Source organism: Candoia aspera, chromosome 4, assembly GCF_035149785.1.
Source record: "Candoia aspera isolate rCanAsp1 chromosome 4, rCanAsp1.hap2, whole genome shotgun sequence".
Taxonomy (NCBI): Eukaryota; Metazoa; Chordata; class Lepidosauria; order Squamata; family Boidae; genus Candoia; species Candoia aspera.
The window spans coordinates 99,687,877-99,821,550 of record NC_086156.1 but is presented as its reverse complement, the minus strand read 5'-3'; the positions used below and the strand labels follow the sequence as shown (position 1 = coordinate 99,821,550).

At 43.5% G+C, this 133,674-nt stretch overlaps 3 protein-coding genes across 4 annotated transcripts; 1 reads left to right on the top strand and 2 right to left on the bottom strand.

Annotated features, from left to right (window-relative positions):
• Positions 1-19,076: 19,076 nt before the first annotated feature.
• LOC134495640 (protein lev-9-like) lies at positions 19,077-31,369 on the bottom strand. Of its 2 annotated transcripts, none has more exons than XM_063301208.1 (8): positions 30,668-31,369; positions 24,126-24,281; positions 22,903-23,088; positions 21,586-21,697; positions 21,037-21,113; positions 20,439-20,618; positions 20,117-20,314; positions 19,077-19,590 (listed from the first exon to the last, which is right to left on the bottom strand). In XM_063301208.1, the coding sequence occupies exons 1-8, from the start codon at positions 30,741-30,743 to the stop codon at positions 19,526-19,528; spliced, it is 1,050 nt and encodes a 349-aa protein (XP_063157278.1). In that variant the 5' UTR covers positions 30,744-31,369; the 3' UTR covers positions 19,077-19,525. The 2 variants fall into 2 exon arrangements, with proteins under 2 accessions (XP_063157278.1, XP_063157277.1); XM_063301207.1 differs by lacking the exon at positions 30,668-31,369 and adding an exon at positions 27,260-28,759.
• A 156-nt stretch (positions 31,370-31,525) lies between these two features.
• PRKCG (protein kinase C gamma) lies at positions 31,526-78,532 on the top strand. The gene is made up of 18 exons (XM_063301206.1): positions 31,526-32,244; positions 48,652-48,683; positions 57,160-57,242; positions 58,900-59,011; positions 61,589-61,720; positions 63,752-63,908; positions 63,998-64,132; positions 64,469-64,556; positions 65,344-65,373; positions 66,591-66,728; positions 66,915-67,088; positions 67,591-67,682; positions 69,850-69,912; positions 70,189-70,327; positions 72,000-72,080; positions 74,018-74,125; positions 74,645-74,785; positions 75,163-78,532. The coding sequence occupies exons 1-18, from the start codon at positions 32,078-32,080 to the stop codon at positions 75,391-75,393; spliced, it is 2,103 nt and encodes a 700-aa protein (XP_063157276.1). The 5' UTR covers positions 31,526-32,077; the 3' UTR covers positions 75,394-78,532.
• Positions 78,533-93,617: 15,085 nt separating this feature from the next.
• CACNG6 (calcium voltage-gated channel auxiliary subunit gamma 6) lies at positions 93,618-126,951 on the bottom strand. The gene is made up of 4 exons (XM_063303046.1): positions 126,478-126,951; positions 98,181-98,255; positions 95,109-95,246; positions 93,618-94,729 (listed from the first exon to the last, which is right to left on the bottom strand). The coding sequence occupies exons 1-4, from the start codon at positions 126,800-126,802 to the stop codon at positions 94,491-94,493; spliced, it is 777 nt and encodes a 258-aa protein (XP_063159116.1). The 5' UTR covers positions 126,803-126,951; the 3' UTR covers positions 93,618-94,490.
• Positions 126,952-133,674: the final 6,723 nt, after the last annotated feature.

The following is a 133,674-nucleotide window of genomic DNA, read 5'->3' as shown; positions in this document are numbered from 1 at the left end:
GCCTTATGGAGGAGCTATTGCTCTTACTTATGGGTATGACTGTAAAATTTGGTGGAGTGGAGCGGGCGGCTGGAGGAACACAGGCTGCGTGTCTGGGAGGAGCACAAAACTGCTGAAAGAGGAAGCAAATTTAGAGATGCAAAAGTGACCCCCTTCACCCATGTAATCAGGGTAAGCAACATGTTAATTCTGAAAAGAGTTGAACTCTAGAAGGGAGAAACTTATTGGCAGGAAATTATGTAATTTTTTTCAAAAGTGCATGTATGTCACCATGGAGCTAAATACACAATACTTTTTTTTAGTTGAAGAACTGTGCAGATGTGCATGTTTGCAGGCAGTGGATTTTAAAAAAGGAACAAAACAGCAGTTGGAGTCTGCCATTGCACTACAATAGGTTGTAAAGCCCACAACTTTTCTACCTCCTCTTCCCCCAGCACTTGCAATGATTTGTAATACCATTCTGCGCCTGTTGAGATCCAATTTGCACATCTGAAGGCTCTCCCTCATTTTACCAGCCTCATTTTTTTTTCTTTTCCCCCAACAACACCCTTTTGGGGCTCCTAATCACCTTGCTTCAGAAAGGGAGCTTGGACACTCCAAAGCTTGTGATTAATTTGTAGAACATCAACCTAAAGGGGTTGGCTCTGTAGATTCTTTTTTTTCTCATCCCCAGCATAATTCCTCTTTCCTTTTCATGGAGCCTTGGACTGGAAGCCTAAAGAAAGATCATACAAAACGGCCAGACGGTTCAATTCTGGTGACATACAAACAGACTCAAGCATTAAAAAATGGCCTCCAGCGCTTCAAAGTTGGCCATTTTGATGCAGGTTGGAATTGCAATCTGGCTGGCTGATTTTTGAGTGGAAGAGCCAGGGTGGAAGAAAAGAGTTGAGTCTTGCTTCGACCGAAAAAAATGTTTGCACACCCCTTTCCTCCCTTTCCTGAACTTTGTGATTATGGTTGAATTTGGCGGGAGAAAAGGGTTGGGTAGGGTAGTTCACCCCATGGAAATTCTCACTCATGTGTCGAGTTTCCGTTCTGGAGCTGACTGAATGCAGCTGTTGTTCATGAAATGTGTTGGGCTCATGGACAAGTTAGCAGGGAAAGAGATGTGTTTGTGTGTGTGTCTAAGAGACTGAAATTGCCTTCAGTACGGCACTTCTGGAGGTTTGGAGAAACAGCCTGGGGGATCCGAGATCCAGATATTTGAGGAAACCTCAACATTGAGCCAGCCTGGACAAATCAAAGATCTTCTCCAGATCTTCGATCCTGCTACAATGCAGCCCAAGCTGCAACATGCTTATAAAAATAACTTCATCTCCAGGGATCTCTGAAGGGATGGGTCATCTCCTCCTCCTCCATTGTGTGAAGGATTCCAACTTCCTGGGCAGCTGCTTCTATTCCAGTAGCTCTCCTGGCAGCTGCACCTCAGACTGAGCTCATATCTATAAATATTTGTATATCTGCTAGGAATGTATTTTCCCGACGCCGCTGTGACTCACTATTACCACACCCCAGGACAGAGCTGGCATCCTGGTTTCTGTGTGTGGAAGGAGGAACCCTGTCCTCAGTGTTCCCATTATGAATTATATAAAGGCACCTTCTGGGCTGCTCTTGGCTTCTCCAACAGCTATTCTAAGACATTATTTTGCATTCCCCACATCCGGCTTCTTTATTGTAAATATTGATATATTGCCTTTTAATAAACACAGACATATTTTCTGAATGACGTTTGCAAGGTAAGGCTAGGCTGCCACTATGATAAGGAGCAAACAAGGACAGAAGGAGAAAGGAAATAGGGACTGTCCGTAGATAACAGCCTTTCCCAACTTGATGCCCTCCACCTGTGGTGGTCTTCAGCACCCATCATCCTCCAGCCAGCATATTCCTCCATTGTCACTTAGGCTTATTAGAGCTGAAGTCCAGCCCATCTGGACAGCATTAGGTTAAAGGGTTGATAAATAAATGTATGTAATTTATTTGACATAATTGTTTCCAGTATTTACTGTATATATTACTGGGAATAAGATACGTTTTCTCTAAGCAGTTTGCAAACCAAACCATAAAAACCATGAGGAGGAGGATTATGTGCCATCCAGTTGGGGTTGGCAGTGGCCATATAAACACCATAAACATCATAATAATTTTTAAAAAGAGTGAATTTTAAAGTAGCTCACTGCCAATCCAATCAGAAGCAAAGTGTAGATCTGGTCTCTAAAAGCCTGTTGAAACTGCCATGTTTTTACCGTTTTCTGAACAATGGCTAGAGGAGATTAGCTGGATCTTGGGGGAAGCACATTTGGAAGGGTCAAGGCAGTAACAGAGGGACACTGGTTCCAGACCTCTGCCTCCATCACCTCCTGAACTGTGGGCATCTGGAGCATCCACTTTTGGACAGGCCAGCCAGAATCAACTTGGAAGAGACAATCCCATAGGTATCCTGGATCCTTAACCTGTAGATCTCTACATGTTGAAACGGGCCCCTTGTAATTGGAACCCTATTGGAAGCCAATGTAACTCACAGAAAATAGGTGTTATATTGCTGAATTGGCTTGCACCCTTCCTTCCTGGGTTGCTGGGGCAGAAATTGTATTTATTTATATTTATTTATATTACAAATTTTGTCACTGCTCATCTCACTCAGCAAGCAACTCTGGGCAGTTTACAATAAAACTAAAATAAATACAGGTTAAAATTCAATAAAAACAGTATTCTTAAATAAAAATACAAATTCCAAGATGGGGATGTTAAAAAGCTTTTAATTTAATTCAAAATATGTGACAGCATCATCTTCTGATCAATCAAAACTGTGCTGTCAAAGCCATGAGACCACTAAGGCAAGGGTGGAAGATATTCAGTGGTGGGCTGGTAAATGTGTAGCAACCACCTTGCAAAATTCCTGAAAATTTAACAACCAGCTCGTATGAGTCATTACAAGCTGACTCCAGCACACCACTGGGGATATTCCTGTCCAGAACAGTTTGGATTAAAATCTCAATTATAGCCTTTCAGGGTGGGACTGTTGAGAGTTTCAGTCCAACTTCTAGAATGCCCAGGTTCTCCATACCTGCTCTAAATGTACACTGTGTTTCTGAGGACCCAACTGAATAAGATTGAAACAGAATCTAGAGCAGAATTGGGGCAAACAGCACCCAGGACTACATGCAGCTCACAAATTTGCTTTTTATTCCTTCCAGCCCAAGAGAAAGTTGGGATAAAAGAGGTAGGGGCTCGGTCCATCTGCATGATAACTCTTGAAAAACGGGATAGGCCCATGTTTGGGGTTGGAGGAGAAACTGGTAAAGGAAAGTGTGAGTTCAAAAATAGACCAGATTTCCCCAAAATGTGCAACGTGCATCCCTATGGGAGAAGTCCTTAGGCTGCGGTTCAGAATGTTGGCGACTGATCCATTCTAAGCACCTCACTCCACCTTCCCAGTCACATGACCCAGAAGGTGCATATGCAGTTCCCTCCTGTCCTGTCCTGTCCTGTCCTGTCCTGCCCAGCACACACATACATACAAGCACCCATGTAGCATGAGAGGAGAGCAGAAACATGCAAAAAATGCCATGACTTCATTAGAAAGAAGGAAATACAATCACCTCCTACAGCCAGTGCTGGTAAAGTGGTAGGAAAGAATTCCAGAAGCCTTCCTCTGCCAGTCTTCCATACTTTGTTGGGGTGGCCAACAACGGTCGCCCCCAAATTAGTGGAATAATTTCCAATGTGTTGAAGATAAAAACATGGGAATGTGGTAACGTACAGTAAGTCTTAAAACAGGCTTTTAAAACATAGCTTAAAAAATAGAACCTCCTCTCCCTATTGAAATTCCAGCTTTGAAACCAAGGAATGGACAGAATGGACAGAAAATCTTGACTCTGTCTATGTTCATGATACTAGGGTAACCCTGTCTGAGCTACAAAAATCCAGGCAACCACTGGGTGGCAGCAGAGAATTAGAGATGTCTGTATTTCTAGGCCAGTGTTTCTCGACCTTGGCAGCTTTAAGATAGGTGGACTTCAACTCCCAGAATTCCTTGCTGGCTAGGGAATTCTGGGAATTGAAGTCCACCCATCTTAAAGCTGCCAAGGTTGAGAAACACTGTTCCAGGCTGTCACTAGTGGTAGTTCAAATATTTGCAGCCCAGATATGGTGCCCACTTTGCATCATCATTTCACCTATGCAGCTCTCACCTATAAAAAGAGAAATGTGGCCCTTGGCTACCAATAGGATACCTACCCCTGCTCTGGAGCATTTGCAATATAGGAATTGCACCAGCCTTCCCAAACCCAGTTCCTCCTTAACAAATCCCATACTCCTAGTAGGATGGGAACCCTAGTCCTACACATGAGCAAAATCAGATGGGGAAGATTAGGACTGGGAAGATCTGCCAGGGAAAGGGAGGAGGAGGAGCAGGAGCAGAGGAACAAAGGAGAGGAGGAGGAGGAAGAAGAAAAACAACAACAGACCATATTTTCTGCCCTAAATTTCTTACAGCAAAAGCAGCATGAAAATATAATTTATAGTAATGCTCTGAACCAGCAAAGCAATTACTGAGACTTTGTGGCTCAGCTGCAAACTAGCAAACCACCTTCTCCAAATTAAACTAACAGCTAAATTAAAGGCTTGTGAAACAGATGTTCTTCAATATTTTTGAGGACAAGCTAGCAACTGTATTCTGACTAAGCTGCAAGCATAAAAGAAGTCTTATTATTGGTAACAAGGGGGTGGATTCAGCAAGAGTGGCACAACCCCCAAAACTCAACAGGATCCCTGTGGTTTTGTCATGAGCACTGATGGCGAGCAGGAGGGGGCCTCTATCCAGGGGGGAAAACGCATGCGTAGTACTGAGGAATTAAGCAGCCATTCAAAGAGACACAGAACAGACCCACCTTGACTTTTGGGGTTTATCTGTCTGGGTTTTTCCCACGCTTCTTCAGTTTGTTAGGATTTTCTGTCTAATGTAGCAGTAATAAAACATTAGGGACCTACTTCTCGTCTCGACGTGGTTCCTGCTTGTCAGGACAGGTTTAGGAGTAGGCAGTAGAAAAAAATGTAATGTAGCTGAGTATTTAAAGAAGAGGGAATGTTGATTAGTGTGATGATGATAATAACAGTAGCATTGGGCCAGTATGAATAATCTTAACCGTAGAGTAATACTTTAGACAGCCAGTTAAAGAAAGGATGTGATGCAAGCTAAAATTTAATCTTCCTTCAGTCTGTGGGGCAACTTCTTTTGGATAGGGACAGCTACAGGCAGCAAACTAGATACAAAAATGGAAATAAAGGATACAGGGTAAAGTTCTAAACGGGAGGGAACAGTTCAGAAGTTAGAATGTAAGTGGAGTCTTGGATTTAAGATCCTCAATAAATGTTAAAATGGACCTACCAACACAGCTAGTTACCATGGTATATACAAGGACTGTACAGAAGTTCGGAGATGATTTTGCAGAGGGAACTCAGACATGGCACTGTCTGCAACTTAAGCAGATGAATCTTTTTCCCGGTGCACAATTCCATCAAATCCTAGGAAAAGTTGTGGCTTTTGAAGACAGGTGCTATGTGTCATGAGTAAGGATGGCGAGCAGGGGGTTCCTTTCCAGGCTGTTAAGCGCGTGCGTAGCACTGAGGAATTGGTGAGCCATTCCAAGAGGCACAGATTGGGACCGCCTTAACCTGCGGGGTTTATATGGCTGGGTTTTTCCCACGCTTGTTCAGTTTGTTAGGATTACTGTTATGTATTAGCAAATAAACATTAGAGAACAGTTCCCCATCTCAGAGTGTTTCCTGGGAGTCAGGACACTATGTTTCTGCTTCTGCATGCTCCAAAGCACCTTTTAAGAATCAAATCAAAATATTGCGCAATCCCAGTACATATCATGAGGTCCAGAGCCCATATGGGGAAGCACTGGGCTGTTCCTAACCACGATTCTACCAAAATGATGAAATGTGCATTATGTTGTCATGATATGAGCCCTGCACTTTCATAGTAGCATCACAACATTGCACACAAGTAACAACAGGGCTGAGTTTGCATTGTGATGTATGTTTTGTCACTTGCCTCCCTTTGCGCCCCCCCACTCCGAATCTCCAGTACTCTTTCTAGGGTTACTCTGTCCAGGCTGCAAACTCCAGATGACCACTAGATGGGAGTAAAGAGTTTTCTTTATCTCTTTGCTGCCATCTAGTGGTCACCTCATTTTTTTGCAGCCCTATATATTTAGTGATATGTTGTCACTAAATTATATTTGTGTGTATGCGTGCATATGTGAATGGCACGGGAAAGGAAACTACTAAACGTTTAGAAAATAATCATGCATGGCATTTTGTTGTTCTGATTTCGTTTTAATTAAATGACATTACGTTTCAGTTTTTGTCCTGGCCCTGTCTAGAGTAGCTGCTGGAAAAAGGTATGCTCATTTTATGCCATGTGGAAGGGGGCTGCCAAATTCCAAATGTGTAAACTTTGCTCACGTTTCACTTATAATTTTAAAAAATTCCAGAGGTTCTCTATTTTCCAGATGTAGTTGTTGTGCTTTGTGAATCACTGTGTGCATTTTTATCTTCCATGCATATTTCATCTGTTTAAATGTTGTCCATGCAAGCTGCCTTGTACTTCCCCTTCAGCACTTACCTCGCTTCGTAGTAGCTCTAGAAGTCAAGAAAACAGGTCACGTCTTTAAAATACACATGTAGATAAATGAACCTTCATGCCCTGCGAATGTTCTACCTTTATTTTATTTTAAAATAAGGCATCATGAAGTGCATAGCTTTTTATCTCACCAACAGCAGCTGTTGACTGTAATTTATGCTTGTCTGCAAAACAAGCTCCCTCTCTGGTTTGATTTTTAAATGAGCAGAGGAAATGAATATTCCATAAGACCAAGCTGGGAAGAGCCTATAACTAAGGCTGGGTTCAGATGTAAAGCTAACCCCTTTCTTGCATAAGCATGGTTTATTGAATAAACCAAACTGGTGGCTTCACACTACTCATTAAGTCATAAATCATGTTCCACAAATTACAACAGCTGGCATTATGCAACACGCTAAACCACAACCAAACCAGCCATATTATGACTTGGTGCAGAATGTGATGCAGGTCTATACCAGATAGTCCTCCGTTAGTGACCACAGTTGGGACCAGCAACTTGGGCATTAAGCGAAGTGGTCGCTAAATGAAACTGTGACTGTGTGTACAGACTTACTTCAGCTTTCAGCTGAAGCTTTACTGACCTGCTTTCAGCTTTATTGACTGCGAAGGTCATAAATGCGAGGATTGGTCACAAAGTTACTTTTTCATCACAGTCGTAACTGTGAATGGTCACTGTATGAGGCAGTCGCTTAATGAGGACTACCTGTATGTGTTTGTGGGAGAGGTTGGGAGATTTGATAATTGACTACAGGAATAGGAGCCTAAGAAGTACAGCCCTATCCATAAGATGGTAGAAGCTATGACAAAACATTTTCTTTTCAGGAGATACAACCAGTTCACAACAAGCACCTCTCTTTGTGATTTTGCACCTAATGCCCCAGTCATTCTTGTCAGGTCAATGTTAATTTTAATGGGGTTAACTTGAGTGAAAAAATATAATCCTAGCCCCTGGAATCTGCCTAGCTCTACTCATGTGGAGAAAGGGATGGCAATAAGTAAGCAGAACAGACTGCTTAACTTCAGATGAAACAAACTGATACGGTATGTATCACAGAGACTTGGCTGAGAGAGGAGGAAAAAGGTGTCCCATCCTTAACTTCTAAGCTGTTTAACATCTATATGAAACTTCAGGGAGAGGCCAGCTGGCACTTTGGAGCTGAGTGCCATCAGTGTGCTGGTGACACCCTGCTGTACTGTCCAACCCCAAAGAAGCTATCTGCATTCTTGAATGTTGCCTGATCTTGTTGGTTGAGGGAGAAGAAGCTGGAATGAAATCCAAACAAGATGGAGTATTGTTGGTAAGGAGAAAGCTGGACTTAGGGATTAAGATGTTTTGGAGGACATTTGCAGGAGAGCTTCTTGACCTCAGGTGTTCCTGGATTTACCAAGGATGGTGGTACAGAGAAGAGTGTTTGCACTTCTAGGTCTGATGCACCAACTCTTGACTATTCTTTTGCTGATTGGACTTAGCAATGATTATCCACTGCTTGATTACAACCCATCGTGACTACTGTGACGTGCTTTACACCAGACTCCTTTGAAAAGGGTTCAGAAATTGCTATTGGTGCAAAATCTGCAGACAGGCTGTTGACGCAGGAATGACCTGATGCCTACAGTGAAAGATCTGCACTGGCTGCCAATTACCTACTGGGCACAAGTTAAGCTGCTGGTATTGATTGACCAAGCCCTAAAAAAAGCTTAGGGCTTGAAAAACTGCAGGACCAGCTCTCCTGTTATGAACCTGATTTAAATTGTATTGATTTTACTGCTCTTTCTTGCACTTTGTATTTTTTTTTAATTGTTGTAAGCCACCTTGAGTATTTCTACAAACAGAAAGGCATGGACACATTTTATAATAAAAAGCTAAATCAAAGTAAAGGGATGTTGTCCCATGAAAGATTCTTCCTGTAAATAGGAATGTACTGCATCAGGGAGAATAGCTTAGCCTAGTCTCTGCCTACTGTGCCATTTTTTCTATTTGCAGAGTGATTTAAAACACGCACAGGGACATACTGACAGATGTGATCTTCCATTTATAGGCTGGAATGATGCAGTTCATTCTAACATCTCATATTGCTGCAATATATAGGCCCTGTTTCCAAATGACTCAGCCCCCTTTCCCCAAGAATTCAGAAATTAGCCATCCTTGCACAAAGTCTTTTAGAAACTATGTTTAAACCAAAAAATAAACAGTAACTTTCTCCTGTTACTTCTGCTCTATCACAGTTCAAACAGGGAAAAAAAGTGCATCACTTTTCCATCTGCCCAGGGTCGATTCAAATGGATCAATAGTTTTGCCTTTAACAGTGAGACTAGTAAGTGTCATTTCTAAATAGCTGCAAGAATTACAGCTCAGTGAAGCAGAAATGAGTACCTACTTAAAATCAGGGTGAGAACCTCTTTTAAATCTGAATATTTCCATGAACTACTGAAGTTGTTTTAAACATGTCTCCATTCCTTATATTTTACAAGATTAGAAGAAAGTTTCTGATTGTTATTTTGTTGGTGTCCTTTATTTGTTGGGTCATCTTACCCCACTTTTCCTCCAAGGATCCCAAGGTGGGGATTATTTTCCCACCTCTGTTATGCTTATCTGTGAGATAAGCTGACCATTGGTGACTGGAACGGTAGGTTTGAGTGGGGATTTTTATCTGCTTTCCCCCTCATTCTAGTCCAACCTTAAACAAATTTCTGTGATGATTAAATGCAACCAACTTCCATGTTTAAAGGCAGTCTTCTACCAAATACTGGTTCTTGGGCTGAGAAAGGGACTCTTGTGTTTTTCTCTAATTTTTGGTCTCCTTGGAGACATCTAGTGACGAGGTAGTCCAGACAAGAAGCACAAACTATGAGTACTAACACTACCTTTATTGTAAGGTTATAGTAGCAGAATCTTGCAAGTCTGTAAGTACCTCTACCCTCCCTTACTTTTACTCTGCCGAAAACTAGGGAAGGTCCCTTCTGAGATACTTTTGCCACCCCATCCCTCCTTTGGACTCAGATTTCATTTATCAGACCATTGCCTAGGCCGCAGCCCTTCCTTCTGTCTCCCAAGGTCATTCCCACATATCATTACACCCTGGAGGCAGTTCTGGTTACTCTTAGTCTTAAATTCATGGGGACAAAAAAACATGTATAGGAATTGTGGCAAAAGTTGGCAATGCCAGTATTTGTGCTGGTTCCAGCAAAGGCCCGATCTTCAATCTGAGAGAGAGAAATTATACTTGTTTTCCTCAGATCCCAGAAACTCAGATCAGTTTGGAAGACGTCAATAAGGTGAGATGTGTGTATGAACATAACTGATTAGTGTATTTATTTTGCACATTTTTTCCTTTACTTCCCCCAAAAGGGTTCAGGATTCACAATGCATAGCAACCACTATCCTGAGGTACAGATGTGGCACAGCTGTATGATTTGTCCCATTTCCTGTTGTGAATGTGTCTGTTCCTTTAGGGGAAGTGGGGAGCCACTTGTGGGAATGAGAAAAAAAAAAAGGAAGGTAATTTGAACAACTGGATTTGCTAGACCACTCAAGGGCTTGAAATCTGAAACTTTAGCCACCTCAGTTTGGCTGTGCTGAATTTTCTGAAAGTACAGGACATGACTTAATTTCTTCCTCTGCAATCAGAAACATATTTACTGGGGAACAAGCTCTGCGCATAGCAGCATTGCATCCCCCCTCTCTTTTGTCTGTCTTTCCTTTGGGGGAGGGGGAGAAAGCTGCTTCCTTCCCAGGCTCCTGCCTTGTTTTATAAATTTATGGTTTGAGAGAGAGAGAGAATTGCTTCTTCGTCCCTGGAGGAGTGGGGTGAGGATGGTCTGGCTATGAGCTAAGTGGGTGGTTCCCTTCCTTTCTAGGATGAATCACTCAGAAGTAATTTCCAAGAGTGCTGCTAATGGATTGCAGAGCAGGAAAAGAAAAGGAAAAAAAAAGATTATGACTGGAACGCTGGTCTGAGCTAAGGCAACCAGTGTAGCAGGGTGGTTTGTCGGTCCAAGACTGCAGAGACATTGACTGTCATAAACCACTGACACATTCCTCCTTGAAACAGCCTCATGCTTTTGGTTTAATGGGGATTATTGCAAAGAATGTTTTGGTTGGCTAGACTTTGGACTAACCGTGTGAAGTAGATCACTTATTCAGAAACCTCGTAGCAAAGATTCATTGTCATGCCTCAACTGAACGTTTCTCAACCTTGGCAAATTTAAGGTGTGTGAATTTCAACTCCCAGAATTCCCCAGCCAGCAATCTGGCTGGGGAATTTTGGGAGTTGAAGTCCACACTTCTTCAAGCTGCCAAGGTTGAGAAACGCTGCCTTAATTGTTAAAGTTCTAGTGCTTTCTGATTTCAAATACAAGGGTGGAGCATAGAAAATTCTAGTTAAAAATTAAGGAAATGATGCAAAACCGAGGTCAACTTAAATTAGAAATAATAAAGATAAGGTTATTTTGTAATAATAACTTCCCTTCTTGCATTATACCCCCTTTACTCCAAACTACATGAAGTGGACTCTCTAGTTCATAAAAAAATATGCTAAAAATCTTGATTCTGGCTGTGCTAATCCATTAATTCATAATGGCTAGATCCACACAAGAAACATTAAATCAAGACCAAACAAAGCATAGTATTACTGAGTGCCACCCAAACTCTGTTTCATAAATGAAGGGAATTCCAAGACTTGGATTTCTCCTCCATCTCCTGAAAATTATCTTTTTTTTCCAGCCCATGTAAGACAGAAATCTACTCATATATGCCTAGCCAGCCATATTCCTGGAACATGTGGCCACAGCACCATCTGCTGGCTAGAGTTTCATGATCCATACCTTTGAATTCTTGTGATATGAGCATGCTTGTAGGTTGTTTTGCACGTAGGTTGGATTTAGTTTGGTTTTAGGATGGATTTAAAACCATCCTCAGAATTGTCAGCTCCTCCAGAACACATGGAAACCTGAGGGGCTTTCTAGCAATTGTGCACCATACACCAAAATACTTTGTGAAGCCCAGAGCTAATAAATCATATGTCAGGCAACAACAACTGATATGGACCAGTAATTTCCCCTGTTTCTGAGTATACATACACCTACAACACACTGGTCTTTAGTCCCTAGCCAGTGACGGAGGCAATCAATGTTTCACTTGAGCTTTGCCAAAGAGGGCAACTAAACAGGAAATGAATTAGTGCAACAGGGAGAGGGCAGCATCTAAATTTGAATCTTCTTCGTGCCACAGAGAGCTTTATTGCAAGGAAAAGTGTTTAAAGAATGTCCAGCTTGTACATTGGAGAGGAACTAAGATTTTGAGTGCTGGATGATAAAGTGGGGGCATGGGAAAACCAAAAGTGAGGCTTAGGTAACCTCCAAGATTTGCAAAAATAAAATAAAAAATGCTTTAAAATATGAAAGAGGGCTGCATATGCTTAATGGCCCCAAAATGTTGACTGTTGAGGGGGCTTCCACAGAAAATGAGAGAAGCAGGAAGGCCTGGCAAATCAGAAGCACCATTTTTCTGCAGATTCTGTTTAGCGACATGATTTTTGCATTCATCCTTTCTGTGGCTTGTGTAGACAACACTAGTCTTCAAATCAGAGAGATCGGGATGTGGTCTTCAGATATGATGCAGTAACATATATAGAGCTAAAAATCAGCATTTTTCTTCCTGGATCTGCGTCTGAGGTATTTTTTCCAGCCTAATCTCCAGTGCATATTTCAACCAACTTCAGACTTCTCAATGAAGAGTACTCTAGTTCTACTATTAGGCTGAGATCTCCCTCAAAAGCTCCTCTGTGCCTTTAGAAACTAGTTCCTTAGATTCTTTTGGGAAGTCCCTGACAGATAAGGTTTCTTGCCTGATCCCCTGGGGATGATTCATGGTCACCACTGTTGGCTATTTCCAAGTCAGACTTTACATGTGCATAGGAGACACCAGAAAAAAAATGGAAAAGCATTTTTAATGTTGAAGGCTTGTTCAGAGTCAGCAGAATCTGACTGAACTTGCTGCATCTGTGTTCACATAGGATAGGAATTATTTTTTTCCTTGACTCTGCAAAGACACCTCTTTGGCCTCGTGGCCTGCAGCCATGAACATGGTCTACCATCTCAGTGCAATCTATGAATGTAGCTACTGCCCAAGCTGATGTGGTTGTTCATCCAGGGATCTTTCACCTGAGGTCAGGCTGGTCCTTTAGGAGATCTTTCCAAAGAGCTATTGAGAAGTAGTTGACCTGCTCTTGGGCAACAAAGTCCCACCCCCTCAATTCCCCACTGATTTCACATTTTGTTCCTTTGCTCTTGGCTTGTAAATCATTAATAAATCCAAGGACAGAATGGGAAACACAACTTCTGGAAAGGCCCATATCAGCTGTCCTATAACTATCTACTAATAGCCAAGAGTAAGCCTTTCATCAACAGGTAGAACAGCCTTCTTCTGCCAGGTAGGAATTCTGTGAATTGTAATCCAGCACATATGGAGGACACCAGGCTGTGGAAGGCTGATGTAAACATTCCTCCAATTATTGCATAACTTAGTACTAACAAGCATCAGGAGACCTTGCCTTTGAATCCTCTTCCTCATCCTGGTTGGTTAGCTCTTGCAGCTGTTGATGGTGGGGAAGGTCAAGAATAAAATGCCCACAAATGGTACAGCAGGACTGCTTTACTGGCTAAGTACAACAAGGGCCAAGCAGTATTAATATAGGGAATGAGTACAATAACAGGCCCAGCTGCTGTTTGTGTGATAGGAGATGGCTTCCCATTTTTTCCTAATAACTTATCCATCCAAGCATGGGAATGCTTACATTTTCAGAATGTTTTCCTGCATGGGATTGTGCCTTATCAAAACTTGTTCTGGGAAACAGTATTTGCTTATTGCATAGCCTGGGCATGTTGCACTAGATCAGTTCAGCTAGTGACCTTCAGATATGCTTGGTATTCCTCCCCCCCTCTTGTGGTGTTCAACTGGCTTGCTCAAATCCTCAAGGGTCCTCTTCTGCAGACAATTTCCAGCCGTTGTTCTGTCCTCCATTTATCTGGATTGCATAGACCAGACCTCTCCAGTTTACTGCCCTCCAGATATGTTGGGCTGACTCCCATCATCCTTTTCCATGCTGGCTGGGAATTATGAGCACATGTCAAGGGCGAGAGATTGTAAGAACGAGTACTCTCATTTTTTGTACCAATCATTCTCTTATGTGTATTTTTCCCCCTCGTGCATGGTTTCTGTCGCTTCATCGTTCCACCAAACATCTTTTTTCATATGTCCCATTATAACTCCACATACTTTTATGGCATTCTGTGACATAATTCTTTTCACCTTGTTCCAAGCAGTTTCAACATTCTTTCCTTATGTCAGCTTCTAGTCATCTGTTGAGAAATTAAGCCATAATCTAGTACTTTTTCATACAGGAGTCATACTTTCTCTTGCTGCAGTTCTTCTATTTTATCTCTCTTTTCTTTTACTCTTTCTTTTCTTCCATTGCTAATTTTTCTCAGATTTCACTCTTGACAATACTAAGAATTTACTAAGTCCCTTACTAAGCACTTCTCATCCTTGTACGCCTTTGTGTACTCGTTTTCAGCTATGGGTTGGTACAGGTATTTACGGAAAACCTCGGTAAAATCTTTCCTAGTACGATGCCTACCATAAATTCTGACCTACAACGTCACCTCCTCAGCTATTCTACTGTAACTTTTTTCCATCTGGAGATGATTAGGATCATAGTCCGACACTTCTGAGGAGCATTCTGGTTGGAAAAGGCTAGTGAAAAAGAATGCATCTTGGCAGTGAGCTGCAATTTATTAAACTTGGTTCCAATCATGCTTCTCATGCTCCTGCATATGCAATTTGCAGATAGGACTCACTCATTCTGCACTGCAAGGAATATATGCCATGGAAGCTTCTCAATCATAAAAACTAATTCTGGGGAACTACAACCCAGGGGGAAAAGGTAAACTTTCTCCCATGTGATACAATCTCAACTCTGATATATTAAAAACAAAACAGAAAATCATAGAGGAATGAAGTGAGAAAGGAACTGAACACTGACTGTTAAACTTTTTAGAAATTCACTAAGGAAGTGAAGATGTGTTTATAAGGAACTGAAGGGAAGAAAAATCAGGATACATTTGAAGCGTATAGCATCCCAATTATCCAAGAGACTATTCACCATAATCACACTCTTGTAGGGAGTAAGTAGTAGGTTGCAGAGAGTGTGAGACTCAAAAAGTGGGGAACGTCCACAAACGCTGCATTTAGGATGGGGGATTGCTTGCCACAGGGAGCCAATTTTTGACTGAATTCCTGCAGAAAGCCATGACTGAAGTTCTGGCACAGTGCAATGGCAGGCAAGAAGAAAAAAAAGAACCTGTTTCTGTCAATTACAACATTCAACTCTTTCTATTTTTCTAATATACACAACTACAGGTAGTTCTCGACTTACAACCATTCGTTTAGTGACCATTCAAAGTTATGTCGGCACTGAAAAAAGTGGCTTGTAACCAGTCCTTGCACTGTTGCAGTGTCCCTGCAGTCACGTGATCAAAATTCAGGCAGATTGCAATGGTTACAGCATCCTAGAGTCACCTTCCCAGCCAGCTCCCAACAAGCAAAGTCAATGGGGGAAGCTGGATTTGCTTAACAACCATGTGATTCACTTAATGGCTACAGCAAAAAGGTCATAAAGTTGGGCGTGACTCAATTAACGACTGCCTCACTTAGCAATGGAAGTTCCAGTCCTGATTGTGGTCGTTAAGTTGAGGACTACTTGTAGATGCTGTCTATGCAAATCATGTCAATAGGGTGTTTGTTTTTTTTAAATGAAGGCCTGCATGTATGAACTTTGCTCGCTGCAGATAGCTGTGATTTCTTACATCAAAAATTAGAGGCATCTTCCCCTTCCCCTCCTTTTTTTTTGAAAAAAATAGTGGCAATTAGCAGGAAGACCAACTTTTCCAGTCCAAGCCCCTGTCATTTGGTATACCCAGTACTCAGCTGCTTGATGCACCTTTCCTTTTGCTGTGATTCTGCTGAATGATCTTTATAATAAGCTGATATGTTACAGTGCTATAAGAGGAAAACTTTAGCTTAGTAAAATAGACACTTTGCAGGCAGAAGGGCAAGGTTCAAACCCCAAGCCAGACTCAGAAATTCAATATGATTCTGTGTTAAAAATGGTGGTTATATTAGTTTGGACCAAGAGGTCAGTATCTGACTTCATTCTGCAGTTATTTTATTTTACTTATTTATTTAATAAATGTATTGGCCTCTCATCTCATACGCATGATTCTGGGCAGCGAGCAGTTAACACAAAAGTTACAGAGCAGTTACAGAGTAAAAACCAACCAGAATTAGAAACAACATGATACAGTTATACAGGATATTCTCATGGGAAGTCCCACCCAACCTTCTTTCACCCCAACAAATGTGTTTTGGAACAAGTGTGTCTTTCCAAGTTTGCAACATTCGCTTTTTGATACGTAGTGGAATGCACCTGAAAAGCAGAATTTTGGCGCCCAGCCCTATTGATACTGGCCAGGGAGGGCTGTCTGGCTGAACTCCTGTTGAAATGTGGTTGGATAGGAAGGGTGAGGGCCAGCCTGTGTTTTTCGTAACCTGACATTCCTCCCCTAGGAAGCTCTAAGCTGGCCTGGATAGTACGGTGTAGCCACTTTTTCATGCATCAGAATGAACCTAGCTCAGGGGCGTAAGGGGAAATTGGATCAGTGGCCTTCATCCAGCTGCGTCCTACTTTTCAGAAAATTTCAGGTGGCCCAGGAGAGACATTTCAGTAGTGGCCCCTTCAGGACCTTGAGAACTTCCCAAGTATGCCAGTGTCCCTGGGAAGGCTTTTATAGAGGGTCTTGAGTCTGGTTTAGGTTAACTCTCTTGGGCCCAGGGCCAAGCGTTAGGTTCTAGGTCAGTGTTTCTCAGCCTTGGCAACTTTGCTGGCTGGGGAATTCTGGGAGTTGAAGTCCATCCATCTTAAAGTTGCCAAGGTTGAGGAACACTGACCTAGGTTATACAAATACACCACTGCCTCTAAGCTACCTAAAGATTTATACCTATCAATTGGTGCATATAGTTTAACATGATTTGATAGGAGGCAAACATTAAATTATACCACTGCAAGAGCAATAGATATTAGACATGCCAACAGACATTATGTTGCTGTTATTGGTAGTATATATGGCCAGCTATATGGGGTTTTTTAATGCTATCTTTTGACTTTCTTTGTATTGTCAATCGTTTTTGCTGTGATGGGAATTTTTCTAGAAGACAGGGTAAAATGATCCTTTCTTTATAATGTTTGGAATATGTATGTTTTTATTTAAATGGCATTTTACTTGTTTGCTCTACTTTATTTCATTTCGTTGTCTTGTTCATTCTGTTGAATGAAAAGATGGGATATAAAATAAATTTATAGCAGCTGGATTCACACATTGCACTTCCAAGCCAGAAATTTGGAATATCAGATTTTGTTTCTTTTCATACTGCGCTAAATCATAAATTCACGATTTAAAAACAAAGAATGAAGGAGCTCGTATGTTGTGATTGGCTCACACGTGAGTGTACTGCTACCAAACCAACCACATTATGGTTTTGCAAAAATCTTATGGCTGCCATCTTGACATTTTTGACCATGCGCTGGCTGGGGAATTCTGGGAGTTGAAGTCCACGTATCTTAAAGTCGCTGAGGTTGAGAAACACTGCTCTAATCCATTGAAATGTTCTGTGGACCTCGCTCGAAGACAGCCTGTGGGCATTTAAGTGACCAAAACCTCACCCAGTGGCAACTGGCCACATCTTCTCTTTCCTATTTTCACCGTGGCCAGTCTTGAATGAAAAAAGGAGACAGTTCTTTGGTTTCCATTTGTTCTAAAGTTATAATCTAGTCTTCAGCTGAGTAGTCTGAAATGAGGCCATCCTATAGTGCTCTGTGTTTTAATCTGTTTTATATTCGGTTGGGTATTGTTTTCTTCCCTTCCCCAGAGGCATCCTCAGGAGGGCAAAAAAGTCAAGATGACAGCCACAGCCACCCAATCAAAACCCTGCCCCTTCTTTGGATGCACTGGGACAGGGTTTTGTCCTAAACAAGGGACAGTGCTTCAATTGTGTCTGCCATCTTGACCTTTTTGATCTGCCCTGCAGATGGCCCTGCCTTTGCCCACTTCTTGAGCATAAAGGCTGCCCAGAAAATACATAATGGGGAATGAATGGGAAAATGTTACCGGCTTCCCTAATTCCTGTCTTCTGTATCCCCCGTGGTAGGACTCCTGCGCTTTTAAGTTTTACAAACTGCAGAAATTCAAAAGGCATGGAGTCTTTCCTGTGACCTGGAAATGTAATAAAGGGAAAAGCTGGGCGTTTCATTTCCTGGGGCAATAGCAACTTTCTTGCCCAGTGCCTGAGATGCTCCTGGCAATGCTTCTGCTGGCATGCGCCTGCTTCAGAGTTTAGATTCCTTCTCAAAATCTGTAGAGGTTTCTTATGGCAGGTCACTTTGTGTTAAGGGCCTCCAGCCAGAAAAGAAATGGCAGCCCTACATTTTGGGAAATCCAGTACCTTACAGTGGAATCTGCTTCACTCAGTTAGTTGGGGAATAACATGGGAGGAAAGACATAGTATTTACTGCTTTGAGCGTAGGTGGGATGTGAAGTTACCCCATAAATATACTCAACAATTTATGTGCGCTGTAATTCTAATACATCAATGAAGCCAGCCTCACCTCAGAGGCCTGTCCTGCTTTTGGAGCACAAGATCACACCTTTATATAACAAGTTGAGTTTATTATATATAAATCAACCCAGGAAAATATCTTTAAATCTGTTCTTATCCTAGGCTCATTTTTCAACTGCCTTCTTCCCACAACCCTGTTCTTCAGCCTGGACCTCAGGGCTACCAGTCATGCTCAGCAGGGGATAATGGGACAATACCAGCCTGCCATAACTCCTCCATTCCCTCACTGGGATATATAAGTATACAGTCACAGGCCTGAGGAATCAAAGACAAATACTGTGCCAGCGTGATATGGAAATTGGCTCCAACCTGTTTGCTATAGGATCCCTAATCTGGGGTCATGTTTTTTGTTTTGTTCGCTCTTATGCATTCCTCTGAGTTCAGTTGGGTTTACTGAACTCAGTGTACTGTAATGAATTCAATTGCAATCAGACAGTGTTCTTTTTTTATTTGTTGGCTACAATCCCTTGTGCTCAAGAGGAATATTTTCTAAGCCTAAAGTGAGCTATGGTAGCACAGTTCCAAAGAGTAAGAACTGCTAGCTAGGGACTTCATGGTTGGGATTTATCTAGTCTCCACTACAGCTTTTAGCAAACCATTGTTTTTCCAAGGCAGTTTCTCCCCATCTGCAATGGATAAAGGAATATTGCAGGTTTATTCTTCTAGGATGGTGATTAGGATCACAATGATGAAGATTAGGATCATAACGATGAATGCCCATTATGTGCCTTTGCTTGTTGTGGGCTTTAAATGAACCTTCATGCTTAAAATCCTCTATTTGGTGGATAGTGTTGGGGCTTACTTGTAAGTTTAACGATTTGGCTTGTGGAAGGAAGATTTAAAAAAAAAAAGTACAGGAGAAATTGAGTTGTGGTTTGGAGTGGCCTGAAAGAATCTTTGTGCTCACCTAGTAAGCAACAGATAAAAATAAATAAAATAAACACCTAACTATTGATTGACAAGAATGCCAGCTACAGCATTTCAATACTCAGGCCTGCTGTCTCTTTTTACTAGTTGACTTCTTTTCTTGGTATTGATCTTCTTATTTCCATTTTTTCCCCCTGGACTTCCAGGATGTCTGTCAAGCTTGAACAAAGAGAAGGAGGCAGATCTCACTGCTGAAGAAGTGACTGGTCAGATGTTCAACAAGCTTGTATTTCAGATACAACTCTTTTGGGGAATAGATGGTATTGCAAATATGTAGGTTCTGGAAGAAGGAGAAGGAGAAATTATCAAAAATGTTTGAAAGGCAAGTGGGAACTTTATCAAAAGAAACACACACACATAAATAGAGAGGCCCTGTCCCTCAAATATGGTTTATGTACATCTTTGGGGAAGGTACTAGAATGTGTGAAATAGGAAGTTAACCATTTGGTTTATGCATTTCTCATCTCAAATTCTTTGAGCAAAATGAACACTTCCAGAGCACAAACCACAAATTAGTAATTGCAATGAATTATGCAAATGTGCTTTTTCTCTGTGTGCAGACAGCACAATTTTGCTGTAGAAAGAATGAGATTTTTGTGCCTGTTACCTTTGTTTGAATGAGGAACTAGATTCTGTATGACAAAAACTAGTAGTACATCTTTAAATTGGTTACTCTCTATAGGAGATAGAGGTATACACGTCTACTGCTTATGCCTCAAATATCTCAGTAAAAGGTCAAGAAGCCATGATGGCGTAACCCCAATATACCATACTGAGACCTAATATGTGTTATTTTTATTCCTCACCATCATAGCAGTCAGGCATCTTCAATACACCATCAAAACAATGACTTTCAGCCTCAAAACTACAGGTCTTATTCTGACTTCGGCAGAAAAATGTGATGGTTTCACCGTGGTGAACAAGACCATTTGGGATCTCATAGGCCCAAACCTTCCGTCCATGGTAGATCATCCGACTCCTCTGGGCAAAGATGGGACAGCGGGCTGGAATGGGAAAGAAACAAGTAAAGGTGCCATCTGGAAGGGCAAACAGAACTTGGAGGTGGAATTTAATGGTATGTTGATAAAATATTATATATCAAAAGAATGGGATTAAAAAGGAAGGTACCTCTACAGTATGGCAGTTGGGACCAGCTTCCATTTTTCAGGCAGATGACTCTGTTAGAGCCATCTAGGTAGAAGTCCTTTTTACACAAGTAATAAATTACAGTTCCTACAGGGTATTCAGTCTGATGCACAGCCACCAGTGTTGCCTCAGCAATGTTGGGTGGCCGGGAACAGGTAACAGCTAATGAGAGAAAAATAAAGTCTTAGGTGAGTCTGTGAACAGGGGAGTGGGTGGACCAATTAAATGGATCGATTAATTAAAGGTGAATGGACAGAAACTTATGTGGATGTAAGGAATGACCTATGACATGTATATTTAGATGGAAAGATATGCAGAAGGGAGCTATGGCTTAATGGTTAAAAGGGTAATGAATAGATAATTTCTCAGTCTGAAGATGGACAGAAAGAGGAAAATGTTGACAAGCATTAAGTTTTGGCTTACAGGTGTTTGATCCAGGTGTACATGTCTGGTCATCCCTTACATTAAGTCTGTGGTTCAACATATTGCTACTACAGCCATGGAACAGAATATTTCTACCTGAGCACAGTTAAGAAAAGTGAAATTTATCTTCCTCCATTGACGTGTTTTGACTACTTACGATGGCAAGTTGGAGCATTGTCTGACCATTCCTCATTTTCTTGGCATAAGAGAGAATTAGCCCCCTGTAACCAGTATCTATAGAGGAAGGAAAAGAGAAGAAAAAGATGGCAATATTATGCAGGGGATAACCATTCATACTTTCAAATAGTGATTTTGGGGAAGATAGTCAGGTAAACACTCTTCAGCCATGATCCACAAAGACAAAGATTTCACAATCTGAGGTTAATTCTGTGGAGGATGGGAATTCCCAGAGAGATATTAGAAATTCAAATTTAGAAATTAAAACTGATCAATCATTATTCTGATATGACTTTGCTCATAGGAACTCCAGATTCTTCCTGCAAGTTGCAGAGGGGCACGTAATTGGTGGAGAAGGTGAAGGGAAGAGTCCAATCCTATTGGTCCAATCCTTATTACTAATACAAGTTATTCTACAGATGCCTTGTCATTCTGAAGCCTGTCTATTAGTCAGGAACAGAGTTGTAGCACGTGTGTTGCTTAGAATTTTAGGATAGCCTTCACTGAAGAAATGGAGTAATGGACTCACCCAGGGTTACACTTATACAGCACTTCCTTTCCTATGGTGTAAGGACCATCTTCATGGTATCCATTTTCAATCTCAGGTGGAGGTTTGCAAAAGGATGAAAAATTAAGAACATCTGGGAAAGAAGAGAGCATACAGGAAGAATGCAGGTCAGGAATGTGTAAAGTCAATTAGGTCATCTGTTGATTAGCCTTTTGTTGAAGATATGGATGGAATGGGCTGTGAGAATAACCGTGAGGAACAGGACTGCAACCAAGACAATGGTCAGATAAGAGAAATCTGAGTCCAAAGCAGAATGTAATTTGAGAAAGTGTTGGAAATGTTTACAGGAGGAAGGAACTCTCTATCATTTATGGTGGACTTGTAGAAAAGCTAAGAAATTCTGGTACCAAATGTGTAGTACTATTCAAAAGATTCTTAAAGTGGACTTACAATTGAAACCAGAGCTGTTTCTTTTGGGTTTGATGGACCAACAGCTTGAAAAGCAACATGGAACTCTGTTCTTATATATGATAACAGCAGCAAGACTTTTATATGCTCAAATATGGAAGGATGCACAAATTCCCTCAATGGACAATTGGATGATTGATGGAATTGGCGCAAATGGCTAAGCTGATAGCATCGATAAGAGAAAATACTGTAACTGGATTCGTTTCTATCTGGAAGCCACTTTTGGACTATTTGCTGGTAACATAAAAGAATGAAGTCTTGATTTTAGGTTTTGATGAATGGTTTGATTTTAGAGAAATAATGTTACCAAATGTTTAATTAATAGTAAGAGATTAACTTTTATGTACTTTTATACCTGTGCTGGAAAAGGTCAGAAGCCACTGGTCTGATAGGCCTTTTTGTTTATTCCTGCACTGTTTTAGTTTTTCCTGTTTCTTTTTTAGACTTGTATTCTATCAGTTTTATATGCTGCAGTATGTGCCTTATTTATTTATTTATTTATTTATTTTATTTATTTATCTAATTTGTCCCCGCCCATCTCTTCCCATTGGGGGACTCTGGGCGGTTATATCTTGAAAAATTAATAAAAAAAGAAAAAAAAGAGAAAGTGTGTCAAACATGACCCTCCCTAGTTTTCTTGAATGTAAAGGCAGGGAGGGGAGAGGTGCATTCCGACTTGCATGATTCTGTTACTGTAACCTCAAATAAAAGTAGTATTATCATTCATAACTTTGGTTTCCTGGTCTGGACTACCTCGAAGGGCTGACAGTTGGGGATCAAAAATGGCTTTGGATTGGATAAAGATTTTAGGCAAGAGATGACTATGAGATTGGTTGTACTGAGTAATTATTGATAATCAGGAAATAGTACCTTCACAGTGTGCAGTGAAACTCCACTTTCCATCTCCTTGACAGCGGCTGATTACCATTCCTTGCCCATCCAACCTTCTAAATCCAGACTTGCAGGTCACTGTCATGTAGTCCCCAAACTTATGGGATTCCTGGGCCAAGTGTGTCTCAGCATTATCAATTGTCTCAGGCCATGGACACCTTAAGGCTTGGATGAACACAAAAAGAATGACATGGGCACAACAGGGAAGAAACTAGTTCCTTAGAGCACAAGGGATGGGAGTTCAGATCACAGAGATCTAATGGTTGCTTTGAAAGATAAACATGGAACCAAGAGGTTCCTTGTAAGGCAAGGGAAAATCTAATGAATAGAAACAGAGAAAGGCCTTTACTCTTGCACAATGTCACGCCCTCCCCTCAGCTGTCCTTGAAGGCTGATACAGGAAGATTCTTTACCTGGAGAGTCAATGTCCCTGTGACTCTGGACACACAGAAACAACAGAGCATGTGCTTCTCCAGTGCCTTACTACAGGGACATTCATACCAGCCTCACCTCACCATTAATCCAGGGCACACAGGACAATTTTACACCACCCTGTTGCTTTCAGATACCAACCCTGCTATAACATAGTGTGGCCAGGATCTGTGCAGCAGCACTCAACATTTGTCAGATGATGACCTGTGTTACAAACTATATTTAATGAGGACCTAGTTTGCCATATTAGAGTGCTTTGTAACTTGATAGACTTCCAGATATTAATCTTTTATGCTCCCCTGCACACATCTAATGCTCCTACCCCTTCTTTTAGATTCTCATTTTTATATACATTGTAGTTTTTAATTCATGTATCTTTTATATCTCCTTGCTTTTCATAATTTTTTAGATGTTTATTTTTACTACTGACATGTCCTTTTAATGACCATAACACCATCTTCCTTATGCTGGTCTATGACTGTAATACAGATTTGATTTGATTTGAGTAATGAATGGAGGTCTAAACGAGAATGTCCTCTTTTTGTGCTGATTAACATGCTTCTGGCTATCAGGAATCCTGAACGGAGATCAAAGGAGAACGTGAAAAGAATTTGAAGGCTAAAATGACTCAAGAAAAATAATAATGGGCAGATTCAGCATGGAAGGAATAAGAATTATGTCACTGGGATTATCTGGGAGAAGAATGAAGACTGTAAACTATTTAGGAATCCTGGGTCCCAAAAGGTAATGTTGGTATATACAGTACCTACCTGGAGAAATGCAACTCAGTCCACATTTACCATCGCATGCACACTTTCTGCTTTTTGAACATTCGCGGCGTTCACAGCTTCTCTGACAAATGTGTCCTGTATGCGCTGCAAAGTTCTTTTTCCGGGAAGTACATTCGGTGTCAGTGATATTCCTTGCTGGAGAAAGTAAAAAGAGTAAGTGTTTATAAGGTGCAACTGAAAAAGATCAGGGGGGAGGAGGAGGATGTGAAAACTGAATATATTCCATACCATTTAGAAAAATACTTTATTGCATTCATTTTCTTAAAAACTACACAGAAAATTTACAATAACAAAAAAGCCAAATTATGAACAATACCAGATTTTAAAAAATGGCAATATACACCTGTCCAACGGATAATCTATTTAAGCAAGCAGAAAGAAAAAACACACACAAAAGAGAACACCCCAGAGAATTAACTTACTAAATTAATATAAATCAACCAACAATACTGTACTGTATATCTGTATTTAATTATAAAGTATCGAATGGCTTTATTTAAAATGGTCTGTTCTTGTAAAATATTATGAAATATTTAAATGTAAAATATTTTTTTAAATGTAAAATAGTAAAAAAGTTTCCAAACAGAAACTATTACAGTATATCATTTGTGGATCAGTAGAAAAATGGACTTTTCAAAAATTGATAAATATATATTTCTGGGATCTAATTCTTATATTTGGAATAGTAATAGTTTCCCAGTTTCTCAATATAATTCTTTTCGCTACTTCCCACACCTGTTATAACAGAGTTCCTTATATTAAAAATCGTAACGTTTAAGATTTGAAACTGCAGTGGCGAAGCCAAGGCCCCAGAAGGCCTTCTCTCTAGCACAGCCTTTCTCAACCTTTTGACCTCGGAGGAACCCTTGAAATATTTTTTTCAGGCCTCAGGGAACCCCTGCCCATTCAGGCTGAAATATAGGCCAGAAGTTACAAAATTATTGTATCTGTTTCATGTGTAGGCCTGTATGTATGCATTAAGAGTGTTCTTAAACTAATGAAATTTACCTCTTTAGTGTGAAGTTGGCTGGATTTGAAATAATTTTTAAAATAAATCGTGATCTCCCAGGGAACCCCTAGGGACCTCTCGCAGAACCCTGGGGTCCCACACAACCCTGGCTGAGAAACCCTGGCCTAGCATATTGGCTCAAGAGATGTTGCTCAGATAAAAAACCTAAATGGCTTCCCCTTTCATGGTGAATTTTAAAAAAAAAGGGAAGAAACTAACCCAGCTTTCAGAGTTTGGCATTTTCTAGATGTGGGGCCTGAGAATGATGGGCATTGTAGTGTAGAGACCAGTAGAAAAAAGCTAAAATAGCAAATTGGCAGGAATTAGTCTGTTACTGTTACTTTGCCCCCCAGATGGGCTTTCTGGAGGGAAGCATAATTCTGCTTTTTCTCTCCATCCTGTGACACATAAGGTAATTTTGGTGTTTGGGCTCATTTCTTCTTTGTGTACTTTTTAAATGTCCCTCAGCTGAACCTTTTATGCTCTGTCTCATTACCCTGCTGTTGGCTTTGATTCATTCCCCCAGAGCTGGTTCCTGTAGATTTTCCAACAAGATGTCAAGCTGAATCTTAATCTAAATTAAAAACAGAGAAACCCTCCCCCCCGCCGCCAACCCAACCTTATTTTTTCCACAGCCTAGCACAGTGTTTCTCAACCTTGGCAGCTTGAAGATGTGTGGACTTCAACTCCCAGAATTCCCATGGCTGGCTGGGGAATTCTGGGAGTTGAAGTCCACACATCTTCAAGCTGCCAAGGTTGAGAAACACTGGCCTAGCAGAAGGTATGAATGTGTGAACAGAATATGAATAAATAAAAATTGGGTTCCCATGATAAACATTGCTTAAAAGCAAAAAAACAAACAAACCCATATATATGATTCATATATATGAGATGGTTGGCAATATAAATGGGAATAATAAATAAATAATAACAACAACAATAGTAAAAGACAGCCACAGTCTCCTGGCTGTGCCAGTGGCTGTTGATTGTGGTATCTTCCTCAGTTGCTGTATATTTTAATTTTTGTATTTGTGATTGGAATTTTTTTTAAGATTGTTCGCAGTCCAGAGTCACTTGTTGAGATGGGTGGCCATACAAATTGAATGAGTGAGAGAGTGAATGAATGAATGAATGAATGAATAAATAAATATGATGGGGTGTTAACTCAAATCCCACCCCAAATTAATCATGAGCACATCTTTATTTGGAATATTTCTAGACTACCCTTTCTCAGTGCATTTCCAGGGAGCTGTCTCAGTAGCTAGGCAATGAATTATTTAAAATCTAGTATGACCATGAAGGAAACTAAAAAAAGACCAGAAACAAACAAAAATTGAGGGGATTATATACCTTTAAAAGCCCGCAAAAACTAAATAGTTTATCTGCACCGGGGGCCATTAAATGTTGTGGACTTCTTCCCCTCTCTTAATTCAGAAGGAGACTTTTGTCTTCTCTAAGAGGGAAAGCTAATGTCAAAAACTGTTCCCAGCTTTCTTCTGAGAAGAGGATCCAGAAGAGTCATGGCAGGGAAAGGCTGTCTGCCACTTGATCAAACATTTTCCTGGGTACATCTCCAACTCGGGGAGACAAGTACTAGTCCTAGAACCTGAATAATGGATTTTGTACTTCCACAAAGCAAGTAAAGGAAAAAGATGTTTCTTCATCTCCTTTGACGTCTCAGAGACTTTCAACTTTGGAGTCCTCCAAGCTGAACAGTAGGGATGTTTAGCCAACTTGGTGCTGAAGATTTTCAAGAAGGTGCCAGATGTATCTTCGAGTGGGTGCAATTCAAGACTGCAGCATCCACCCTTTTGTAATTACATAGCATAATTCTGATTAAAAAGATCCTTGGAATTTGACATCAGTAAACTATATATCTTAACCACAGAAATACTTAAGGCTTTTGCTGGGGGGATGTATGTTGCAGAGCTATTTATTAAAATGTTGATAATTAGGAATAACCAAGGGGAGATGAGGTATGGGACAAGACGGTTAGTGTAAAAGTCTAGCAAGCCCCCAGGTAGCCTGGTAGATAGTGTGAAGTGTGCTGACAGGTTTTTGTTCTGCTCTGTAAGTTATTAAAAAAGGATTGAATATAAAGTACCTGGTAACTGAAGAACAATAGTGGAGGCAAGCAGAAATTGGTAGGTATGGAACAGGGCCAAAATAGTGTTACTGGGAGAGAGCTGTTTCATCCATTAGAACACTGGTAAAATATTAGGGAAATAGTGTCATTTTCTCATTTATTTTTATACAAATTGAAACATGCCATTGTTTTATCATTACATGCCAGCTGATGTCTTATATCAACTTTTTCTTCAAACCTCAACCCCTGAAATAGGTCCAACATACAGAACAGTTTTCAAAGCTTTCAGCTTCGGTATTTTAATTTTGGAAATCCTAGTTAGTATGGAATAAACATAGTCTTATGAGAGGAAAGAAATCTGTCAAAATGCAAATTGGCTTTAGAGCCAAGTTTTGTTGCATTTCCAATGAAACTTATTTGAAAATTCCAAGGCCAAGGTGAGTGACTCTGTTTTCCTTGTTGTTCCCAAAGACCCCAGAATGTCTAGTTCTCTGTCGTTCTATACAAGTCTTTGTAGTGTTTGGCTACTAGCTTGCTCCAAAATCTTTGGCAATCATTTAACGCCACATACTTTGCAGTATTAGAACACTCACGCAAGATGGTGGACTGAATCACACATCATGCTAAACCATTGTTTAATGCTAGATAATTAAGTACACCACAATTTGCTAGGTTCATACAATATGCTGACATAAACCATGGTTTATAAGCCAGAATGGTTGGGTGTAACACATTAAGCCAAACCTAAACAAACCACATTCTAGATTAGCTGGTTTGTTCACTCAACCTATGATTACAGAGATTTGGGTTCCAATCTCCCTCCCAGGTTCAAACATCATCCAGGGGAAAAATGTGCATTGATTTCTGAAAGAATATTGGTATTTAAACTGGCTTTACTTTTATTTTTCTATTCTTTACCTCCCTCTGAACCCTGCAAGCTAAACTATGATCAGTGAGGACTTTTTTTTGTGATGGAAACAAACTTATAAATGCTTATGAAAGCAATATTAGCTCAGATCTACCATGTGTTATTTAACTATCACCCTTGGTTCTCTGTTTGCAATCCTGGATTGCATCAATTTAAGCTTCCTATTCCTTCATATGCTTGAGCAAAAAGGTGTCAACCCTTAGTCTCCACTGCTTGTGAGCAGGAGGCACACCTGTTGCTCCTGTACTTTTAACAGCCGTTTAATGTTTAAGAAATTGTCATGGCTATATAAAGCAAGATCACCTGCTTTGCCCACAACTTTAATTGTGAATAAGGTGTCAATTGTTAATAGGATGCTAATGAGAAGTAACACCCATTTTAAGAAACCTTGAGACTGCACTTTAAATATATCCTGTATGGAAGGAAAAGGTGGGGGGTTAAGAAAGAAAGTAGATTTTGTTTATTAAGCAAATCTTTTATTCCATTTTTAATTTAGAAGAACCCAGGTAGTATCTACCCAACCTTGAATGATCTTAATAAGCTGGGTCAGACCTAATCAGGTCTGGCTGAGAAAACTTCATTATTGTAAATCTTAGGGCTGAAGAGTTGAAAAATACTCTGGAAGAAGGTCACTTCCATACAGCATTGTTGCCTGAAGCTGTAAATTGACTGTCAAGGAACTCAAGCTCAAACTGAAGATTTATTTATTTTTTTAATCTACAAGAGGAAAGTTGTTTTACTTTCAGTGGCCACCAGATGGAGAAATATATTCTAAAACTGACATTAGTTTTATATAAATTTACAGGAAAAAAATCCTGCATATTTATGTTCTGTAGCTATTTGTTTGCTAGTTATTTCTGTGGTTTAGCCTGTTTCTTTTTCTCAGAGACTCCAAGTCTGCAGTAAAGTTTTCAGGTGATATTTCTCAATATTTTGCATCTTTGTAAGGTTTTTAAAGCTTAGTCAATTTGGGGATAAATAAACCAAGCAATGAAACTTAAATAAAAGTCATTATGTATACCATATTCCAAACACATAGATAAAATATTATTAAACATCGCATTTCTCAGTAGTACTATTGATCAAAAATTATTTTATGCAGTTATGAAACTAGATGCTCAGCAAGCTAAGCTGATGATCTGCAAAATGAGCCCCATTAATTGTTTACTTCGTACTGCCCCACAAATAAATAACAATAGAGCTGTATCCATTCCACTGTCACATTATTTCATATAGCATATTCAAATCTAGGCAGAGTAGGTAGTTGATTGGGAGATATATATTTTCTATGGTGTTGGTGGAGCATAGTATATTCAGGAGATATATATGGTCTGATTACATGATTAATCTTGCACTTCCCTAAAATAGACATGCTAGCTTAAATAAAGATTTCTGGATCTTTCTCAAACCCATGAAATCTCTGCAGAAAATTAGTGATTATGTAATTACAACATATATAATTACACACTTATATATACTAAAATGTGATTATGGAAAACACCTTGAGTATATCTGAAGACAAATGAATACATTGATTCAATATATTGTTAGATAGAAAGTTAAATGAGGCTAAATATCTTCGTTTTAGAAATATTTGCATTTTGGAAATTAACCATTGGATGGACAGAGAGAAAACTTGTGTGAAAGTGTGCATATAGCAGTTAGAAAGTACAGACTGTGACTTTCAAGAGCTGGGAGAGTTGAGTAGATTAATATCACAGCTCAGCCCAGTTCTCTGGGTAGCCTCAATTTTCTATCTGTAAAAGAGCTTGAAGAAGGCTGGGTGTCTCCAGTTGATTTTTCAGAATAAATAATTACATCACCCTGTAAGATCCTTATTTTCAGGGCAGCTTGCACTGTGTGTTTGTATCCTAATGCAGGAAAAGTAAACCAAAAAACCCTATCTAACATCTCAAGTCTTTAATAAAAATATTATTTAGAAGCCGAATGGAAGAAAAGAAACAGATAAACACTTGTCCTTAACTTAACTTCTGGCAGAAGGTCACACACGTATTTTTGCTCCTATGTCCAATTTGAACGAGAAGGTTGATAGGGCAAATCAATGTAGGGTAGCCAAATTGTCCATCTGGCTACAAGCTAAACAATCCAAGGAGCTTTCACAGCGTCATAGCTGATGCCAGGTGTGCCACTCCATCAATGCACCTTAAAAATACTTTGGGCCGGCCGTGGCTCATTTAGGCTAGCAGCCAAGTTAGGATTGGCCAGAACAGACCCAAGAGGACTAGATGGTGAAAGAATAACCAACCAAGAATAACTGCAGAAATAACCAACCAACCATGGCTTTAAGCCATGCTGTGTTTAATAACAGAATCTTGAATAAAAGCCACAGTTGGCTGGCTTCACTAAACACAGCCATAAGTTTACATACTACGTGGTGGGTTCATAATGTCATTTGGATGCAGTTCAGTAGTTAAAGGCAGCTCTGGTGTTCCTCACCCAGCAGTTTGTGTTAAAAATAAGCTTATGGAGGAACTCACCTTCCATGTGTTTGGAGCCTTCTGAGATCTGGCAAGAAAGCAGCAGCAGCAGCAGGAGGGAGGCCAACCCAGACATGGTGTCAGGAAGGCACAAGAAGCTTCTTGGGAATCCTCAGCGTGAGGGAGGGAGGGAGAGGAGTGGGGCACAGGGGTCAGGGTCAGTACTATGGAAGGAAGGGGTGACAAGAAAGGGGTGAAGACCCAGGATTCCTGGGTGCTCTGTGGATTGATCTGGGGTTCTCTTCTGAAGGGTGAGGAGCAGAAAGACTCTGCTGTACAGGCTGGGACAACTGTATAAAAACTGGCAGGGATTCTCCCTTGGGACTATATATATATATATATATATCCATCTCTTCAGCCCCGCAGCTCAAGTTATTCATTAATAAGGCCCGGATAGCACCCTGCCAAAGGGCAGCCTGGCTTCCACACTTGTCACCAGGAACTCTGAACTCAAAAACAGGGATCAGGATATGGGGATGGACCCAGGAGTCCCGCTCCTCCTCCGTTAATCATGGTCACCCCCCACCTGCCCCATCATTCCCCCAGGAAGAGCGTCTGTAGCCAGCCCAGAACTTCCCAACCCTTGGATCATCCCAGTTTCCTAATTCTGCTTCTTCTGCCATCCCACTCAGGAGATACTCTTTCCTTCTCAACCACACTGCTTTTGACCCATCCTCGATTGATTTGTCTTTCACCATGCCTTGCAAGGATGGGCTTGGTTTCTTGGGTGGGTGGATGGCCGGGCAGGAGAAATCTCTGCCGGGGAGAAGGCTGGGAACCTGGGTTCCCTACGGAGAGGTGGTGCAATTAAAAGACAATTTAGAAAGGGGTGTGCGTACAGTGTGTGTGTGTGTGTCCTGCTGGCTCCTTGGAGAAAGCAACGCGTCGTGCTTCCTCTTTAAACTCTAACTCCTCCTTCCAGCCTCAGCCTCCACCATCCAAATCTCCCTGGGCAAGAGCGAGGCAGCCCGAAGCCACAACCTGTTTCTCTCTCGCGCGCAGAGCCTCTTCGCTGCCGCTCCGCACCTTCCGCTGTTTTCTCCTCCTACCCCTTCTTCTCTTTTCTTTCCTTTCTTTTCCCTCATTCCCCACTTCCTTGCTCTTCTATCCATTGCTCTCTTCATCTCCCACCCCTTCCTCCACATCTCGGGATTTTTCCATCCATCCCTCCAGTCCTCCACCCTTGCCTATCATTCCCTTCTTTGCTCTTTCTCTCTCTCTCTCTCTCGGCCAAGCAGCCATTCATCATCCGTCCGTCCCCTTTTCCTGCCCTTCATCGACCCACAACTCCCGCTCCCATTGCCCTCCCTCCTCCCCTCCCCTCCCCTCCCCTCCCCTCCCGCCGCCTGTCCCGCCTGCCCCCCCTCGACTTTGTGGGTCGGGGCCCGGGGGCTTCCCCCAGGGGGCACCATGGCGCTCCTGAGCTCCCCCACCGAGACCGAGTGCTTAACCAAGCCGCTTTTCTGCCGCAAGGGGGCGCTCCGCCAGAAGGTCATCCACGAGGTGAAGAGCCACAAGTTCACCGCCCGCTTCTTCAAACAGCCCACCTTCTGCAGCCACTGCACGGACTTCATCTGGTGAGAGAACCTGAGCCTCTAACTAACAGCCCCCCCCCCCCCGATTTGCTCTGACCCTTGTGGCCCCTTTCCTACCATCCCGGCTCATATTCTACAACCCTGTTGTGGTGCGGACACGATTCCTTTGCAAAAAGCTGTCTTATATCTACGTTCTTTCATTCCGTTCGGATGCTGGAAAAGTGCAGAAACGGGCAATAGATGCAGAATTTAGCAGGCTGGCCTTCCTACCATTACTTATAGATTTATTTACTGGTGTGTGCATGCATGCCTGTGTACATGTTTTAAGTAAGCTTCTAGTCCTCTTTATGGAGGGCCAACCTTGCTGAAATCTAAATCAGAAGGAGGTTTGGCTTTTTTTAAAAAAAGAAATCAGGTGGTTGTGCTTCTGTGTGTGTGCAGTTTCTTATTTTTTGTGATAGAAAATTTAAAACCGGAATAAATGATGCAAGAAAATGCAAAATTTGGTCCAGTCACAGATTTCACTGCTCCGTGCTGGAGAATTTAGAAAATGTCAACACAGAAGGATTTACTTGCTATCCATGCTGAATTAACTAGTGGCCTCTCTGTGAGTGCTTCTAATTACACAGCTCCTAGCACTGTCAGCCAAAAGATGTTGAGCAGTGACACTGTCTTTCCATCTTTACAAGATTTTCTATAGGGATGATAGATAGATAATATAGAAAAACATGGGTGGTTTGCAAGAGGAAAACAAGCCATCTTAGGTGCCCTGTAAAATTCTATGAATTCTATGAATAAGGCAAGATGTTTGCACTTAAGGTACACTTTGCTGATAAGGGGAACTTACTGTGTCAATGTGTTGCCTGTACTGATCATGTGAAGCCCCAAACTGATGGCTTCAGGCATGTAAGTCATTGGTCCCTTCCTGCCTGCCTGCCTTCCTTCCTTCTCATCTTGTCATCCTGTTGTTCCACTATGTTTTTCTATAGCTCCGTATATTTTGGGGAGTAACCTGGTAGTTTAAAAACTGTAACTGTGCTGCTCTAATTCTATCACTTTTAACCTCCTTAGCTTAGCCTCTTGAGGTTCCTGTTCTTTAAACCATAATTCTATATTTCCATCTCTATCCCAGTCAACAATTTTACTTCATTGACCCAATAATCCTATTTACTGTACTTTAGAATATAGTTCCCTAAACCTTCTGATATATTTGGCCCTGCTTCTCTCCTGTAATCTGTGGCCGTACCTAATCCCAGTTGATCCCATCCATGATTTCAGCTTAAATCCTTATAGACTGAGCTAGGTATGTCCTTGGCTTTAGTCAGAGTTCTCCCTATGGGCACCTTATCATTGGAAAGGTGATATACAATGAACCTCCTAAATATTAAAGAGGGAGCTAGAATACAGGTCCTTACTTCCTAATGATCTATATATCCCTTTATATTCCATTCCTACATGGCAATTCCAGCTTTCAAAGTGGGTGTGACAGATAAAATAAGAAGGCTGTGCTGTATGCAAAGAACAATGTGGCCTGATTATACCTCCCTCCACGGGGCACCCCTTAGACAGCAAATCTGCAGTGGGAAATTGTTTCCAGCATCCAGCATGTCCTTGAATTCCTCCCCACCCCATCAGCCTCCAACAAATAGTGACATCCTTCACACACATTTTATTTCCTCTGCTGATAATGGACAGAGATCTTGGAATGTGGAAAAGGCCAATGGATGGGTGCCAAGCTTCTGTGGATAAGGATGGCAGAATAAATAAATCAGAAAGGCTGGACTGGTACCCACAGGCAAGGAGCACAGGAGTGTGATTTTCACTTCAATAACATAGATGATTATCTGATTGTTAAACCTCCTCATCCCCTCTCTCATCACTCTCCTTTCAAAGCAGGGTGCATCCTTGCCATGACCATCGCTTGTCTAGTTCTACTAACTTCAGTCATCCAAAGATCTCTTAAACTCTTAAATGATAGAGGTTGTTTTGCTGGGTGCCTCTGAAAGCCTGAACCATCTCCACATCCTTTGCTTGATCCTGCCTCCTGCTGTTCCTTCCACTCAGAGCTCTAGAATGAGCATTTAGTACCCATCCCCAATTGAAACAAAACCTTAGAACAGGCCAAAGGGATTCGGGGCAATGTTAGCCGCTGTTTGCAAAGGTCATGATCCGTATAACTATTGTTTATTGAATAACTACAGTTTCACCCTACATGTCCACTAGAGTTGGACGGCCAATAAATTTAAATAATAATAATAATAAGGTCTTTGAATTATTAAGTTTAAACAGTCTTAGACTGTGAATCTAATTGTAGATTATCATCATCATCATAAACTAAGATAGAACAAACCACAGTAAGAGCATGCTATGTAAAACAGGGCATTTTACCCTTACTGAACATGTTCAGTTCTGACTGGATTGTGTGTTTTTTGAGGGATGGGCTGAATTTTCTTAAAAATGTTTGACTCTGCAAACATTGAGGTTCAGCCAGGCATGCTGATGACTCCCTCTCATTTCACAGATGCCTGTAGTCACTTTTTTATTTAAATGAAAGCAGTATTGGAGGCTAAGAATGTCAGCGGAGAGGGTGTATGTGTGAGGGAGAGAGGGGAGAGAGAGAAGTGTGTACAGTACACACACACACACACACACACACACAAACATGCAGTTTAAATCTTTTCATTGTAGAGGTTTTTTCCAAACAACTTCTCCAGCAGCATTTCCCATATGGTGGACACAAAAATCAGAGGCCTGTATTGCCAATCCTCTATTGCAATGTCAACCTTGACAACTTCAACAGGTATGGACTTCAACTCCAAGAATTCCCCAGCCAGCATGGCTAGCTGGGGAATTCTGGGAGTTGAAGTCCACACCTCTTAAAGTTGCCACGGTTGAGAAACACTGCTCTATTGACTGAAATCATTTTTAGGGCTGGAATGCAATCTTTCCCTTCCCCTTCCCCCATTAAAACTACTACCCACATTGCTGCTTGACCCAGAGAGCAAACTCAACAGCTCATCATATGAGTACTTAGTCATTTTATCTTGCAAGGCCAAAAGCAGCTGTGTACATAGATTACATCTGTTTTCATGCCCCAGCCCAGATCCAAATCTCTCCTTTTGCCTATCAACTGCCACCGTTTACTCACCCTTCCAAACTCAGATCCTATCATGGATCTCTTGCATCCTATCCTCATGCTGCATATCTTCTCTGTTCCTTTATGCCCTTGTGTGGTCCTGCCTTCTATCTGAAGGACATTTTTATAGGGCTCAATGCAGAACATGTTCTTATGATGGGATTCTTTAAGTAACTGGTGCCCCAGCCCAACAAGTGACACTAAAGCAATAGTAGAGAGTTTGGCTCAATATGATGAGGAAAAGATTGGTGGAAGAAGCAAAGGCTTGGTCTGAAGTTTGACAAAAAGCCAGTTTGGTCTAGTGGTGAAGGCACCAGGCTAGAAACCAGGAGACTGGGAGTTCTGGTCCCAGCTTAGGCACGAAAGCCAGCTGGGAGGCTTTGGGCCAGTCACACTCTCTCGGCCCAACCCACCTCACAGGGTTGGTGTTGTGGGGAAAATAGGAGGAGGAAGGAGTATTAGGTATGTTCGCCGCCTTGGGTTATTTATAAAAATAATAAAGGCAGGATAAAACTAAAAAAAAAGACAGCTTCATGGCAGGAAGCAGTATCACCTGGAGCACCCCTGGAGCTTTGGGAGTTAGTGTCAGGCCTATGTTGAACCTCTCATCTTAGTTCATGACTCACGTCATAGACAGCATAGAAGCAAGTCTTTGTAACAATCGACTCTGCTGACATGCCACCTTTCCATTTCAGTTGAGGGAGTAATGACTGGGATTTGCCACTTAGACACCAGTTCTCACCTGTCATGAGTGCCGTTGAGCTAAAGTCATCAGCGCAATGGCACTCATGACAATGACAAGGAAATAGGTGAAGGGGGACAAGTTAAGTAGCCATCAACCCACAACGACTAACGGCTAATAGACAATAGATAAACGGATCACGGAGCCACCCAAGCCATCAGCGGCAATTGCAACGGGGATCGCCCAGCTGAAAGCAATCAGCAGAAGATTGAAAACCGGAGGATGGGCGATCCTGGAAACCCTCAACCAATGGCAGGGCAACACATGGGACAAAGGGGGGTGACGTGATCGAGAGCGAGGGGGCGCTGACCGGCGCGGGGTATTTAAACCCCGCACCGGCGCGCTCCTGTCACTCTCAGCTTTTTTCTAACAACGTTGTACCTATCCTGAAATAAACCAGAGCCTGCTTTGCAACCCAGTGTCTGAACGTTATTCAGAGGTAGGCAGCGCATGACATAAAGCTGAGAGTCATAAACTCAGCCTCGCCGAGCCCCACCGGACGACAACGAGCCGCGGGAGGAGTAGACGGCGAGAAGACCAGCAAGATGAGGCCGGAACGGCGCGGGCAAGGAGGGCGAGCCGCGCGGCAAGAGGCAGAGGAGGACCGACCGAGGCCAGAGGCACCGCGGACTCCCGGAGCCATGGACGCCCACCCAACCCGACCCGAGCCTCAGCTCCAACCCCAAGGGGAGATGGCGACGGAGGCAACCCGACCGCGGGAGGGAGCAGCACGACTTCCGAAACCAGCGGAGGACCCCGCGCCCCACATCGCACCCCAGCAACGGGCGTGGAGCGACAGCCCCACGGCGCTCGACACGGAGGAGGACGACGGAGACACCCATCAGACGGCGGAGGAAGCGGACCCGCGGCAGAGGGACGATGAACCCCGCCGGCAACCCACCCCCGAGGACGCGCCAACGGAACCGGCCCCAGCGGCGGCGCGGGCTGTGGACGAGGAGGCACGAGCTGAACTCGCGGCCATGCGGGCTCAGCTGACGGAACTCCGGACCATGCTCCAGGCGCTTATGCCCCCCGCGCCACCCAACGACGTCCCCGCACAAGCCCACACCCCGAGCGAAGCATCGAACCCACACGGGCCAGCGGAGGGCCAGCAGACGGCACAGGCGGCCGACACCACACCCCGAGAAGCGAGAGGCGGGGCCGCACAAAACGCCCGGGCCCCAAAGGACTTCCCCATCTTCTTCGATGGGACCCCCACAAAACTCTCGTTTTTTGTGACCAACGCTAGGGAGTTCATGGGGAGGCACGGACACTCCTATGACTCCGAGGCCGACAAGATCGCCGCCGTGGCGATCAAACTCCAAGACAGGGCGGCGGACTGGTACGTCCAACTGTACGAGTCCAGCTCCCCCGCCCTCGCCACCTTCCCTGCTTTCATCAACGAGATGAAAAACTATTTCGAAGACCCCCTAGCTAAAGTACGGGCGAAAAGCGCACTCCAGAGACTTAAACAGGGCACACGCACGGTCCCTGACTACGCCCTGGAGTTCAAAGCCCTCGCGGGAAAGGTCTGCGACTGGTCTGAGACCACCCTGCTAGAAATCTTCAAAAAGGGGCTCAACCGCGACGTTCTCCAATGGGCCCTCTACCGCGACGACCCAGAAACGTTACACGGGTGGATCCACCTCGCGGGGAAAGCCGAACACGCGCACCGCACCTTCCTTATGACAACCACGGAAGACACAAACTACGTCGGGAAAAAGGTACCCGCACCACACGGGGGGATGGCCGGCCCCATATACCCAAAAATGAAGTTCAACCGGGAGCCCTGCGGGAGGTGCGGCAAATTAGGGCACAAGACGGCGGACTGCTTCGCCAACCGACTGCCGACCAGCGCGCCCAAGCCCGCCCCGAAAATTAGCCCCAAACCACCCAACCCGGGGCCGCCCCCTCACCGCCGAATGACCGTGGCCACAGCGACACCGGAAGATGGCTGGGACGCTTACTGGGGAGAAGGGGACAATACCGACCCCGACCAGCCGGCGGGAAATGCTCCCCGCCTGCCCTGAAACGCGTGGCGAGGCAGGCGGCGGGACAGCAACGCGAACCACCTCAACGAAACGACAAAAGCTCCGTAATATTGGCAGCAATTCAACTCTCTGCCGGCAACGGAGCCACCACGGCCGCGGCACTAGTGGACTCGGGGTGCTCAAAAAACCTTATCCACCCCGACCTAGTCGCCAAACTCGAACTCCGCTGCTTCCCCCTCCCCACGCCGCTAGCATTCCACCAGCTGGACGGCTCCACAGCGGGGGGGAAACCAGCCACGCTACAAACCGAGCCGGTCACCCTGCAAATGGGCACTCACACCGAGCGCACGTCGTTCGTAGTCACGCCCATCGGACGGCCCATTGCAGTCCTGGGGATGCCATGGCTCGCGAAAAACAACCCGCGGATCAACTGGGCGACCCGCACCTTCACATTCGGCGACGGCGAGTATCGAGCACCAGTACCAGCTGGCAAAAGCAACCCCACGGTAGGACGAGCGGAGGCGACCACACAAGACAACGCCGCTACCACTGCAGACCTACCGGAACAATACGCCGACTTCTCCGAGGTCTTCGGAGAAGCAGAGGCAGACCAACTACCCCCCCACCGCAAGACGGATTGCCGAATCGACCTACTGCCCGACGTCCCCCTACCTAGACCAAAGATCTATTCGATGACCCCGAAGGAGATGGCAACCCTCCGGGAGTTCATCGATAAAAACCTAGACAGGGGATTTATAGAGCCAGCATGCTCACCGGTCGGAGCCCCCGTCTTATTCCGGGAGAAGAAAGACGGGACCCTACGGCTCTGTACCGACTACCGGGGCCTAAACGCGGCTTCCCTGTCCAACAAATACCCCTTACCCCTGGTGAAGGACATGCTCGCCCACCTGTCCACGGGCAAAGTCTTTTCCAAATTGGACCTGCGCGAGGCGTACTATCGCATCCGAATCAGGGAGGGGGACGAATGGAAGACGGCGTTCAACTGCCCCCTAGGCGCTTTCCAGTACAAGGTACTGCCCTTCGGACTCGCGGGGGCCCCTGGGGTGTTCATGCAGCTCATCAATGAGGTACTGCATGAACATCTGTTTAAAGGGGTCCTGGTCTACATCGACGACGTCCTTATTTACACAAAAACATACGAGGAACACGTAACCTTAGTCAGGCAAGTCCTCGACAAGCTCAGAAGGGCGCAGCTCTATGCAAAGCCCACAAAGTGCGAGTTTCACAAAGAGCGCCTAGACTATTTGGGGTATCGAATCTCCGGGGACGGCATCGAAATGGACCCCGCAAAAGTCGAAGCGGTACTAAACTGGGAGCGGCCCCGCAACAGACGACAACTACAGAGCTTCCTGGGATTCGCGAATTTCTACAGGTCCTTCGCCCGGGGGTTCGCTGAGATAGCCCTCCCCTTAACGGACCTCCTCAAAACCAAAGGGGTGGGGGACACCAGACGCGCCAAGAACCCAGGCACAGTGCTGAATTGGACTCCCGCGTGCCAGACCGCATTCGACAAGCTGAAAGCGCTGTTCACGACGGAGCCAATCCTCGCGCACCCGGACCCAGAACGGCCGTTCGTGGTCCAAGCCGACGCCTCAGACTTCTCCCTGGGAGCCATCCTGCTACAAAAAGACTCCACGGGGCTCCTGAAACCATGCGCCTACCTGTCAAGGAAGTTCTCCGAGACAGAGAGGCGATGGCACGTCTGGGAGAAAGAAGCCTTTGCGGTGAAATCGGCACTAGAAACATGGCGTCACCTACTCGAGGGAGCCACCCAACCATTCGAGGTCTGGACGGACCACCGGAACCTCGAGGCCCTACGAACGCCTAGACGCCTTAGCCCAAAACAGGTCCGATGGGCACAATTCTTCAGCCGCTTTGATTTCCAGTTGAAGTTCATGCCGGGCAAGAAGAACTTCCTGGCCGACGCCCTCTCCCGGCTGCCCCAAGACGAAGAGCCCGCCCCAGACACCATTGGGACGGTCCTATCCGCCTCGCAACTGGGGATGGCCGTGACCACCCGAAGCGGCGCACGGAGGCAGCTCGACGCTACGGCGCAGCCGACGGCGGGACAACCGGCGACGGAAAGAAGGCAACCGCAACTACCAGGGGGAATGCGCACGGACCTCGCCGCCGCCCTCAAAACCGACCCCTGGTTCCTGGCAAACCCCGACAAGGTAACGATGGCGCAAGACCTAGCATGGGGGGAAGGCAGAATCTACGTCCCGGACTCGCAACGCCAGGCGATCTTGCATAGGTCACACGACGCCAAGCAAGCGGGACACTTTGGGTTCCTCAAGACCCTACACCTAACACGGCGGCAATTCTGGTGGCCCGCGCTCAGGCGAGACGTAAAAACCTACGTGGCGTCCTGCCCAACGTGCGCTAGGGCCAAACGGGCACCAGGCAAACCCGCGGGGCTATTGCAACGGGTGGCAGAACCCTCCCGCCCATGGGAGGAAATCTCTATGGATTTTATAGTGGACCTCCCACCCAGCCAGAAGAAAACGGCCATTTGGGTGGTGAAGGACTACTTCTCAAAGCAGGCCCACTTCATCCCCTGCACGTCAGTCCCATCCTCACAACAACTAGCCAAACTCTTCCTCATCCACGTGTACAGGCTACACGGATGTCCCGCACGTGTGGTGACCGACAGGGGCACACAGTTCACCTCCAAATTCTGGCGGGCCTTCTTGAAGCTGACGGGGACCCAACAGGCCCTGTCTACGGCTTGGCATCCGCAGACGGACGGAGCCACTGAGGTTCTTAATGCCACCTTAGAGCAATTTATACGATCCTATACGAACTACCACCAGGACGACTGGGCTGAACTGCTCCCGTTCGCCGAAGTCGCATACAACAACGCCGTCCACACGAGCACGGGAAAAACCCCGTTCGAAGTAGTCTCGGGGCGCGACTTCGTCCCCATACCGGAGCTACCTCAACCCCCGGAACCCCAGGTGGACGCCAGCGACTGGGGACGGAAGATCGCGGAAGCATGGCCAGTAATCACGGCGGCGCTGAAGGAGGCACAGGCTGCTTACAAAGAGCAGGCCGACAAGCACCGGCGACAACAACCGACGTTCCAGGCGGGGGATATGGCCTATCTCTCCACCAAGTTCCTAAAGTCAACCCAACCCTCGAAAAAACTGGGGCCTAAGTACATCGGGCCGTTCCGAGTCACGCAAATAGTGAACCCGGTAGCAATACGCCTGGACCTGCCACACAACCTCCGGAGACTCCACCCGGTGTTCCATACCAGCCTCCTAAAACCGGCGACCTCCTCCCGATGGCACCCAAGCATGCCACAGCCCGCACCGCTAATGATCGACGGGCAACACCACTTCGAGATCAGGGACATCCTCGACTCCCGTAAGCAACGAGGAACTCTACACTATCTGGTCAGGTGGAAACATTTCCCCCACCCGGAATGGGTGGCGGCGCACAACGTTAACGCGCCTGACCTGACCAGAGCATTTCACCGGGCATACCCCGACAAACCGCAATCAAGGTCAGCAAAACCAACCCCCCCCCCCGCAGGCCTCCCCCCGCCTCCCGTGCCCCAAGGGAAAGGGCCCCCCCCAAGCCCGCGACTTGGGTGGACCTTCCCCCCCCCGGGACTCACTCCCCCCGCCCCGGGCCCACGGGGTGGTGACAAACGATCGCCAGCACCCTCCCCCCGCCCCCTGGCCGCGGGGGAGTGGCAAGCAAGTCAACAGGGCAACCTGGGGGCAACGCCCAGGAGACACAACAAAGGCGACGCACTCCAAATAAGCAAAAAAGGGCCCTACCTGGAGCTGAGCAGCACCCGACCAGCCACGCCTCTCGCCTCGCCGAACTGAACCAAACAAACAGGGTGTGGTTGGAGCATGCGCACGCCAGGTCAGAACCCGAGCATGCGCACCATGGACACACCCTGGGAAGGCACGTGGTAGAGGGAAGAGCAAAGGGAGGGGCGACAACTACTCCGGCGGGAACTTTTGAAAAAAAAAAAAAAAAAAAAAAAAAAAAAAATGTGGCGTTTTGACAGCTCTAAGGGGAAAACCCAGAAACCCGGGGGAGAACACTATTCGGAAAGGGGGCAGTATGTCATGAGTGCCGTTGAGCTAAAGTCATCAGCGCAATGGCACTCATGACAATGACAAGGAAATAGGTGAAGGGGGACAAGTTAAGTAGCCATCAACCCACAACGACTAACGGCTAATAGACAATAGATAAACGGATCACGGAGCCACCCAAGCCATCAGCGGCAATTGCAACGGGGATCGCCCAGCTGAAAGCAATCAGCAGAAGATTGAAAACCGGAGGATGGGCGATCCTGGAAACCCTCAACCAATGGCAGGGCAACACATGGGACAAAGGGGGGTGACGTGATCGAGAGCGAGGGGGCGCTGACCGGCGCGGGGTATTTAAACCCCGCACCGGCGCGCTCCTGTCACTCTCAGCTTTTTTCTAACAACGTTGTACCTATCCTGAAATAAACCAGAGCCTGCTTTGCAACCCAGTGTCTGAACGTTATTCAGAGGTAGGCAGCGCATGACATCACCCTCCTATAACCCAGATTTGGCGCTTGAAGGGATCTATAGTACACGTACAAACCTTTTATAGTTTGAAACTCAGGTAAATATAATGAAAAGGGGAGGGCGCTAAAAACTTAAGACAGAGAAGGAAGAATGGCTGACTCAATACTATAGTCCAGTGTTTCTCAACCTTGGCAACTGGAAGAGGTGTGGACTTCAACTCCCAGAATTCCCTACCCAGCAAGGCTGGCTGGGGAATTCTGGGAGTTGAAGTCCACACCTCTTCCAGTTACCAAGGTTGAGAAACACTGCTGTAGTCTGTAGCACAGAAAATGTGAAATGTCAGACTGCAGTCTTTTGCATGTTTCCAGGAAAAGTCAGTGGAATAGATTTTGAGGGAAATGGCATAGCAGTGAACTTTAAAAGAGAGGATTGATAAAGGCAAGAGAAAACGAACAGTTTCAGTTGGCAACAACAGCACGTAGGAAAATGCCTAAAAAGGTGGAAGTCTGAATGGAAATTTACCACCTCTTCTATACAAAAGGCATGTATGCTTTGTTCTTTTGCTGTAAGAAGGTCAATGAAAACAGGATAGTTCCTGCCCTCAGGTTTACAAGTCCCCAAAAACGTAACACAAAAGGAAAAGGCGATGGGGAGGGAAAAGGGGGAAAAACCCACTTCTTAATTGTATCAGTTTCTTATAATGACTACTTGTAATACCGGGAGAAGTTACTAGTGTTCTTCTCACAAACAGCTATAATGGAAACCAGCAAAATTGCTGGTTTCTTTGCTGCTTGGTGACAGAAGGAGATGAAACGGAGCTCAGTGGAAGTGGTTGGCTTCTGAGAGGGGCCGGTGGTATCTCTGCCTTCCTTTCCACAGCCTTGTAACATATTCTTGCAAATTTAAGTGGCCTAGAAGATGAAATATTCATGAGGGATTCAGTTATTGACTTTAAAGTGTAGCTGGAGGGGCATCTATTTCAGAAATGTTTTTTAATACGCAAGCACAGCCTTCAGATTACAGTGTATTGAAATTGTCATGGTTTGCAGCAAAATAAACAGATATTCTTGCATGCTCATCAATCTAATTCAATACAGCGTCTCCCTCCAACTTTCTTTTTCTTCCTACAAGCTGCTAGGAAAAAAACAAGCTGAAGCCTATTCTTATAGCTTTAACAGCAGCTTTATCTTCAGATAAAAGCTGGCGAAAAATTTTTTAAGGTGTGGAGAGAAACATTATCACCTTGCTTTAAAGTAAGTTAGCAGGAATAAGACAGGAGCAGTGCAAATTACACACCGCACGGGTGCATGCACGCACTCACACAAACATGCCAGCTTATTTTGGCATCACTTCTCAAAAGCATGCATACCCAAGCAAAAATAAGAAGCATCTAAGTGAGACAAACATCTGGCTGTGTACAAATCTAGAATGGTAAGAAAATGCTCTTCATCTACTCCCATATGGATAACAGTCCAGATACTTATGTTTTGCTATTCCATGGAAATCTTTAGAAAAAGGCAAAAGATTTATAAAATCTGAAAAGAAGCTAGAGAGAAAAAAAACTTCAGTATCTCTTGAGGTTATTGAACAGGATAAATGTAAACAGAAGCTTGAAGGAAGATCTAGTTAAGTTTTAAAATTGTGTATTCTCCCTAAGTAACCTAAGTTACATCTGTGTAACAGCCTCTTCCTTACATAAACAAAGAAAAGCATCTTTTGAGTAAATAATTATTCTTTGTCCTTTACTGTATATTAAAAGAACAGGACCCACATTGACTCCCTTGTATTCAGCCCTGCAGTGGCAGTTTGACCTAAAATGCAGCCACTAACGGGAGAAACGGAAATGTGCAATATTCACTCCACTTGACATGTGAATCAAAAGCACACACCTTGCAGCCACAGGAGGAGTAGGAGATGTTACAAAAGGCAGGAGGTTTTTCTGATGTGGTCGCAACAGCACAGCTGACTCCAGTTGCTGCTACAGTATGTTTGTTTTTAAATCAAATTTGCTGTTTGCAAATTACAGAAGTCCGGATTTTTTTTAAGCCATTAATACCAGAATAAATGTATAAATAACACTTTTTTTACTCAGTAATCCCCTGGGGGAAGCAGTGTACATAAACATCCCATCATTCCCTTGGGGATTTGCCTGTTTATCAATTTCACATCCAGTCTTATCAGGAAAACTGATTGACTCAATGTACTACTGCTTAGTTTTAGAAAATTCCTCGGTTTGATTTTCTCTGTTTATAAAAGTAGTGTATACCACAGTGCATGGAAGCTGCAATTGGGAGAAAAGAACTTTCATAACATCAGTCAGAGAGATTTTTGAGTGGGAAAACACTGTCAGGAGGGCTGGGTGAAGTGGAGTGCAGTGTGCACAATATGTTTTTAGTGAATAAATTGATGGATTATAATCCAATAATAATAATAATAATTTTAAATTTATTATAGCCACACACCTCAATAAACTCTGGGTGGCTTAGAAATACAACACAATAAAACAGTTCAGTGCTTTTCAAACTTGGCAACTTTAAGATGTGCGGACTTCAACTCCCAAAATTCTGGGAGTTGAAGTCCACACATCTTAAGCTGAAAAACACTGAAACATACAACCCCAGTGGCAGCCTGGACTAAAATGATCAAACACCAACAAATCAAACCAAACCAGGGGCCCTACAAACGCATCAGCCCCAGGCCTGAGACCAAAGCCAGGTCATAAGCGCTTTTGGAATCCTAGGAGTGGGCGCTGTCCATATCTCTGGGGCATGCTGTCCCAAACATCAGGTGAGTGATGTTTTAGGAAGGAAAGGTGGTCCAGTGTAGACTCTGCCGCTGAATCCTTTATCATTGTAAAGTGGGTGGAGGAGGAGGAGTGTTTTAATGTGGTATGTGCTTATACCCTAAGTCAGTGTTTCTCAACCTTGGCAACTTTAAGATGTGTGGACTTCAACTCCCAGAATTCCCCAGCCAGCCATGAATTCTGGGAGTTGAAGTCCACCCATCTTAACATTGCCAAGGTTGAGAAACACTGCCCTAAAGTACCAAGCCACCTAAAACCTTTAAAATACACCCTGGAGTTTTTAGGAAGATTGCTAACAGTTAGAAATGGAGAAGTCAAACCACCATTTTTCTACTAATCTTTCCTTTCTTAAGGGAAAATGAGATTTAAGTCTGTCTTCTTCAAAACATTTGTCAAATCTGCAGAAATTAGCCTTATTTTAATTGCTCCATTCCATTTTCTTAAAGTAACTGCACAGAATCTGTGGGATTTCTGGAGATAGACTAGCTGCCCCTGATCAACTATTTAGAGACATGTTGACCTGATTTGGAAGTAGTATGCAATTCCCAGCAGAAAGGATAAGAAATGATACAGTAAGAGCAGTGACTCAGAGACAGATGAGCAAACTCCTTTAGCATATGGGCAGGTTCAGCCAGCCTTCCTGTTGATTTACCTCATGGTATAGCATGGTTACAGTTCAAATCCTTGCTAGTGATGATTAATATGGAACCAAGGAGATGGTACTTATTTTGATTCATAGTGCAATCCATTTTATGTCTTCCCAGAAGTAATTCTCATTTAATTCAATGGAACTTTCTTCCAGGAAAATTCATATAGGATTGCAATTTTAATTAAAAGGAGGACCAGCTACCTCTATATCACTGAAATCTTGTCCCCCACATCTGCAACCTTATTTATTTATGCTATCCCCGCCCCAGTCCAGAAAGATGCTAGGCAGTTTACAAATAACAAAAAACATAATAAAACAACGGGTAAATTGTAATAAATTATGATAGTAATAGCCACGGTTTATAATTTTATTAATACATTAACTAATACAGGCCACCAATGGCTCCATAACTCAATCCCGAAAGCCCTGCAGAAGAGCTGGATTTTTACTAGCTTCCAGGAGGCCATGAAAAATGGGATTAGTCTTCTCAGGAGGCAAGCTGCTTTGTAGGGTTGCTCCTACAGACAAGACCCATGGCGACTCCTGGTAGGTGGGAATCTCATGCTGCCATTCCCTCATAACATAACTTCTCTGCCTTAAATCAGTGTTTTTCAAACTTGGCAACTTTAAAATGTGTGGACCAACTCCCAGAATTCATGCTGGCTGGGAAATTCTGGGAGTTGAAGTCGACACTTCTTAGGGTTGCCACATTTGAAAAACACTGCCTTCAATCATAAAAAGGCAGCCCTTGCAGGACAATTTGGAAAGCCAGAGGGTGCTTCACCAGAGCGGATGGACTGGGTTAAACCTGCAGGTTAGAGGTCCCCTAATCCTGCTTTAATGTTTGCAGACATTCAACAGTTAAATCTTTTCTTGGATTTGAGGTGAGGTGATGAACAAGACTTGTTGAATGTTGACAGTGTCACCCAGCTTCTGAAGGCACCAAGTCTCTACCAGGAAAAGCACTGCAGTTATAGATGGAACAGTGTTTCTTATAGAGGGCTAAGAGGCTGTTTAGAAAACTTATGAAGCTTGGGGAAAACGTAGTGTCAGGGTACATGGCAAGAATTCATACATGTTCAGGTTCTGGTGTACCAGGCAAGGGGGCCATGTTACACTCATGAGAAGTAGCTGGGAGAACTTGCTTTGGGGGCTCAGGACAAGCAGCCACAGTTCTCCTTGTTCTTGCAGCCTTGCTAAGGATCCAAGACCCTGCCATCTAAATTCTTTCCAAACATGAAGTTTTTAATATCTTGTTATTTCTGAAGTTGATTTACACCTCCTCTGTCAGTCCAGATTGCTGTCCCTCTGAAGGACATACCGTTTAAAGATGCATCACAAGGTACCATGTGAGATTCTTTGTGTGTGGCAGTTAAATGCTCGCAACCTCATTCTTCTAGCCTCCTGTTATTTGTCTTCTTCCCTTGTTGGAATTGCTTCTGTCATAACCTGTTCGGCTTGTTTATTCCTTCTGTGCATTTCTAAATATAAATCCAACTGCTGAAACTTAAGATGGGGGAAGCAAGTACCATAGTCAGTACTGTATTTTGATAAGTGCAAAGAGAAGGAGATGGAGATGGAGATAGATGCCTCCTTGTGTGTTGACATAAGTTTTGCCAACTTATTATCCATCTGTCTGTCTCTTTATCTATTGATTGATCTCACTAGCAAAATGCTAAAAGAACTGGCTTCTGGTTGCCAGAGATGGTGACAAGAAGATGAATATGACTAGCTGACTTTTTATGTAGCTCAGGATGCTGGGACCCTTGCTGTACATAACAACATAGGAGAAGCTATGCTAGATCAAACCAAAGGCCTATTGCATCTAACAGTCTGTTCTCACAGTGGCTTGTGTCTGGAAAACCCACAAGCAAAGCATGAGATCAGTGGGTTTCTGCTTGTGTTCCTTACCTCCTGTGGCTTAAGAACCATATTGGAGGAGATATTTAGCCTTTGGGATGACAAGCCATTGATAGCTTTATCCTCCCGCCCTGGTTGCTATATAGCCCTGAGCATGCCCCACTGAACACAGTGGGATGTCTAACTAAGCCTTCATAACTGCAGTGTTAATCGCAGTCAGAGTAATAAAATGGTTGGTTTGGCTCCATTGCTTGCAGTATTGAGAATATGGAACCATAGGCAGGTTTTATTTCAGATGAATGAGCATTGTCTTATATTGATAAAAGATGCATAAACCTTGTTTTTTCTCAGAGATTTTTGCATTTCTGAAGTCCATCTAGCAGCACCCCCAACTGGGCCCTTTAGACGTGTTGGACTTCAATTCCCAGAATTCCCTGGTAATATAGGTGTGGCCATTGTTGGGAATGCAGGGAGACGATGTCCAGTATTTCTGGAGGATGTAAGATTTGAGAAAGATGCCATATATTTTCCAGGCATTCTAACTACTGGGCATAAATATCTTCTTGAGAGTCTAGCAAAATCTCTTCTTTATCTTCCTCCTCTTCTACAGCATCCATATGCATTTGTTAAGGCCGCATGTAAGAAATTTGCTAGCTCTGTGCTCTTTAAGCAGGCATCCTATGCTTAGGGTAAGCTAACCATTTCTTTCCCTTTTTCTTTCCTGCAGGGGGATTGGAAAGCAGGGACTGCAATGCTTAGGTAAGACCTCTCTTTTGACAATGCTCTTGGCATGGTGCTCTTTTCCCGATCTGGGCGCCACATGGTGTGAAAGCACAATCATGCGTGCAGCATGAAGCAGTGCAGCAGGATTATAAGAGGGAAAGGAATTACGGTTCTCCAAAGGAGACGATGTGGGGGCTGCAGCCACCCCCCTTGCCCCTTGAGCCCAGAAAGCGTGGGGCCGGGGAGTGTTTAGCAAGCTATTATGAAGAGGGGGCATGTGCTCTGCACATGCTCAGAAGCTCTCTTGGGTCAGCTTGGTTGGATCAGAGCAGGAGCATTCTGAAGGGCGGCTTGCTCTTGCTTAAAAGGTGGTTTGCAAGCAGTAATTGTAATTTTTTTAAAATGACAGTCTTGTGTTTGATATTGGCATCTTAACGGATGCAAGTTATTGGGGAAAGGGCCGAATTCTATTTAGAATAGGTTCCCTTATTTGAGAAGAAAAGACTACCGCCAGCCGTGAGCAGGGTAAGAGGCAGTGTTAACCTGTGGTTTTTGGACTTAGCCACAGTGGGTGTATATGTCAAGCTAAGGTCTTATTCAGGGATAGCTGGGACTCAGGAGTGCTAGATGCTGATGGCAAGGGAGAGCTGACGGATGGGGGCTGGGTTGCACTGCCTCTAATTTCCCTAATTCCCATTTTAATCAAGCAGTTTATGCACACACACAGAGCCCCTGATCCAGTTCTACATTCCTTTGTCTATTTTAGGGCTGTGAACTGTCTCTTCCATTCTTCTATTTTATATACACATCTACCTCTTCCACTACCCTCGTGCCTGGCATTTCAGTCCAAATCTACCTTCATTTTTTCACTTGTCCTGTTTGCTTGTGCTCCCTATCAGAATATATATGTATTCCTGTTTACATTTTGTTCGTTTACAGGGGCTTTCTATCCCACCAAGACTATGCAAGACAAGCAATTAATACACCCCTCCCAATGCATGCCGATTGGAGATAACAGGAGTAATAGTCCCGTGTATCCGGAGGGTGCCAAGTGGGGGAAGACTTGTACATGTATCAATTGTCTGCCACTCCAGCAATCTGCCTTTAATATAGTTCATGTAGTCCCTTTCCCCCCCACAATGCCATTGACAGTGACTGAGCAAATTGTCCAACTGTGATACAGATCGTTTCGTGCTCTATTTTAAGACTGCAGAAGGTAACCATCCAGATGCAGTGTGGGTGAATATGTCAGTATGTGAATTGGCCTTACGTGGTGTGTCATTAGCTACCCTGGGAACAAGGCCTGCACCTATGTTCTTTTGGCAGATATGTTTGACCCTTTCTCCCGCCGAACTTCGGTGCAGGGCCAACACACTGTTTTCTACTCGGTGCCTTTCTGTTTTCCTGTTCTCAGCTGCAACTGGCTCTTTGCTACTGAAGAATTTAGAGGAACTAGAGAGTGTTTCTCTTCAGCAAAGGATCGTTACCTTGTCGTGGTGCTGGAGCTTGAGCACCTCAATGATGCCATGAGCTAAACCGTGAAGGGCCACCCAAGACGGGAAGGTCATGACAGAGAGGTCAGACTAAATGCGATCCCTGGGGAAGGTAATGGCAACCCACCTCAGTATTCTTGCCGTGAAAACTAAATGGATCAGTACAACCAGAGATATGTCGGTATACCATCGGAAGATGAGACCCCCAGGTCGGAAGATGGTCAAAATGCTACTGGGGAGGAACAGAGGATGAGCTCAACTAGCCCCAGACGTGATGACGCAGCTAGCTCAAAGCCGAAAGGACGGCTAGCGGCCGACGGTGCTGGTGGTGAATGGCGAATCCGATGTTCTAAGGATCAACACACCATTGGAACCTGGAATGTAAGATCTATGAGCCAGGGCAAATTGGATGTGGTTATTGGTGAGATGTCAAGATTAAAGATAGACATTCTGGGCGTCAGTGAACTGAAATGGACTGGAATGGGCCACTTCACATCAAATGACCACCAGATCTACTACTGCGGACAAGAGGACCACAGAAGAAATGGAGTAGCCTTCATAATTAATAGTAAAGTGGCTAAAGCAGTGCTTGGATACAACCCAAAAAACGACAGAATGATCTCAATTCGAATTCAGGGCAAGCCATCTAACATCACAGTGATCCAAATATACGCCCCAACCACAAATGCTGAAGAAGCTGAAGTAGAGCAGTTCTATGAGGATCTGCAGCACCTACTGGACAACACGCCTAAAAGAGATGTTATTTTCATCACAGGAGACTGGAATGCTAAGGTGGGCAGTCAAATGACACCTCGAATTACAGGTAAGTATGGCCTGGGAGAACAAAACGAAGCAGGACACAGGCTGATAGAATTTTGCCAAGACAATTCACTCTGCATAACAAACACTCTCTTCCAACAACCTAAGAGACGACTTTATACATGGACTTCACCAGATGGACAACACCGAAATCAGATTGATTACATCCTTTGCAGCCAAAGGTGGCGGACATCTGTACAGTCGGTAAAAACAAGGCCTGGAGCTGACTGTAGTTCAGATCACGAACTTCTTCTTGCACAATTTAGGATCAGACTAAAGAGATTAGGGAAGACCCACAGATCAGCTAGATATGAGCTCACTAATATTCCTAAGGAATATGCAGTGGAGGTGAAGAATAGATTTAAGGGACTGGACTTAGTAGATAGGGTCCCGGAAGAACTCTGGACAGAAGTTGGCAGCATTGTTCAGGAGGCGGCAACAAAATACATCCGAAAGAAAGACAAAACCAAGAAGGCAAAATGGCTGTCTGCTGAGACACTAGAAGTAGCCCAAGAAAGAAGGAAAGCAAAAGGCAACAGTGATAGGGGGAGATATGCCCAATTAAATGCAAAATTCCAGAGGTTAGCCAGAAGAGATAAGGAATTATTTTTAAACAAGCAATGCGCGGAAGTGGAAGAAGACAATAGAATAGGAAGGACAAGAGACCTCTTCCAGAAAATTAGAAACATTGGAGGTAAATTCCAGGCAAAAATGGGTATGATCAAAAACAAAGATGGCAAGGACCTAACAGAAGAAGAAGAGATCAAGAAAAGGTGGCAAGAATATACAGAAGACCTGTATAGGAAGGATAACAATATCGGGGATAGCTTTGATGGTGTGGTCAGTGAGCTAGAGCCAGACATCCTGAAGAGTGAGGTTGAGTGGGCCTTAAGAAGCATTGCTAATAACAAGGCAGCAGGAGACAACGGCATCCCAGCTGAACTGTTCAAAATCTTGCAAGATGATGCTGTCAAGGTAATGCATGCTATATGCCAGCAAATTTGGAAAACACAAGAATGGCCATCAGACTGGAAAAAATCAACTTATATCCCCATACCAAAAAAGGGAAACACTAAAGAATGTTCAAACTATCGAACAGTGGCACTCATTTCACATGCCAGTAAGGTAATGCTCAAGATCCTGCAAGGTAGACTTCAGCAGTTCATGGAGCGAGAATTGCCAGACGTATAAGCTGGGTTTAGAAAAGGCAGAGGAACTAGAGACCAAATTGCCAATATCCGCTGGATAATGGAAAAAGCCAGGGAGTTGCAGAAAAACATCTATTTCTGTTTTATTGACTATTCTAAAGCCTTTGACTGTGTGGACCATAACAAATTGTGGCAAGTTCTTAGTGGTATCGGGATACCAAGTCATCTTGTATGCCTCCTGAAGAATCTGTATAACGACCAAGTAGCAACAGTAAGAACAGACCACGGAACAACAGACTGGTTTAAGATTGGGAAAGGAGTACGGCAGGGCTGTATACTCTCACCCTACCTATTCAACTTGTATGCAGAACACATCATGCGACAAGCTGGCCTTGAGGAATCCAAGGCTGGAGTTAAAATCTCTGGAAGAAACATTAACAATCTCAGATATGCAGATGATACCACTTTGATGGCTGAAAGTGAAGAGGAACTGAGGAGCCTTATGATGAAGGTGAAAGAAGAAAGTGCAAAAGCTGGTTTGCAGCTAAACCTCAACAAAACCAAGATTATGGCAACCAGCTTGATTGATAACTGGCAAATAGAGGGAGAAAATGTAGAAGCAGTGAAAGACTTTGTATTCCTAGGTGCGAAGATTACTGCAGATGCTGACTGCAGTCAGGAAATCAGAAGACGCTTAATCCTTGGGAGAAGAGCAATGACAAATCTCGATAAAATAGTTAAGAGCAGAGACATCACACTGACAACAAAGGCCCGCATAGTTAAAGCAATGGTGTTCCCTGTAGTAACATATGGCTGCGAGAGCTGGACCATAAGGAAGGCTGAGCGAAGGAAGATCGATGCTTTTGAACTGTGGTGTTGGAGGAAAATTCTGAGAGTGCCTTGGACTGCAAGAAGATCCAACCAGTCCATCCTCCAGGAAATAAAGCCAGACTGCTCACTTGAGGGAATGATATTAAAGGCAAAACTGAAATACTTTGGCCACATAATGAGAAGACAGGACACCCTGGAGAAGATGCTGATGCTAGGGAGAGTGGAAGGCAAAAGGAAGAGGGGCCGACCAAGGGCAAGATGGATGGATGATATTCTAGAGGTGACGGACTCGTCCCTGGGGGACCTGGGGGTGTTGACGACCGACAGGAAGCTCTGGCGTGGGCTGGTCCATGAAGTCACGAAGAGTCGTAAGCGACTAAACGAATAAACAACAAAGAGAGTGTTTCTCAACCTTGGCAACTTTAAGACGTGTGGACTTCAACTCCCAGAATTCCCCAGCCAGCAAGGATTAGTTAGGTTCAGAGATTTGGGTACATGCTGGATCTTTCAAAATGGGAAAAGTTAGACTGATCTTATGAGGGCTAGAGTAGATGGATAAGAATGGAGTGAGAAATGAAATTTGATTGGCAGGAAATATCCAGGAATACAGCTGCTCACTTTAACAGCTATCCTAAGACTAGGCCTCATAGGGACAGAGGTGCCTGCCAAACATTAGAAAGTAACGGCTAGGTTCACACATCGAATGAAGCTATAATGTAGTTATTTGGTTTGGGATTAATGCAATGTGAAAAGCCACTATTGTAGTTTGCAACCCATGCTTTATGTCTTAGCATTATATGTGAATCAAACCATTATAGCTTGATCAACAGTGTGGTTAAACCTGGGTTTAGCACAATGTGTGAACCCAGCAGTGAGACATCTTGTTCCTAGCATCTTAGTTATTTCCAAAACTAAGAAATTGTTGGTGGTAAATTTCAGTTAAACATTAAGCAAATGTTGTTTCTTGTTCACTGAGTTGGCAAGAACTGTGGGATAGCACTGCCTTAGGAGGTGATGGGATCTCCTTCACTGAAGGTTTAAGGACAGACTCAGTGACCAGTGGTCAGAGATGCTGAAACTATAAGTTCTTCAATTGAGCTGGGAGCTGGACTAGATGACCTCAGTGCCCTGATTCTGTGATAGTATATTTATCTATGTACACCCTTTCCCAAGCATAAAATGGTAACCTATGATTTTTAGACTCCTTGCAAATGAAAGCGACTCAAATGTAGTTTCCACCAACATGTTTTTTTTTTCCTTTTATAATCATTTATGTGTAATATTTTTTCAAATTCCTTGCGGAGGACCAGAGGAAGAGAGTCCCCTAATTATTTTCCTTTCAGAGATTTTCCTGCTGCGCTGTTTTTCATCCCGTAATGGGGGTTGGGATAGAAACCTATATATTTCCTTCCACTGCAGACAGGGTGAAGTTGTTTAAGAAACATCTCCCTGCCACCGGTTTCCCATGAAAAATTATAGCTTCCCATCTGCATTTCACAAAAGAAAGGCGGGGGAATGAGGTATGGGGTGGGAATTACATGCAGCTCAGAGACACGCAGCTAAGGTTTCTTTGTAGATAAGGCACAAATCCTCTGGAGTTGCTTTTATTATATATTTTGACTAGGAATGGTGAGAATGTTAAAGGAACATTCCCTCTTGTTGCACTTGACTCATAAGATACGTTGACTCCCCTGCTCTCAGCATCTGTAACATCTCCACTTTTGTGTGAAATATATACAAGCAGCCCTATCTTGTGTATGTTCAGCATCTTGCATATGAACAGGTGCAAAAAAATCCTCACAAATATATATATATATATATATACCTCTGGTGGTGTGTGGGCATGCACATTTTCTCAGGCATGGCATCTTTGCCCATGTGATATTTCCTTCTTTGCCCATTAGTCATGGTGAACGTTTTTACTGAGACTTAGCCCTTGTATAGTTACACCTGAGGATTTAGAAGATCTCCATCCTTCAAAATCACATATCTGCACAGCTTCATATTAATGGTCATCCTGCTCTGCCTCTTTCTGTGTTACTCAGGTTCAGCTCCCCTCCCTTCCAACAGGCATTGGGGAGGTGAACCATCTCCCCTTGCCCCCTCCCCTGAACTTGGATGACGTTCTAGAAATCACTTCCTAGACCTGATGGTTGCTAAGAAACCACACTAGGGCTGTCAGGGAGATCGCTAAGCGACACCCTCTCCTCACTTGCCAATTACATCACACCTGCCAATCAACCGTGGTCCCGTCTCATTCCAAATGTGCATGTCAACTCTGCCATAAGCAACCAAGCATCCAAATGCTCCCATCTTACTGGGGAAGGTAGTCTCTCAGCACGATCAACTGCAGCCCCACTGAGCAACTCTCCCCTCCCGGCTCTCATAGACCACCACATTCCTGTCTCACACATGACTTGCCTATCATGCTTACCTTGCGCAAGCTGGAGGCAGGAGACCCACATACAGAGGGGCTCCGGCTAGGATATCTGTTCCTATGGGAACCCAGAGATGTTTACAGAAATGGCTCAGCCTAAGATAGGGATCGGGGATGGTGGGGGACAGCTGGTGAGGAGATCCTGATGCTGGCTTGCTCCTAAGGTATCACCTGCAGCTTCATATATGAGAAAGAGCAGAGAGGATCAATTTCATTTTAAAAACCCAAACCTCGCAGCAATGGGAGGTCACCTGCTCATTGCTCTAGATCAAGTACCTGATTTTGTGCACTTGTTTTGGGTGGGGAGCACTTGGCGAGGAGAACAATAGAGGGAGATTGTGATCTAGTGGATGATATAATAAACTGCCTCAGCCCAAAGAGGTTAAAGTTGGAGTGAGAGGTCCATAGCCAAAGATTCCTGCTGTTTTCCCATGGATGCTTCCAGATAAAGCTTTTAATCTGCAGCTGCTCTGCCTCATTTGTGGAACTTTTATGAGGGTCCGGAGCAAATTGTCTTTTGTTTGTAACCTTCCTGTGCTCTCCCCCCCTTAAAAAAAAATTGCCACACAAAATCTGTTAAAGAGGGAGGTTTGAGTAACTGCAAAGTATCTTTTGATTAGACAGCTAGGAACTCTCCATCTGGAACCACCCTTTGCAAAAATCTTCTCTCCTCCTGCCTCCAATTTTGTCCAATCTCTTCCCCCGCTGAGCTGGATACTCATAGATTGTCCCTGTTCGTTGCCATAGAGACCCATCTTCCAAATCTCAGGCCTAAAGCTGCAGAAGGCAGAAGGGGGAGGGGAGGATGTAGGTGAGAACAAAGTCACTCTCTCACCCCACACCTGCCCTCCTAGATTAGCATCCAGGCTTTTCTGTCAACAGAAAGCCCAGGCCACAGGTTCCTGTGGCTTGCATTTAGGAGACTCAAGATCGATAGTGTAAAATATTTGCTGACTTGCAGACCAACAACTGCAGGCACCGCTTGAAAATGTCACGTCTTGCATGTTTCCTCATAATTCATGCTTTCTGAGCAATTTGGTGTCACTCTCAGAATGTCTTTAGGCCTTCTGAAGTTTCATCTGCCAAAATAGCATCTCAGATACAGCCCTGTATGCTTGGAATACCTTTTAAAACTCGATTTTTGACATGTAGCAAAACCTGATGCACCATCAGGCAGGGCTAGTCTGGAAGCTGAAGAACAGGATTGTTATATCTGTGAACAGACCTCAGACAGAACTATCTTGTGAATATAGTACTATGAATTATGCCTCAGTTCTTTTTTTTTTTATGTCTGGCACATCTTTTGCTTTTAAAAGTTAAAAGTTTCCCTCCCTTTACTGTTTCAGTGAAGTCTTATGGGTGGTAAAAGGACTCTAGAGCATGTAACATGGACAAGATTGTAATGTGGGGGGAAGCCTTTTGCAGGGCATATATTTTATTGCAAATATTTTCAATTCCTATCATTTTCAGATTTTGATCAAAATGGCTGAAGAGATTGGAGACCCAGTGCCTGTCAAGGCAGATAGTAATGAACTAAGATAAAACCACTTCACATCTTCCTTTTTCTCTGTTGTCAGTTTTCAGAAACATCCGTAATCTTATCCTAGGATTCTTCTAATAAATGATGTTTTTGGACCCTAGATTCTTATAATATTTTTTTTCTGGCCTTCCATGTTGTTTCCCATTGTTTCTTTCTTTTACTACTCATTCCTTTGCCCGATTGTTTTCTCCATGTCAAACCTATACTTTTCAATAAACTTTTTCTTCTCTGTCCTCTTTCTCAGTATGCAGCTTTGTCGTACACAAAAGATGTCATGAGTTTGTCACTTTTGAGTGTCCAGGAGCTGGGAAAGGGCCCCAGACAGATGTAAGTGTCTTTTTCATTACAGAGTTCTGTGTCTTTAGAGAGATAAGTGAGATTCTGGTGAGTAAAAAATTTTGGGGAGGGTTTGAAACTTGGACTTTGGGTCTCTCCCCCACTCCAGGTGAATGTCCTGGTTTCTTTGCTATTTATACTGCTGACAGAGGGAATGGATGTCTTCAGGCAGCTGTCATGGTCCTATTTCTGTTGTCCTTGACCTGAAATATTAGGGAGTAAACCAGAAAGGATGGGAAGATTTGCTGCTTCTCTTTCAGATGCACAAAATTTGCCAGCTTTTTCAATTGCATAAAATTTGGAGTATACAAATTTACGCAGCCATTCTGAATACAAAGGCAGAGACTTAGAGCAGATGCAGGCATCTCTTCCTGTGTACACCTACATGTTGTGCTGTGGAGAATATATACTGTATATTCTCAGAGATAGTCCAACACATAGTGCAGGGTGTAAGATGCAGGCAGGAACAGCATACGGTACACTGAACAGCACAGCCAAGTAGCTGGCATTGTGTACAGGAACATCTGCGCAGTGTATGGGCTAAACCCTCCCAATCCAGATGGGAGATTCTGCAGAAGGTCGTGGAGCTAAGATCCTGTGGGACTTCTAGATCCAGATGGACAGGCAGGTACCGGCCAATCAACCAGACATCTGTGGTAGTAGACGAGGACCAGAAGACAGCAGTGGTGATAGATGCAGCGGTGCCAAGTGACAGCAACATCAGGAAGGAGTATGAGAAGCTGGAGAAGTATCAGGGCGTGGAGGAGGAACTAGAGCGGATGTGGACAGTGAAGGCCAAAGTGGTCCCAGTGGTGGTAGGAGCACTTGGGGCTGTGACTCCTAAGCTGGGAGAGTGGCCCCAACAGATCCCAGGAGCAACATCAGAGCTCTCTGTCCAGAAGATGCAGTGCTAGGAACAGCTAAGAGACTGCGCAGAACCCTCAAACTCCCAGGCCTCTGGTAGAGGACCTGAGATTGAGGAAGACACATACCACCCATGGGGGTGAGAGGGGATTTTTTATATATATATACACACATACATACATTACAAACTCTGGGTGGCTAACAGTAATCAACAAAAAACAATATAAAACATCTATAAACTAAACAGAAAGTAGGATTAAAACAACAAAAATGCAATAATTGAGGTACCGAATAACAACCTCACACACAAACTATACCTATATTGGGCTCATCTAACATCCTAGCCCAGCCCTGGGGAAAAAGCCAGGTCTTCATGGCCTCTCAGATGGCCAAGAGGGTTGGGGACCTCCACATCCCAAGGAGAGGTTGTTCTATAGGTAACGTACAATTTGAGACCTTTGTCCTTAAAGACAAACGCTTTATGGGTACCGTACCTAGTTAAAGTCCTGACACAAATATATCAAACCTTAGTCTGCTTTATGTGCTTTTCAGATTAGATATTATCTTGTTCTTAGTGTTGAGCAGGTTTGATGCTATCAGCCATGCAGTGTTTCGTTATCTTTTCTGTAGTTCTATATGGTAAGAAAAGTACTAGTACTATATAGATTTTAGAGATGAGGGTGGGAATTCAGATAAAGCAAGACTGCTATGTTTTTCTGGATGCCAACCAGTAATGGATGCTTGCCTTCATTGTACACGTGTTTATAAATTTTCCCTTTTGCAGGATCCCCGGAACAAGCATAAGTTCAAAATCCACAGCTACAGCAGCCCCACTTTCTGTGATCACTGCGGCTCACTCCTTTATGGGCTGGTGCACCAGGGAATGAAATGCACCTGTGAGTAAGCATTAATTTTTGACTACTTAGGAGAAAGGCTTGGTTTAGTTTTACAAAGAAGACTTGCAAAACAGTGGGATTGTTATACAGCAGAACTTCAACATACCTAACCCTAGCTGCAGGTTTAGCTATATATATGCAGCGAAATGGGTTTGTAAACCTGTTCAGATAGGTGAGAGGTGCAACTTCGGTGTGCCTCCTCAGTTAAACAGCATGCAAGTAGAAGGTAGTTGCATCAAGGAGAAAGATTCTAGTTCTTCTCTTGTATTGACCCTATCTAGTTACTGGAAACTTTTCTTGCACGAACAGAGCTTTTGTCAGGTTTTCTTGCATATATTAAGATGTGGCCCTCCATCTACAACTCCAGTAGTAACAGTCTGTTATGAATCTTACTATCATAGGCTTTTGAATGTATAGATGAAGATTAAGCAAGTCTGAAACTGGAAGCCTTGTGGAGTTCAATGAGAGTCAAAAAACCATAAGCTATACAAGTAGTCCTCACTTAACAACCGTTTAGTGACAGTTCGGACTTACGACGGTGCTGGAAAAAACGACTTACGGCCGGTTTTCACACTTACGACTGTCTCAGTATTCCTGCAGTCATGTGACTGGCAACTGGTTTGCATGTCTGACTGTCACAGCGTCCTGTGGTCATGCAACTGCCATTTTCGACCTTCCTGGTTGGCTTCTGGCAAGCAAAATCAAGGGAGAACTGTGTGATTTGCTTAATGACCACGTGGTTTGCTTAATGCCTGCAGTGATTTGCTTAATGGCCGCCGCAAAAAGGGTCATAAAATTGGGTCAGATTCGCTTAATGACCACTTCACTTAGCAGCCAAAATTCCAGTCCTACTTGTGGTCATTAAGTGAGGACTGCCTGTATGTATATCTGGCATACAAGAAAGTCTGATGCAATTTTGTACACTTCATTACAGCAAGGCAGCTCTATCAGTTCTGGGTATATACAAATAGGTTTGTCTGAAATTTGTTCCCCAGGCTTGTAGAAACATCAAAATACTGAATCCATAAATTCAAAAAAGCAAATTTTCCATAACCCAAAGGTACTGTAGTTGATGTCAGTTTAATAGTCGATGTCAGTTTAACCGCCCAGAGTCCCCTGTTGGGGAGAGATGGGCAGTGATATAAATTTAAATATAAATGAATGAATGAATGGAATCTGGGAGCTGTAACTTAGTGCAATGGGTTCATTGCAGTAAGTGTGGGTGCCTAGTACCTGAACGAATGAAATGAAAGCATGTAAAAGTAGTTGGTTTCTTTAATGGGAGATGTGGCCAATATTGTGAATTTGCTTTCTCCCAAAGATTTAGAGTGGATCACTGCAATCAATTATAGAACAGGTGGAGCATAGTCTTCAACTAATTCACTGAATCTGACCTATGCTTTTTCTAAGATAGGCTTGCAAACACAGTCAAATGGCTTCTCTGTTTCAAGAGTAATATCAGAAAGATGTTTGCTTGTAGTGAAGAAGACGGTTATCTCACTAGAAGCATCTTAGTTAATTAATGGTATGGATTTGTAGTAATTTTAATCAATGAAGTAGATATTCATTGTTATATGATGCAGCCATAAGCTGTAAACTAGCACTCTCCTAAAAGGAACTCTCTCCTGTATAAGTAAATGAAAAAGGATTTTTTTAAAAAAATTGTATCTTTTATCCAGTGTATTTGTAACTTCCTGTAGTAACGTAATTAAATAGTAGAAAACAAATTGGGGTTTCACTAATTGAAGGCATATTTTAAAGTCAGAAGTAGGGATGTGCATGAAGCAGAAATGTGTTTCCTTTTGAACTGGGAACCAACAGACCCACTTGAAAGATTCTACATTGACTTGAATGTTTCTTTCTAACCTGTCAGCCCTTTGAGTAGACCAGGTCAAGAAACACAGAAATTCCAGTAATGCTACTTAGTATTAGTAGAGAATATTAACAGAATCTTGAAACCCTATCCCAGTGTTTCTCAACCACAGCAACTTTAAGATGTGTGGCTGGGGAATTCTGGGAGTTGAAGTCCACACTTCTTAAAGTTGCTGAGCCCTATCCAAGTTTCTCCCTGTCCTTTCTTATACTAATAAAATCAAAGCAGGGTGTTTTGAGTTTCTTTCTCATGCTTGCTTCTGGACAATGTAAATGCTTCTCCAAGTCCCTTCTGTTTATACAATTCCTTTACACAACCTTGGAACAAACTCTTGGAACACACATGTTTTATATCAGGCTTACAACATTCGGAAGGTTGAAATGGCTCGCTCTGAGGTTGCTTCTTGTGACCAGATCTCTAGGAATGATACCATTTGAAATAGGAAAATTTGTTCTGACTGCTGTTTTGTTCTGACCTCAAGACAAAACTCTTGGAGATGCACAGCTCAGAACACTCAAACCAACTATGTTTAAGTCAAAATGTTTTGAGGTTGAAAATCACAAGATCTGTTAGTTTATATTTATAAAAATCTTTCAATACAGGCAATAAATTGACTCTATGTCAGAGATCCTAGTAGGGAAATGGGCTTCTCTTTATGCTTATTTGCAATCAGCTGACTTGCCAATCTCTGTTGCCCCCTGCAGGCTGTGAGATGAATGTACACAAACGTTGTGTCCATTGTGTGCCCAGCTTGTGTGGCGTTGACCATACAGAACGCCGTGGACGCCTCCAACTTCACATTGAGACATTTGGGAGCGATGAGATCCGGGTGACTGGTAAGGAGAGAGTGGCAGTGAGGTGTGATGGAATAGGAATGGAACCACTTGTTTATGCATGCATCTACTCATTTATTAATGTCTTATTAGATGTGCTGTTTCGATGTTAAAGCCTATATTGATAGCATGACCAGGAACAGGGCCTATTTGGTGGTGGTCTTCCAAAAACAAAGTTTGGTTCACTCTTCTGACTTTTAGATGGCAGATTACAACGGTTCAATTTACCCAGGCCTTTGTTGGGCTAAAAGAATTCTTACATTCCTTTAATGCTGCTATTAACTGCCTCTCCTAATTCAGAGCCAAATAGAAAGCGATAGGATGTGAGGACTAGAAACTTTACAAAGAGAAAGCAAGCTGAGAAAACTGGGACCCCTCATTCTTCACTTTACGGAGTTAACAGCTTTTGAAAGCAGGTACAAATAAGGAAGCCCTCGGGGCCAAGCTACCTTGAAAAGGTGGAGAAAAAGTGGAAGTGGGAATGCAGAACTGTTTGCCCAACATAGTTTCTCTTTTCCAAGAAGCAGCCCTTTGCAAATTTGGAACGTGTACTCATGAGGGCAAACACACCTTTGCTGATGGCAGTCCTTGGGAGAACATCAGGGCTTTGCTAAAGTATCCAAGGCAAACGAGTTCTTTCTGGGCAATAGTTTCTGTTGTCTTCCCATCTTTGGATATGCAGAGATAAATTGCTTCTGAACCTGCAGCTTCTGCATGACTGTCACTCACGGTTATTAGCCCTATCCTTGTCTCAGGACAAGATCACTGGGTTTCTTAACGTCCCATGCTTGTGGCTGTAATGCCTGAAAGGAACTGAGAGATACTTTGAAAAGGCTACCTGGGGGGACAGAAGTTTTGGGGAGGTTGATGAAATTGATCAGGTAGACACAGCTCTTTCGGGGACTGAGCACTAAGAACTTCAAAGACCTTCTACTTGGTGTTTTACTTATAAACTGCTCTTGATTCTTTAACGCCACAAATTAAAAGGCCTGTTTTTAAAACATGTTCAGCCGGTGCAAGCTTTAGTCCATGAGGTGGACCAAGTAATCCTCTTACAGACGGTTTGATGATACCACTGACAAAATTTCAGAATATAGGCAACAAAATGAACTATAGTTGACATCTACTAATCTGCTTTTTCCCTCTACTTGTTTCAAAGAGGGGCAGAATGAATTATACAAATACAAGCATATTTGCTCACTTTGCATATTTAACATAATGCTTTTGCAATTCGTATCAGATCCAAGATTCAGCTTCGTTTGGTTCTGGTATTAGATCTAAAACCCTCGTGCCCATGCATGTGCAAATATGCATACTCATTTCTGCAATTCCTTCTTCTTTTCTCCTCAAAGGATTCAGTGTAGTCATGGTGAACTAAAGCTGGACTGGGAAGTCACAAAATCTCCCCTTTTCATTCTGAGAGTGATTAACTAATGGTAATTAAAAATGGAGGCAGCCCAGATGATGGGACTGGAGCTTTGAAGACTGACTTGGGCTCTTCAGGATAGAAGAAGGCCTTGCAGCATTGACAGCAAGACAATTGCAGCTTGGATCCGTCTGGGTGAAGAATGGGTCTGATTGTGTTTGTGGAGGCTGGGTTCTATTCCTAGCTGAGAACTTGACATCCCCCGCCTCTGCTTTTCACACCTTCCCCTGCACACTTTCTCACTGTCTTTCTCCACATTCTGGAACACCAGCATGTAGGTGGTGAGAAGAAAGCCATTGCTGCATTTTTCTTGACAGAAGGGGATTTCCTCACCCACCCTACAATCTCGTTCACCCCCATACACACACGCGCATACACACACAAATTGCTGTGGCTGCAACTTTCATGGCCCGCAGCAGGTGGCCCGGGACAGATGCCAGGAGACCCTCCTCCCTCAGCCCACCAGCAAACACAGGAGGTCTGCCTTCCCGCCCACTCACTCTTTCCTCTGGTACTTACTCAGTTGGAAGTTAATATTCTTTTAGAAGCCAATATTCACTGTTTCTATTTCCCTCCCTCCCTCCCTCGCTCCCTCCCTTTCGTGTCAGTTGGAGAAGCGCTGAACTTGATCCCAATGGATCCCAATGGTCTGTCTGATCCTTATGTGAAACTCAAGCTGATTCCTGACCCAAAGAATCTAACAAAGCAAAAGACCAGAACAGTCAGATCAACTCTCAATCCTGTTTGGAATGAAACCTTCATTTTGTAAGTACAGGGAGGAGAGGCCTCAGGGATCTACGCATTTGTTTGTTTCAGGTTTTCTGACCTCCCTCTTTCCCTTTGTAACCCACCAGCACCCTGCAGCCAGGTGACATGGACCGGCGCCTCTCCATTGAGGTTTGGGACTGGGACCGGACCACCCGCAATGACTTCATGGGCGCCATGTCCTTTGGAGTCTCTGAGCTGTTCAAGGGCCCCGCGGAAGGCTGGTAAGGGGAAATCTGTGGGATAGGAAAAAAAAATGGAAGAGAACGATGGAGCAACTCAGGGGGCCACCAGTGCTCATTTTCTCTCTCTTTCTCCGTCTTGGCGTCTTTTTGGATTTTATCTGTTTGCTTGGTTGGCACCATCCTCTTTCTCTCGCTCTCCTCTGCTTTGATCTAACCCATCAAATGTCTCCCATTTTTTTTGCTTCCATCCATTCATTCTGTTCTCCTCTCCCCGTTTCCTTCCATTTTCTTCCCTGTCGTCCCTCTTGCTCAATCACTCCCTCCTCTTGTTCACATCCACCCTGCCCAATGTCCCTGTCTACGTTGCTGTCCCAGGTACAAATTGCTCAATCAGGAGGAGGGCGAATATTATAGTGTCCCTGTGGCTGATGCAGAAAACTGTGGGCTGCTGCAGAAATTTGAGGTAACCATGTGGCTCCATGACAATGTTTGGATTGGCACCCCATACTTGCCCTGTGCTGAGCTCTACCACACAACAGCTGCAGAAATGCCCATTCTTATCCTCTGGGTCAGTTTTACCCAGAGCAGTTTGCAAACCACTTTCTGGAGCTCGCTGAAAGATGGGGTGTGGCGGGCAACCAGTGAGAGAATTTCCAGTTAGCAGACAAAGATGGGAAACAACACACAAGCTTCTGGCTCTGGGATGGAGGGACTAAAAAAGAATCTGGTTCTCCAGTAGAGCCACCTGCAATGTTCCGTCCCACGTTCTCCCTATTTCACTGTTAGCCCATAAACGTTACCCATTAAGGCAGTTCTGGCTTTGTGTGGTAGCACTCACTGTGTCATATCTAGCCTAATCAGGAAGCTCTAGGGTCTTCTGTGACAAACAGAACAGGGTTGGAGGGCACGCCTGCTGATCTATAAGATCGGCTCTAATGGAGGCAAAACGATAGGTGGTCCGGGGAGGGTTTAAGCAGCCACGCTTCCGCTGTTTTTCTGTTGAGGACAGTGCTGTGTGTTTTAGCCTGACCTCGGCCCCTCTCTGAGTCTGCTGAGATGGAATTCACTACCCTGGATGGAGAGAAGCATCTTGTCCTTTGCCTTAGGCGACTAAATGTCTTGAGGGGGCACTATAAATGGTTGGCAGGTGGTTGGGCTTAAACTGGCAGAGATTGCCTTTTTAATGAGGAGGCAGGACAGAACAGAGGTCCTCCAGGCAGCTGCTTACATCCTGATGTTTTGTTTTCCAGGCTTGCAACTTCCCTCTGGAACTCTATGAGGTATAAAATTTTCTTCTGTTTCTTCTCATTTGAGATGGGGTGAAGGATGCTTCCTTTTGCTGCCATAAAAGCATCCACCAGAGCTCACTGTAACGGCTTAGAACTTGATCGGCCAAATACCCCTTCAGCCCAGTGGTGTTCATCCAATCCTTTTTTCTCAGGGCCAACCCTGTTGTTCTTTGGCTGCTTGCAGTGGTATTGCCCATCCTTGACCCCTTCTAGAAGCCAGTGATATGCTGGAAATGTGCCCTCAGCTAATGTGCTTAACAGTTACAGATACTTGGGAGTATGTTCTTGGGAGCATTGTAGGTTGAATCTCACTGTTTAATTCTGGAGAAAAAGTATTTCCTTAGGTCTGTCCAGAAGCTGGAAGGAAGAAAGTGGAGGTTGTAAATACTTTTGAAGCAAAAAAGTAAGAGAAGGAATGATAACACCTGGGATCACTGAGATGAATCCCCCTATTTGTGGCCTTCTCAGAAAGCAGTACCTTGAATATAGGGTCTTCTAAACTGGAGAATAGGGACGCGGTGGCGCTGCGGGTTAAACCGCTGAGCTGTCGATCGGAAGGTCGGCGGTTCGAAACCGCGCGGCGGGGTGAGCTCCTGTTGTTAATCCCAGCTCCTGCTCACCTAGCAGTTCGAAAACATGCAAATGTGAGTAGATCAATAGGTACCGCTTCGGCGGGAAGGTAACGGCGTTCCGAGTCGTCATGCTGGCCACATGACCCGGAAGTGTCTATGACAACGCCGGCTCCAAGGCTTAGAAACGGAGATGAGCACCGCCCCCTAGAGTCGGATTCGACTGGACTTTACGTCAAGGGAAACCTTTACCTTTACCTAAACTGGAGAATATTGGGTGTTACAACTGGGACTTTCTGCATAAAACACCTTGGTCTGGAGTCATGGCAACTTTCTCGTTTCACTGTGAATCTGCCCTGTCTCTGTAGAGACTGTCCATAGTTCCCTTGTGGGGAAAGTTTGTTTGCAACTGCAACATATCAGAATCACTTCATTGCTCATTCTCAAATGCTCCCTAATATCTGAGAGTTTTACTGTGTGTACTAAGGGTACCTTGTACCAGCTTTCATTTCAAAGATACTGAAAAGCAGGTGAACATCCAAGGCACCCCATTCAAAATGGCAGATATTACCTCTGGGACGCCCTTAATTCTGAGTCTGCAGAATGTTCATGTCTGTGTTTCCACATTGTGCTCTGCAGAAAGTTCGCCACGGTCCCATCTCGTCTCCATCTCCAAGCCCCACAGACTCCAAGCGTGGTGGATTCTTTGGCACCAACCGCTTCCACATCTCGGACTTCAACTTTCTCATGGTTCTGGGCAAAGGAAGTTTTGGCAAGGTGGGCCTGCCATTAGGCAGCGGGTCAGAGGCGCACAGAGGGGGATGTGCAGGGATGCAAGTACTGGCCCTGCCCAGACGGTGGGCTTTTGGTGGGCTTTTGGAAGGGCAGAGCAGCCTGGGTTCCTGAGTTCCCTTTAGGTAGGTGGGAACAAGACCCAGGACTGTGGGGGTTCTTTCCCCACAGGTGATGTTGGCAGAGCGCCGTGGAACAGATGAGCTATTTGCCATCAAGATCCTAAAGAAAGATGTGATAATCCAAGATGATGATGTAGAATGTACTATGGTGGAAAAGCGAGTCTTAGCCATGGGGGAACGTCCTCATTTCCTAACCCAGCTACACTCTACCTTTCAAACAGCGGTAATCCTTGTGGTTGTCTTCCAGAGTTATCATTGCATTAAACAATTAAATAGGCTCTTTAATTGGATTAAATAATTTATTCCATCCACGTAAATTTGAACACAGAAATCAATAGTTCTGCACCAAACAAACACTATATTTCCTTGAGGTTTTAAAATTATGCCTACATGTGTCCAAATGAGCTGTATCTTTAAAAAATTGCAACCAGAGAAAGAAAGGCTGCTTTGGAGATGATGCTGATAGTTTCTATAACAGTTGTGTTCAAAATAATTTGAACAATTAAAAAACCCTACTTCCTAGTTAATGAGGGCATATTTATATAATCAAAATATGTTTTATTTGACCACCTGATGAAATGGTGCTAGAGGTTTCAGTCCCATTACATACAAGGATGGTTAGAGAAGTGAGAAGAAGAGGTATTCTGTACTATCTAGGAAATACTTTAATTAAATAATTATTTGGTTTGTTCACCTGGGGACATATTCTGCTCTTTTCCTTTAAGGACCGGCTGTATTTTGTTATGGAGTATGTCAATGGAGGAGACCTCATGTATCACATCCAGCAGGTTGGGAAATTCAAGGAACCCCATGCTGTGTACGTGAGTCTCTTGGGGAACTTGACTGGGAATGCCTCACTCTTTCTGTTTCAACAGTCGTGCAGCCCAAAGAAAAGTTACTCTGAAAGCTTTTTTTTTAATCATTGCAGATTTTAAAACCAGATCAGGTTCAGCGGGTGGTGAGGCAGGGCCTTTGCTCCTCTGGTCTAATTTCCTAGTCAAGTCCAGCCATGCACCATTACCAAACAGCAGCATCATTCTCTCTTTACAAAAAGCACTTAAGAAAATTAAAGGAGAAATGTATCTCCCACTTCTGAAGTTACAGGGCTCGGTGAAGGTATTTAGCTTGGGAACTCCAGTACGTTGCTTAAAAGGCATTCATGGTTCAGGAAGTTAAAACTTCTTTAAAAAACTAAATGTATGTGATTGGGGGCCCAGCAAGTTTGATCAGGAATATGACCCATCTACTGATCTAAATCCTCTTTCTGTTCTGTTGCTGTTTGTTCTGTGAGTAAAAACTTGCAGGTACGTACCTATGTTTTTCTCCCTCTGCAGAAATACTAGTACCCCTTCTTCCCTCTCTGTGACTTTTAGTGCAAAGAAAAAGAAAAGTTTCTTCTGAAACTTTTAGTTTGATTTTGAGAATAATAGGTAAAGATCTGTCCTAGCCTCCAGGTCAGAAAGATGGCAGAGAACTGATCTGTATATGCAGCAGAATTAGGTGGGAAAGAAATAATTTATGGAGTTGTGAAGCAATATGATTGCATGATTTCAGAATGGAGGTGGAGCAAGGAAAAAAAAAGACAAAAAGAGAACATTCCTTGCAACTAATGTAGCAGGAGCAAATCTGCTCTTTGCTCTGAAGCACTTTCCTTGTAAGACATTCCATGAGGAGGAACACTCAAAATCTAATTCCAACAAGGTAAACTATACTGGTCCTGTCTGCTCTACCAGCTGAGGATTCTAAAGATTGATTTTGCTACATCTGTTTTTACACTAGGGCTTGGCTTCACAGAAGTATTACATTCCACAGATGTTGTTTAATTGAGAGAAATCAACAAACTGGTCATTGTAAAACAAGACAAAAACATTGATGTGGTTTGTAAGAGAGCTTTTCTGTGGATTGATAAGTGCTGTTTAGAAGAACAGTGGGAAATCAGACAGTTTGTGTCACATCGTGGCACAAAGGAACACAAAAAGTTCTTCACACTCATCCAAGTTGAAAGTGACAAGTGGATGTAATGTAAGCATAACCACGTAGGAGAGAAAAAAAAACCTATTGTCTAAAAATCAGAATCTTACTATTCTTGGTCAGAAGTGAGAGCTGATTCGCCCACATGACCACTTCTTAATCTTTGCTGTCTTCTGAAATGGAGCATATGTATGTATTTATGGAATATTTATCCCCCAACTTCCAAAAAACTCGCCTTGTAGGAACCTGCAAGACAGGTCAGGCTAAGAGATGGTCTGGCCCAAGGACATCCAGTCAGCTTACTGGCTGAGCAAAAGTTTGCCACACCACTGCTCTGCACTGGCTGATCCTCAAGCGTGCATTTCACTGAATACCTATTCTCCACATTCTTTCTTTCCTGTCTCTTCCTTCAAATGCAGGTCTGGGCAAACTGAAGCCCTTGCTTTAATTCTTTACCCTAATTTTGAAAGAGAGCCAGTTTGGGGTAGTGGTTAAGGCACCAGGCTAGAAACTGGGAGATGGTGAGTTCTAGTCCTGCCTTCGGCACACAGCCAGCTGGGTGACCTTGGGCCAGTCACTTTCTCTCAGCCCTAGGAAGGAGGCAATGACGAACCACTTCTGAACAACCTTGCCAAGAAAACTGCAGGGATAGTCCAGGCAGTCTCCAGGAGTCAAAAACTGACCTGAAGGCACCAATAAATAGATAAATAATCTTCAGCAAGTGATTAGTACAGGCCTCTGGCAGAAAGAAGGAAACATCTTTTGCTTTGCCCTCTGGCAGATGACTTTCCACATGGCAGGGCAGCCAGGGCCAGACCTTCAAAAAAAATGCTCTGGGAAAGCTGCTCTGAACACCCCAATATGGGCTGCCTTGATTTAGGAATAGGCTTGGCAATAGCTGCTCAGTATAGTACCTATCCAAGCTGCCATAAACACACTCTGAGGATGCTAGCAATGAGCTATTTGCCACCATCTTTCTAATCTCTAATATCTCTTCCTCTATTCTACTACAGGTTTTATGCAGCTGAAATTGCAATTGGCCTGTTCTTTTTGCATAACAAGGGAATTATTTACAGGTAAGTCTCCATTTGCTATCCATACCTGCCCAGGCTAGAGTAGGAGATGGAAGAATCCTGATTGCAGCCCTTCATATCTAACTACAAAATCCCAATTCTTTTCTAAGAATTGAGGGGATACGGCTCCACTCCTTTCCTTCCCTCCCACAAACTCTCCAGCCCTCATTTTTTCTTCCAATGTCAAAATCTGAATAACTAGGGATTCTGGAGTCATTGTATAATTGGTGCCCTCTGTTGGACAGACTGTGTTCCAATTCATCATACTATTGTCTCTAGGGATTTGAAACTGGATAATGTGATGTTGGATGCTGATGGCCACATTAAGATCACAGATTTTGGGATGTGTAAAGAAAACATTTTCCCCGGCATCACCACCCGAACCTTTTGCGGAACACCTGACTACATTGCTCCAGAGGTACAGGTCTCCAAAATCCTTCCACTGGCCACTAATACTTAAAAACATCAAAGCGCCCAGGTTCCACCTGCTCTGATCTGCTGCTTCCAGTTTGTTTCCGGAGAGCATGTAAGATGGGGCTACCTGGTCTTAAAGCCCATAATGGCTTCTGGCCAAGTCTCTTAAGGAAGCATCTTCTATTGCACGTTCCTCATGTTTTATGAGGTCTTCAATCCTATCTGCAATTGGTTAGGATTCTAGGTCAAGTCTTCTCTGCAATTCCTGTGTTTAGGGATGATCTCTCTACTGAGAGCAGGGGACTCACCTTAAATTCCTGTCTGTAGTTTTACTTTTTTAAAACTGTTTTTGAGGTTTAATTGTTTTCAATTGTTTTTTTTTTACTATTGGAGTTTTTAATAAATCATCCCTCTATAGAGACCAGGGGCCTAACATCTTAAATTCCATTATGTGGTCATACGTTTAATTATCTGGCGGTTTTAGCTGGTTGGATAGTTTTCATTGCTTTTATTTGTTTTTTTATTTGTTTTTAAATGTGTAATTGTTTTGTATTGTTTTATTTACTATTTCATTGTTTTACAAAATACCTTGGTCCTAGAGATAAGGTGGTAAGTAGTGTCCAAATGTAATTAATAAAACAATGAATAACCTGGATCCCTTTCTGAACCCTATATAAACATAAAGTCTGCTGTTCTCTAAAAACTTTAGAAGTCAGGTTTCAAATTCCTACATCATATGCTTACATTCAAACTAAATATGCCCATTATAGCCAGTGTGCTCTTGCATTTGAAATCTATTTTTTACAATTAAACGTGTGTGTGTGAATTCAGGGACTGAACCTTGTTTCACCCCCTCTAAGGCACTGTGTTCTCCCTAGGCCAGTTCACCTGAACTGCTCCATCATGTCTAGTTTGGCTCTCAGAATATTTTGGATGGAATGGGATGTTGAATGAATGAATGCTCTGCCCTTTTATCGTATTCCATTCTTAGTTATTCCAAAAGTCCAGGATCCTAGCTGTGTTAAGACCATGGTCATCATAACACAGCAGTGCTCTTTATTTGAAATCACCCTTGAAAAGTGAAATGCAATATCAGGAATACAACAGCAGGCTTTTAACAGGGTCAAACTGCATGGAATGTATCTGTCCCATTTTAAAACTGCTGGTTTTATTTATCAGTTCAAAATACGACTCAGTTCCTAAATGTTCTACGATCTGAGCATTTCACGAGCCGCCACCTTTTGTAACAACCAGCACACACATTTTATTCATCAATGGAAACTGCTCCAAAATCTCCACTGGAAGTATGAACAGTAGAAATATAAGGCAAAATCTTTTTGGTGGCAGTTCTCAGATTGTTGAATTCATTCTCCAGAGAGCATGCCCTGCTCTTCCGTTTCACGCTTGCTTGCTTACTTCATTCATTTGTATATATTAAATAAGATTCCTACTTTGCAAACTTGGAGAAGACACTACTATTTCAGTTAAGTGTTTGGCATCAGCAGAGATAATGTCAGTTTTTCTCTTGGATTTTTTGGTTTTATTGTTTATGTTTGACTTGGTTGTAGATGATTACATCTTCAATTTTGTTAGCTGATCTGTTAGAGCTGTTTTGATCAAAAGGTGAAATGAGATATATCTCAAGGGACTCAATTTCTCATTTTTCCCTCTCTTAGATTATTGCTTATCAGCCCTATGGGAAGTCAGTGGACTGGTGGTCATTTGGTGTCCTTCTGTATGAAATGTTAGCTGGACAGGTATGTGTGTGTTTAGGCAAGAGTTCTTTACTAACTACTCCACTTCAAAGAATGTGTTTACATTATCTGGAGAAACAGTTGCTAGCTTTGAGGCCATGACTGTCAGACAAGCAGCAAAGGCTCTTAGGGATTAAACTCAGTCATTAATATCTCCTGGGTGGGAGTGTGGGGAGGAATGTGCATTTGAACAGAAAGTTGCCCCAGAGAATTTTCATAATTTCCAAGCAGGGCTGAGATCTTTGAAATGTATGTATGTATGTATGTATGTATGTATGTATGTATGTATGTATGTATGTATTCATTCATTCATTCATTCATTCATTCAAATTTCTATTACTATCCATCTCCCCCCATAAAAGGGGGACTCTGAAGTGGTTAAATAGGTTAGCTTTGAGAGATATTGATAAGGAACTGATCTCTTAAATAGCTGGATGTAGGGAGTAAGTTGGTCATTGTGCCTGTGATAATAAACTAGCATCCTTACTGGATTCTAAGGAGTATCAGTCTAATACAGTGTTTCTCAACCTTGGCAACTTTAAGATGTGTGGACTTCAGCTCCCAGAATTCCCCATCCAGCATTGCTGGCTGGGGATTTTTGGTAGCTGAAGTCCACACATCTTAAAGTTGCCAAGGTTGAGAAACACGGGTCTAATATGAGAATCTAGGAGGAACTGTAGGGGAAAAAGATGCTTAGTGGTTCTTAGTATAGTGGAAGCCTTAAGCCCTGATTGAGGCTGATAAAAAGAGGTTGCCTTAAAGCCAAAGTACTATATGCTTCCATTGAATTTAGTGTTAGAAGAACAATGTTTCATTCATTCATTTATATCATTTTATATCATCATGTCACAAGTGACTCTGGGCAGCTTAGAAGATTGAAACAAACAACTTCTCCCCCAACATAACCCCCCTTGGGGTCCAAGGATAAATGATTAACTATTAGCCAGCCATAGCAGCAGATTTCATCTCTACCCTGATCCAAATGCCTGGGGGAACAGCCAGGTCTTCAATGCCTTAGAAAGGCTAACAGGATTGGGGCCACCTGAATTCCTGGGGGGATGCTATTCTACAGGGTAGGTGCTGCCACTGAGAAGGCCACAACTCGAACAAGAAGACATTGTTTAATGAAAGGTACCTGGAGGTACCCTCTTTCCTAGATCTGGTGGGATGGGCAGAAGCAACTGGAGAAAGGGCTTAGCGTACATTTGAAAAGAAATGGATTCATGTGATTCCAGAAGTGTAAAGTAGAGGTGAGTTGAAATTCTTTCCATTCTTCCAGAGGGCTTTGTATATTTTGTTTGTCACATATGGGAGAGGACTACTTTTGCTTTCTCTATGAATCCAAGGGCAACTCTGCAACCTTCTTTTGCGCAAAACCTGGACACGTGGTTCAAAGATGCAAGATTGAGTGCCCGTTATCAGTGTTACATGAAGCAGTTACGTACTGAGTGTGATGGTCCTGCTCCTCAGTTATTAATTCAGAGTCTCTCAGATCACAAGCCGTCAAAGGATGTGGAAGAGTTCTTTATTAATACAGGCAATCAGTCCAAGGCAAAGATCAGATTAAGGAAAGCCTGCGCAATTGCTGGTACAAAACCCCCCTCCATACCCTCCCTAAATTCTATGTTCACTGTAATAACTCACCTAACTCCCAGCTGCAAATTCTTCTGCTAACAAGCTCTGATAGCGCCAGTCGAGCCGACCTTGGAGCTATGCAGGCCGTCTCAACAATTCTAACTGCCTAATTGCCACTACAGCATGCTAAAGCAACTACTACAAAACCCCTCATAATATATTGGAAGGATTCTAAATCCTGACACTGAGACTTCCAAGGAGGAAAATGTATTTAATGGACCAAACATTCCGCACACATGCTATGTTTTCTGGGGGAAAAAAATGGAATAATTCTTGCTTATTTTACCTGTTTTCCTGGTTTGCAGCCACCATTTGATGGAGAGGATGAGGATGAACTCTTTCAATCGATTATGGAGCACACAGTTTCCTATCCCAAATCTCTTTCACGAGAGGCTGTCTCCATCTGCAAAGGAGTGAGTCTTGGTTCAGAATTGGCACGCCTAGGTGGTAAGGGTTGCATTTCCTTGCTGTATTTCCTGAGACGACACGAAAGGTGGTATCTAGATGTTACAAGAAATGTTCTTAAGATGATAGGGTCACTTAATGCAGCATCCCCCGGGGTCTTTGAGGTGCACTGAACTTCAGTACTCATAATTCTCAGCATTGTGTCCAGCACATCTGCACAATATTGGGGAAGGCCAAACTGATGCGTTGTCTTCTGAAGAAATCTGCCCTTGGAATTTAAATGGATGTGTTCCCTGCTTGGTTCTAAAACCAAAAAGCAAACCCAGTTTAGGTTAAACATCAGCAGGGTTGCAAGTGGTTAAGCTTTTGTTTCATCTGTCTTTCCCATGGGTGTCCCTCTGCTTCCATGTGCTGATGTGGGAACCCCCGTTTCCTTGGTTCAGTGTCTCCTTCCAATCTGGTTTCAGACTGGATTTGATTCCTTCAAATGAAGATGCAGTGGTAGCAAAGTTCTCTCTGTTCCTTAGTTCTTGACCAAACATCCACTGAAGCGCCTGGGCTCAGGGCCAGATGGGGAACGGGATATTCGGGAGCATGGATTTTTCCGCTGGATGGACTGGGAGAAACTGGAACAGCTGGAAATCCCCCCACCTTTCACGCCTAGGCCAGTGAGTAGCCAGATGACATGCACACCTGTTCACACAATCCTCATCATGAAAGAAACCATTCCCATGAAAGAGTTTATATTGTTCTGCTACCTGCCATATCTTTAGAAAAATACGAACAGAATCACAAAGGAAGGTTCTATGAATTCTGCATAATCTGTCAAGCAGAAGTCTTAGCCAAAGTTTGCTTGTTTTCCTCCAAACCTAAGTATAAAATTCACCATTTAATTTCATAAATATCATTAGGTAGCCCAAGCCTTAGCAAGTGAAAGAGGAAGAAGCAGTTGTATTAACAGACTGAAAAATAACTTTTTCTTCTTAGCGTCTTCCTTCAATATCATTTCCATCCTTTTCTTTCTCTCTCTCTTCTTCTTCTCCAGTGTGGCCGGAGCGGCGAAAACTTTGACAAGTTTTTCACACGGGCACCACCAGCGCTGACACCCCCAGACCAGCTGGTCCTGGCAAGCATTGATCAGAGTGAATTCCAGGGATTCACCTATATCAACCCTGACTTCGTGCATCCATCCACATTGCGGCGGGGAAGCCTCTCCCCAACCGGCATGCCTCTCTCCCCAACAGGAATGCTCCCTTCCCCTACCTCCCTGGTGTGAGAATGATCCCATAATGACCCAATCTCCCCGTGCTAAGCCTTGGCGGTAGGACTCTGTTCCTGGGAGCACGAGTCCAAGTTGAAACGCAGTCCTAACTCTAATCTTAAAATCCCCAGAATTATTTTGTTAATTGCATTCTCTGGTGTGTCCCTTCCTTCCTTCCTTCCCTCCGTTAGGTGCAATCAAATTGGTGAGGTTAAGAATGAGAAAGCACACACACACTCTATATATATTTATCTACATCTACATCAAGGGAAAAATAGTTTGGGAGCCTAGATAAAGGAGAGATTCCTCTTGTTATAATCAACCTTTGGAGGGTCCTGAAATTTGATTGAGGTGGTCTTCTCACACATCAGACAACCTAGGTGAGGAATTTTGTAAAGATTATTTATGACTTGTAATCTTTTCAGTGCTTGTATCACAGGAATCCAGCTTCTCTGGTCCCTGTGTCTTTTGTGATGGTCCTTCAAATGGTCCTTTTAGAAGGCTCTGTAGGAGACCATGATTTGACTGGAATCAGGGAAGGAAAGAGTAGAGGGTTGTGATTCCAATAAGATCCTCCTAATTTCCCCCAGGTAGTTGGGGTACCAGATGACGCATCTGGTTAGAAATGGCTAAACCACAGGTTACCCTCCAGCTAATTTTATGCCATGCATATTCTGCGTAAAAATAATTTAAATGGCCAAAGGGTAACAGAGGGGGCTGCATTTTGTGACAGGGGTATTGTAAGTGAAATTTGACTCAGGCTGTATCATCTGCTCTTGTTCCAGGACTATTATATGGCTGCAAAGCTTTAGAAAATGTCCTGGTTGATAATGCAGCAAAATGACAGCTATATGGTGAAATGTAGCTGTGTAATGAAAACGGAGATCTAAATGTGAAGCAGACACTGCATCGCTTAACTCTGCCTGAGATTTGGGCTGCAAAAGTGGAATGCCGCGGCATGGGTTTATTGAATCAGAGAATTCCGTGCTCCACAGAACCACGTAAACGTAGATATGTAATTAGTGGAGAAAGAGCAGTCTCAGAATGCTGTGTCCATTTACACAGAAAGTGTTGGAGGAAGAGAACCTACCCTTAGTTGCTACTACTGTAGTGTGCAGAATAGATATTTCTTTACAGACTTAAAATATTGACTCTCCTCTGCTTGTCCTTCAGACGTGTTGGAACCGTAGCTCCAGAAATCCCAATTCTAGCGCATCTGCAGGATGCCAAGCTGGAGAATCCCATCTGAAAGGATAACTAGTCTACATTAAGAGATACTGAGTTACTCCCTTGAAACAATTTTTAAGTCGGGAAGCTATCAAGGAAGAATGACCGCCTCCTCTCTCCATTGATTATTGGTTCAAATAATTTCTGATACTCATTTCAATTAATATCCCTTATCCTATTTGCAAATTGTAATCTTTAGCTTCACCTCCATGGTGCTTTTCCTAGTCTTATCTGCTACAGTGTAATACTATAATACTTGATGTATCTGTCTACTTAAAACCCTGATTCCTTGCTCCTCACACCTTGTTAGTAGGCCTTCCTCCCCAAAATCTTGTGAAATCCTCACCAGGCCTTCTTCCATCCCAGGCATCACATTGTACTTGGCGCATCCGCCTGGCCCTTTGTGTCTTAATGTCCCCTCCACTGACACCTTCCTCTAACGTGGCTTCCCATCAACCAACTCAACAGCTGTAAATAAAACTTTGGAAGAGAGCAACGATAGTGGCTTTGTTGGCATTAGACTTGGATAAAACATGTCCCTTCTTCCGCAGAACAGCATGTCCACATGAAAACTTGGTCGTCTTCTCTTTCGTGCATTAGCTATTATATAATTATGCATTTATTTATATGTACATAACGAACATGAATATCTTCCATGTTTCTTTCTTTCTAAAGGGACACTCATCTCTTTTCTTCCAAGCTACACCTGACTGTCTTTTTACAGCTTTAAAACTGAGGTATGGTAAACTGAGATCTTGCCCTCTGGTTATTCTGAGAGCATCGCTACTGATCAGACTGTAAACATTCCCTTGTGATTTTTCCGTTTACTTTTTTGTGTGTGTGTGTGCAGAAAAAGCATCCTGGTATTCATTTACCTGATGATAGAACTCCACTGGAAACTAGAATTTTCCTGCTGTGACCCGTGCCAGCTACTGTATAGGCATGAGATGGCACACTGAAAGTGCAATGTTTATTCACACTAGAGAAGTGTTTACTCATATGAATCCGTGCTACAGATGAAAGAAAACTGAATTTAGTTGGCGGGTGGGGTAAAAGGGTGACTTATTCTGCTGACAGCAGGACATATTTAGGAAATGTGAAAAATTAAAATGTTGCTCCCTCTCATGCCCAAGGAGCAGCTCCTTGCAGTATCTTCTCTCCTTTACATTGGTTGAAACCCTGTCGCTTTATAGAAACCTTCTCCATACGAGTCTACAAGTTCTATGCTCCCCTCCTCCTCCTCCACCTCATTGCTGATTGGGGAAGAGTGTTGCAGGCTGATACAACTGATGGACATCAAGTGGTGGAGGGCTGAAATACACATCCAGATAGTCAGTTATAGCTCTTAGACCTTCATGTTCTCCCTCTCTGGCAGACCATAAATACAGAGCATTTTAAAAGTACATGGAAATCCAATATATTGAATCAGTGGAGGAGTAGGGAAAATTCACAAGCTTTATACAGTATATTAGTCCCAGAATTGCAAAGCAAGAGGTATAGATGCCAAAATATAAAGCTATCGGGCATTGTTGCCTACCTATAACTTAGGCCAATGATATTATGGGAAAGCAGAGTGATTTGCACAAGTATCTAAGGTAGTCCATAGGTAGAGCAGAAGGTGGTAGAATCCAGAGGTTCTGGGTTTATGAAAAGTGAGAAAGGTCTAGAGGCTGCCAGTTTGCCCTCATGTCCCAAACATTTCTGTAGTTCTTTTCTCCAATCCTTACAATGCATAAGTCTTCCATCAGTTTCCTGCCTCAATTTTTTTTGTCTGCTGATTCCCCCCGCCCCCCAACACCACTTTGGGAATAATCAGACACCCCACAACTCACACCTTCTCTTTAGCTTGTGATTCTCTGTAGCCAGTATCATAATCTAATGGACTCACCTATGCATTTCAATATAAAAGATATTTATCCAATCCTCAGCATGTGTTTGTTTTTCTGTCAATAGCTCAGGTGGTAGGACTACAGATTTTGGGTTGTGGCTGATAATGGGATTCCTGAAGTGCATTCTGAATCATGCTTCCTAGATGGAAAATCCCATTAAATTCAGGGAAAATTACTTTTAAACAGGGGCTTCAGTTGGATAATTTTAGACCGTGGATCTGAACGTCTTGCAGGAATTCAGGTTGCGCCAGCAATTGGGACCAGGAACTCTGTTGGTAAGCAACGTGGTTGTGAAGTGTGACATCACGAGACAGTGTTGCTTAGTGACAGCAATTCCAGCAGTTCCAGTTGCTGTGGTTAAATGAGGACTGCACATGTCATTAAGTGAGGACCTCACATGACCATGACTTCCGACTTCCTGATGGCTTCCCCACTGACTTTGCTTGTGGGAAGCTGGCAGGGAATGTTGGAAATTGCAATCACATGACTGTGTCTCACCGCAACATTGTAATTGTGAGCTGAGTGCCAAGCACCTGGATTGTGATCATGTGACCATGGGGATGCTGCAACGGCCAGAACTCCGAGGACCCACTCTAAGTTCCTTTTGTTCAATGCCATCGTAACTTTGAACAGTTCCTGGACAGATGGTCATAACCTGAGGACTACCTTACTACCCAATTTTTCCTGGATGTCCTAAGCCACCTGTGATGTATTTTAGCAACTTGCAGTGCTACCTGCTAGATGAAGCCCTGGATTTCTGCCATGATAGCATCACTACTGGAATAACCAAGGTGGAATTTGAGAGGGAAGCCCCCCAAAGGCCATCAGAGCTGAATCAAGAAGCCTTCCCCAGCTGGGGACCCTAATGTAACCTATCAAAAGATGAAAGGAGTCTCTGGCTAGAGGGCTGCTAAAGCTGGCAGTAAAACATCAAGCACATTCAGGGCACCTCCACATGCTGCCTTTGCACCATTCTCGAATCAGCGCCGCGTTTCTGGGATGCCATGACGTCTCTGCTGAGCAGCTGAGCCCATTTATTTCCAGCGGTCATGCCTCCAAATTCACTCTGAGTTTGGTTTTCCACTTGAAACATTAGAGCTCTGCAGAGCCAGTGGGTGGGTGGTGGTCTCACTGGCAGGAGTTCCCAGAAAAGAATGTGGCTATGGCAGCTTTCCCTTACCATGGCAGTGGGTTTTGATAAGTGAACACATTGTATACACACAGGGGCACAGGCTGGGTAGTTTTTGTTGTTACTGTTTTACTCCACTGGTCAACTGGAAGAAGCACTTGGTTGCCTTACTGCTGTGTGTTTCAAACTTGGCAACTTTAAGATGTGTGGACTTCAACTCCCAGAATTCCCCAGCCAGCATGGCTGGCTAGGGAATTCTGGGAGTTGAAGTCCACACATTCTTAAAGCTGCCAAGTTTGAAACACACTGTCTTACTAGGATTTCATGGTTGGTGGTGGAGAAGGCAATTATGGGCTGTCCTGGAACAGGGTTTGGGTGTGAAAACGGGTCCTGGGGGAAAAAAATGCCCTCTGCCTTTCCTTCATTAACAAATTTTAATGGGATACAGTTGGAAGGAGGGATGTAACAGAGGCTGGACTTTGAGGTTGAAACCCAGGGCACCCTAACCCTGCCACCCCCCACCCCCCATTAACATCCAGAGAGCAGCAAGCAATGTGGGCTGGCATGGCCATACCGAGCTCAAGGCAAGGCTCTCAATTTATTTTAAAGCATTTTCAAGGCAGGAGGGCAGCCAGCTGCTCATGCCTGACTGCGAACCCAACACAATATAAATGTGTTTTAACATCATCTCAAGCTCCCTTTTATTCCTTAGCTAGGGTCCCTTGTTTTGAGTGAGTTTACAGTGAAAAAAATAGGTTCCCATATGCACAATAAGGGGTAACACGCATGGGTGTTTGTTGGTTGTATGGGGAAGATGTGAACAGCAAAATTTGGGTGGGCTTCATGTCTGGTTAGTTGTGCCAAGAATATCTAGGATATTCTTACTGATGGAATGTCTGGACCACCATCTGCTTTATTCTGTGAATGAGACTAGTATCTGGTCTATTCGTTCAGTCGTGTCCGACTCTCGGTCCCTTTGTGGATCAATGCTCTCCATGCCTTTCTATCTCTTACAACTTCCTTTAGTTCCACCAAAGTCATTCCAGTGTCCCTTCTGATGGTGTCAAGCCGGTGAGTCTTAGGGCAGCCCCTTCTTCTTTTACCACTGACCAATCCCAGCATAATTGTCTTTTCAAGTGAGTCGGCTCTCATAACATGACCAAGTATGACAGACAATGAGACTAGTATCATTGCATAATAAAAGCTTGGTCTGACTCTGGAAAACCACGGGAAAAAGAAAGAGCCAAGTGGAAAAAATAATTGGTTTGATTTTACAGTTTCTAGTGACTTAGAGGCTGAAATGCAGGGTTTTTAAATTTTTTCTGACGTTCTTGAGGAAAAGTATGTGCTTTGAACCAGTCAGGAATGGAACCCTCTCCCACCTGGAACAGATGTAATTAGGGCTTATGGACACTAGAAAGCGCTGCAGGATAAAAAGCAGTGCTCCCCCCCCCTTTTTTTTGGAAGAATTAATCCCTTCTTAATCTTACAATTCTTTCTACTTCTGGGCTTCAACAGCTGTGTAACAGAGAATAAACAGGTGAAGATTTTCCTGCACTCTGGAAAGACTGCATTTACAGCGTTAGCGCCTGGTATGTAGCCATACCCAGTACAACAACAGTGGGGAGGAGAGAACACAGCTCTTTTCAAGAATTATTGTTCTTGAACATCTGTATATATCTCGCTTTGTTCGAGATGGGCGGTGATGAAATTTGAAATATAAATAAATAAAATTTATATATTTATGTATTGGTGAGTTCTGATCTTGGCCTGGAAAGCTTAGATAGTTGAAGAAGGCAAAACAAGCTCATGAGGATTTTTGATCCTAGGTTATTTTGGCTACCATGTGGTCTACTGTGCTGGGAGATAGGTTGAGTGAGAATATGAAGATTTGAGATTCAGGCATGTCCATCTCCTTATAACGCTGGCATTTGATGCTGTTCATCCTCTGGATCCTTATATCCCTCTACCAGAAGCTATACCTATAGGGATAAAATTGAGAAGAAAAGCAATAAAGACCTCTGGAATTCTGTAGGGTTGGGTTGGGTTGGGTTGGGTTGGGTTGGGTTGATGGGCCTCCTTAACCTGACCAGACTGTCTATCCTTTGATGAGCAATCTTAAAGCCTCCAATCAGTGTGCAGATTTTTGCAAACTGTTCAGACAGGTATTTGGGAATACAATTATATGTTGCATCACTGTGTGTGAAGAGTGAGCAGCTGTATGTGGTCACCAAATCCTTTAGTGTAGCCTCTGAAACTGCCTTCTAACCACAATAGCTGAAAATTGTTGGCCCAATGTCATGCCATTCTGAGGCAGGAAATACAGCAGAACAACCTCTAGAATAGGGTTTACAAAGTTTCTGAGAAGTCCCCAAAGTCCCCCTCTTAAAAAAAAAATTGCCCTGCCTCTGTGTAATATGACCAATTAACCAGGTGGAGTGGGCTCCCCTTTACTGCACTTTCAAACAGAGACTGGAGAGCAAACTCTCTGGGATGCTTTGATTGGGATTTCTGCACTAAGCAAGGGATGGACTTGGGTCCTTCCAGTTCTATCATTTTATGCCCCTATTCACCTTGCATCATTACCATATCCACTGTAGCTGTCATCCTCCTCCCCAAAAATGTTTAATGCAAGCTCCAGACACAGATTTATTGCCTGCCTGTGCTATATGTAGTGTTTTGTTACATGAAAAAGGTTGTTCTGCTACTGGGAGCTTCTAAAGCTGACTCTGTTCATGGACTAAATATAATTATAGGGATTGCACTACTCTAACTGGAAGCAAAAACTTGGGAAATGTGGGCATACAGGTCAGTTTTATTTGGAAGAAGAAAGAACATGGCTACAGTTTTATGTTGACTTTCAGGGAAGGTGTGATAGAAACTGGGTTTGACTCAGAGAAGGGGGAAGACAGTGGTGACCTGGAACAGAAAAGATATTTGAGTCCTGGGAAAGGAGAAAGTGTGAAAAAGAAACTCAAAACAACTCCACCTTGATTGTGTTAGGTAAAAGTTGGAGTACAGATGGGATGTAACAGACTTCCAAGATTCTGTTACAATACCCTAACCACGTTAAAATACATCCCACTATTCCTGTTTCCTGACCCCACCTACCTCAATGACCTGACTCCATTAAACTGTTGCTTAGGTTCAGTGAAAAATGCTTAGGAACATACTATATGGGTGCGCTATACCAGGGGTCCCCAACACCTGGGCCACGGGCTGGTACTGGTCCGTGGCCTGTTAGGAACCGGGCCGCACAGCAGGAGGTGAGCGGTGGGCGAGCGAGCGAATTTACAGCCCGAGTATTTACAGCTGCTCCCCATCGCTCGCATTACCGCCTGAGCTCCGCCTCCTGTCAGAGAAAGCAAACCCATTGGCTGCTATCTCCAAATGGTGCGAAGAAAAAAGAATAAAAGGTCGGGAAAAAGAGGAAGCGCTTGAATCATCCCGAAACCACCACCACCACCCCCGTTCGTGGAAAAATTGCCTTCCACGAAACCGGTCCCTGGTGCCAAAAAGGTTGGGAACCGCTGTGCTATACATACTCTATTATACTTGTATGTATCTCTCTCTCTCTGTCTGAATCACAAGTTACAATTAAGGCAAAGACAATTCACCAGAGCAATGCCTGTAGTTAGATGCAACATTAGTCAGAGATGATCCTGAATATCGGAGTCTGCCTTTCTGTTGTGTAAATGTAGATAGTCTTACTCTGGTGTATCGGCATTTGTGTGAATTCATATATCTTTCTGGATGTACAGTATATTTATGTCTGTTAGCATGTATCTTGTTCTGCATTAAGGTTGAGATGTGTCCCACATGTAATGGTTCTCCTCCTCCCACCTCCCTTTCAATAATCTCTCAATTATCTGCCGGGGTCTCTGCAGCTACATTCTTCCAGATGTTCAGGCTGAATGAGAGAGAGAGGAATGTTTCTGTGTCTGTGAGGTCATTCTGTCTGCAGTGGTTGAGCATTCACATTCCAGTCACTGACTTCTAGATCTACTGAGAGGCATCCTTGTGTCTTCTTTCATTTCTCTGGGAAAAAAAAAAGCCCTGAAGATGGAAGTGAGTAAGCAGTTGCAGGAGAGGACTGGAGAAGAGACATTTCCTGTTTTCAGGGGAAGTCATAACAGGGAGGGAAAGGAACATAAATGAATTAAATCCACAGATTCTTGGATACTATTAGCCCTACTATGTAGATCAGACTAAGAAATCAACTCCACAGGAAGATTAAAACCAATTTTATTATGATTGTCTATAGCAGTGTTTGTCAAACTTGGCAACTTTAAGATGTGTGGACTTCAACTCCCAGAATTCCCCAGCCAGCATGCTGGCAGGATTCTGAGAGTTGAAGTCCCCAAATGCTGGCTGGGGGATTCTGGGAGCTGAAGTTCACGCATCTTAAAGTTGCCAAGTTTGACAAACACTGGTCTATAGTAACAGAATCTTGCAAGTTTGATTGTGCTTAACCTTCTTCCCCTCTTATGTGAATTAGGGTGGTGTCTGTCAGAGTCACTTTCACATTCCTTCTTCATGTTTTGGGCTGAAGACATGTTTTTCTCCTTGTTGCTTTGGTAACAGATCTTGCCTACCTCCATCAAGGTCATCTTCTTTACTCTCTACAGCAGTGTTTCTCAACCTTGGCAACTTTAAGATGTTTGGACTTCAACTCCCAGAATTCCCTATGCTGGCTGAAACCTTGCTCTACAGATACATCCAAGGTTAAATCTTGAGAAAGTAGGGTTTTAAAATAATAATAATAGTAATAGTAATAATAATAATAATAAAGCAATTAATACCTGGGCAGTCCCTGTAATTCGATATACAGCAGGAATAGCTGACTGGACCCAGATGGAACTTGATAACTTGGATTGGAAGACAAGAAAACTAATGACAATGCCCCATGCTTTGCACCCAAAAAGTGATATTGATCGGCTGTATTTGCCAAGAACCAAAGGGGGCAGAGGACTCCTACAGGTGACATAAACTGGAGGAAGAAAAGCGTGACATTGAGAAAAACCAAGAACCCTTGCTGAAGGAAGTCAATCAGGGAAAGCCCTTGAAAACAGCGAAGGTGAAGGCTAAGTATAGAAAATAAGTTATACCAATTGTGATTGGAGCCCTCAGAGAAATACCTAAAGGGCTCCCTCGATATCTGGAAATACTGAATTTATCAGACTTGAACCCCCTAATTTTACTGAAAAACACCCTGCTATATTCTTAGATGCTACCTTAATAATTCTTAGGTCCTTGGTTAGGACTTAGATTGTCAAGTTTCCACCAGTCTTAGGCTGTGAACCTTAATGTAGATTACCCACACACAACAACAATTTTCTTCCAAATATCTGATCATATCTATAGCAAAGCTCTTCTTCCCCTGAATCAGGCAATTGTATAAGGTAGTCAGCAAATACTTGGGAAGTGCTTCCTCTCAGCCAAGTTCATGTTATGGATATGAGTCCTCATGAGTCCTCGAGCCAGAAAAAAAAACCATACTGGCATAAAACTGGCTGTCTACAGTGACAATCCCTATTCTGTCACAAGCCAGCAAATGGTGCTGTCCTTATTTACAGTGTACAGAGCATGTTACGGACAGGGATTGGTGGATTCCTCTGGCTTTGTTTCCCTCTTCTCCCACCAAATGTTACTAGCCTTATTTGCAAATATTCTCCTAAAATGTGAGATGAAACTGGAGCTAGGGAAGAGGCAAGTTTTAATGTATAGCTAGACCATGGATTTCGATGTCAACATTCCTTTTGTTTTGGTGCAAATGTTTTGCACGCACGTGTTCAAAGGGAGCTCAACTATCAGGCTTTAGACATGGCCCTACCCTGAAAGAAACACAGCCTTTGAAGACACCTGCACAAAACATACCAAACCAGAGCTGATTTGGGGGGTCTTTTCAGGCGCAGATTAAGCATTATGCTAGAAAAGCACTAAATCCATGCTCAAAATCAGCCTGAACAATAATGGACAAGCACAGAAGAGTTTCAGCATGAAGGAGCAGAGAGGAGGTTGATCAAGGTCTCTGATCTAGGAACTGACTTGGCAACTTGGGTTCAAGGGAAGATGCAGAGGTATTATCTGTGTAAATTAGGCCATAATTGGTTCTACAAAAAAATTGTCACATTAGTTCTTTAAAATGAAAAAAGTAGTTAATTAGAATGTAGCCATGCATCTTATAAAATATGTATTATTTAAACAAAGGTAACAACAGTGCTCTTCAGCAAAGGATCGTTACCTTGTCGTGGTGCTGGAGCTTGAGCACCTCAATGATGCCATGAGCTAAACCGTGAAGGGCCACCCAAGACGGGAAGGTCATGACAGAGAGGTCAGACTAAATGCGATCCCTGGGGAAGGTAATGGCAACCCACCCCAGTATTCTTGCCGTGAAAACTAAATGGATCAGTACAACCAGAGATATGTCGGTATACCATTGGAAGATGACCCCCAGGTCGGAAGATGGTCAAAATGCTACTGGGGAGGAACAGAGGATGAGCTCAACTAGCCCCAGATGTGATGACGCAGCTAGCTCAAAGCCGAAAGGACGGCTAGCGGCCGACGGTGCTGGTGGTGAACGGCGAATCTGATGTTCTAAGGATCAACACACCATTGGAACCTGGAATGTAAGATCTATGAGCCAGGGCAAATTGGATGTGGTTATTGGTGAGATGTCAAGATTAAAGATAGACATTCTGGGCGTCAGTGAACTGAAATGGACTGGAATGGGCCACTTCACATCAAATGACCACCAGATCTACTACTGTGGACAAGAGGACCACAGAAGAAATGGAGTAGCCTTCATAATTAATAGTCAAGTGGCTAAAGCAGTGCTTGGATACAATCCAAAAAACGACAGAATGATCTCAATTCGAATTCAGGGCAAGCCATCTAACATCACAGTGATCCAAATATACGCCCCAACCACAGATGCTGAAGAAGCTGAAGTAGAGCAGTTCTATGAGGATCTGCAGCACCTACTGGACAACACGCCTAAAAGAGATGTTATTTTCATCACAGGAGACTGGAATGCTAAGGTGGGCAGTGAAATGACACCTGGAATTACAGGTAAGCATGGCCTGGGAGAACAAAATGAAGCAGGACATAGGCTGATAGAATTTTGCCAAGACAATTCACTCTGCATAACAAACACTCTCTTCCAACAACCTAAGAGACGGCTTTATACATGGACTTCACCAGATGGACAACACCGAAATCAGATTGATTACATCCTTTGCAGCCAAAGGTGGCGGACATCTGTACAGTCGGTAAAAACAAGGCCTGGAGCTGACTGTAGTTCAGATCACGAACTTCTTCTTGCACAATTTAGGATCAGACTAAAGAGATTAGGGAAGACCCACAGATCAGCTAGATATGAGCTCACTAATATTCCTAAGGAATATGCAGTGGAGGTGAAGAATCGATTTAAGGGACTGGACTTAGTAGATAGGGTCCCGGAAGAACTCTGGACAGAAGTTCACAGCATTGTTCAGGAGGCGGCAACAAAATACATCCCAAAGAAAGAGAAAACCAAGAAGGCAAAATGGCTGTCTGCTGAGACACTAGAAGTAGCCCAAGAAAGAAGGAAAGCAAAAGGCAACAGTGATAGGGGGAGATAAGCCCAATTAAATGCAAAATTCCAGAGGTTAGCCAGAAGAGATAAGGAATTATTTATAAACAAGCAATGCGCGGAAGTGGAAGAAGACAATAGAATAGGAAGGACAAGAGACCTCTTCCAGAAAATTAGAAACGCTGGAGGTAAATTCCAGGCAAAAATGGGTATGATCAAAAACAAAGATGGCAAGGACCTAACAGAAGAAGAAGAGATCAAGAAAAGGTGGCAAGAATATACAAAAGACCTGTATAGGAAGGATAACAATATCGGGGATAGCTTTGATGGTGTGGTCAGTGAGCTAGAGCCAGACATCCTGAAGAGTGAGGTTGAGTGGGCCTTAAGAAGCATTGCTAATAACAAGGCAGCAGGAGACGATGGCATCCCAGCTGAACTGTTCAAAATCTTGCAAGATGATGCTGTCAAGGTAATGCATGCTATATGCCAGCAAATTTGGAAAACACAAGAATGGCCATCAGATTGGAAAAAATCAACTTATATCCCCATACCAAAAAAGGGAAACACTAAAGAATGTTCAAATATTGAACAGTGGCACTCATTTCACATGCCAGTAAGGTAATGCTCAAGATCCTGCAAGGTAGACTTCAGCAGTTCATGGAGCGAGAATTGCCAGATGTACAAGCTGGGTTTAGAAAAGGCAGAGGAACTAGGGACCAAATTGCCAATATCCGCTGGATAATGGAAAAAGCCAGGGAGTTGCAGAAAAACATCTATTTCTGTTTTATTGACTATTCTAAAGCCTTTGACTGTGTGGACCATAACAAATTGTGGCAAGTTCTTAGCGGTATGGGGATACCAAGTCATCTTGTATGCCTCCTGAAGAATCTGTATAACGACCAAGTAGCAACAGTAAGAACAGACCACGGAACAACGGACTGGTTTAAGATTGGGAAAGGAGTACGGCAGGGCTGTATACGCTCACCCTACCTATTCAACTTGTACGCAGAACACATCATGCGACAAGCTGGCCTTGAGGAATCCAAGGCTGGAGTTAAAATCTCTGGAAGAAACATTAACAATCTCAGATATGCAGATGATACCACTTTGATGGCTGAAAGCGAAGAGGAACTGAGGAGCCTTATGATGAAGGTGAAAGAAGAAAGTGCAAAAGCTGGTTTGCAGCTAAACCTCAAAAAAACCAAGATTATGGCAACCAGCTTGATTGAACACTGGCAAATAGAGGGAGGAAATGTAGAAGCAGTGAAAGACTTTGTATTCCTAGGTGCGAAGATTACTGCAGATGCTGACTGCAGTCAGGAAATCAGAAGACGCTTAATCCTTGGGAGAAGAGCAATGACAAATCTCGATAAAATAGTTAAGAGCAGAGACATCACAGTGACAACAAAGGTCCGCATAGTTAAAGCAATGGTGTTCCCTGTAGTAACATATGGCTGCGAGAGCTGGACCATAAGGAAGGCTGAGAGAAGGAAGATCGATGCTTTTGAACTGTGGTGTTGGAGGACAATTCTGAGAGTGCCTTGGACTGCAAGAAGATCAAACCAGTCCATCCTCCAGGAAATAAAGCCAGACTGCTCACTTGAGGGAATGATATTAAAGGCAAAACTGAAATACTTTGGCCACATAATGAGAAGACAGGACACCCTGGAGAAGATGCTGATGCTAGGGAGAGTGGAAGGCAAAAGGAAGAGGGGCCGACCAAGGGCAAGATGGATGGATGATATTCTAGAGGTGACGGACTCGTCCCTGGGGGAGCTGGGGGTGTTGACGACCGACAGGAAGCTCTGGCGTGGTCTGGTCCATGAAGTCACGAAGAGTCGGAAGTGACTAAACGAATAAACAACAACAACAACAGTGCCAGTAAGACAGGAGGTTCTCAAAGTTTGCTGTGCAATGAACTGTAAAATTTCAAATAGAATTGACCTTCCTAATCATCTTGATATCACACATTCAGGATTCTGCTTTAAATAGAAGAATTTAATTAAAGTCAGATGGAAGCCCTTGAGAAATGCAGTGGTCTTGGAAGACAGAAGGAAAAAAAAATCTTCCATATAAATAATTCCCTTTGAGCTGGATGATTTTGCTTGATAATAAAAGGTCTCAAAATTTGGTCCTGGTTGCTTAACTCAAAGAATTCAGAACATAAGGAAAAATAGCTTGTTAACCTTTTTTGCGGATGGTGACAGTATGAGTGTTTAGAAAGAACTGTTTTATTTAACTCCTACCTCCACTCTTTTTAATACTGTTGATAGGATGCACATCTAGTTAAAACAGTGTCAAAGGCTTTACTAATTAAGAAACATCAGCTGCAACCCTAAATTCTCTGGCCACATTTCTGATAAAAACTGGGTTGATGTTACTCAGTTCTGTGCCCAGAGTCATATATACATACACCAACATAGGAGAAATTTTCCCAAGTCACAATCCATAAACCACAAGAATTACCTATTAAAAAGAAATAAATAGAAGTTATTCATTGGGTGCTTAAGTCTCAGTGCTTTCAATACAGTTGGTGCTAAGATATGAATGAAAATTTCCCTACTCTGCCTGGAGAAGCTGGTTGCCTACAAAGCCAGGGTGCCATCCCTGCCAGATGCACTCCAGGCTTTTCTTCCAACTCTGAATAAGCCAGCTTCTCCGTGCAGTGCAGGAAAAATATGACACATTAGCTATAATGTGTGGGACAATTTAATAAACATGAGCCTGAGATAGAGAACCCCCCTGGGGAAAGTCTGGTTTGAAAGAATGGGCGCTCCCCCTGTGCAAAGAAAAGTGGATGTGGAAGTCAAGATGTAGGGAATTAACAGGGAGAGTGTGGGCCCTCCCCAGCCTAAATGGCTAATAGGTGCTGGGCTGATCCCATGTTCCCAAGTGCCACCTGACTGTGACATTGATGGGATGCTTGCTGAAGTGCATCAGGCTGTACCCATAGCAAAACAACTGCAGCTTATGGTTTGTTTAATGGGGAAAATGCTACTTTAACACCCAATCTGCTAAGGATGGCTTAAGGATACCTGTCTCAGGTATGGATTGGGGGTGAGAACCTGGGTTGGGGGTTGAAGGCAATGCCATGAGGACATGGCAGAAAGGGGGTTGGAACTTGTTCACACTTATACCTAGGTGGGGAAAGGCCCTTGATAAACCAGTAGAAAGAAACAGGTGGTCTTAGTGGTCCAAAATAAAACGATCAGCCCCAAATCAGCATCTTTGAAAGCTGATAGGCTGTTCAACCACTGCTCAGTCTGCAGATATATTTCCCCCTTTCTTAATCTCCTCCACTTCCTGATTCCTGCAAGTCAAGCTGCGGTCAAATGCACGAGAATTTGCACTAAATCTGTAGCCCTGTTTTTTTCTAAAGGGCAATTGTTTGGATATGTTGTTCCAGAGCAATTTCACACTGGGCATTGGCATTGTTCCCAGCTTGGCACCATACCCCAATACCTCACGGATGTGAGGCAGCTGAGTTGATTCTCCTTGGCTCAGCTGCAGTGCAGCTCAAATGGCAAAACTTCATTTTTGCCGTGTTGGAGCTCCACAGGGCTTGGGGAATGGCTAACTGGCAGGACTCCTGCCAGTCCCACCTCCTGGCTCTTTGGCTTCCCCCTTCCCCAAAGCTGCCAAGCTGCCGTTATTCTCTGATGGCCTTGCCTTGGGCTTCTGAGCAGATTTGCAGCTAGCGACCTGCTTTTTTAAATGCTTGCTGTTGCTTTTCGGCTGCAAAAGTCACCGGGTGCAAGGCCAGACTGGGGAGGGGGGAACCGGCTAGAGACCCATTTTGGCACAGCTCTGTTGGGCCAGCCCAAGGAAATGCTGGCCAGCCACCTTATTCTGGCTTCTCTCCAAGGCAGCAGCCTTCCAGCTGCAACTTGAACGATCTGCAGATTGCAGACTAGGATACTGTATCTTTAAACCTGAATAAGAAGGTGGATGATTTCCCATCACTGCCTCCCTTAAAAGCGAGGGAAAGCTATCCCTGGGGAATGCCATCTCAGGTTGTCTCGAGTAAGGGAATCCAGGTTAAAGGGAGAGCTGGTGGTTGCTAGGAAGCAGGATTTTGAGTTTGTCTTTTCCTGACAAGTCATTTCCTTGCTGTGCGAAACTCTGCGGAGACCAAAAAACCACACTAGGGCGCTGTTTACATCCCAGCATGTAACTGGAGAGGCCGAGAGCAGAACCAGAATAACTAAAGAAAGAGCCACAAGCATTTGGGAGGACCCCTTTCCCTTGCTGTGGGACGCCCTGTCCCAGGACTGAGATGCTGACAAGGAGGAATAGAAGCCGAGCTTCTTACTCTCTGCATAATGCCAGCTGGAGAAAACCCACATGTGATTTTTGTGCCCTGACATTCTTCCATCTCTGTCATCTCTTTGCACAAGACTGCAGACCCTTTTCCTTCTATTCCCCAACCCTTGAGGCTCTGCTAGGCCTCAGCCCTAAATAATGAAGAAAAATCTCTTAAAATGGTGTATTTGCATTACATTTCACTTAGACTGGCTTAAATTGTCTCATGGTGACTTGGAGATATAATGAATCAAAGCTGATTTTTAAAAGACTGCATCATCTAAATTAATGAGAGCCAGTGTGGTCTAGTGGTTAAGGTGCTGGGCTGGAAACCAGGAGTCTGTGAGTTCTAGTCCCACCTTAGGCATGAAAGCTGGCTGGGTGGCCTTGGGCCAGTCACCTTCTCTCAGCCCAACTCGGTGCAATGTAGACTAGCCTCCTCATGGTGCACCCTGGGCAACTTGACTGTCACGGCTAAATAGTCTGCACACCTGGCTGCTGGACCTCACAAGGATTTCCCAGCAAGAAAAAGCAGCATCAACACTGAACTGCTATGCCATACGATTAAAAAAAAAAATCTAAATACTCTTCAGATCAGTATTTCTCAACCTTAGCAACTTTAAGACGTGTGGACTTCAACTCCCAGAATTCCCCAGCCAGCATGGGGGAATGGGGAATTCTGGGAGTTGAAACACTGCTTTAGGTAGATAGTATGCAGGGGTGCCAGCATATTATATGGGGTATAGTAAAAAAAGTCAAGATGGTGGTCATGATAGTGTGATTGAAGCTCCTCCCATTAAAAAAAAAACTGGCAGAGCTTCAATTGCACCATTGCAGCCCTCATCTTTGACCATATCTTGTGGACACCCAACTGCAGCTGGATATTCAGTGGCTTCCAAATGTGCCCCAGAATACAGTTTCCAAATTAATTCACAATTAATAGTGCCCCATTGAAGAACTTCAATATATTGCAGAAAAATTCTGGGAAAACTTTCTAGGGCAGTTTTGGCTAAAGGTCTGTGAAATCTGAGCTAGCAATTCAAGAAAAAATGATTTCAATGAAATGGCCTGTCCCCTTGATTTATTCTGTAGAATCATTTTACTGATTCTGCACCATCTGTAATAAGGTATATTTCCCACAAATACCATCCACTATGATGGTGACCTTCAGTGACAAACATTTATTTGGTTTTGCAAAAAATAGAACAGAATAGGGCTTCCTTGGGAAAACAAAATGGCAATCTAACTTTCTTTTTCCCCCAAATAATTTTGCCACCCCTCTCTCCCATTCCCCAAATACAGCAAAGCCAAGCAGCCAACTCTGAGTCTGGTAAAAGAAATGGGAATGATCCTTGCTGTCTCCATGTGAATGGAGGTTACCCTCGGAACGAATTGAGGCAGTGAAGAGGAAAATCATAAATGCGTTTTCATTCCTTACTTCATCAAAGAAACCTGCATTGCAGTCCCTTTCCAAGACTCATTGATGCATTAACCTCTCTCAATCCAAGGCAACACCTGAATTTTCAGGAAAGTCAACACAAAATAGGAAAGTCCAATAGGGATTTCTTAGTGGCTCATTTCTGTAGGCACTGGTGCTTAAAGCAGTGTTTCTCAATCTCAGCACCTTTAAGCTGTGTGGACTTCAACTCCCAGAATTCTCCATGCTCGCTGAGGAATTCTGGGAGTTGAAGTCCACACAGCTTAAAGTTGCTGAGGTTGAGAAACACTGCTTTAAGCACCATGATATATCCAGTCTAAACACTGGAGTTCAAGAGACACTCAGTGGAAAACGTTTGGTTTAAACCAGGGAGATAAGCAGGGTTACTGGAAAGTGGCTTTGGTGTCTATAGCAGCCATAGGTTAGGCATCAACATATAAATTCTTGGTGTAAACCTGTAGTTGCTTGCAACTTTCTCTCCACTTGCCTTCACAAGTTACTCTTAAGAGAATTCTTCCAATAAGTGTTTTCCCTACACCAGTGTTTCTCAACCTTAGCCATTTTAAGATGTGTGGACTTCAACTCCCAGAATACCTCAGCCAGCTGGCTAGGGTATTCTGGGAGTTGAAGTCCACACATCTTAAAATGGCTGAGGTTGAGAAACGCTGTCCTACACTGCGTGTGCCGTCTCTGAGTAGAGAGTTGTAATTCATGTCGGATTATCAGATGGACTGAGCTCTTAGAAATATTATTCTCTGGAAAAGTTGCAAGAGGTATTTTTTTAAAATGCTGACACTTTTAATGGGGGGAGAAAAATTGAGTTTTGAGAACTTTACCCCTCAGTTGATTTCACTGTTGTTGGTCTTGGCTGGTTAGCTGACAGGATACTAGATGGAAATTCACCTGTGTTTTGGGGGACCTCTAGGCTGGAAACTTCTGTCTCCCTATCAGTATAAGAGGACCCAGCCAGGGATCATATTTTTTGGTATGTCTGGAGGGTATTCAAAAAATAAAAATTCTCAACGTGTAAGCCCAGTTGGACAGTCCCTTTTGTTCTTTCATGAGCTCGATTTTCCAATGGAAGAATTGCCATTTTTATTCTGGGTGGAACTTTGCCAAGGAGGGAAACTGACATGAGATTTTGTCATCTCACCCCTTGTTAATTTAAAAGACTTCCAAGACACAAGTCCTCTTGTTGAGCTAAAAATAGCCGTTTATAAAAACTGGGTTTTAAATACAGCCCCTTATCCTCCCTCCCTTTGTAATGTCCCAGCTCACTAACACAGCTGTCCCTCATTCATAAACAGAGTGCTTTTCTCATGGTTCCCCCCTCCCTCCCCCCCACCCCAAATTAAAACAAGACAAGCACAACTGATTCTATTTACAAAACAGGGAAAAAAAGTGTGTCCAGAGGTTGGAGAAATGGGGCAGGTGGGTAGAAAGGGGAAGATTGATTCTTTCCACCTCTGTGCGTGTGCATGCACACACATATATGTGTGTAAAGGTTGCACAGTGAGAGAAAGAGAGACTTTGGTTTTTCCTCCAAAGGGGTTTTTAGGAAGCATGGTTACTGGTGCTTCTTCTTCTGATGCAATATTCCCAGGGCTTTTTGGGTAAACCTGGGATGGATAACAGGATGAAGCAGGCTCCCCCAAAGATCAGAATCAGCCCTGCAGACACTGCGCAAGCCACGGACCAGGAATACTCATATTCCAGTGGGATGGTCTTATTGGAGGTGATCAGCCACCGAACCGATTGTCGGAAAAGCTCCAGAGTCACCAACACCATCAGTCCTGCAAAGGAGCAAAAGAGAAAGAAGACAATGTAGGGCAGTGTTTTTCAAACTTGGCCACTTTAAGCAAGACTGGCTGGGGAATTCTGGGAGCTGAAGTCCACCCATCTTAAAGTAGTCAAGTTTGAAAAACACTGGTGTAGGATGTTCCCCTTGTGATATTTCCAGTTGTGAATCAAGACCACAAATCAGCAGTATGGAAATCCTTCTGGAGGGGCACTGGATTAGTGTTAACTGGGCCACCTAGAAGGTCCTTGTGTATCCTTAGGTGGAGCTGTTACCTACTTATGTTTTAAGGAATATCATGATTAAGGGAACCCCCCCACTCCCCCCACCCCATATACTTCAGGAAAGAGAAGAACGTTTTGCAGAATACATACCTGATATTATGAAGAAGCAGGATGCTGGCTTCAGGAGGAACTCAACTCCTTTGCTCAGGGCCATTGTGATGCAGAGAGCCCCCATGGCCATCAAGGTGATGCTGAGGAGGGACACAACGGCTGCCGTGATGTTCAGTTCTATGCAATGTTGCCAAGCAGGGGAGAAAAAGTCATTTCATTCCACCCAACATTTCACAGAGGAAAACAGGGGCATACTGGCAGGATCCCTAGTGCCCTACCTCTGCTGGGGCCAGGAAGGAATCTGCAACATCTAGAGAGGCCGCCTCCCTCTACATGTGTTGACCGCCAAGTCATAATTCCTGCCACTGCTCAACACAACCTGGTTGTATCAGGTTGGTGAAGGCCATTTTAGAGCATTACACCAACATACACTGGTGTATCACTCATAAATGTGATGCCCAGGGCTAAAATGTGAGCAATCACTGGGTGCAGCACAGAAAGACATGTGCTTAATAGGAATGAGAACGGAAGAAGAGAGGCAGAAAGTGATGGAGATACAGGCCTGGGTGGCAGACCGACAAACGCCAGAGATTCAGATAACAGCTTGTGTGTGTGTGTGTGTATTTCCCCCCCCAAAAGACAGACAGCTATTTCTTCTCTGTCCCAGAAAACCTCAGTGTAATTTGAGATCCTTTGAATAATACTCTGGGAGCATCTTTCTTGATCATTGAAAGATCTTTTTTGATTTAAAGCTGCAGTTAGAGCCCTAAAGGAAAGCTGCCCTGACTAACTGGTTGAGATTTTTCTAAGTCTAATGACTAAAAGAATGCCCAGATTTATTGGGCAGTGGGGTTGAGGTGGCAGAAATTGATTGCAACACAGTTTGTAATTGGCTGATTGAATTGTGAATCTGCTGTTATAAACTCAATGTTTTCTATAGTTAGGAGATTACGAAGTGTTAGTACGTTTCTGCACGTGAGCATCAACAAACTGTATCTTAAGAACATTAAATGCATCATCCATTTTCTGATTGGCTGGGCTTGGCTTTTTTATGCTTCCCAAATGATTTGGACTTCAGTTTCCACAGTCCCCAGCCAACATGGGTGACAGTCTGAGAATTATGGGATTTAGCCCAACACATCTGGAGGGCACCAAATTTGGGATGGCTGCAATAGGAAATCAAGATGAAGCCGAAGTTGAGAGCAGGAACTACAGAACCTGAAAAGCAGAAAATGCTTATCCCCCACAAGTGGTTGTTGCATAGTTTAAGAATTAAACCCAGAAATTGATTAAAACGTAAAAGAGCAACTAAGATTTAAAACTAAGTTCAGTCTGCCTTGCTAACAGGATTGAAGGTCATCAGAGGTTCTGCCTGGCAGGTAGTTAAGTATGCGACCCTCCTTGTGAGGTTGGGCCTTAAGGAATTTGGTTTTGTACCAGCCTCCCTGCCAACTCTTCTCAAGGCCGTCTCTGGGCTGGTGGTAGAGTTCCCCAGCCTTGTGGTTCTGGGGAACTTCAATCTGCCATCCTTGGGGGTGGACTCAGAGGTGGCGCAAGACTTCATGACCACCATGATCACCATGGGCCTGATCCAGCATATCATGGGCCTGACCCACAGGGGAGCTGTCACACATTGGACCTGGCTTTTGTCTTGGGGCAGTGGCTACATGACCTTGAGTCTGGGGATGCTGCCACCCATCTCTTGTCACTCTGGAGTTTACCATAGCATCCTTCCTCTGCAAGTAGGCAGGGCCTATTTAATTGGCTCATCCCAGGGACCTAATGGGTTTCAGAGGAAGCTTGGGGTTTTTCCTGAGATGTTGATAAATGATTTGACTGAGGCCTTAGTCATCACCTGGAATGAGGTGGTGGCAGTGGCTTTAGTTTGGACTGCACGTATGCAGACTCTATGTGCAGACATTGGCATGCTCCCTGGATCTCAGTGGGCCTCCCGAGGATAAAATGACAGAAGAGATACCTAGATCACCACTGGGAGAAAACTAGGAATGAATCTGACCACAGCTTTGTTAGAGCTTACCATGTGGTGATAAGGGTGCAAAAAAAGTTTATTTCTCCACCCTTATAGCATCCTCCAAGTGTTGGCCAGTAGCCCTGCGGAGGGCAACCTGGACCCTCCTAGGTCAGGAGGGATCGCTGGAGCATCTGTAAGGTCCCTGTGAGGACTATTCTCGACACCTAGTGGATAACATTGCTCAGATTCACTCTGAGTTGGATTCCAGTTGGACAAGTCCTCTACAGGTGGCTGAGGCACAGTCTTGTGATGTTATCAGGGATGAGTTTGAGTTTGTTGGTCCTGAGAAAGCAGACAGGATCTTTGGAGTGGTGGATGTGGCCACCTGTATATTGAATCCATGCCCTTCCTGGTTGCGTAAGGCCTCCAGGGATGGAGCATGTGGATGGAGCCATGCAGAGATAAATGTGTCTTTGAGACAAGAGAAGGTTCCACTGGCTCTGAAAAAAGTAGTGGTGCGCCCCTTCCTCAAGAGACTATCCTTGGATCCAGCTGATCTGGACAACTTTCATCCAGTCTCCAACCTTCCCTTTTTAATTTTCCTGGAAGAAGAGGGTTATCTGGACCTTTTTCAGTTGGGATTCAAATTCAGACGAGGGTTTGGTACTGAAGATAGCTTAGGTTGTGCTTGACAATGACCTGTGGCGAGCTGGGGAATTCTGGGAGTTGAAGTCCATACATCTTAAAGTTACTGAGACTGAGAAACACTGATTTAGAGGGATGCTTTGCAAAGCAACGAAAGGGCTCTCTCCTTTTCTCCTCTATCCAGCAGTTTTGCTTTGGTGGCCTCTTAGTGGGACACACACAGCTCATTCAACAGGGGCGGCCCTGAGAACAGCGGATCTGAGCCTTTGGGGAAATGTGATGCTTTGCCCCTTAGAGTAGTGGGTTTGAGGACAGCTGTGGTCTATTGGTGAAGCCCTCCGACCAGTTCACACAGCCCCGTCCCAAACGTCCTTGATTCAACATATGAACCAATACCTTTCTAATTTCAGAAGTGTGGGAGGCCCCAGCTCTGTTCCTTTCCTTTCCCTTCCTGTCACACAACACTTCAGCCTGGATGCCTGCAATGGACTTACCCTTTTTTGTAGTCCTTAGGAAGATGTCAGCATTCTCCCCAGTAGTGAAGAATTTGAAATAAGAACAGTTAGCTTCTGAAAAGAAAGAAAGCATTTAATCCAATTGTCATTATATTATACTACTGTACTACTACTACTACTAATTTATTAAAGTTATCTCAGCCCAAATTCATTTCTCATAAATCTCTCAATGTTTCTTCCAGTTTGGTTGCTCAGATAATAAATAAATCAAATTCTATTCCAAAAAAAGTAGGACATTATTTCTCCCCCTTCCAAATACAGGTAGTCCTCACTTAATGACCATTTATTAGTGATGGTTCAGACTTATGATGGTGCCAAAAAACGTGACTTACAACCTCACACTTATGACCATTGCAGCATCCTGAGGTCACACAATTGCCTTTTTTGACCTTCTTAACTGGCTTCTGGCAAGCAAAATCAATGGGGAGCCACGTGATTCACTTAATGATCACGTGGGTCACTTAATGGCTGCGGTGATTTGCTTAATGACTGCCACAAAAAAAGGTTGTAAAATTGGGTCAGATATGCTTAATGACTGCTTCACTTAGCAACCAATATCCTGATCTCAATTGTGGTCGTTAAACAAGGACTACCTGTATTGGCTATACAGAACAGTCCTAGCAATGAGAGTTGCTATAAACTGAAGAAAATCCTTCCAGCATGAGTCCCTTTACTTTCTCTGTGGAAACTTTTTGCCATCTCATATAAAGTAGTATGGGGGGAGACCAGCATAAATCTCTCCCTATAATCATCTTCCAGTGTGAATTATTTTGGCTGTCCAGATTCAGAAAAAGCCACAACTCAGACCTTTCTGTGGGACTGGATTGGAGGGTGCTTCTGGTATCAAATCTCTCCTCTGAAATAAAGTCTCTTTCTCAGGGACCACAGAATTGCTGCCCTGCTTACTATTAATAAATTAATTACTAACACCTTCATGTACTATTTTTGTATGCCTTTCATTCCAAATAAATGTTGGTATAAATCTTTGCCAAATATTCATGAGAGAAGCATTAAATATCAAACATATATTCATACATTCAAATAAATGTGCAGGGTGACAAGTACATTTTAATTAATGCCCTTTTAAGATATAATGAAGGAAGGTTAACTTGGTCTATATATTAGACAATAACTTGATTAGGATTTCTCTTTACAACACCATTTGGATTGTATGTAATGACACGTACTTTTTGTTATATTTTAATGAACATTTCATGATAGAAAATATTTCTGTATCAATATCCAGATTACAACTATTGTTTCTGATTATTAGAAACTTAGATGCAGCAAAGGTTGAAGCAAAGAAGTGTGGCTGAGAAAATGTTAACTTGTCATTATTTAAGCGATTTAGTCAGATACTCTCTCACTGCAAGGACAGTAAAACTGTCTGGAAATGGGCTGGAACACTGACCAGCACATTTCTTGGTTTCATGAAACATTTGTCTAAACTTCGAACACTGAAAATAGAGAAAACACGCTCTGTTTAATTCACACTGAATGCTTTTTCAGCATACAAAGAAAAGTACATCCTGGGTCAATATCAGTTTAGTTGCCTAGAGATCCAAGAGAGTTTATAAGGTAAATTAAAGCCTTTTGGATCAGGATTAAAATAGCGAGAAATTCAACCAGTTAGGTGTATTGATAGCTAAAGTTCCGGGTAATGGTGAAATGGATCTATAAGATTATGGAAGCAAGATTTTTTTTAATGACCTATTTCAGAGTGACAGCAATGGTACTATCTAGCTAAAGAGAGTCTAAACAACCTGGAAAAAGGCAATGACAAATAACTTCTATTCTGTAGCCAAGAAAACAGCATAGATGTCTCCATGTGGCCACCAGGAATTCAGCCAGATTAGGAAATTTCAATTTCTTATTTCAACAATAACAGAGCATAATATGAAGTCATGCAGTTTTTGGATTATGAATGATGATGGTTCTGTGAATAATAAAAATTCATCTATTCAGCCAGCATTACTGGGTGTTTTATTAGGCAAACTTCTAATTCAAAGTTTTGCATGTTGCCTTCAAATTATGGAAATTGAAGTCTAATACATGGAGGATGCCAAGTTGGAGGAAACAGTATTAAAAAAAATTAAATTCTATTTATTTATTTATTTATTTTCTACTCTGCCTTTATTATTTTTATAAATAACTCAAGGCGGCAAACATACCTAATACTCCTTCTTCCTCCTATTTTCCCCACAACAACAACCCTGTTAGGTGGGTTGGGCTGAGAAAGAGTGACTGGCCCAAGGTCACCCAGCTGTTTTTTCATGCCTAAGGCGGGACAAGGAATATAGTTTTGATACATATTTTTTCCCTTTGGATTTTTTTTAGGTTTTTTTTTTCATTTTTCTAGTACTTAAAAAGTGAAATGTTAACCATTCTGTAAACTTTTTAACTTATAATCACACAGTTTTGAATTTTTCCCAATTTAAATTTCTCCAGTCTTAAGAAATTAATGAGATTTCTAAGTTACACATGTATTCCTTCAGCTTTGATTTTTTTTGCATTAAAATTCATAATGTCTACTCTTTTTACTTTTTTTACAATTAGATTATTTAATCTAATAAGACATTCTGCAAATTATCTGTTTTATTTATCTCACTTTTTTCCTGAAGTGCTTATTACAAAAATTTTATTTGAATCCGTAGAAAGACTAGCTGGTACACGTAATCCCATTTACTGAGAGGAAAAAAGATTGATGTAACTTCAACTAACCTCATTGGCCAGTTGCTCATTTTGAAGAAAATTATTACTTAGAGTATTTCTAAGTATCCCAGACTGCTAAAGCCATACAAATGCCAAAATAAAAATACAGGATCTTGGTCAAAATATATCATTTGTTTAGTTTCATCTATCTGATGGTATGAGGTGATGGAAATGCATCCTTGAATATGAATTATGAGGGGTAGAAAAAGTATAGTCATGTTGTTCTGCAAAAATCTATCAAAGTTTCTCTGATCAATCTTCTACAGGTAGTCCTCACTTAACAACCATTTGTTTAGTGACAGTTCGGACTTACAAAGATGTTGAAAGAAAACACTTATGACCGATTTTCACACTTATGACCATCACAGCATCCCTGCAGTCACGTGATCACGATTTGGGCGCTTGGCAACTGGTTTGCATTTATGACCATCACAGACTCCTGTGGTCACGTGATTGCCATTTTCAACCTTCCTAGCCAGCTTCTGGCAAGCAAAATCAATGGGGAACAGTGTGATTTGCTTAACAATCATGTGGTTCACTTAATGCCCATGGTGATTCACTTAACGACCACAAAAGCCATAAAATCTGGTCAGATTTGCTTAATGACCGCTTCTCTTAGCAACCAAAAGTCTGGTCTTAATTGTGGTTGTTAAGCGAGGACTACCTGTACATGCTTTGGATTATGACTCCCATTGGATGTACTCTATGAGTTGTAGTCCAAGAGATTTGGATGGCGCCATGTTAGAGAAAGCTTGTGTGTCATAATTATTTGATTTAATAATTTTAATGAAAGATTAAAAAAGAAAGAAAAAAGAACAAAACATTTTTATATGATTCCCATGCATATGCATATGCATGCGTGTGCACTCACCCCACCCCCCAATAATATAGTTTTAGTTTTACACAGTTTCAATAAAGGATAGCTGTATGCATTACTCAGTGGATCAAAGAGCTGATGTATTTTGTGGCTTATGAATGCGCTGCTTTCAGATGCAAATTACGTAAGGCAATTGCAATTAAAATCACAACTATAATCCTACTGTATTTCCGCTTGCATATGCTTTTCATATAACATTCCCCTTTATATCGTTATATATTATATAAAAATGCCTGCCTGCCAGATGTTTCTGCCCCAAACCATGTAATACGTGAGAAGAAAAGAGCTTCTCCTTTTAACTATCCAAGCATCCTTTTGTGGACTGTCATGGCCACCCGTTCCTTCCTGCGTGTTATATCTGCAATGCACCGGCTGATTTTGCAGTCCTAAGAATTAGTAACTTCCTCCTGGTTTTTTTTTTTTTTTGCATAAAGCAAAAATATGTTTCCACAGACACCATATAAATGAAGGATGAAGGAAGTATACAGTAACTTATAAACTGATAGATGTCAAGTCTTGCTGGTTTCCTGTCCAATTTGATTGCTGATAAAAAAAATTAAGGGTATTATAAAGGTTTTGTTGAGAAATCCAGGAAATCAGAACAAAGCTGCTGCAGTTGCTAATCTCTCCCTCTCCCATATGAACCAATTTACAAACTCTATTCAAGAGGTCGGCTGTTTCTAGAATTTGGCAACTGAAGTAGAGGGCTCAGGGCCTTCTCCTCCAAAATAGTCTTTGAGATTCAGGCCTCCAGACTCATCTTTTCCAAGTTTTTACATGACCCAGTGGAGTGGATTTAATTGTGTCCCCAGAGAACAAGGCATCAGCAGTAACTGCATCCTTTTGAGCCAGGACAAATTCCAAGTAGCCTCAGGGTGTGAGTCCCCTGCAGGTGCAGCACATTCAGGAAGACCTATGACACAGAGATTCACTGTGATTTAAGAGTATGGGACCCTCCCCAAGCAGAATTCCTAGCCCAACCCAGCGGATTTTTGCCCAATGCAAAAATCATTTTTACGGGCATGGACTAGGGGAAAAAGAGCCCCCCTTTATACAGCATGTAAGTTGGGGAGCTGGCTGGGTAGAAACAATGCATTTTCAAGATTGCAAGACTTGATAGCAAGCCGGCTGTGGTATGTTTAACCCATGAGTAAGTAGAGACCTGAAAAGCGATTTTATCATGGGTTTTATCACAGGGTTGCCACAGGCAGGGGGTCAAAAAAGTCAAGATGGTGTCCACAACTGTGCAATCAAAGCCCCTCCTCTTTTTTACATGCATCGCGATGGGGCTTTGATGGCCACCATCCCCTTGACTGTCTATTGACCCTCTCCCTGCACAAACCCCTGAAAAAATCACCCATTTTTTATACAATATTAGCAATACAGGAATTCTATGACCGATGTGAGGTCATTTCCATGTCAGCGCCCTTAGATGTGGTAACTATAGCCAGATGCAAAATGAAGGCAGGAAGAAAGAGAGATTTCAGGTCTGGGATCTGCATCTTGGCCAGTTGGAGGTGTCCTTGTGTTTTGATAGGGCTCACCAGTGTTAATATCAGTACCAAGTAGCCATTTTGAGTTTCTTGCCATGCTCTCTGGAGTGTTAAGGGAATTCAGGATAGTTTCCTGACATCAGGCAAACCTACAGTTGCGGTCCAAAAGCCCTTTCAAAGAGGTTCTTTGACAAGTTAGCCTGGGATGACACTGGAAAGGAACATCGCTGCAAATGGAGTTAGTTGCTTGAGGCTGGACCCAGCTTAGCCAAAGGCAAGGATGGTTCTCCTTACAGGTAGTCCTTGCTTAATGACCACAACTGGGACCAGAATTCAGTTGCTAAGAAAAGCAGTCATTAACAAATCCAACTCAATTTTATGACTTTTTTGAGGCAGTCTTTAAGTGAATCATGCCATTCCTCATTGATTTTGCTTGCCAGAATCTGGCTGGGAGGTCAAAAATGGTGATCACATGACCGTGAGACATTGCACTGGTCATAAATCCAAAATGGTTGCCAAGCGCCAAAATCATGATCACATGACCATGGGGACGCCACAATGGTCATGTGAGGACCACTTGTAGGTTGGTTTTTTCAGCACCGTCGTGTCCAAACTGTCACTAAACAAATGGTTGTTAAGCGAGGACTACCTGTATAGGAAGCTAAAATGGGCATATTAGCTAGCAAGTGGCCCCAATTCCCTTTTGGCCAGGTGATGCTCCTCTCTTCTGCCCACCCTGATAGCCCAGGGTGGTGTCCCACCAAAGATACTCAACCTTGTCAGATTAAGAAAAAAACAACAACAGTCACTTCCGAGCCCAGTTGTGGGGGACAGCTGAAAACAGCCTTTCTGCAAAGTCACATCAAGCTCTATGTCCAGCTGATAAGAATCAAACAGCTGCAGTGTCTCACTCATGACACAGATTAGCAAAGAGCTCTGGCATTCCCCCCAAAGGTACATCCTTGTTGCCTCTAAGCCATGGAGATACATCCTATTCCATGGGGGCAATTTGTCTGTTTATATAACTAATCCATAATTTAGTTTCTTTTGTCTCTTAATTCTGTCCTTCCACCTGAAAACTCCAGTTGTAAAGTGTGTGTTCCTTCCATTTCTCAGCTCTCCTTTGAAAATGATGGGGGTGACCAAGAATGTTTTGGTGGCAAAATACTGTAAGGAAATTGATCCTTACAGTACAAAGTGATCCTGGTTTAGAACAAACCCAACAGAAAACCATGGCTCACGTATGAGATAGGCAGTGCATTTTGCATCCTGAACTGTGGCCTGTGCTGTTCTCCCAAAAAGTTAAGTGTGACTCTCCCCAAGCATTAGCCAGGGCATCGACAGGGAGTGGTCAAAAGTCAGGATGGTACCCACAACTGCACAATTAAAGCCTTGTGGCTGCCATCTTGACCTTTTTGACCTCCACCCCCAACAACCTGTTATCCACTCCTGCTCTGAAGCCTCCTTCCCCATCTGGTGCCCTCTGGTTGGGCAGGATTACAACTTAGAATTCCAAACCATCATGATGAATCTTGGGAGCTCTATGCAGTTTGCGACTTCCTTGTTAGGAAATACCTGCTTCTGTTGCTGGACTGGCAGAGCCTCTTGGCAGAGTAACTAGCCAATTGCTTGCACGGACACAGAGGGGCTGTTTTCCTAAGGATCCCGGTAAGATCCAAGTCATATTTATGAGCAGACTGGCTTGCCACACGTTGTGTATGGTAGTAATTTTTATGGAGTGAATGGTGGTAAAATTCCACTCCCTGGTCAGACTTATGACTGCATCTAGCTTTTAATACTTGGGCTGTTTTGTGCAGTTCCTCGTAGACAAGGGTGTCTGCCGAGTATCTGCAGAGCCATCTTGACTTTTTGGACTGTATCCTACAGACAGTCCTCCTCCTAGATGTTCGACAATATTTCCAATCTATGTTCAAGCAGGTACAACGACTGAGCACCCAAACCCAGCTGTGTTATATTTAACATTAAGTTTCTCACTCTCAGTGACACCGCTATGGATGAAATGACATGTACCACAAAACTGATTATCTTGTAGTTGTGTTGTGGAAGTTCCTTTCTGTCAATCACTTGTTCCCAAATATTTGCTCTACTGCCTCAGCTTCCAGGGGTGAAGAGAATATTTAATACAGGTAGTCCTCATTTAACAACCACAATTGGGACTGGAATTTCAGTTGCTAAGCGAAGCAGTCATTAAGCAAAGCCAACCCAATTTTATGACCATTTTTGCAGCGGTTGTTAAGTGAACCACTGTGGATGTTCAGCGAACCAAGTGATAGTTAACCGAATCACGCTAAATGAATCACCATGGGTCTTAAGTGAACCATGTGATTGTTAAGTGAATCACAGTGTTCCCCATTGATTATGCTTGCCAAAGCCAGCCCAGAAGGTCAAAAATGGTGATCACATGATGCTGTGACAGTCATAAATGCGAACCAGTTGCCAAGCGCCCAAATCATGATCATGTGACCGCATGGACGCTGCAATGTTCGTAAGTGTGAGGACCAGTCGTAAGTCGTTTTTTTCAGCACTGTCGTAAATCTGAACTGTCACTAAATGAATGGTTGTTAAGTGAGGACTACCTGTATTTCCACTCTGACACTGGCATCACAACTCTAGAAATCTCTTCCTTTATCTGGCTTTGAATCCAATAATGTTGGACCTTCTATTATTTTTTTTAATGCCTTTGAGTCCATCTTGACTCCTGGCAACTGCAAGGACAAGTCCCTGCAGTTTTCTTGGCAAAGTGTTTGGAAGTGGTTTGCCCTTGCCTTCTTCTTCCTAGGGCTGAATGAGAGGGACTGGCCCAAGGTCCCCCAGCTGGCTTTTGTGCCTAAGGCAGGACTAGAACTCACAGTCTCCCAGTTTCTAGCCTGGTATTTTTAACCACTACACCAAACTGGAGAGAGGGGACTGCTAGTTCTTGGTTTTCACAGGACCCTGGAAATGTAGGAGTATGGGCAACCATAGCAGATTTCAATTCAGCAGGAGCCCCGTTAGAGGATGAGCCCCTGAGCCGATGCATAGTGCTGAAAGAGTACGGAGAAATGAAGTTGCAGAATATTTCATGAAGAAGAAGAAGATGCTCATGTTACAGTTGTCAGAGCACAGGCTTTGCCCAGCTATCAGTGAACACTAACAGACTTCATTACATTGGAAGAAAAAAGTAGATTTATTAGGAAATTCATGAGGATAGAAGAAGCCTCGCTTCTATCTAAATTGCATCTTGAAGAAAGGGAGAGAGAACAGGCATTCCCTTTGCCTCTTCAACCCAGAGATTCAATTAGCTACAGGCCAGGGGAGAACAGTTAGAGAGACAGTGTGTGAGGGCCCTTCTCTTTATCTCTCTCTTGCAGTTACATTAATGGAAGTAAAAAGAATTGTACACTGCCCAGAGTTGCCTTGTGTGAGGTGGGCGGCCATATAAATGTGAGAAACAAACAAACAAACAAACAAAATAAACAGCTCATAGGTGCACAGAGAGGATGCAACCCCCTTCTCATCTCCTTGGATATGCATCATGACTCCCGTCTTCTCTCAAAGGATCTGGAACCAATCTCAGAGCAATGGCTTCCTTAAGCTCTATCCTTGGTCCGATCTGGATATGTGGATGCAGTCAGCAGTGCCTTTCTTGTGGCAGGTAGTTCCACATGTTGCCAAGTGACCTTTCTGTGAGGAGACGTTCTTTCTTCTCTTGGTGCTTCATTCCACTTCTCCGTTTCGTGACCCGGCAGCCTTTGGCTATATCCTCATGTCTCTGGCTCCCGCGTCCTTTTCCTCCAGGCCAGGCCAGGCCAGGCCAGGAGGGGTGGGGATGGGGTCCTTTTATTAGGCTCTACAAATGCCTTAGATGTGGCTGAGGCTCAGCTGGTGCTCCTTGTAGCTTTCATCATCCCAGCTGGTGTTTGTAGGTCCCTTTCTGAAACTGGCTGTAATGCTGGTTTGAAACTAGAAAAAGGGATTAGCTATGGTAGTGTTGCCTGCTGGGAGTTGTTGTTGTTAGTTGCCACTGAGTCATTTACAACTCATGGCGACCCTGTGTATAACAGAACGAAATGCTGTTTGGTCTTGCGCCATATGCCTGGCTGTTCCAGTGTTTGCATCCATTGTTGCGGTAATTGTATCCATCCATCGCATTGAAGGCCTTCCTCTTTTCCGCTGGCCCTCGACTTTACCGAACATGATGTCCTTTTCAAGCGATCGGCCTTTTCTGATGAAGTGCCCAAAGTATGAAAGTCTAAGCCTAGTTATCTTCGCCTCTAGGGAAACTTCTGTACTGTTGGGAGTAACTGGGTTGAAATTCTGAGTCTTGGCTCCCAGCTTGCATTAATGTCTCCTCAAAATAAGCCACATTCATGATTTTAAACCTTCCAGTGCAGTGTTTCTCAATCTCAGCAACTTTAAGAGATGTGGACTACAACTCCCAGAATCCCCCAGCCAGCTTGCTGGCTGGGGAATTCTGGGAGTTGAAGTCCACACAAAGCTGCTGAGATTCAGAAATCTCAGGTTTCTAGGGTACACAGATAAGATCCTGTTCCTCTTGGTGCCACTTATGTAGCCAACTGTGATACCTTGTTTGGCTCTATAGTCCAGTTTCTTTTTTTTTCCTTTCAGAAGAAAGGCATCCAGTTTTGATCTAAAACTTTTACTATGATTTAAACTGGGTTTGCTGTTCAACCACAATTCAGAAAGAATACAATTTATAGCATTGGTGGGTAGCCTCTTTTGATGATGATGATGATGATGATTCTGTTGCAATAGTTTCTCCCCAGCATTTTTTTTTATCCAAGTGGAGTCAGCTAACACATTTGTACACATTTTCAGCACAGGATGATCCTTTCTTTTTTGCTAATTCATTTTATTCTGTTGTAACAAGAACGGATCTCTCATGAATAATCCTGTTCTGCTTTTAATAATCAAACATCTGTCCATTCACAAATCCTGTTCCATTATCAGATTGCGTAATCTGTGGTTTTCTTCTAAATGTGTTTTCCACATAAGTGACAAATTGCTGAACGCTTCATCCTTATGCCTTATTAGTTATAAACTACAAAAACAGGATGCTTCATCAAGGAAATTAAAAAATGCTTTCTCCCATTTGACTCAATGGAACGGGAACAGAGGTCACTGTGGATTTTATCAACCAGCAAATATTGCTGTTGGGTTGCATTTCCTTTATTTTCCATGATTTCAGTATTTTGGGTGGGCGGGCAGGCGGGCAGTTATATAATTCTCAAGGATATTTGCCAGGTCAGTGTTGATTGGCACTTTGTCTATTTTGAAATTCATGATCATTCTTCCCTTTATATCTGCCTGATTTACTCTATTTTCTGATATTCCGGTTTTCTATGCTGAGTTTCAGTGCAATTTCCCTGTTTGCATTGCTTTGCTGGCTTTAAAAGCTCAGCTGCTTTTCTCTTAATTAGAGGATTTACAACTCTCTGGGGAATGGACTGTGAAAAATCTAGCTTCTAACTGTTCCTTTCATCGCCAGGTTTCCATCCTTGCTGTTATTGACCAACCTCCACCAAGAAATTCAACTCTATATTTCTTCCTGACTGAGCAATGAATATTTAGAAAACTGGAATCCAGATCTGGAGAGTACAGTACATCCTTAACATGTAACACACTTAATCATTCAGTGGACATTTTATTACAGCCTCGCCAATCCCTTGCAAGCGTATTTGCTTTCTATTTATCATTTCAGTCTGCCTTTGCAGCCTGTATCAAGATCAACAAAGTTAAAAAAATTTTTTTTTCAAAGACTGGAGCAGTTGTTCCATTACCTAGATATCCCCACCATCTTTGGGGGCTATATCGGAAATACTTGGCAACATCCCCTTTTCTTTCCCAGAATGCCCTTAAGCATGATCTGCATCTGCAGATAAGGCAGGATTTTTCTCTAGCTTTCGAACCAGAAGCTTCAGTTTGTAAAAAGAATCTCTCTGTTCCCCTTAGGGATTCCTGCTGATGTATTTTAGATCTTCCCCATCCAAAATCAGGCTTTCCTGAAGCATTATTGCTATTATTTCAGCATGTTAAAATGTTGGGCTGAAGACATCTGAAAGAAAGCAACTCTAACTTCATCTTGCACTTCCATGCCATTATTTTTAAGAAGCCTCCTCGGGTCAAGTATTTGGTTCACGTGGTCTGAGATCCTGGTGCCATCCCGCATTCTTAAAAAGCACATGTTTTCCATCAGACATACAGTACAGCCTATAGCAGTGTTTCTCAACCTTGGCAGCTTTCAGTTGTGTGGACTCCAACACCCAGAATTCTGGGAGTTGGAGTCCACACAACTGAAAGCTGCCAAGGCTGAGAAACACTGGCCTATACTCTTTGTATGGCAAGATTTTCTTTAAATTATTCCAAAGTTCTCTTGTATCTCTCAGTTCCCTGATAGGAACAAGCACATTGCCACTTACAGAAGCAGAGATACGTGCATAGGCACTCCTCAGCTGCTCCAGAGTCTTTTACTGTACATTTTCAGAACCTGCCATAATTCAAAGGTTTCCAAGAATATCTCAATATGATAGGTCAGTTCTTCCCAATCCTGGGCTTTGAAGATAAAAATGGTCTGGGGTATATTGCCTTGTGCAGGCTGCAGCTTCACACCTTGCAGCTGCTTGACAAGGGTCGAAAAAAAAGTTTTTAAAGAATCCCAAAGACACACACACACACTTGATTCTCTTGCTTTTCTGCACTTTGCCAATCTAGGGATCGATGTTCTTCTGCAACCTTTTACTCCTGGTTATCCAGTAGCTTGCAGCTTTGCAGCTTGATTTGGATTCAGCAGGAGCTCTCGTCTGATACGTTCCTGAACATATGCAGAGTGCTGAAGGAATACTGTGTCATTTACTGCAGAATATGGGCTGAGCCCAGCTAACAGTGAACGCTAACAGGCCTTCCCTCACTTCTCTCTCAATTATATCTTGATAGCAGAAAAGCAAAGGAGAGGGAGAGGGACAGGAAGTCCTTTTTGTCTCTTAAACACAGAAACTCATTTAACTAACAAGCCAAGTGAGAAACAAACACAGAGACAATGTGTGAAGACATTTCCCTTTCTCCCGTCATTTGCCCCAGTGGTCAAAAACAGCTCCTGGGGCAGAGATGAGACACTCTCCAACAATAATATTAACTTCACACCTTGTCTCTCATGTATCCTCATCATGTGCAAAGACATCAAAACACAAAAGCCATCCTTCATCGTGGTGTTGATCTACATTCCTCCTTGAGTTGGCAGTGAAGTATGCTGGCATAATTTGCATTGTGCCAGTGGTTGAGCTCTATTCTGCCTCAGGGACAAAGCTGGAGATCAGGGTCACCCTTACGGTTTTCATGCAGGACAATTAAAGGACAGGGATTGGCGGAGTCCCCTGGCTGCATTTCCCCTCTCACCCAGCATCACCTACTAGCAGGAAAAACAACCACTAATTGCTGATCTTAATATGTAGGGGGGTGAACTTGGGCAACTGTGGGTCTAGCACTGTTCTGAAATAGCACTGAACCTGTGTTCACAAAACAGCCTGGCCGACAGTCATAAAACCAGTAAAAAGTGTTGTTTTTCAGTCGTTAAGTTGTGTCCTGCTCTTCGTGACCCCATGGACCATAGCACGCCAGGCCTTCCTGTCCTCCGCTGTCTCCTGGAGTTCACTCAGATTCATGTTCATTGCATCGGTGATGCTATCCAACCATCTCATCCTCGGTGATGCTATCTAACCATCTCATCCTCTGCCGTCCCCTTCTCCTTTTGCCTTCAGTCTTTCCCAGCATCAGGGTCTTTTCCAGTGAGTCCTCTCTCCGCATTAGGTGGCCAAAGTATTTGAGCTTCAGCTTCAGTATCTGTCCTTCCAATGAACGGTCAGGGTTGATTTCCTGTAGGACTGACTGATTTGACCTCCTTGCAGTCCAAGGGACTCTTAAGATTCTTCTCCAGCACCACAGTTCGAAAGCATCAATTCTTTGGCATTCCTTATGGTCCAACTCTCGTAAAAAGTACAGTCATATAAAACCTCTTCTTGGCAGAAGCAGCAGAAAACCTGTTAAACATTTATTTGGGACAGAACCAGCAAGAACCTGGAAGAACCTGGATCTCTCTCCTGGTTTAAATTGACTGGAGCACCAGGCCTATCGCTCTTTGGGAAGACTGCTAAACGTGTTTTGAAAACCAAGTTGGGAGACTTAAAAAGAGCACTAAACCTGTGCATGTTCAGTTAGGCATTATAGAAGCAGAGGCATTTCCAGGCGCCAGGAATCCAGTCTCCTTAATAATGGTCATGGAGGGAAGCACCTGGTGACCAGAGGAAAGGGACACACTCACAGGAACCTTAAGCAGCCATTACAAAGTGGGCACATCCTAGTCCCTGCTGCGTCCTTGCCTACATCAACAGCAAGGAGTTGCAGATTGTTCATTTGGCAAGACTTGGGTCAGAAGAAGTGGGAAAGTAAAACTTTAAAACTGGAGGAGCTAAAGACAAATTTAAGGTGTCAAACCGCTGAGCTGTCGATCGGAAGGTCGGCGGTTCGAAACCGCACGGCGGGGTGAGCTCCCGTTGCTCGTCCCAGCTTCTGCACACCAAGCAGTTCGAAAACATGCAAATGTGAGTAGATTAATTGGTACCGCTTCGGCGGGAAGGTAACGGCGTTCCGTGAGTCATGCTGGCCACATGACCCGGAAGTGTCTATGACAACGCCGGCTCCAAGGCTTTGAAACGGAGATGAGCACCGCCCCCTAGAGTCGGACACGACTGGACTTTACGTCAAGGGAAACCTTTACCTTTTTATAGTGGGCTGGGAAGGACCCAAAGTCCAAGTCATGAAGATGCATCCTCTGAAAATGGTTAACGTGACATCTTTGTGCCACAGCAGGATGTGAAAATGAGCCCAAAGTCACCCACACCCTCCCGCCCCAGCCATAAAATTATTCCTCTCCCAGTCTCCTCTGATTAAACAGTGTAAGAAGGGGTGTCTGCAGGGTGTGGTCAAAAAAGTCAACCTGGTGGCCATGATGATATAATTGAAGTACTGCCCGTTTTTTTATGTGCGACACATGTAAAATGTGTCCAAATATATTGTAACTCTAGCTGGCATTTTAGGCAATACACCTGGAGGGCACAAGACTGGGGAAGTCAGCTATGAGCATAAAAGCATTTAGAAAAGCAGTAGAAAAAAATCAGAAAATAAATCACTACATATTATAAAAGTGACCTCCAACTACCTTCACTTGTACTCCCACATAAAACTGAATCGAGTTTTTGTAAAATGGGTGGGTTCCCGCATCCCATTCAGCCAAAATGACCAACCACAATATGGCTTAGCATGGTGTGGGAAGTGGGCCAGCGTCTGGTCTCGGCTCTAAGCAATTTGAAAAGAGGAATGAACGTTTCCCAATGCAGGTGCAGAATGCAGTTCTTTCAGGGAGCTGCGGAATGGATATCCAGATCAGATGGTGTTTCTTTAATCTGGTGTCCAGAAATATCTCTCACCAACATTTCTTTCTGGAAATAGAGATATTGAGGGCTAATCTGATTGAAAATGCCTGTCCATCCATCCATCATTCCAACTCATAATGCTGGCCCAAGATATTTTTCTTCCCTGGGGAGAGAGGGCAGGAGTCTGGCCAGACAAAATAATGCCCTTTGGCTATCATTTGTGCATAGAAAAGTGAATGGGGAATGGAAGTAGATCATAAACTCAGAGGGGATAATTAAATTGGACTTGCTATCTGCTGAGTCCTTCAGCCAGGCATCTAATTTCAGCCTGATAGACTGTTCACTCCCTGCCACAGCCATCTGGTCAGCCTTTGCTCCCGTTCCAGGGGCCTCATTTCTAGACTGGAATGTATCCAGATATAACTTTCACACTTTCATTTCCAAGGCTCTGAGCAACCTTCACTTTTGTACAAAGGTTAGTGTGGCAGCTTCTATCCAGAGTGCCGTGCCAGATGTGTGTCGTGAAACTGTCTATTAAGCTGCAGGGAGGGGTCTCATTTCCATATCCATCTCCAGCCTTGCCATTAGACAGTTGCAATTGTCAGTCACATCTGGAAGGTTGCAGCAAAGGACTGGAGGAGTGGGAATGATGCTGAGCAACCTGATCTAACCCCCCTAAGCTAGTGTGCTATCTTCATGTAGTGTAGTCACTCTCACTACGGCGGTATTAAAGGAGGATGCGTTTGTCCTAGGGATCGGTTCTTGCATAAGGAATGAGAAGACTATGGTGTCTTGTTCTTCACTTGCAAAATGTCATGGGCTAGCCTGGAACATACATGCATTCCTACCATGCTGCTTGTGTTGAACTGGGGCCTATGCAGCTTCAGAACCCAATTGCAGCCCTCCTCCAGACTAGAACAGCATGTGAGTGCTTTATTTGAAGCTGTCTTTAAGACACTTTGGAACATCAATTTATTCTAAATGCAGCTGCAAACTTAATTGGAAAGTGGGAGGTGAACTCTGTCTCAAGAACTTCACTGGTTTCCAGTCTGCTCATGGGCACAACTCAACATAACTAGTCTTGACCTAGAAAACCATAAATGGTGTCAGCTTCATCCCACACAGACTGCTCAGCTCTTCACTAAGAGGTCTACCTGTCTCTGGATGGCTGAGTTGGAGAAAGTAATTCAGCAAAAGAAAAGTTTTATCCATGATGGCACTTCATCTGTGCTACCCTCTTCCTTGCATCTACAGGTAGTCCTCGCTTAATGACACAATTGGGACCAGAATTTGGTTGCTAAGCAAAGTGGCCATTAAGCAAAACTGACTCGATTTAACAACCTCTTTTGCTGCTGTTGTTAAGCAAATCACCATGGGTGTTAAGCAAACCATGTGATTGTTAAGCAAATCACGCAGTTCCCCACTAATTTTGCTTGCCAGAAGCAGGCCGAAAATGGCGATCACATGACCATGGGACACTGCGAGGGCCATAAATGCAAACTAGTTGCCAAGCGCCCAAATCATGATCATATGACCATGGGGACACAGCAATGGTTGTAAGTGTGAGGACTGGTCGCAAGTCAATTTTTTCAGCACCATCGTAAGTCTGAACTATCACTAAATGAATGGTTGTTAAGCGAGAACTACCTGTATTTGATATTGCCTTTAAGCACCAATGGAAAATATTTCTTTTTAAGTTGTTACACTGGTGCATGTAGTTCAGCGAAATTAATGCTTAACTTCACCTACTCCCCACATGGTTAAACAAAGCAGAGGATAGCCTATCAAATACTTGAAGGGACTTGTCCTCTACTATTTCGCAAAGGACTATGCAGTATGCACATTGAGAATGGAGCACTAAAAATGTGAAGATGGTAATAAGTAACTTTTGAAGGCATATTTTGCAAAGGTAGATAATAAACATTTCACTGTATGTGTTTCAAAACCTGGATCATTGTACATCAGTCTTGTTGCAGATGGGAGAAGCCAAACCTGGTCCATGCTCACCACCACCAAACGTCTTCTCACAGGCTCTAAACAGGTAAGGGGTGGGAGATAATAATTCTCCATCATTCCTCACACATTCCATTTGCCTTTTAAGCATCTGAAACTAATTATCTCAGTGTTGCTTATTATTTTTTTCCCCAAGCTAACTGTGTCCCACTCCTTCCATCTCTCTTGTCTTGCTAGCCTGTCTGGCACCATAGTCTACTCATTCCTTATGCAAGAACCGGTCCCTAGGACAAATGAATCCTCCTCTAACCCCAGCTACGCTACATGAAGACACCCTCTCTAGTTTGTTTGCAGGATGGCAGATGGAGCAGTTATGAATGTGCTGGTGGGGAAGACTGAGCACCTTCGTGTCTTGATGCATCATTAGTACATCAAAGGTTTCTTCCTCAGTCTTTTTCCCCACTCTGTTACACTTGGAGCTTACAACCATTTCCCTGAGAAGCAAATTAAAACTAGCTCTGCAACGAGGAAGAAAGAGCAGAGCAGCAGGAGAGTTTGGGTGTGAGTGAAAAGGGCAATACTTTCAGAGTAATAGGGGGCTAACCCAGAAGATTTTCTGGTGTGTCTGAGCAGCACCGGCTGGCTTCACACATCATGTTAAAGCATACCATGGTTTGTTTTTAGCTTAGGGCAGTGTTTCTCAACCTTGGAAACTTCAAGATGTGTGGACTTCAACTCCCAGAATTCCCCAGCCAGCATGCTGCCTGGGGAATTCTGGGAGTTGAAGTCCACAGATCTTGAAGTTGCTGAGGTTGAGAAACACTGGCTTAGAGAGTTCTGTGAATCTTGTGAGTGTGGTTTGTAAATCATTTTTTAATCTCTTGATGAACCTAGATAATCACGAATGAGATAACTTATTCAGGAAAAAAGTTTGCACTGCCTCAGGCTCAAGGATACCCAGGGCACCCTGTACACATTTGGTGACATTCCCAGCAACCTCAAAAGATAATCCAATTGTACTTTTTCTGTGATAGGGGAGGAATTATTTATTATATAACCCAAAAGTTACATTTAACTTTTACATCAAACCTAATTTCTGCCCCACCGGTGATGCTTTTGGAACGTGGCTTCTAACTAAATGCAGACCATGATGCAGAAATCAGTTTACCGTGATGGAAGGGTACCCACAAGGGGGGCACCAAAGAAGTCAAGATGGTGGCCACAAGCACACAATTAAAGCTCCACCCTTTTTTGCCTGTATGTGTGACATGTAGAAAAAAAGGATGGGGCATGATTGTACAGTTGTGGCCCCTGGAAATAACGTAAGAATCAGGGCTTAGTTCTTAAGGAAGTAACATGATCATGTCTATGACTCTGCACAGCTGCCCTCATTAAATTTTCTGACCTTCAGTTTGAGAGGGATGCTAACATTATGGAATGTAAGGCCATTGTTCCACAGGCAAGGGTACATTATAGCAGTGCTTCTCAGCCTTGACAACTTTAAGATGTGTGGACTTCAACTCCCAGAATTCCCCAGCCACACATCTTTAGTTGCCAAGGTTGAGAAACACTGCATTATAGGATGCAGGGCCATTGTTCCATAGGCAAGAATACATTTCTGCCCAGGTATTGTCCAAATTCCAGGCCAAAATGGGTATGATCAAAAACAAAGATGGCAAGGACCTAACAGAAGAAGAAGAGATCAAGAAAAGGTGGCAAGAATATACAGAAGACCTGTATAGGAAGGATAACAATATCAGGGATAGCTTTGACGGTGTGGTCAGTGAGCTAGAGCCAGACATCCTGAAGAGTGAGGTTGAATGGGCCTTAAGAAGCATTGCTAATAACAAGGCAGCAGGAGATGACAGCATCCCAGCTGAACTGGGATGCTGTCAAGGTGATGCATGCCATATGCCAGCAAATTTGGAAAACACAAGAATGGCCATCAGACTGGAAAAAATCAACTTATATCCCCATACCAAAAAAGGGAAACACTAAAGAATGTTAGAACTATCGAACAGTGGCACTCATTTCACATGCCAGTAAGGTAATGCTCAAGATCCTGCAAGGTAGACTTCAGCAACTCATGGAGCGAGAATTGCCAGATGTACAAGCTGGGTTTAGAAAAGGCAGAGGAACTAGGGACCAAATTGCCAATATCCGCTGGATAATGGAAAAAGCCAGGGAGTTGCAGAAAAACATCTATTTCTGTTTTATTGACTGTTCTAAAGCCTTTGACTGTGTGGACCATAACAAATTGTGGCAAGTTCTTAGTGGTATGGGAATACCAAGTCATCTTGTCTGCCTCCTGAAGAATCTGTATAACGACCAAGTAGCAACAGTAAGAACAGACCACGGAACAACGGACTGGTTTAAGACTGGGAAAGGAGTACGGCAGGGCTGTATACTCTCACCCTACCTATTCAACTTGTACACAGAACACATCATGCGACAAGCTGGCCTTGAGGAATCCAAGGCTGGAGTTAAAATCGCTGGAAGAAACATTAACAATCTCAGATATGCAGATGATACCACTTTGATGGCTGAAAGCGAAGAGGAACTGAGGAGCCTTATGATGAAGGTGAAAGAAGAAAGTGCAAAAGCTGGCTTGCAGCTAAACCTCAAAAAAGCCAAGATTATGGCAACCAGCTTGATTGATAACTGGCAAATAGAGGGAGAAAATGTAGAAGCAGTGAAAGACTTTGTATTTCTAGGTGCGAAGATTACTGCAGATGCTGACTGCAGTCAGGAAATCAGAAGATGCTTAATCCTTGGGAGAAGAGCAATGACAAATCTCGATAAAATAGTTAAGAGCAGAGACATCACACTGACAACAAAGGTCCGCATAGTTAAAGCAATGGTGTTCCCCGTAGTAACATATGGCTGCGAGAGCTGGACCATAAGGAAGGCTGAGAGAAGGAAGATCGATGCTTTTGAACTGTGGTGTTGGAGGAAAATTCTGAGAGTGCCTTGGACTGCAAGAAGATCACACCAGTCCATCCTCCAGGAAATAAAGCCAGACTGCTCACTTGAGGGAATGATATTAAAGGCAAAACTGAAATACTTTGGCCACATAATGAGAAGACAGGACACCCTGGAGAAGATGCTGATGCTGGGGAGAGTGGAAGGCAAAAGGAAGAGGGGCCGACCAAGGCAAGATGGATGGATGATATTCTAGAGGTGACGGACTCGTCCCTGGGGGAGCTGGGGGTGTTGACGACCGACAGGAAGCTCTGGCGTGGGCTGGTCCATGAAGTCACGAAGAGTCGGAAGTGACTAAACGAATAAACAATTGTCCACTAGTTCACACATGTATGATTATTTCTCGTTACTTCGTTCATCAACACTTGCCAACGGGGACGAATCAAAAGACCTGACCAACTGTAGCATTTTAATGGGAGCTGGATAGGCATAAATCAGTAGGGGAGATTTTTCATAGCTGGAAGACGAACGTCAGCATCTGTTACAGTCTGCACATTGGCGATACGCTCCCTGGGGCCGGCTAAGGAATTGGCTACTCTAGTGGAAGGGCAGGATGGTATGAAATTTCAGCTGGCAGCGTTGGATCGGGGATAACTGCCGCCACATATGCAAATTGGGGGGGGGGGCAACAAGTAGAACTGGAGGCGAAGACTTTGATCCGGAAAGCAGGACAAAGGAAGCACAGCTGCTCTAATCAAACTGAAACGCCCCCACAGCTGCATTTCTTTGCAGAGAGAGAGGAATATCAGCACGCCTAAAGCACAGCTCAGCCTCTAAACAGCCTTTTGTTACCAGTCGTCTTCACTGTATAGGGAATTTAAGATGGATAACGTATCCTCTTACTCAGAACAGGGAAGGAAGACCAGGCCTGGCAGTGGGGGTGGAGGTGGGGGGGTGGAGCTTTGCATGAGTCCTGTGCTTTCAGCCAAGCACCTTAAGATGCATTCAGACATAAATGCTGCTGTGGGATATGTCTCTGGGTGTGCATGCATGGGAAAATCGGTGATATGCAACAGCAGAGATTAGGAGAACAGGGGAAGTCACAAAAACCAAGGGGGTGGCCACCACTGTGCCATCAAAGCCCTGCCTCTTTTCAATATATATCCCATGCACCACTCATGTAAAAAGGGGCGGGGATTTGATGGCACAGTGGTGGCCACCATATTGACTTTTGGGACCGCCTCCCATGGATGCCTTGTAGAAGAACCAACCTTCCTCATTTGAGCCAAGATTGTTAAAGCTCCATATCGTTTTTTTCTTCTTCCTCTAGTGTTACTTCCCGGAGAACCAGGGCATTATGTGTAGAACACCTAGTTTGGATGCCCTGATGGTCCTGGATCCCTATCACGGGCCTTTATTTAGGATCTTCCCTCATCCAAGTGAAGACACGTTCACATTCAGAAAGGCTCCCGGGCCTTCTTCCATCAAGAAGGCACTGGGCCTGCTCGCCTTAGCTGGTTGGATGCATCCTCTTGAGCAGGGTTTCTCAACCAGGGTTCTGTGGAAGCCTAGGGTTCTGCAAGAGGTCACCAGGGGCTCCCTGGGAGATCACGATTTATTTGAAAAATTATTTCAAATTTGGGCAACTTCACATTAAAAAGGTAAGTTTCATTATTTTTAGTTTAAGAACACTGTTAGTGCATATACAGGCCTACTCATGAAACAAATATAATAATTTTGTAACTTCTGGCCTATATTTGAGCCTGAATGTGCAAGGGTTCCCTGTGGCCTGGAAAATATCTCAAGGGTTCCTCCAGGGTCAAAAGGGTGAGAAAGGCTGGTCTATCTGCTTGTGGTTTTCTACTACCTTCTCTGGATCCTGACTATGTTGCCCACTGTGCTGACTACTTTGCTCTCCAGACACCCTTGTACGCCAAAAAAAGAGAGTTCTTCCTGTTTTTCTACAGACAAGGCTACTTAGGAGTTCTTTCAGGGTCTACTACTGAAGTGCGCTGAAGTCCTGTGAATTTCAAATTTTCAAATTGCTGTTTCCTAAGATCACAGTGTGAACTTCAGCTTTTGGTTTCCCACCAAGTCTTCTGCATTTCACTCCCGATTCCACTCTCCTCCTTCCCCCATCAACTTTTACACCAATTTTTATATCTGAATCAATACCTTCTGTTGCCAGCCATAGATAAACTAGGGAATTTGCTATCTTGAGATAGAGTGATAGCTACCAAGTTGGAGAAATTTAGATGGTTGTCCTTCATTAGTTATTTACAATGTCCCTGAAGTGGCCTGGTAACCCCAATTTTGTCCCATCACTGTAATGCTGTATCTTGCCTCAATTCAAGCCATTATTTAGACCAGTGTTTCTCAACCTTGGCAACTAGAAGATGTGTGGACATGCTGGCTGGGGAATTCTGGGAGTTGAAGTCCACTCATCTTCAAGTTGCCAAGGTTGAGAAACACTGATTTAGACAGACTCATCCTGCTGTTTTCCATGTTGCAAAAGATCTGGTAGAATTATCAATACCATCAATGTGTTATTAAGATGGCAGGTTTTTTTTTCTATCAGCATTGCAATAGGTTTCAGGATTGCTAGTGACAATAGCTGATGATGGTGATGATGATGATGATGATGGTGATGATATGCTCTCTCCGAGACAACAGGGAATATTGTTTGTTTGTTATATTTATACTTCTACATATCAGTTGCTGGACAAGACCAGCAGAATGCTGTTATTGCTCTCATGTCCTTCTGCATGTGGTTTTCTCATTGGTCTTTGGTTGGCTGGCCTGGATAGGTCTTTGGTCTCATCCATTAGTGGGTAGCTCTTCATATACAATCTCTTGCTCCTGCCTTATTCCTTGGTCCCCACAACTAACATCCTTTCTTCTTAGTAGCTTCGTCTGGCTTACACCAATCTGAACTTCACTGGCTCACTCAGTAACACTGGAGACCTGCTTTGCCCCTCTGTGATGTTAGGGCAACTCAACAGATGATTCAGCATCACCTCCACACAATCTCTTTCTGAATTAAACTCTCCAAAGAAAATATCCTAATAGCAGAGAAAACCTCAGATGGCAGACCTAGCTGTCATCTGGGTTCAAAACTGAAGTGGAATCAGGTCCGGACTGCTGGTTAAATCGGGAAGTTGAAAACATGTCCCAGAGGAAGGCAATGGTAAGCCAGTTCTGTGCACAAGAAAACTAAATGGGTAGGTCCACCAAGTCAATCTGAGTCAAGCTTGACTCAAGAAGGGTCTTACTTTTTCCACAATATTCAGGGAAACCCACCCCCTTAACTCCGTGCTCCCAACATTTTGCAAGCCACACAGACCAGACTAGCTTTGCAAATTCAGTAGCATGTATCAAATATAGAAAAGTAGTCCTTAAAAAACAGGACACTTTTCAGAATGAGCTTTAGCTGTTAAGTGTCATTCACTGTGGAATGATACATATGATTGCATCTGTTAAGTTCTTGATCTCTCCTCGCCCCACTGAATTTGGCACCGATGGCAGAAATTAAAAATTGAGAAGGGAGATGCATGGGAATTTTTTAAAAAAGTATTTTGCTATGACATCTCATCAACATCAAAAATCAAAATTGTTGAAATGGATGAAGAGATTAGATTTAGGTCAGGGATTGGACAAAGGATATATATGCCAGAGATGATACTTTTACTTTGAAAGGACTAACCTGATACAAAACAGCCTATATGTGGAACTGCAAACTTTTTGGAGAAAGGATGGGGGATAAATGAAATGGTACATAACTGAAAGTTTACAAGTTTTCAACATTTCTGAACTAGCAGGTGCAATTAGGAAGTGTCAGCCCTGACAATACCTGTTCCTTCAACAATTGAAGTGCTCCAAGATTATCTTGTCTCTCCATATCCACCCCAAGTGAAGATCCCAAGGAATTTCTGTTGTGCTTTGAATGAAATTTAGAAATCAGACCTAAGCAACTGCACATACTAGCTATCTCTGAAACTCATTATGTTTGAGTGAACAGCAAAGGAAAAGAAAATGTGCTTAGATTATAAGAGGAGATTTTAGCACCTTCTGAAAATGACTCTAATAATACAGCTATTAAAGGAAAAAGGGTCTTTCCCGTCTCCCCTCCCCTCAGAACAACGCATCGAAAGAGGATCGTTCATGTTCTAGTTCAGCGTGTCTCAACCTCGGCAACCTCAAGATGTGTGGACTTCAAGTCCCCATGCTGGCTGGGAAATTCTGGGACTTGAAGCCCACACGTTTCAAAGTTGCCAAGGTTAAGAAACATTACTCTAGTGCATGAGGAAAGGAAATTCAGAGATGGTAAACATCCTTCCACCTTAATCAGTTGCTTCTTGGGAAATAATGTGACAATGGCTGTTCTTGGGTTAGGTGACAAAAGATTGGGCAGATCAAGTTCCCTTTGTGTGTTCGTGCGTGCCAGCTCTGTTAAGATGAAACCATCTAGGAAAGGGACTGTCTGAATGATGTGCAAGAATGTAATACTGGTAGTCCTTGTTTAGTGACCATAATTGGGACCGGCAACATGGTTGTTAAGCAAAGTGGTCACTAAGTGAAATCATGACTGTGCTTACGATCTTACTTCAGCTTTCCTTTGCTTTACAGACCTGCAAAGGTCATAAATGTGAGAACTGGTTGCAAGGTTACTTTTTCATCACCACTGTAACTGTGAACTGTCGCTGTACAAGGCAGTCGCTAAATGAGGACTACCTGTACATTCTTACTGGGTTGTAGGGAGACCTCTAAACTCTGCTCCAGGTAGAGACCAAGAGGCTTTCATGTCTTTATGTGCTGGGTGTGTTTATGGAGAACAGAAAGAGACCCACCCAATAATGCTGCCTCTGAATTCTTTCTCCCATCCATTTCTTTGTAAATAAATAAATAGGTTGGAGACAGATAGTTAAAAACTCTGGTATTTTTTTCCTGTTCTCAGGAGGAGCCTAGTAGGCAATGGGCAGCAAGATCATCCCCTAACATGTTATCGAAAACAAACAGTTGCTATGGTTTTATTTCCTGAAGGAAGTTGGAAAACTGGGCAGAATTTAAGCCAGCGGTTGACAGTTTCAGGTAAGGCAGAAGAGAGAGTGACAAACTAGAGGTTTATTTCTGCAACTACCTTCCCCGGTAGTCCACCTGAAGCTTACTTACATACCTGACATAGCTGGGAAATTTCCCTATTGAACCAAAATCAATCTTGAGCTCACCCACTATGGCAAGGCTGAAAGCACAATGAACGAAAGCCGTCATGGCTGCTGGACCAACACATTCATTTGATCTGAAGTGAGAATCTGTGTATATAGTCAAGCTTTCCAGCGTTAAGGAACACAAATGATATGGAAGCAAATTGTGGTTGCAAGCTTCCATCTTTGATTTACTATACTGGTTGGGTGATTCTCTAAAATAATCTTTTGACCTGGTTAACACATTGCGCTAAACCATAATTTGTTTTTCTTTGGTTTAATGTGTGATTTGAATGTCACCGCATTCAGCTCTGAAATAATGGCTTTCATGGCACATTTTAGATCAAGAACATTTAAATGCCACCACCCCAGACTGCTCTTCTTCTAAGATGCAATTTGCTAAAAATGTTGAAAATTATCCACAGATCTTCTAGTGTAATATATATCCTGGCTCTTTTACTCTCCACAATAACATGACTCTGAATAAAAGCTTTCTTCCCACACAGTCGCTTTTTCTTAATCTAGCTATTATATATCTGTTTATCATTGCCAGACTTTTTTAAAAAAATCACTTTCAAAGCCAGACAGCATCCATGTCTGTGTGTGCACATGCATGCATGAATTTCTCTACAGCTGAAGAACAAGCAAGGAAGTACAAGAAAAGAGTTATTAGACAAACTGTCAACAAATATACCTTATAAATATAAGAAACAAAAAAGGTTTTAAGAGAGCAAAGAAATCACAGGGGCATTTACAACGGGGCTAGAAATATGTAAGAGCAATCGCAGAAGTCATCTGATATAGGCAAGCTCCAGGAAGAAAGATTATACTAAAACCCTTTGTCATCAGGATTATAGAGTGACAGAAAGATTTGTAGAAAGATTTTATTTATTTATTTGTTTGTTTGTTTGTTTATTTTCAAAACCCAACTCCACTAGAAAATGAGGTACTGCTGGCAAACAGGAAAGCGCCAGAGGAAAAATCAATGAAACAGTTTAAAGCTGCAGGAGAAGAGGCAATTAAAGTGTTCACGACTGTATGTCAACAAATATGAAATGAAACTGCATGACCTAGTCATTAGAAGAGATCACTGTATATGCCTTACATTGAAGAAGAAAAGCAAGGCAATGTGCAAATTACTGGAGCATTGCACTAATTCCTCACACAGCAAAGTTTTAATTTTTTTTTTTTTGAAAGTACAGAGAAACATGCGGAGAGAAATTCCAAGGTTTCAGAAAAGACAAAGGAACACAGGACTGGATGCTAACATAAGAGGGATAATGAAGAACACAAGAAAATACAAGAAAGAGGTGGATTTTTATTTCATTGAATTGTAAGCTAATGGTGTGTCTGAACAACTGGTGATTCTTCTGAGGAGTCTTTAGAGGGAGGGGGGGGGAGGAGCTGTAAGAACAGATTTTGGAGAAACCGAATGGTTCAGAATAGAATACAGGTATATATTCCCAAAATATACAGCGAATGGAAGAGATGACAGCTGAAGTTGAAATCTGAAGGTGAAAACAATAATTTGAAATACACAGATGACATCAATTTGTTGGCTGGAAGTAAAGAAGATGTAGATGAGCTCTTTATGAAAGCAAAAATGGAAAATAAAATTCTAGGTTTTGGTTAAATATTAAGAAGACCAAGGTAATGTCAACCTGTTTGCTTCATGAATTTCCATTTATGAGCAAAGAAAATTGGTAGATACTTTTGTTTTGGCTCAAGAATAGATAAATGTGGACAGTATGCTAGAGTAGAAAAGTAGAGATTAATCTTAGGGATATATGCAATAACAAGATTAGACAAAGCCATGGAAGAGAAGGACTGTTAGAGTCATGGGTGCTCTATCACTGGATGTTTTCAAGTAAAGGTTGGACAGCCATTTGTCTGGGATGATAGGAGGTTTCCTTCGCTGGGCAGGAAGTTGGACTAGAAGGGCCCTCCAACGCTATGATTCTACGACATTTTATGAAAACTAAAATCAGAATAGTGAAAACAGTAATCATTCCAGTGGTTAAGTATAGCCATGAGAGCTGGACATTGAGAAAGAACAAGAGAACCAAGATAGATGCCTTCAGGTTGTGAAGAACAGTGTGACTGCACAGAGAACCCAACCAAACAATCCTGGATTGAATAAAGGCTGACTGCTTGCTTGAAGTGGTGATCAGCAAGCAGAAGACTTGGGGCATATGATGGGGCTGGTGATGGAGTCAAAAAATGGATTATGCATGATAAAGGTTGGGGGAAGATGATGAGGTGGATGGATGGGATCAGAGAAAAATAATTGCTGATAAGGAGGATTTGCTTTCTGGGACCCTACAAGGGCTTCTGAATTCAGACACTCATACATCAAAATAATGTTTTCTTAGTAAGCTATATTTACCAATTTAGTGGCCTCTAGATGCATTGGGACATCAACTCCCATAACTCTCCAGTCAGAAGGCAACTGACTGTAATCCACAAGGATGGGAGTCCACCTGGATGTAGAAGGCTGTTGTAAGACAATTCTATATTCAAAGAGGGAATGTGCTTATAGAAACCAGAGTCTGAAAAAAGTGCTAGCAGGGGCAAAGTTACCCATCATTAGCAAAGGAGAATAAACACTTCAGCAACTCTTCCCAGCAAATTCTTAGCCTATCATTGCAAAAAGATGCCAAGCCTGAAGTCATGAGCCTTGGATTATATGCAGTCCTGGTGTATGTGGAATGGAAGGGAGGGGGAGGGAGAAAGAGGAGACAGATGCTGTGTATCAGTTTTGTTTTGTGAATAAATGAGGAGAGTGGATATGTCTAAGCAAGAAAATAACCATTACTGCAAGGATAGGAGTGTAACAACGCCTTTCCCACTGGTCTTTCTAGCTGGAACTGCTGAAAAGTATAATTTAGCAACCCCGGCAGTTATTCTGTTACATTAAGAAGAGCCCCACATTTACTGGCTGCTAAACCCCCATCTTCAAATTGCCATCATCATTATTTTGCCTGTGCCACATCTTATGATTCTATACATGATGCACGTGTTATGCTTCCATGTAAAACATCAGGAATGGTGACCTCAGTGTTCGCTGCAAAGCCCACAAATTGCATGTGGCCCTCAAAAGGCTTCCGTGCAGTCCCTCCCCCAGACACATTTCCCTTCAGCTGCCAAATTCACCCATCAGCAGCAGCAGCATCTTCAGAAATTGCCAGGTGGCACAGGAGTCACGAGGAAGATGCCACCCAGGAGCAGCAGCTCTTTGGCTGGCTAAGTGGAACCCACTGGTGATGGAGGTGGATGGTGTGTGGAAAGAGAAGTGCAAAGTGCAAAGTGATTATGTGTGTGTGAGAGAGAGAGAGAGAAAGAAAGAATGTACAGTATGTGGAAGGCTGAGTTCGTTTTTTCTGGGGAGGTGAGCAGGACAATGATCTCACCTGTCTACTCCAGAGGTGGCCCCATCCATCCCAATCTCTAGGCACACCCCCTAGAATACTGGTAGAAATTCCTTGCAGCAGCAGAAATATCTGCATGAAGGAGTAGTAATGGGATGTGGAGTGGAAGAAGAGCAACCGAAGACACTTAACAAATCTAAAAGGTTGACTACTCCAAATACAGTTGGGGAGCATTTTTAGAGGAATTGCTGAAGATCAGAAGGGGAAGAAGAGCAAATAGGAAGACAATCCAAAGCACTCTTACCACCAGGCAGCTCTGCAGGCCCACAGGTGTCTCTCTCGTCTCCCACATCATAGACCCACAGTTTCTTGTAGCAGAATTTCCACAAGCCATAGTGGGCAGCCTCGCAGATGGCAGAGTGGTTCTGCTTGTAGGTGTTGAGCTCCACCCAGAATTCGGTGCCCACCGCCAGCACCGTCAGGGTCATTCCCACAATGGCCACAAAGAAAGCCAGCTTGATCTTGCCTTCCTGATCATCCGTTAGGACTTTCTGCCGTTGGCCCCCTCCCCGCCTGCGCATGGCTATGCGCTGCTCCCGGTCCTGAAGGAAAAAGTTGGGCCACATCATAGCCCCTTTTCCTGCCTCCTGTTTTTTTAGGGAATCTATTTTGCCTGCTGAAAAGCTAGTCTGTCCTCGGTCCGTAAATACCCAAGCGCTGAGCCTGGTTCTCTGCCTGGGTTAGCCGCCCAGCTTTTCCTGAGTCTTATCTAGGTCAACACGCTGCAAGCTGTGCCGAAAAGTTGCTCGACCACTCTCCCCCCACCCGTCTTCTCGAATCAGTGCCCCCAACTTGGCAGGAAGGACAGCAGCTACCTCACACACCCCAGTGGCCTTGGCAAGTATTCAGAGCACCTGTTGCTGTTCTTCAGCCCTTATCCAGGCAGTGAGGGTTATTTTAGGCTGCAGGATTCATAGACAGTCTGGGTGTGTTTGTGTGCAGGAGTATGATACTTTTAAAAAAGCAGAAGCCAAAATGGTACCCTTTAAGGAATGGGGGAGGCCCTCTTGCTCCAGCTGCCCACTCCCACAGCACCCCCTGTTGGGCATGGAAGAGCTCAAGGCAGCCCCCTCCTCCTCACAACTCGGTGGGACTTGGTTTGCTTCCAATATATATGGAAGTCTTCTGGATGTGCCAGCTATTTATCATGGGTAAACGTGGCACAACGTCGTGAAAGCAGCATCCCCCCAAAGGGTCAGATATGACTCGGTGCTTGCACAGGGGACCTTTCACCTTTCACACAGACGTAGCAAAACCTTTCGCTCTCCTCTTCATGCATGCATTTGGTGGGGTTTACTGAGGCAATGGATTATACCACTCTGGTTTACTATTTTGAAGTCCTACAAAAAGTTAGATGTCCTGGAGAAAGCACTGGTTTACTTTCAAAGCAGGGTGCTTGCATGTTCTGATTTCGTACTCAGTCATGAATGTTTATTTATTTTATTTATTATTCAAATTTTATTACCGCCCATCGCCCCCAAAAGAGTTGTCTTTACTTTACTTTAGACAAGCCATGGTTTCTCAGCTTCTGCTCCCCCCTATAACGATGTGGGGATGATTATAGAGTTGTAATAGTGATCACGGTAAAGTATGTCAAAATGGTTCTCCAGTCTTGATACATGCCTGTGCGTGACCATCTCCCAACTCCGTCACCCTCAACCTTCAAACATCTGTGCCCTCATGTGTCTCCGCTGTTTCTCCCACACTGTCTTCTTCCACCCAGAGGTCTTGAACACCGGGGCAGCAGCACGTGTTCCACCGCCTTCAAAGAGTACCTTCTTTCTACAGTTTTTGTGGGCAGCTATTTCATATGGGGAGGAGGGCAAGGACGTTGATGGGCAAGAGAGTTCTGCAAAAGAGGCCGTTGTATGGACAGAGTGATCTTGGGGATTTGGGGATTTTTCCCCCTGGAATTTGGAGGAAGTTGCGGGGAGGGGGATCTGTGGTTTTAAAACCGCATTAAGCTTGTTGCATAGCTTACATTACAATGTTGTGTGTTTCCTGCTTCAGAATAGAAGGAAATCATGCCACCAACCTACTATAGGAATGGTGAGAAGGATGTCCAGGGTTTCAGAAAGGAAGTCATCTATTTAACATGGGTGCAACCCTGTGAGGATTGCCCTTGAAGAACACTTGAAAGTTATAGTGCAGGCAGTGATGGTCGTGCTCCAGTATGCCCATCTGTCATGACCTCGTTGCAAGGCACAAAGAGCCTCACAACGTAGATCATGATCATCAAGGAATAGAGGAAGGAGATAATTAAACCAGGGATTAAAACAAGCACCCAAAGCACCCACACCCATGGACCCATAGACAGCTGAAAAGAAGGACATCGGATGAGCAGAGATAAGCCGCACCTGGTGCCCTGGAGGACACACCAGAATCGAGAGGACAAGAGAAGACACCGGGAAAACGCCCATGCAGCCATCAAGGATCCCATCAAGAGGGATTGGGACAACAGAGGGTGGAGGAGCCCGGGGCCCTACAAGAGGGTATAAAATGGGCACTTCCACACCACACACCCCGTTCCCGTTTTTCATTCTGTCAGCCACCATTTCAATAAACCAGAAATCCTTAATACCCATTAAGTGAGTCTGTGTCTTATTGCGAAGCGAGACTGACCCTGACACCATCTGACATTGCTGCTCCCTCTGCTGCATTGGTTGCCAGTGGACTCCAGGTGCAATTCAAAGTGCTAGTAATCACCTATAAAAGCCTTCATGGCATAGGGCCTGGTTATTTGAGGGACCACCTATCTTCAATCATTTCTGCCTATACCATAAGATTGGGCAGAATGGGTATGCCCCAGGTCCCCTTGATTAAACGTGTCCATTGGGACCTAGGAAGTGTTGGAATTATCAGGGGTCAACTCAGCATTGTCTCATAAGCATAAGGGGGTCTCTCTAGCAAATGCATCTCTGTTGTGCTTGTGGGATGTCACATGGATCACCTGATTTCCACTTCCTCCTTCTTCTTGGGCTTGGGGATTAACAATCGCCATTACCCTTCTGGCAGACCTGCAAGCAGGAGGTGCTGTGTGCAGCTCCTCCCCCTTCCAACTCGCTTGCACGCAGACTTTCTATTCCACATAGAAAGTGTCTACAAAGAACCAGTGATGATTAAACACTTTCTACTATGAACCTACCTGTATCCAGATCTACTGAATAAAAGTAAGCTATCTCTATTTTTCTTCATCTAACCACAGTGTGAAAACTGAATTTATTTCTGAACGTAATTGAGCTTAATGTGCAAGTTCCTTTTTTTGGTTCACGCTTCTACTCTGCAAGATTGCTGTTTGCTGCTTGGAGTCCTTTTATTAACCTTTAAAAACTCCATCAGGAAGCATGCCTTCTCCGTTGCCCTACCTGTCTTGTGAATAGCCTTCTGCCAGAGATATGTATGGCCCCCACCCCAAGGTTCTGAAAGTCTCTGAAAGTCTCTGGCTGTTCTCTGAGGCCTTGGTTTTTCTTTCATTGTTATGCATGGTTTTCTGTCCTGGTCACCCATGATCTGTTTCTCTATTTATTTTTTTAATAGTTTCTTGCTTTTAAAATAGAACCCACCCAGAGTCATTTGGACTTGGATGGCCTCTAAATTATATAAATAAATAACAGGAACTGTCTTTTGCTGAGTCAACTACTCCTGGCAGTGGCTCATCAGAAATTTTTTGAGGTTGGATTCCTACTATTCACAGCTTTACCTGGAGGCGCTTAAACATGGGAATTTCTGCATGCCAAACATTACGTTGCATGAGATATACCCTTACCCTTTGTTGTTTATTCGTTTAGTCGCTTCCGACTCTTCGTGGCTTCATGGACCAGCCCACGCCAGAGCTTCCTGTCGGTCGTCAACACCCCCAGCTCCCCCAGGGACGAGTCCGTCACCTCTAGAATATCATCCATCCACCTTGCCCTTGGTCGGCCCCTCTCCCTTTTGCCCTCCACTCTTCCTAGCATCAGCATCTTCTCCAGGGTGTCCTGTCTTCTCATTATGTGGCCAGAGTATTTCAGTTTTGCCTTTAATATTGTTCCCTCAAGTGAGCAGTCTGGCTTTATTTCCTGGAGGATGGACTGGTTTGATCTTCTGGCAGTCCAAGGCACTCTCAGGATTTTCCTCCAACACCACAGTTCAAAAGCATCGATCTTCCTTCTCTCAGCCTTCCTTATGGTCCAGCTCTTGCAGCCATATAGTACTGAGGCCCAATACTATATTATGTTAAATATGGAACAGTAAACACAAATATGCAGCTTCTGGTATATTTTGTTTAATAAAGGTAAATGTTTCCCTTGACATTAAGTCCAATCGTATCCGACTCTAGGGGGCGGTGCTCATCTCCGTTTCAAAGCCGAAGAGCCGGCGTTTGTCCGTAGACACTTCCATGGTCATGTGGCCGGCTCAGAAGTAAATAGGTTGCAATGGATGGAGAGTAGAGGTTCAGTGCTGTCTTCCTGAGCTAAGTCCCATCCTGTATGGCAGTTATAGATCCAAATGGTTTTGGTGAATGCACACTAGCTGGAGCTCCTGTCCTGTTATTCTGCGCATGTGATATAGTTAAACAAAACAAGAAAATAAATTATTTCTGTCCCTCAATCACCTAGGAAAAGTAATAAAAGGGAGCATTTTCTTCCTCTTTCAAATATAATTGGGGTGCTTTACCCATTCCCTAATCACATTCACAATCTGAACTCCTTAAAAAAGCATATATACAGGTAGTCCTTGCTTAACGACCATGATTGGGATGGGAATTTCGGTTGCTAAGCGAAGTGGTCATTAAGCGAATTCAACCCGATTTTATGACCTTTTTTGCAGTATTAGTTAAGCAAATCACCATGGTCATTAAGTGAATCACGCAGTTCTCCATTGATTTTGCTTGCTGGAAACTGGCTGGGAAGGTTGAAAATGGCAATCATGTGATTGCAGGATGCTGTGACAGTCGTAAATGCAAACTGGTTGCCAAGCACCCAAATTGTGATCATGTGACCATGGAGATGCTGCAACAGTCATAGGTGCAAGGACCGGTCAAAAGTCAGTTTTTCAGCACTGTTGTAAGTTCAAACCATCACTAAACAAATGGTCATTAAGTGAGGATTCCCTATAGTCACTTTTATGATCCCTTCATTTGGCAGGACCTATAGAAAACTGCCCAGTTTGATTTTCTTTCTGCTGAGTATGTACATAATGTGCATCTTTTCCTGGCAGCATCCTAGCAGTAAAATGGTAATACTTTTAAAATGTGCTGTATTTGGCAGCACATGGAAAGCACATGTGCCCTAAAGTCCAGACATAAATTCATGGGAGGTGGGGTGCAAAACCAAGATTTCTGATGGAAAATAGCTTCAGGAGGATGACTTGTAGCATGACTTGCATATTCAAACAGATGGTTCCTCACACCAATATCTAAATAGAGCCACCCCTGATCTGTTGCTGTGTGGTTATGTATTTAATGTAACGTGTCACTTTACCCTGACTTTCATGTGGGTTTCCCTATGGCAGTCAATGGAAGGGAAAGTTGGACTCTAAACGAGCAAAATAGAAAGACAACTGACACTTTTGAACGTAGGTGTTGGAGAAGACTCTCGAGAATACCATGGATAGCCCAAAAGCAAACAAATCAATCCAAAGTTCTCACTCAAGGAATACATGATCAGGTTCAAACTATGATACTTTGGACACATTATACGAAGACCTCACTCCCCGGAGAAGGCTCCAGTGCTGGGAAAGATGGAAAGAAAGAAAAGAAGAGGACAAGCAGCGGTAAGATGGATGGGCATGATTACAGCAGAGACGTGTGTACCATTGGAAGGCCTGAAAGACCAGGCTGAGGACAGATCATCCCAGAGAAAATCTAGGTAGTCCCCAAGAGCCGACGCTGACTTGGTGGCACTTAATCATCATCTTCAACCTTTACACATTGTCATACACATTGACAAATATTAAACAAGAAAGAATAAAAAAATAAACTTGCAGGCACAATCTAAAAGAGGTCCCAATCCCCTGTTCAGCTCTCTTAATGAATGTGGTGACACCTCCTTTGAATAAAGAAACTGAAAAATGTGATGGATAGTTGTTTTTCCCTTCCTTCTAATAGTCCCTCTTACTGCTGCTATTTCTTTATTTAATAAAAAGATCCTCCTCCCCTGCCCCCCCCCCCCCAGCAAAATATGATGAGATTCTAAATTGGGAGAGGAATTTGTAAAAGAAGAAAATGTAACATCTTCACAAAATTGCTTGACATGCCTATTAAGGAATATTCAGGAGGAGAATGAGAAGGTGCAGGTGGAGGAAAAGAGTGAAAAGCAGAAAGAAATGGCACAATATGATTGCAAACCCAATCTCAGTCAATATCTTGCTGCCATGTTTTTAGTAAGGGGTTTTCTCCTAACCACGACACAACATGCTCTGGCAATATCTTTTTTTCTCCTGTATTCCCATGGCGTTGCCTTCATTACATCCCCAGCCCATGAGTGAGATAGACATGTCACCCTTAGCTGTTAACGGTGTTAAAAGTGGCATTTCCCCCTTATTCTGACACCATCTCAGGGAAGCCCCAAGGTGGGTAACATCTGTAAGGCTTTGTCACACATGATCTTGGAGGGAAGTTGAGACTGCAGTGTCCGGGGACAGAGGCAGAAATGGGGTGGTCCACACAGCAAGTTCCATTGTCAGTATCTTGTTCTGCCAGGTCAAGGGAGGGCTCTTCAGTGTAGCCATGAGAAAAGCCTTCTGTGATATTTCTGCCCTAAAGCTAACATATCTAGAGTGAAAACATCTGGATGACCACTAATGGCAGCCAAGAGATGCAGTAATTCCAGATGCAGGAAAATTCCAGGCAACAGCAGATCGTGGAAGCTCCAATGGGCTGTATAGGCTAGGACAGTTAGACTTCCACATTTCTGGATTTCTGGAATGAGCTATTTTTCAGTGGAGGCCCCCATTGTGAAATGCTGCCACCAAATGTGGACCTGTGGATGTCCTGTCACAGTGGCTGCTTTTCAGAATCTGAAAACACAAAGGGAACTTGCAGGCCGTGTGGCTGTGGCTGTGGCTGTGGGTGGGTTCTTTTCACAAACCATACTGTCAGCCCAACAAGGCAGACCAGACTAGGACACCAGTGGCATATAAGTCAGGACTACTATTATTGTGACAACTATAGTAACAGAATCTTGCAAGTCTGAATGTGCTTCCCCTCCCTCACTTTATCTTTGTGTGAACCAGGGTGGGGCTTGTCTGAGATGTTTTCTAATTCTAATTGTCTGAGATGTTTTCTAATGTCTCTTTCCTGGCTGGGGCTCAAGCCCCTCTTCTCTGAAACGTTGCATTGGTACCACTCTTCTTCCTGACTTCCTCTATGCCCTCTATACATACTGAATCCAGTCAGACCCATATCTAATCAAATCCCTTTCCAGTGGTTTTGGCAGCACACTATCGCATCATTGGGAAT

What these genes read in the sequence shown, in the direction of transcription:
- LOC134495640 (XM_063301207.1), bottom strand. Translation starts at nt 27,350, where the DNA reads ATGAAACAGCTCTCTCCCAGTAACACTATTTTGGCCCTGTTCCATACC. An exon ending in TATTGTTCTTCAGTTACCAG is followed by an intron (nt 24,282 to 27,259) that starts GTACTTTATATT and finishes TACTTTCTCCAG; the next exon opens with CAAGGAATATCACTGACACC. An exon ending in ACTGAGTTGCATTTCTCCAG is followed by an intron (nt 23,089 to 24,125) that starts GTAGGTACTGTA and finishes TGTTCATCCAAG; the next exon opens with CCTTAAGGTGTCCATGGCCT.
- PRKCG (XM_063301206.1), top strand. Translation starts at nt 32,078, where the DNA reads ATGGCGCTCCTGAGCTCCCCCACCGAGACCGAGTGCTTAACCAAGCCG. An exon ending in TCCCTCTGGAACTCTATGAG is followed by an intron (nt 65,374 to 66,590) that starts GTATAAAATTTT and finishes TGTGCTCTGCAG; the next exon opens with AAAGTTCGCCACGGTCCCAT. An exon ending in AACAAGGGAATTATTTACAG is followed by an intron (nt 69,913 to 70,188) that starts GTAAGTCTCCAT and finishes TATTGTCTCTAG; the next exon opens with GGATTTGAAACTGGATAATG.
- CACNG6 (XM_063303046.1), bottom strand. Translation starts at nt 126,802, where the DNA reads ATGATGTGGCCCAACTTTTTCCTTCAGGACCGGGAGCAGCGCATAGCC. An exon ending in GCCTGCAGAGCTGCCTGGTG is followed by an intron (nt 98,256 to 126,477) that starts GTAAGAGTGCTT and finishes CTTTCTTTTCAG; the next exon opens with AAGCTAACTGTTCTTATTTC. An exon ending in CTGCTTCTTCATAATATCAG is followed by an intron (nt 94,730 to 95,108) that starts GTATGTATTCTG and finishes GCTCCTTTGCAG; the next exon opens with GACTGATGGTGTTGGTGACT.